This window comes from Melanostigma gelatinosum, assembly GCF_949748355.1.
Source record: "Melanostigma gelatinosum genome assembly, chromosome: 15".
In the NCBI taxonomy this organism is placed as follows: Eukaryota; Metazoa; Chordata; class Actinopteri; order Perciformes; family Zoarcidae; genus Melanostigma; species Melanostigma gelatinosum.
In genome coordinates this window covers 17,790,846-17,934,192 of record NC_136648.1, presented here as the reverse complement: position 1 = coordinate 17,934,192, position 143,347 = coordinate 17,790,846, and the positions used below count along the sequence as shown (strand labels likewise).

Here is a 143,347-nt window from a genome sequence, read left to right as displayed (position 1 = left end):
AAAAGATACGGTTTCATAACGTTCCCCCTTTAATAGCTTGCTGGTGCGCAAATTCATCCCCTGAGCCGCTTCCTGTCACTTGAATATGAATGTTGCAGCGGCTCGCTGTGCAGGCTGCATTCCTCTCGTTTGGGGCTTTAAGCGGTCGGGTTCACACTTGTTGAAATTGACGCGACGGTGTGAGAGCGTGGCGGTACTGGCGTCACTTTGGTTAAAGAACCTGCCTGAGCATTGGGGCTACTTGCAGGACTGCACACGGCCTGCAGCTGGAAAACGACACACAGATTCCACTTTACAGGCCGTTCCGGTGGCTCATAATCCAGCATCACGCCGCTGTCAAAAAGGATTGAATGGAACAATGGCAGCAAAAGAATCATTTGGAGACAGCAGCATTATGCACACAAAACAAGTGGATAACAAAAGCGATGAGCGCGCTCCCCCCCCCCCCCCCCACTCAACTCCACTGTGCATTAACATTATTGTAACGGGAGGAAAATAAAGCCCTTTTGTCGCTCAGCTCTTCATTGTTGTCCTTCACCGCAGCAGGGGAGATTCATGATTGTTTCCAGTGCTGGCTAGCTTTGAAAATACAGTAAAATTGTCAAGAGAGTCAAGCATCGAAAGCTAACAAATAGAATTAGTCAGCACTTGTGTGTCTCACTGAAAATACCACATCGGCCAGAGAGACTGCAGAGGAGCCGGGGGGGGGGGGGGGGGCAAACACAAACTGCAGCAGAACAGCACTCTAGGAACATGTGTTGTACTAACATGCTGGAGAATTAAGAATAAAATGTACCAGCTGATGTCTGCTTGAACTTCTCACTCTTCTTCTTCCTCCATTTCCAGGGCTTGAGGAGGCGTCCCAGAGTGGCGAACTTGCTCCGGCGACGGATGGGCGGAGTGTGGGTGCCGGAGAGCAAGGACTCGGAACGCATGGCGGCCAGCCTCTCTACTTCCTCAGCTGTACGGGAATACAAAAAACAGGACAAACAGGGTCTATGTTAGGTGAGGATGCAGAGGAGGTGATATTCTGGTACTCATGCGGGAGAGATAGCAGTAAACGCAGCAGACACTTTTGCTCACAGAGATCCAAGCAGTTAGGAGCCCGTGCCAAGTGGCCCCCTGATTCCCCTCGTGACTGGGCGAGGTTTGGAGAGGATAAACAAACCTGCGGCTCACATAGCATTAGCTCCGAGCCTAAACAGTTTGAGGCTGCATCGCACCGAGCGGCTGGCAGAACACAACCCCCCCCCCCCCAAAAAAAACAGACTAATAAGCAGCACCTCAAAGGCAAATCTTTCTGCTCCTCATTAAATATTCACAAGGCCCCAGCTCGTTAAGACTTTTACGTACCGTTGGGTATCAAAAGAGTTTCATTCTAACACGAGTTATTAAATGAAAACGTGAAAAAGGCGTGTCGTGTTTGGAGAGATGCTGCGATCCAGGAGTACAAAAAAAATAAATTAATTAAAAAGATAAAAAAATAAAAATAAAAAGAAAGTGGCAAAAGTTGCTCTTACAAAAAAAAAACCAAAGCTAATGTATTAGCTGCAGAGGTACGATCACAACTCTGACTCAAAACAGACTCACTGGGAACGGATCTAAAAATAGCAAACAAACCACGGTGGGCCTTTAGAAATGGACGCGTCGCAGACAGTTAAGGTGTATAAAAGGAAGTAGCATGCCCCGACAGTCAAACAGCTTTATGAGACCATCTTGCAGGAACAGAAGACCAGCAAAGCAGTCACTAAAACTTCATCATAATAAACGGCACTCACAAGATCATAGAAAAGGCTTCGGTCTTAATAATTGCTGCTTTTTGGAGTTTGCCTCACTTGCATCATCTTTTTGCAACCTTAGCACAGTGTTGCACTGCCAGGCGCCAAGATTTCCCGCCTTGTGGGAGCAACGATTACCCAACTTGAATAGCGATGAAAGCAGACACTGAGTCAAGACAGGTTTGAGTCTGTGCAGAATGCGCCGACACAACTGCGTGACCATAACGGAAAAGAAGTATTCCAAAAAGGGCCACGTTCTCATGCCTGGGTCTGGAGTCCGGATTGTGTCAGATCATCAGCCATGACATGCTGTCAGGGAACTCGTTTTTTTTGGTCAATCATTACGTCACATTCGTGTCACTTTTGCGGGTCGATGACAGCAGCAGGGTAAACAATGCGACAGTAACGCAGCGGGAATCAGTCCCGCGGACCTTTCGAAGTGGACGCTCTGGTGCCTCGGAGCCAACGCGTCTCGGCACCACGCCGCTCCATAAACAGCTCTATGCAGACAGTGCTGATTAAATCCAGCGGAGAGTCAAATTACTAGGTCCAAAGGCTCGAGGAAGACAAAAGAGGCAAATCAAAGCCGAGTGACATCCAACAAAGCGAGCAGCAACCAGCTCTGTGATAATGACACACTTATGAACCGCAATGAAATAAATTACAGCAAACACTTCTTTGTGGGCCTCCACGCGTTAACGCAATGCACATCATATTTGGTGCATCTGTGTATTCTCTATAGTCTGTGCCGTGTGTTTACTTCCCCCCCCATCTTTCTTTTACTGGACCATTTCCAGGCACAGAAACACACCCACACACCCAAGAATGTCTACAACTCAAGTGCAAGGTGATGTAATCAATCACAGTCTTGACAAAATCCTGACAGAGGGGAGAGCAGCTCAATCTGCAAAGCAAAAAAAAAAGGGGGGGGTGGGGGAAGAGGAGAGAAAGTGCTTCCAAGTATCCATGGTGATTAAAAAAAATGTTTTCATGACATCCGGCCCAGTTGCATACAACCTGCATTCTCCACCACTGGAACACATCGGTGTGGCTGCTTGTAATTTGTAAAAAAAATAAAATAAAAAACACTTGTTTGCATACCAAGATGGCTGAGTGATGATGTAATGACACTGACCTGGAAATGGCTTTGTGCACACAGCCTGCACAGCGTCATGCCATTTTAATCACAAATAAATACATTAAAGTAAATATTTTAGCTTCCATAATAAGCTACATAATAAAGAGATGTTTGTGTGTGATGCAAACCAACGAGTAGCAATTCAATCAGAGCCCAACCCCTGCAAGAAGTTCTGATCCAGTCAGAAGCAGTTCCCACAAACGGCAACAATGAATCAGTCGCGTTGCGTCTAAAAGGCACATGAGTCACTTGAAACCGCAACTAGCAGACACATCATGCAGACGCAAAGCACTGAGCGGTATGGAGCCCGGTGGGGCCCATCGGCAAGTCATGAGCACAGAGCACGGCTGCACCGCGGGATGACGCCACGGCCCCGGTGCTCGAGCCTCTTTACTCACCGTCCTGCGTGTCGTTCCCGCGACTGCAATTGCTGCAAATGTGCTTGATCTCCTTCCCGATGTGGCAGTGGATGGCGAAGGGCATGTTGTTGTTGTGGTGCTGGTGGTGGTGCTGGTAGGTGTTGTGGTAGTTGTGGCTTTGCGGATGCTGGCCGTGTCCTTTCTTGTTGCCGAGGGACATGATTTTGACCAGGCTGAACGCCGCCTTCTTCTTCTTCGGCTTCTCCACCGCCACGGGCGTTGCTCGGCACCCCGTGGCAAACCAAGTGCCGTGCATGATGGTGGGCGCGGGGTCCACCGTCGGGTAATTGGCCGTCTTGAACATCGGGGTGGTGGGGAAGGGGGCGCGAGAGCAGAGCAGTGCTTCTGTGTGAACGACGGCGTGGCTTCAATTTAAATAAAAAAATGAAAAAGGCCCATCAATTGAGTCGTACCTGACCTACAGTAGCGGCTTCCATCGAGCCGAAAAAAAGCCAACAGCCGCTCGTCTCTGCCGTGTCGCCCCCACACACCTTTACCTGAGATCCCGGTAACGTGCAGCTGCTCGGCGGCGCAATGCTAAAGTCGCTGCTGCTGCTGCTGCTGCTGCTGCTGAGAAAGACAAAAAACAAGAAGAAAGAAGCTCTGCTGCCGGATCCAAGCGAGCTAATAATCAACCGGAGAGTGAGTAGTGAGAGGCAGCGACGACCTCTCCCTCCCTGAGCTGCAGACTGCAGTCGGTTGTGTAGCTAATCTGCGATTAGTGGAGCCGAGCAGGGAGGGCTGTGATTGGCTGCCCGGTGCGCTCCTCAAATAGGCCGCGCTGACGGAGGAAAAGTTGCCCGTCTGATAATAGGATCCCAGTCTCTGTTCTTTTAACAAGTTACATTACATGACAAACCATTTTCTGTATTTCTTTTTCAAACAATAATAACCACTACGTAATACATTTCATGAGCATGCTATTTGCACAAAAACAGTGAGTTAGGATGTGCTTTTTATCTCACCAACATATTATTATTTAGTCAGAGGAGTTAATTAATCTGAGAGACAGAGTCAAGTTAATCATGTATTTTAAAAGGGAATATAGACATCACAAATTCCAAACAGCATCCAAACAGTCCCAAACACGAGTCGATCCCCGGAGATATACTGAGCACATTTTTGTCGGTAGCTGATAACATGAACAGACAGTTATCGAGCAGTGAACGGTGGCGGGCTGCAGCTCACTTCAGTGACATCAAAGCCGTCTCTGAAATGATGGACGGAGGCCCTTGTTCGCACTCCCACCACGGTGCAACGCAGCAGCTGCTTCTCCTCGCTGCAAAGTTGACCTCTCTAATTTCCAAAGTTTAGGAAACTGGCAAGAATGGGGATTTTTCTTTTTTTGGGTCGTGTCTGAAACATGATATTTTGCAGCAAAGAGTCAGAGGTCAATGTACTTAGGACTGTGTTTGTGAGTGAGAGGGAAGAAGAGGCTTTAAACACTCAAGAAACACATGTTGCTGTCTCACTGCACGGCTAGTTTCATAAACAAGGACAGCGTTACTCTGCCTCTCCCTGTTTACTCCCCTCGGTGAACGTTATCCTGCCGATAGACCTTGGATTATCTTAAAATGCAGGCATCGGTCTCAACAGTACGTTGCCTTGCACGGGTCTACATCCTGTTAAGTTTGGGGCCCACTTTGGCCTCAATTTCCTGTTAGATCATTCTTACAAGAATCAGATAATTGAAGCCATGAGACAGGTCATTCAGCAATGTGGCTCTGAAACTTGTGCGTCACGCAGCACTAATCAGTGCTACAGCATATCACTTGGCTTAATTCATGAGAGAAGAAGGACAGAACATGACCTAAAAATCAAACTTTATCTTCTACTTTGGACCGATTGTTTTTCTTTTATTTTGAAATCTTTCTATTCCTTGTATCTGCTCTCTCACTGTCATTGTCTGTCTCACTGTGCCGGTCGTGCTTCTATTTGAATGGTGAGATCTGATTCTAGACATATGATGTTAGGCTTATTGTATCTACATAATTAGTACTATCCCATTGTGTATCAAATCAACCTCTGCTTTTATTTTACTATTTCCTTTGGGTTCTTGTGACCCCTGCTGTCCATGGAGGGAGGGTCTCTTTTTCCTTTTCTCTTGTTTTTGTTTTGTTTTTTAGGTGTAAATGGGCTGGCTCAGGAACTGTAACTGATGTAGGCCAATTCAGTACATTATGTGACATTGTTCAGTGTTAAAAAAAGAAAAACTACTTTCAGAAATATTATCCTGAAATTGGTGCCGTTGACCTATTTGGATATCCAATAGAATCTAAGCTTTCTTTATCTGAAACAGTGCAAACAAACAGTTAACGTAAGGTCAGACCTGGTCAGATACAATTTGCAAATAGCTTCCACTTCTGTCCTGATCGCAGTAATCACAACTGATCTAATCAAAGAAATCATTTGATTGGGATCTCTGGAGCGTTTCTGTGTTGTGTGGTGGTTTGAAGTTCATTTTCAGAGGCGCTTCCATTGATTTTATGTTTGTGTGTGTGTGAAACTATAATTCAGTATTAGAACTCTGGGATCTTCAGTGCCGGCCTTCACAAACGAAGTATACTTTTTCGTGCGGTTGAAAACATACCTGACACGTGTCCCAAACCGTCACAGTAAACTTAATCTGACTTAATCAGACTCACATCTGATGGACATGTTGTCTTCTCACGGTGTTGTTGCCATGAAGCCTCAGTGAATGGTAGTTCTTACGCACCACTGAAAGAAAAAATCAAGGAAAAAAGGCTTCCACTACACTTAACAGTAAAATAAGCTCTAAAAATGGGTGACATTTGACTTGAAAGAGACTTCTTTCATACTTCTGATTCCGGTTGGAGCTGGTTTCCATGGATGGTGTGCAGGTTTTAGGCAAAACTTCCGACCGAGCAGCCTGTCACTATCTGCTGTTCCTGTTCTCCCTGCATCTATCTTCCCATCTGTCATTCTCTCTCTGCATTATGATCTGTCCTAGTCCCTCAGACTTACACACACACACACACACACACACACACACACACACACACACACACACACACACACACACACACACACACACACACACACACACACACACACACACACACACACACACACAGTAGCACATTTCCTTGACACAATCTCAAAGAGAATTAAGGAGATGGTGTGTTGCCTTTTTTCCACTTTTCTGTATAGGGGAAGGTGAATGATGACTTCGGCAATTATAATCTGCATAATATCTCCAGCATTAAGCTCCCCCTCCCCGACAGGCAGCAGAGTAATAACGCGACACGATTATGTAAAGTCAACAGACTGCAACACTTCAGGAGAGAAACAGTGATGTATTAGTTTTTAGTGAAAAAAACAAACAAACACGGACACAGAGCAGGAGACAGGCAAAAGGCAAACAGAGACGACTTTCCCTCTTGACATTAACAATCACTGTGGATATAATTGTGCTCAGCCGCTGAAGCCAACAGAAAACATTGGCGGTGCTGTCACAGGCCGTGATGTGTACTTTTGATCTCTGTTGTAATTCAGTCTCGCCTGTCTGTTCCTCCCCTCCTCCTTCATGCCTGGCCCTGTCTCAATATGTTTGACACGTTTTGAACGCCAAGGTGATAACACGACATATCAAGTGCTTTTGATATTTCACGTGACAAGTATATCTACCTTATAGGGAATTGTGACCGAAGAAATGACACAAAGAAACTTCAGGAGCTGTTGGAAGTCTTTTGATCATTTCCAATGTGGTTTCCAACAACCAGTACCAAACATTTGTGTGTGTGTGTGTGTGTGTGTGTGTGTGTGTGTGTGTGTGTGTGTGTGTGTGTGTGTGTGTGTGTGTGTGTGTGGTATTTTTTGTTCATATATAGAGGATCTCTTATATTATTAAAAAAAAAAAATCTTGAAATAAATAAAAATGCAAAGGCACATTCCTACTATTTTTGCAATTATTTGTTTTAAGATGGTAAGTTAAGACAATTGACTGAGGTAAATTGGATAAAAGTTTTCATGTAATTCATAAAAAAGGATATTTTACAAAAACTACAAAGGTCCATAAAAACCATAATGTAATCGCCAGCATGACAGTATAGGCTAAGCATAAACCGTTGTTACATTATATGCAGCGACCATTTATCCGGTCCTCGTGTAATAAATTGCTCCAAAAAAATCCCTAAAGCCCCAAAAGAAAAACACAGTAGTGATTGTTGTTGCTCTGCAAATTGACAGTGCTTGTTACAATGTCGCCATCTAGTGGGGAAATCTGGTAGCAAACTATTTCACATCACGTTTGTACGTAACGACGTAATGCGTGCACTTCCCAAAGCCGACTTCCGGTCAGATGGCTATGTTAGCAAACAACCATCTTCATGGCCACAATGAGCAAGATGTTAACGAACCATGGTGAGTGTTCGACACTCGACTAAACCTATCATCAATACAGTTCCCCACGTCAACGTTAGATGGAAACAATATGTTAGAAAGTGACGTCACAAGGCGCATGTTAACGGGAAACAGTGCGGCGTTTTAGTACCTCACTAAAAGTGTGTAACGCGTGCGGTTTATTTTTTCTCCGCCTCTTCACTGTCCCCTCACGGTTTTAACCTTTGTTCCCGCAGCCTTCCTCCCCCTTTCCTCCCTCCGTCTGCTCGTCCCCCCTCTGCAGCTCGTGTCGGCAGCTCTGCTGGAGGTCGTGCAGCAGGGAGCTGTGATGTACTACGGTCTGCTGGAGGAGTTCGTTACCACGATGTCGGAAACGGTCCCTGAACTGCTCACGGACACAGAGAGAGTCCAACTCGCTATGGGCCTGCGTGCAAAGGTGAGAATAAACAGTGTATGAAAGTAGCAAGATGCATTTACTCAAGGGCTGTACTTAAGTTACATTTAGTATTTAGTATTTCCATTTCATGCTACTTTATACTTCACTACATTTCAGAGGGAAATATTGTACTTTTTACATCTCATCCACGGTTACTTTGCATATGATTGTCAATAAATAATATAAATCCACTAATTAAATAAATGATGATATATTATTATATTACTGTGAGGAATTTAAGTTTTAAAGCTCCTAATTATGGATATAATGTGATACAGTATATTTACTTGTAGGAGTCTGGTCATTCATGCATTAAGTGTCTGTGAGAGGGGGTTTGAGGAATGTGCTGGAGCGGGGGTTGTGTGAAAGTGGCTGCTTGAGGTGTTAAGAGTAACAATGGGGCATCGGCCGAGGAGGCGATTGAGAGCACATGGATGCAAAAGTTATGGCCATAACATTACCCAGCAGTATATACAGTAATCCAAATCAGCTCCACAGCTGAATACTCCAACTTGAATATGATTTGGACACTGTGGTATTGCTATTTTAATTAAAATTAAAATATCTGATTAATTCCTCCACCACCGCTGAGAATAACATCCTAGTTGTCTTGTTAATTGTGTAGTTTTGCTATTAACTTGTCATCTACTGTCTATAAATATGCTTTAGAGATGAAGTACTTGTCTGTTGTGGAACGTCATTTAGTGAAGTTACACCTACAGTTTTGAGATTCTACACTTGAGTTGTTTTTGTTTGTTCTGCAACTCTACACTTCTGCACCACTACGTTGTACTTTTATACTTCACTGATATATCAACAACAACAATAAACTTAAACACGAAACCTGTCATGATTTTAAAAGATATGGTGAATTGTTCTTGATTAAACTGCCCTCCACCTCCACCGGTTATGATAAATGAAGTACTATATTTCATACTATAACACAGACAAAGCTCATTCTGCCCAATAGTTGCTTTTACTTCTTACATTTAGCTGACAATACGTTTGTATGTTTTTTTGTAATGCAGATCATTGCTACTTTTTTAGAATTAATAGCAAATTAAACTGCATCCTGAAGGACCATAAACACTCAACGTCACCGTGCACAGACCCGTACTCTGCTCACACAGCCAATCCTTACACACTGTATGGTACTACTGGGGTCTTGCCGCTCAGGGCCACACCTCCACATGTGAAGGAATTGTTTTTGTCTCGTGATGTGCGAACAGGTGGTGCTGGAGTTGTGCCGCAACGATAATTTTGCCGGCCCGCAGGCCATCCAGCCTCATCTGAGCAGAATAAACACCCACATTACGAACCGGGATGAAGAGGTGGGGGCTCGTGTTAAACCTCCATCACTCATTGGCTGCGTTCCAAATCACATACATTCTCTTTTTACTTTTAGTACATACTGCAGCTGCCCTTAAGAAGTACGTGCTGTTGCATGCAGTATGCATATAATTAGGACATACTACTTTGTCACAACATTGCACCTTGAACTTTGACCCTCTTGATCATATATCCGCTGCACAGAGAGAATTGTGGGTAAAATGCAACCGGATGCATTAAACTTAAAGGACATCCTGGTATTTTGGCACAATGAATTTGACATACTGTAGTAGTTATTGGGACACACTAGCTCTTTTTTGAGCATACTGAATTGTATGCTGTTATGGGTATTGGAACGCACCCCATCTGTTATTTGCATTTACTTATGTGTGTGTGTGTGTGTGTGTGTGTGTGTGTGTGTGTGTGTGTGTGTGTGTGTGTGTGTGTGTGTGTGTGTTTGTTTTTTTTAGACCACCAGCTCTGAGGTAAAAGATTCAGTTACAAACTTCCTGAACCTTGTTCACACTCTGGTGGAAGATCGATGCCAGAGGGATATCTTTTATCAGGTGAGTTGGTTTGTACTTTATCTTTTAATTATCACGATTATCTGTGTGTCCCGTGAGAAAAATGCTAAAAAACTAATTTAATAAAAGTCGTTTTCTCAGTTCCTGTCATTGTATGCTGTTTGATTTTATTCAGGTTGGTTAACTGTCTTGATGATCTTGATCTCTTGCGGTATCCAGTATTTTGTGAAATGCAACAAAGACTTTTCTCTTCATTCTTTAGAAAGTCTTTCCGACAGTGTTCGGCCCTCAATATGACGCAGCCCTACAGGCCCTGATGAGAAAGTTCCTCTTCAATCTGCAGCAGCTGCTCCCTGTTCCAGACCTTGAACAGGTAGGTACCTGACACACGGCAACGCTGGGACAAGTCAAGCAAAAACAACTGACATTTATAACAGTGTCAGGTATGCAAATAGATATTGCTTTAATGTTTGTTCGAACCAATTAAATGTTAATATCGTTGTTCCTTCCTACTCGTTCTCTACAGAAGATTAGAGGCAATTTGAGGGACGTTGTTACAATAACAAGGAAATTAACAAAATATATTAACTAAAATGCAAAGGATGGAGAATGAGAATAAAATAGAAATTGATTTGAGCTTTTCTGCTGCATGTCAAGACTTCGCTTTGGCTCAGTCTCTCCCCTTCCATCTTGAAAGAGTGCGCAGACTTCATGACTCAACCTGAGCCCCTGAATACACTTATTCAGCATCACAAACATCACGGCCACCAAGTCCCACAAGGTAATATTATCGCACAATTCCCAAGTGTCTTCCGTGTTGTTAATGTTTCTTCTTTTAGTTCCTGACAATAATTAGTCTTGTGTTTTGTCTTTCCTTTTCCCAGCCTTGTCCTCCTGCGGTGATGAACGCATCCTCTCCAGCCTGTCCTATCACCTACCAAACAGGGAGGAGGCGGACGCACCCGGCGGGGAGTCAAACAGGGAGAAAGAAGAAAACTCTGAGGAGGTCAATTGTGAACCGATGAGGATTGTGGAAAGAAATGGGGGGCAGCATGTTGACGATCTGCCTGAAGACCGAGGCGCCTCTGTTGAAGTAATACTCCCACCTTTTGACGACATGGAGTCTGACGACGAAGACGACAAAAAGAAGTCCCGACGTTTGAAAACCGGCGGTAGGACGTCCTCGAAAGCCTCCGAGCGTCTTGTTTGTGACCAGGGTTTTGGTTCCCAGAGCAGACTAAAGAAGCACAGGATTACCCGGAGCGGTTGCTCTGCAAATACGACGAGTCAGCCAGATCCTGCGAGCCAAAGTAGCTTTTTTGAGAACATCAATTTGCCGGCTTGCGTCGAGAATAACGCTTCTAGAAGTGAGAATGAGCTTTCGTCGCGGCCAAGCGCCACAACTCATGAGAATAGTCTCCCAAACGACGAGCAGCCTCTCGGTGACTCGAGTCTCGTTTGTCATGTTTGCGGCAAGGTTTTCACTTACCCAAAGAATTTAGACAAACACCAGAGGACCTGTGTGGTCAGTAGTAGAAGACGAGCAGTTAAGACCGAAGAGTCTTTCTTTATTGAGGCTGAAAACGTTGCTCCTCAGGAATCAATAGCTTCTGACTCGCCACAAGAGCAAAGGTGTAAAAGAAGCAGTCGTGTCAAACAGTGCTCCACGTGCGGGGAAGTATTCACTTCTTGTGCCGACTTGACGAGGCACATGAGATGCCACACCGAACAGAGTGCTTCCCTCTGTTCTCACTGTGGGAGAGACTGTGACGGCTACGAGGACTGCCAGAAGCGCCAGGAAGGAACAAACCAGCGTTCTCGGGACAGTTCGTCGAGCAACGCGGGGAAAAGTAATCAGGAGGACATCCCAACAGTCCCGGACGCATCTACCAACTCGCAGGCTAACTTCCCCATGACATGTCGGGAGTGTGGCCAGAGGTTTACATACTGCAAGAACCTTGAGAAGCACCAGAGCAGATGTTCCAAAAGGGCTCCTCGGAGGAAAATGCAGACAATCGCCGCTTGCAGTTTCCGACCAGACGCTGAGGCGAGTTCTGAAACGCAGGAAAGCGACACGGCAGAAGCTCCCACCTCTCCGGACGGCTCCCAAAGGTCCAAACCTCGCGGCATGAAGTGCACCCTGTGCGAGAAGAACTTTTCAGATCTCTCCCTCATGAAACAACATTATTCCAAGGCACATAAAGTCGAAGGCTCGTACCCGTGTCCTGTGTGTAAGAGGACTTTTGTGAGGCTGTTCGAACTGATTCGACACCAGCAAAACAGAAAGCTGTACCAGTGCGCCACCTGCAAGAAGTGCTACGCCAATCCAGTTGTGCTGAACAATCACGAAACAATACACGCCACGAGTGTGACGCCGCGCGTCTGCGAGACGTGCGGGAAGAGCTTCAAAACTCTGGCCTGTCTGACCCTGCACCGGCGCGAGCACAGAGAGCGGCAGCCCAACGTGTGCTCTCACTGCGGGAAACAGTTCAGCACCAAAGCCTGCCTGAGAGCGCACGCGGTGAGGCACACGGGCGGCTACCTGTGCCCCGTCTGCGGGAAGAAGTTCTACCAAAAGACGCTCCTCAAGTGGCATATGTACAAACACACGGGGCGGGAGCCGTACCTCTGCGACACGTGCGGGAAGGGCTGGCCGACCGCGGCCCAGCTCGCCGCCCACATGGTCCAGCACACGGAGGAGAGGCCGTACGAGTGCGAGGACTGCGGCGTGCGCTGCAAGAGGAGGTCCAACCTGATGGCCCACCGCAGGGCCAAGCACATCGGGCTGCGGCCGTTCACGTGCGAGGTGTGCGGCAAAGCGTTCAGGTTGAACTGCATGCTGAGAACACACGCGATGGTTCACGCGGGGGAGCGGCCGTTCCCGTGTACGCGGTGCGGCAAAGCGTTCACGAAGAAGTCCGGCCTGAGAGGGCACAGAGAAAAGGCGTGTGTGTGACGACATGCTGTTTCGTGGACAAGCGCTGCACTAAAAAAAACGGATTCATACGCCACAAAACACTCTACCAGTGCATACATCACACACATGTACAACTTCTGTCATCTGCTGTGTCTCAATGCTGTATATGTATGATATGTATATGTATGAGCTGACACGATTTGTCAACAGAAAATGACGAGCAACTGTTTTGGAAATTGATCTGTTACTGATCTACTTTCACACTAGTGGACAGAAAACATCCAGAATACACATACATACTACTGTTGTCTCTTTGCGTCTGCAGTTTTCTCCTAATTTCATCAGTTGGCATCAGATGATGCCTCAATCATTTTGCAGATTTCAACATAAAATCTTAGAAAACTTGTTCTACAGAAAACAATTTAAGGAATCAACTGGGGGAGTTTCATGGTGTTATTATTTTTCTTACCCTATTTACTTGTAGTGTCTTCAAAATGTAAAGGTTTACAATCCATATCTTTAAAGGCCGTTTTCTTAAAATGTGTTTTTTTTCTCATACTCTGAGCCAGAAATCTCCACTTCAGCAGCAGCACCACGTTACATTCCTGTCTATATTCTGAAGGTTTTTACTTCATATCGCATTCACAGCCTGATTTATACATTTTACCCTCAAACAAACATGGCAAAAATGGATGTTTTTATGGCTATTGTTAACATATATTTTCAGAAGACTTGTAATACATCTACAATTTATTGTCTCAATGTAAGTAATCAACTTTGGGGGAGTTTCATTGCATTTTTTTATATATTCTCCTGTGGTGACTCCCCTTAAAGGGTTTTACATGAACTGCTCTTCCATTGGAATTTCAGGCTGCACAGAAAACTTTATGCTGAGATAAATCGAACAAACAGACCCTTTACTTAAGTAAACCACAATGTAAAAATGTCCCGCTACAAGTAAAACATACACTTGTGCAGAAGTAATGTCGTCAAACTGCACTGAGCTAAAGTTTGCACAATGGGCCCCATTAAGAGTTTTACTATATTTTCATTTTCGCACCTTTTATTGCATAGTAGTGGTGCATTCACATGTAATCAGCTGTAATCTACCGGTAGATCTGTTACCGGTAGATTACAGATACATTTTTGGTTTTTGGTGTTGGTTGGGGTGGAGAAGTGAATGGGGCCACATTGGGAGCTCTACTGCTGCATCCGTACCAGCAGATTTCAAATGACTCATACACTGTGTGGATCATTATCCAACAGTAATCTGTTGGATGATGTCATCAACCCATGGACGACGAATGTATTACCCGATGAATGGTTTCAGCACTAACGTGTGCACGCGGATCACCCTGTGCAGTAGAAAAGGCTCCACCAGAGAGCAGTGGTGCTCCAGGGACCGGCCTGTAGTTTATGTGCAGTATCTGTAAATGAATCCGTTCTTAAACATGCTCTTTTCACAGGCCACATGACGTACAACACATTTTCTATGTCCAGCTGACAAACGGACTTTTGGACTACGGAACATTTTTGGGGTTTTGGAAGTTGTTACGTATGACCGATGCAACTAATGCTCCGTCTTTCATTAGGTCTGTTGTCTCAAAACGTCAGACCTTTCAGAGCCCTCTGTTTAGGATTTACCCCGCTGCCTGCTAATTAAGAAACAGTGTCACAGGCGAGGTGACAGACGGCAGCTTTATTTGGAGGGAGGGGGGGGGGGTCGCAGTAGGGATGCAATGACATTTGTGTTAGTCATGTTTAATGAAAAAACGCGATAAGAGAGCAGGGAACGCTGTATGCTTTTCTATTTCGAGTCTGTTGAGAGGGACAGGATGTGCTTCACTAAAGCACGTGAGTAATGCGGTTTGCTTGCGTGCTCACAAAAGTCACGCTACTGGAACGCAAGCGAGTGGAAATCGGGAAAAAAACCCATAAGAAATCCCACAACATGAGAGCGATCTTCAGTGGGCTCCGCATCGCTCTGTGGTAGGCAGACCGTGCCGCTCCTCTGGGACATTCTGTCTCATGTCTGCAGAGAGGTTTTTCTCTTTGACTGGAACCTCCATCTGTCCCGCTCGCTCTGGATGAACACCACAGTGTGATGACGTGGACGAGTCAACTACAGAGATTCATGCCCCTCTCTTGCTTCTGAAGTTCAGACGAATACCTCGTGGTCGCTCCACATTATAGAGCATCCCTGATGAGCCATGACTGCTTGTCATAAATACAGAAACAATTCTCAGCAGACCATTTTACAATGATCCACACCGTGTATGAGTCATTTTAAATCTTCTGGTATGGATGCAGCAGTGGCTCCTGATGTGGCCTCAATTACCTCTTGACCGCAACCAAGCGGAATCCAGACCAACAACATTCTCTTAGAATAACCTTCATGAGAAGAAAAGCTAGCTGTCAGGTTAGTAGAACTCTTTTGCTCCTAATTGTATCCCCATCTCTCTCTACACTCATTTATATGATTCATTATTTCTTTAAATATGAAAACTAAGCATTGTGTGCTTTTTACTACCTGCCAGAAATATAAACTCCGACACATTCAGCCTTTAAGTTTTATGTCGTCTATTAGCAATGTGTGTCTGTAGAAGATCAATTCTACATTCTGTACGATTCACTGGAGAGAGGAGCTAATTGTCCTCTTGGTTCGATGTCTTATAGCTTAATTATTCTGCCTCTTTAGATCCTATACATTGACACATACATCGTCTATTTGTCTGTTTTTAAGATTGCAGGCATAATTTACCACAGTGTTCTGTGTAGAGCACCCACTCTACATCTCTGTTTCATACGAAGAGGTTCATACCAAAATAAGGTTTATACAAAAATGAATATTCACTCTTTATAGAATGTTGGCAAAATTGAACCGTACAGTTGGTATGACAACATGGTAACTCATACAGAAATCTTAAGTCAGTTCTAACAAGACCAAATGATAAATGTTTTTCCAAAATGGAAAGTAGCATTTGGATTATCATTTTATTTTTGGAAATGACAGAAATATTGACGAGGGTTTTCAAGTGCGAGAGCCAAAATGTATCCTGACAATCTTTGAAGGACTGCTGAGTGGTGCAATGCAGCTTTGATTGACTCGAGTCCCAGCTTTGCAGCAGCGTTGAAGGGATTCTGACTCTGTAAAGTCTCACACTCAGCACAAATGTCCCCAAGAGCCGCTGCACTGTGGGTGGGAGCTTGCTATTTGCGACGCCAGCAACAAATGCCATTCTAGACATTCATCATATCCACATAATGGATGCCCCCAGTTTGTCCCCCAACCTGCCTGACATTATCTTGCTGAGAATATACATTTTGTTGTCATTGTTTAATATTAGAGATGAGGCCCCACCCATCATTTTGTTCTGTCCCCTTGTACCCAACAGAATCCACTGCAATGCTTTCGAGTCAGTCGAACCAGCACGAGGGAGGAGCAGTGATTCAGGCCGAGCGTAATTGATCCTCTCAGATTGCAGTGGTATCTTTACCCCTCTCACTATCAATACGACCCATGAGCAACGTCGTCATGCCACTTGCTTCAGGCTTTTGAAGAAAAGGCGTTATTTCTCAGCTGCACATCCCAGCCAGGAGCCTTTCCCACATGTCTATGTGAGAGCGAGAGAGAGAGAGAGAGAGAGAGAGAGAGTGTCCAGTCGTTTTTTATTCAAACCATCTCGCTACAAGCTTGGCAAGGTCTTCCGGCAACTTTTATGTTGCAGGAGCATCCAGTATGGGCCCTGGATATAGCGCTGCTATTTCTGCTCTGATTTTCCGATACTCATGTTTTATTCAGACCTGGGACGCTTCACAAGAAGGCCTATGTGCAACCAAGGAGGGAGGATGGATGCTCGGTTGTTGCTGTTTTTTTTTTTTTAAGATGCAGGGCCGTTAGTCTATCATATATGATGGAGTGGCCCCCACACAAGGTATAAGAAAGAGATTGGAAGCGACAGAAACAGAAAACTGATATAAACCTCTTGCCACTAATTATCACCACTTTGTGTGCTAATAGCCTAAAGTGCTGAAAAACATGAGACATTTAGCAGCTCCAGCCCAGCTAGTTCATCGCTGGACTGACAGCTCGAATCGGTGATGGCAAATTCAGCTTGTTCTTGACCTTGCAGTCACATTTAGCTGCATTTAAAACGCCCAACACACAGCGGATCATTGGACGAGACCTTTCCTCCGTGAGAGTGTATATATATGCGGATACTTGCAGACTGGTTAACAGACTTGTGATAGAAAACACCAAATATCACGTCCTGTCCTGGCTGTCCTGGCTGCGGTTAAATCGCTCCCCGTGTGAAGTGTGTCTCTGACATACTGTAGATCCTCTGGTAAAACCCTGCAGGTGCACAGAGCTCTGCAGCAGAAATGTGTCCCGTCCCACCATGCATCTGGTATGTATTGATTGTACCGTTGTGGACGGTGGGGACTGCAACACGGAGCAGCAGAGCGAGAGAGAGAGAGAGAGAGAGAAGCAGGGAGTGGTGGGTGGTGAATGAGTTCAGCTTCTTTTTTTTACCTTAATGTGGCTGCAACACAGAGCCAGGTTTGAGCATTGACTTATGAGAGAAAGAGAGAGAGAGAGCGATAATACTTGTGCATATCCAAATACTGTGTGTTCAAGCATGCATCCCTGTGCATATTTACATGTGTACTTGCATCTAAATTTGCAGCCATGTTTACATTTGAACACAGCATGCATGTCGTATACATGTAGGGATAAGGACTGCACATCATCTATCCTGCAACAACTGCAATGCAGCCAGGTCGGGGCTTCAGCTTTGTCTATTTGCATTCAGGCCAGGTACAATGGTGGGAGCTCCAGCCATCGGTGTCTCCACACCTCTATACACTTGACACAGCATCCAGCTGTTCAGCGCAATTAACATCTGTACAGGAGGTGTGCTGGGATTAAAGTTCCATATGCCAGACCAGACCTGAGAAGAGCCTCAGCATGTAAGGGCAAGCTGACCCGTGTGTCGACGCTGCAGGAAAAAAACAACTGAATGAATATCAAAAGGTATCATATGCAACATATTTCTAAAAAAAACAATGTTTACACGCCGCTTTGTCAAACTTTAACCTTCCGATTCATGGCTTGGTTCTCACTAACCTCAGACCCCTCTCTTCTTTCACTCTTGAGGGGCAAATTTCGAATGTGTTTGCAAACAGCAAACAACAAAGCGACCACATATTATACCTTTAAACTAGTACTGGGCAAGTTAACGCGTTAATTTCGCGTTTACGCGTTCATTAATTAACGCCGACAATTATTTTATCGCGCGTTAAACATTTATTATAATTATAATTTTTTTTCTTTTTTTTAATTGAAAGACAAGAGACAATACATATACATAACAACAAGAGGATGACAAGAACAGTGGGATAAAAGCCAGCAAACATCCTATAGTCAGACTGTCTCATGTTTATCGTTTTGTATTGGAGATATGATGTCCCTTCAGGGTTGCCGTAGAGAAAAGGCGACTTCCGCTGCTCTCCCTGGAGACTACTGGACATCGCTGCGGTAAAGTCAGCAGACACTCAGATCTCCGTGGTCAACTCAGCAGACACTCACATGTTAGTGCACCTATCTGCTGAAATTCACGGTGAACACATTTAAACGGCACAGATGGGGAGCGAGCGAAGGACTTTGAAAGTTAGCGGAAACATTAACGTGAGACAACATCCGATTTCTTCAAACGAACATCCGGTTGTCAGAATAACATGCCAACAAAGTATGAATTATATTCACATTAAGTATGAAACATGCTACCTGCATCTCGTGAACCAAATGTTATTGCCCTTTTGTTCATATAGCAGTACTTTTAAAATAAAAGTGCGCAATACACTACTTTTTAATTAATTTTGAACTTTGCCATAACAACGCGATTAATTGCAATTAATCGCAAAAAATCCATGCGATTAATCGCGATTAAATATTTAAATCGTTGCCCAGCACTACTTTAAACATACGGTTGTGCCCCTTCATTTACTGATTTTAGCACAATTAAAAAAATATATCACAACATAAAAAGCATGAATGAGCACACACCTGCACTGTAAAACACAAATGTAACAGACAGTCAGTCTGTTACATTCTTATAATAAACACTGAACGTATCTGACAGAATGGACATTCAGGACCAAAAGGAGTAAGATACAGAGACTGAAGGGATGGAGAATTTAGGGTTGATTGTGTGAGCAAACCCAAAGAAAGAAGATGCTAGTGGCAAATCAAACGCTTCTGTAATTGGGAGAGTGTTGTTGTGTGTGTGTGAGTGTGCAGACAGAAAGCAGACGGGGCGGTAGTTAAGCTGCTGAACGATGGGCAAATAAAAACAAGCAGACAACCCTATTCCAGTGAGACGGATGCTGTGTCAGCAAGCAACACATGCACATCACACCAACAAGGGGCCCTTGTGAGGGCACGCTCGGTGCTCACAACCATGCATGTTGACACACAAATACACATGTTCTTCCTTTTGGTTCAAAATAATATATCCATAGACAAGATCCTTGGGTATAACAACAACGATTGCAGTTATGATCGCTCAGCTGTTAGAAGACAGTGTGTGCGCGCTTCACAACAGGCAGCAATGATTGAAATCAACCCTGTGAAAGTAGGTCACCCATCCATCTGCACCTGCACCCTATAATGTTTTATGACAGGTGACACGATCGCTGATAGCCACGCAGTAACCGATGCCATATTATTGTTACGTCTTTGTGACAGCATGCGGGGCCATTTAACTGTGGGGGCAAATTAGATTAGTGCAGGCGCTAAACGGGTCAGCGCCATAAAGCAATGTTTCATAGTTGGCTGTGAAGCTTCCACACATCAGAAAAAAAAACAATCACACAACTCCGTCTCATTGAAGCTGAAACTGTGTTAAAGCTCTGTGAAGTAGAGGTTCATTGATGAAAACATGGATGCATAGAAAATCACAATGACCCCTGAGGAAAAAAAGCATATAGAGAAACCAAAGTCGCCGCCTTGTCCAGAACTACAAAGAGATAATTGCCTTGGTTCTTGTTTCACATCCTTGGCAGGCCGCGGCCATTTATCACTATTAAGCACCTGGTACCCAACCACAAGGCTTTTGGTTTCCTTGGCAATGAGCGAGCTAAATCCTGCAACGCTTCTTCAGGTGGAAGTGAGTCAAGAGTGCTGTTGAAGAAATCGCCCCCGTGGCGTGCTCATGCTTTGTGTGAGCTCGGCGTAGAGTAGGGAAATAACGGAAAACAGATCACGAATAACGAGCACAGAGACGGACGACAGTGTCCTGCCATTGACAACAGACTTCTCCACAGGACAAACACGCATTGGCAAATGAGCAGCCAAGACCTACAGAGGCTTATCTGAGATGAACAGGCTGTGTTTGTTTTTTTTGTTGGTGTGCTTTTCATTCATCCATCTAGGACAATACATCTGAGCACCATTGCTTCATTGCTCTTTTTTTTCCCAGCAGCGCCTTGGCACACCTGGGAGCTGTCAATAATACAGCAGCTATTTGGTGGCCACTGAGCAGCTGCTCTGGGGGAAGGTGCAGCCACGTTATGACTGAAGTGATGAGCCCGAAATCACAATCGCCTCAACCTCCAGAGACCGCTACTGCCCTCACTTCAAATAACACAAATTGTCTTCAATGACCCTTAACAGTATCACACATTAGTGTTGAAATAGTTGATTAACTGATTTGTATTTTGGGGGATTTGCTACATTTGTTTCCGTTTATATCTTTGTAAATTGAATATCTTTGAGATTTGGGATGGTCTGTCGTACAAAACAAGCAATTTAAAGATGTTGCTTTGGTGTCTGGTGACTTGTGATGGATGGGACTAAAGCATGTTTTTTTTAATTGTGACAGCTGCATCACATATCCTATAGAGATTATTAAATGACGAGCATGAGATCTGTAAAGGACACAGCTGGATGCAGCGTGGATCTCAATAACATGGTGGTGCAAAAGATCTGAATCCAAAAAAAATGCCAAGTCACCATGGTAACAAGGGATGCAACAAGCTTTGTACAACGGGCGATGGAAGGCTGTTCGCCACGAGCATCATCGCGTGATCTATTTCAGTTTAGGATGCGGTGATTAAAATGTATATGTACACACACACACACACACAAACGTTGAACAAACCGGATATCCCATCAGATTTGTGTGCACCACTACCACAGCCAGAGCTTTTGGCCACTACAGGTGACGTTGAAGCTCCTTCATATTACATAACTGCGTTGAGTTACAGCGGTAGAACCAGGCGCTGACGAAATCAAAATTCACACACGAGCGGTATTTAAAGCTGTGAAAAAAATTGCTGCTTAATATCTGGACCCCCTCGATGTTTTTCTTCTTCTTTTTTTGCGCCAACACGTCAGTAACCACCGGCGATAGTCTACAAAGTTGCATAACATTTCAGTCACATTCCCCCCCGTGCCGAACGAGAATATTTAAAACTACCCATTAAATAATCATGGAGGGATGCATCTCACGGTAAACCATAACACCAGTCCACAATAACAGCATGTATGGACATTGTTGTCATTTTTAATTCGCGTTAACAGGAATAAGGCGATAATCCCCCCAATCTCAGTCCACCCACATAAAGACATCTGGGAAAACATCGAACATGGATGGATGTGCGCCTACCTGTCCGCAGGTTGTAGGAGAGCCGTGCTTCAACCAGATATGGGGTTTCGCTCTTGGAGCGGAGTCTCCTTCTCGGTCTGCGGTCTGTGCTGCTGTCTGGAGTGGTCGCCATCAATTTTGGACTCGTGTCCGGGGGATGACTGACGGCCGACTTGGGCAGACGCAGAACCTCGGCCACTCACACTGAGAGGTGGCTATCGATGGGGAGGAGGGAGTTCACAGAGGGAGGGAGAGAGAGAGGGAGAGGGAGAGAGGGAGAGGGAGAGAGGGAGAGGGAGAGAGAGAGGGAGAGGGAGAGAGAGCGTTGGTGGCGGTGGAAAAATATATATATAATGATGGCAATTTATGGGGGAAAAAGGCAAAATCGAGCTTAGTTTTTCCAGTTAAAAATTGTCTTGACCATAATTAAGTAGGCTACAGTAATAAAACAATAAAAGTAAATAAAAAACAACAACGAATGACATTCATGCGTCTACATGTACATGCAAACATATATAGCATACAAATGGTGAGAACCACAGAAGGAGATATTTAAAAGGGCATATTTTAAGAGGGACCAGTGCAGTTTCATGTGATGTGTGATTAGTTCAGTCATCAGATCTGTATTGTCCCGCAAATGAAACACTTGTTTTGCAGCAAGGCAACATGAAAACACGGAAAGAAACACTGATGGTGGAGCATGAAGTGCTGCTCTGACCATAATCAGGGGAATGAATGAATCATCCTGAATGAATCACACTTCCGGCAGTCTACCACTAGATGGCGCTCCTAGACTACACTTTTTTTTAAACTGCAGTTCATGAGCATTTGTCACAGCGCGGTTTACGGCCTCTCGTGGTACATTGCAGTGACAGAGGTAAACCTAAACAAGCAAACTCGACGTGACTTTCTGCTCCGTAAAGCGTGGATATCTGCACGCGAGGTGAGTACGATACAGGGACTAAGGAAAGGGCATTCACATGTCATTCACCGGTCCTGTTTTCCAGCCGACATTATCCGTAAACACAACTGTTTGCATGTGCAACTTAGTTCCTGTTTATGTGACAGAGAGCGCAACGAGATTTGATGACCAGCTAACGTCGGTTCACGACGCTTACAAGCGACGTTATGTTGACGTAACGTGAGTTTATTTAAAGGACTACATGTAAGCTAAATTTAACTTCATGCTACATGTAAGTCTGTTTAAAGATGGTCAACAAACCGCCATAACAATGAGTGCAACTGTAAGTGAAGGACGTGTGCAGAAAGTCTGTAGGTCTTTGTAGTCTTTTATCCACGAGCCTGTGCAGCCCGTTAAACCTGTTGGGACACGTTTAGCTTCGGCCTCCAGCTTGTTGAGGGCGCGCCCAATTGTCTGTTATTATTGGTAGTTTGTACAAGTATTAGGCCGTTTAAAACCAAACTTACCTCTTACTTAGCGCCAGTATACTCGTTTTCAGATGTTGTGTTACTACAAGTACAGCATGTTAGCGTGTTAAGGCTTTTTTTTTTTTTTATATCAAGAGTGGAAAAGTATTGTGCTTGCATTCTGTCCAACATTTAGAGGGAGACGGGAGTCATTCGGCGACATTTTTAATTTCCTCGGTTAATATCATGGCGGCGACTCGTGCGTTTTGTTTTTTTTAAAAGGTGCATACACATTCCTGGTCTTATCAGTGTCAAATGGTCTGGCCTCCTCTGGTTGTTGCAATTGCAGGTTACAAGACGAGAGTGTCGCTTCTGTGATTGCACAGCCACATGACATGCATTCCTGCAGCCATGTCTGCTATTTATTTTTCATATATTCAGTGTTACTCAAAGTGGAACAGTTTGCACATGCTCAGGCTCACTTCTATTGAATACCCTGCGAGAAATAAGCTAAACAAGACCACGTGTTCTTTATGGCTGCAGTATTACACCAACTGCAGACGTTCCAGAATGCTTTTGCATCATTTTGTATACATGCGTCCTAAATGTAGCGTGACATATCTTTGGTGTCTTCGGGGTTCCCTGTTAGGATTTAAGGTTCTGCAGGTCTGAGCAATGCTTTGCTGCACAACGTGAGTTTGTAAATCATCTTCATATTCAGTGCAGAAAAGTCCCGATTGCATGTTATATAAATAGAGAAAATCGTCACCACGCACTGTGAACCAACACTAGTCGGTGAGAACAATATAATAATTTGTTTGCGTTGTTGTGTTCTCTTTTCATGTCTTTCATGTGTTCCTCTGGTCGTCCGTACGGATAGCGACAATGCTTCTCCAAAGTCGAGCTGCCTTTGCTCTGGGCCTTCGCATGTGCTCCACTCATGTGATGAAAGGCCCTTTGATGGACACAGCGAGACTCAACTCAGGTAACAGGAACGCTGTGTGTATGATGCTGGCCTGCTGCTGTGGCAGGTCAATATCAGTCCTTCATCAAACAATAGATATCAGCCAGTCGGGTCGTCCCTCCTGACTGGCCCTGTGCTGAAGAAAATCATCCAGTGAAATCTTGAATGAATAGATAGATAGATAGATAGATAGATACTTTATTGATCCCGCAAAGGGATTTTTTTTACGCTGTACATTTGCAACAAGGTACAGAAACAATCGTAGCAAATGAGTGAAAAATCAATCAAGTAGTAACTGCAAATGAATGACAAACAAGCCTAATTCAATCAAGCACTATTTAGATGATAAGTTACTATTAAACTCACTCAATGTTAGTGAACCAGTGTTTAATGATTACATCTGTATATTTGCATAATTGATCAGTTGTTCCTAAATCCATGAATGCAAAGTTTGTGGCGGGGAACACCAAAAACACTATAATATATGACTTAAACATTATAATACTTACTGATATATTGCCCCTTGGCATTAGTGGACATATTGTTTGGACTGTTAAAATTGCTGCTGCATATCAGGACAAGCTCAAATGGCTGGATTGATCTGGTATCGGATACCATTATTTCATTAAATAACAATTCATTACTTTATACACACACACACACATACACAGAATCATTCTCCGTATCGGCCGATACCCAAAACCCAGGTATCAGTACCAGGACTGAAAAAGCCTGATCGGTGCATCCCGGGTTGAAAACGATCAGTTTAACCAACGTCTTGATCACTGCTTTCTTCGTGACTTGTCTTCCATAGTTTGGTTGGTACGGTTTAGAAAATGTTCATCACATGTTGCCCTTCTTTGTAATTTCCCAGACATGTCTGAATTCCGCGAGGTCTTTTCCAAAGCCAAGCACATCGCAATCATCACAGGGGCTGGCGTGAGTGCAGAGAGCGGCGTGCCAACCTTCAGGGGAGAAAACGAGAAGTGGAGAAAGTGGCCATCTCAGGTAATTTCTTAAAAAGCAAATCACGCACACAGTTGTGCGTGGCCGTATGTTTTGTCTTTTTATTTCGGTCAAAGTTTTGTTTGGTCTAACATCCAGCTGTGGTTCATAGTTGCTGAGGAGTGGGTGTATTTAATGTTTACATAATACATCTTCACAGCTCAGTGGATTTATCTCGGCAGCAACAGCCAGCAAAGAGAGAAGCGGCGTTTGTTGCATAATCTGGTTTCTTGTCGTGGGCTGCAGCAAGATTTACCTCTAGGAGAGAATCCAAAATAGTCTTTCATACAAAAAACAAAATGCTAATCTCCCTCCCTAATTGAGGTGTTTAAGCTTAATCTGTGCTGCCTTTCACTATCAGTCCAATTCTTGCCTCTGAATATTTTTGTGTTCTTGAGTTCTGACCTAAAAACACACGCCTGTGCTGATGCATCCTCAGGACCTGGCCACCCCAGAGGCCTTCTCTCGAACCCCGTCTCGGGTCTGGGAGTTCTACCACTACAGACGGGAGCTGGCTTTGAACAAGAAGCCCAGTGCCGCCCATCTGGCCATAGCAGAGTGCGAGGCCCGGCTGAGGAAGCAGGGGCGCTCCGTGGTCGTCATCACCCAGTGCACGGACGACCTCCACCGGCAGGCCGGGTCCAAACACGTGCTCAAGATTCACGGTGCGGGGCGGAGGTGTCATGCACTCACACACTGACATTTCACAGGACCGAACAGACACGATCGTAGTCATTTTGGAATCATTTCATTGGGAACGGTTTTATTACCCAGAATGCTCATTTTATAGGAAAGAAATCTAGACTAAAACAGAACTGACGTGTTTCAATGTTTTCAATCTAGAGACATCAATGCTCATGGAGGGTGAAGTGAAGAGGATTCATTGCTCTCTGGGGATTAGTAAAGTAAATCATTACTGAAATCCTGAAGCTGCTGCTGAGTCACATGAGACATTTCCCATGGTTCTACTGGGTTATAGAAACATTTAGTGATCATAGTCGTTGGTCTTTCATGCAAACAACCCATGAGCCCGCAGAGTTCGCCTCCAATTCAATGTCGGTACACCGACCCTGAAAAGTCATTTCAAGAGTTGATTCTCTTTATCCCGCTCTGAAGAAGACAGTTTTGTCTGGATTTTCTGTTTTCCCTCCGGTTTTAAGGATGGATTCCGGTAAAACCGACACCAAAGCAGTTTTCTTTGCTGAAATCTGGCTTCAATCGAGTTGTGTGAGAGTGAGGAAAACAAACCCATCATTGTCAATACATGGTGTGGAGGGGGAGATGTTTTGTGTGACTCCGGCGGGCCTCGATGAAAAACAGCTGTGTGTGTTTTGTTTTTTTCCGCGTGTAACTAACTGCAGGCAGTCTGCTGGAGACGCGCTGCGTGAGCTGTGGACATGTGACCGTGAACAGGCGGAGCCCCATATGTGCCGCCCTGAAGGACAAAGGGTAAAAGGCAGCGCCTCTGGAGTACACGCACACACACACACGCACACACACACACACACTCTCACACACACACACACACGCACGCTGATCAACATGCAGGATGCATAGCCTGATCTCTTCAGTTAGACCCCCAAAGTGTCTGGTAAAAAGCAATTTAACCCACTGTGTCTGTTCTCCTAATGTGCAGTGCACCTGACCCAGATGTTGCTGATGCCCAGATTCCTGTGGATAAACTGCCCAGGTAGGATTACTGTCACCTCATATTAATACCGCTGAGGTCAGATTCACTAAGCCTTTTAGTGAATTATGTTTACTTGCTTTTCTGATGCAGAGTACGCATGGAGGTTTACTCTTTACTCAACGGGGGCACCAGCCTGAAAACGCAGTCGTCTTTGCATTCTGCATGGCTGCAGTGAAGTGTCGCTCTCTCGCTCTCTCGCTCTCTCGCTCTCGCTCTCTCTAGTTCAGTGGTTCTTAACTGGCCTGGCTGCGGGACCCACCATCACCCCTTAATGACAAGACGGGACCCACTACCCAAATTCTATATATTTATATGGACACATGAAGTACACATCAATTATATTTTAATAAATATTAATCTCATTTTTCAAATTTAACTGGATGGATTATAAATAATACATAGAAATACATAAATAAATGTTCTTCTCATTTCAAGTAAAATAACGGCTGGATTAAAAAATAAAGTACGTAACGAAATTCAATTTAGAAAACGTATTTTCACTGAATTGTCCTGCAGCTTTAAACTCAGTCCATTCAGGGTGAAGTGAAAAAGCCACAATATTATATTTTTCTCATCTTCTAAAAAGAGAAATTAGTGTTTGAAGAATTCACCTCCATGAGTCTGTCCAGTCAGAGTCTAATGTCTCTGGTCTCTCTGGATATTTCTCTCTTTTGGAAATCATCCTGTGATTTGACTTTCACATCTCACACCTCAACAGTCCTGCTCTGCTCTCTGTATCCTCGTCTCTCCCCGTGTGTCACGGTGTGTGTACATCTCACTCAAGTCAGGAAACTTGTCAGAACAAGTCCCGTAAATGCTGGAATAATTCCGCTGCAAAAAAAAAAATGCCCTCCAAAAATAAAATCACAACTTTTTTTTTTTCTTTTCTTTTTTTTTGTCAGGCAAAGTCAGCCACTGAAAACGGGTCCGTGACCCACTTTTGGGTCGCGACCCACCAGTTGAGAATCACTGCTCTAGTTCTACATGCATTTGAAGGAGGGTTGCGCAAATACCAGGAGATTTGGATTGGCTTAGTTTTGTGTGTGCCAGTTTTATGTGGAAAACATTCTCTCCCTGTAAAGAGCAGTGTAAAGAGCAGGTGCAATATTTACGTAAAAAGCCCCACAAATTTGCAATATTTCAGTCATACATTTATGAGAAAACGTTCCTCCGAACACTCTGCGTTACTATGGTTACACACTGACGCTTTTATTAAGGGGCCGTGCCCGACTGTCGGCGTGAAGAGGAAAACAACACAGAAGAGGCACATGACATGAACCACAGATGATGGTGAATTATGTCCTGAGAGCTTAGCCTGCTGCTCTTGTGACCCGGCCCTGGATAAGTGGATCAGAATGGACGGATGGTGGGTCCGCTTCAACATACATTAGTTTTGCACTCGGCCGGCTCACGTTCCTGCTGTGTTTACCGGTGGTACTATGGTGTGATGAGGTTGATCCCACTGTTTTATTTACCACTTTAATTTTGGAAATTCTGAATTCCCTTAATTCTCATTATTGTAATTTTTCTTTTTACCTACAATTACCCGAATACATACAATCAGTATTCTACCAATTGCACTCTTTAGATGAGAGGGATTAGGTGCCATTCCTTCTCTGTGCTCGTGAGATACTTGTGGTATTAACCACCATCTCCACCTGCTCCGCTCTGAGCTTCTGCTGGACCTGCTGCTCCCTCCTGCTCTAAGCCGCCCCCCCCCCCCCTCACCACCTGCTGCAGTGGCCACACGAGCAGCGTCTATCTTTGGATTCACGCTTCTGTGTTTGCGGCCTATTGTTCTGTGATGAATGCGGAATGACACGATGAATTGTCTGAGGACCTGTTTGGTTCCGCTGTGTCAAGGTGCGGCGAAAGCGACTGCCGCGGTCTGCTGAGGCCCAACGTGGTGTTTTTTGGAGAAACTCTGGACTCTCATATCCTGACCAAGGTGGAAAAAGAGATGGAGACCTGCGACCTCTGTCTGGTGGTGAGACTTCCTCAGTTTCACGTCCTACTCTTTTCTTGTGCAACCAATAAAACCATATTTGCTCAGAATCTCTCCAGGACTAGACCTGAAAGGAAACGCTGTACATGAACGCATTGCTCCCTGTCGTGAACCTATAGGTGGGCACGTCTTCAATCGTGTACCCAGCAGCCATGTTTGGCCCTCAGATTGCATCCAGGGGCATCCCAGTGGCGGAATTCAACACCAAAGCAACACCAAAAACTGAGTACTTCATGTAAGTGTAAACAACACCGTATCTAGCTTCTAATGAAGGAAGTCAGCATGAAGATATCTGAGTTACAAATGAAACCAGACCAGCGAGTTATGAAGCATATATTGATATTTACTGCCATCCACTGGCAGCGTAAGCATCATCCAGCTGTTCTGACTTCTGTGTGTGTGTGTGTGTGTGTGTGTGTCAGGTACCATTTCCAGGGTCCGTGTGGAACCACGCTGCCTCCAGCTTTGGTGCGACATGAGTCCGAGGTTGTTTAAGAAGCCTGTTTTTAAAGAGAGTGACTTGACAAACAGCAACCAGTGACTTCTTCTACAGACCAATGTAATCCAGATGTTTGCCTTAAAATCCGTTCAGCTGTTCATGCTTGATGGAGTTAAACGTAGAGCTTCTTTTAGACTTCGATATGGATCTCTTTATATACTTGAATATACTGTGTAGCTCAATAAACTGGAAATGGGATATTGTAGGTTTTACATGTTGGCTGCTTTGAGTCTGATGCAGTAGCGATGCAGCTTTAATACAGAAAGGAATTCACTATGTATGTAGTTATTGGCATAGGATGCTCTTGTTAGTCCACACACATCTGGTGTGTTCGATGCTGGTGAGGGAGCGTACTGCTTTGCGGTAGATCAGAACCTATTACTCCTGGTGTCCACGGGGAATCTTTCTCTCGCCACCAAATCAACAGATGTACGTAACATAATCTTATGCCTTTCAAAACTGTTTCCACAACCTTGACCAAATGCTCGCTTTACACCTCAGGTGCAAATCAACCAATGTTACAGAGATTTAGTTGAGTGTACGGGGGGGATACTGTCCCTTCAGTCCTAGCCTGATTCAGCAATATTTCCATATCTCATGCTGTCTGAATGTGTTTATTGTGCCATAAATATCATGAGTTATTCATCATACATTTTTAGTGTCTGTTTTCAAAAAATGTGTGTCAATCAACTGTAAATTGTCTGAAAGTGAATGCAATCATATATTTGAGAAGATGATTGTCTGTTTGTTTTTTTAACAACTTTTTTTGCCCATCAACATCACGCACAATTTATTATGATGAATACTGCCATTGCAATTCTGCATAATGTAATTATTAAAACACTAATTGTGTGTGTGTGTGTGTGTGTGTGTGTGTGTGTGTGTGTGTGTGTGTGTGTGTGTGTGTGTGTGTGTGTGTGTGTGTGTGTGTGTGTGTGTGTGTGTGTGTGTGTGTGTGTGTGTGTGTGTGTGTGTGTGTGTGTGTGTGTGTGTGTGTGTGTGTGTGTGTGTGTGTGCGCCAAATGGACAGCAGATGCCACCATGTAGCCTTCTATCCCAACTGCAGATTTCACAGCAACGCGTAACTGCTCTGAAAGGGGCACTTGAAAAAACAATATTGTATCCACACGGGTTCTTCTCTTGGTATGCACGAGCGAGAGCAAACGCAGACTTAAGTGCCCCGAGGCCATCGGTGAACTCAGATTTGTAACGGCTGAGCCGAGCCGGGGAAACGGTATCGACTTCAATCACAATGCTGCTGAGAATGGAAACGGTTTGAAGAGAGGAGCAGAGTGTGACATCTGTTATCCCGGCCCATCGCTGAACATGGACCTACATACATTTTATCAGTTCAGTCAGTATTAATTGAGGGTTTTTTTTGGCTTAAATGTTGTTTTAATTGATTGGCTGAATGAAAAAAACACAGTTCGTGGGTGTGTTGCCGGCTGTGGTTTAACTTTCATCCTTTGATTTATTCTAATGTAGTAAGAAACTACACTGATTCACGAGGAAACAAGGAAAAGATGACATGCTTTGCAGAAAGGAAACCCCTCGCCTTCATGGTGCTGGAACATTGTGGCCTAGTGCATCGTAGAAGAAAAACATCCAACTCCTAAAGGTGTTCATCTTCATTGACTGACTGGACTAACGTGGTTAAGTCGCCCAGTGGAAATGAGAGAGACGAAGGGGCTAAGAGTCATTTAAATTAGCTGTGGAAGGCTGTGTTCATTAGACAGTGCCATGATAATGTACTGATACTGATGTACTCGTAAAGGAATTATCTCCAGAGAGCATGGGAGTGTAACACACACACTCCATCTTTAGAAGCTAAGGCGAGTCACTCAGGGTTGGCTCACTTCATGCCCGCTGTAGTTTCAGCACTTATAAAGTGTTTAGTCCACACAGCATTGCAGCGCCTCAAAACACCATGTGCATCCGCACTATGAAACGGCCCCATCACCTCTCAAGTTTTATTCCGTCTCCACTGTGGCCGCCTCACAATTTGTCGCCTTTGCTCAACAATTAGCATCCAAATCAAATCCGTCCTGCATCTGTCAACAAAGCATGTCCATCTGTTAATGTATACCATCATCATCATCATTGCCATGATTCGATTTCCTCATTTCCTCTTCTATTACCGCTGCCTCCCCTTTCAAGGAGAGGTAAGGCCAAGTCCCATTTGTCATCAGGAGAAAAAGTACATGGAGAGGCACTTAAGAGAAATCTCAGCCGTCTGATACAGTCATTTCTGGAGCTGGTGTGAACACGGCTGCTGCCAGAGAGCTGACAACTCCTCTCCCAAGTCCTGCAGCTCATTCATGAATGCAGCGGGGGTGAAATAGTAGAAGTGGAGAGGTTTCTTCTCTGACCCAGAAGCCGTCGGGTTAATAGACTCATCATCATTGTTGGCAGCTCTACAAATATCCCTCTGTCTCTTTGAATGACGAGGTAGATTGACCTGGAGATGGCATCTCACTGTGTGTCGGCATATATTTGGTTTTAATATGAGTGTGTGTGTGTGTGTGATTGACTCTGTGGCTTATTTAGTTTGAGTCTCTGTGTTTCTAAAAAGCTGAGAGTGTTGATGTGTTGCAGGGTGTGTGTGTGTGTGTGTGTGTGTGTGTGTGTGTGTGTGTGTGTGTGTGTGTGTGTGTGTGTGTGTGTGTGTGTGTGTGTGTGTGTGTGTGTGTGTGTGTGTGTGTGTGTGTGTGTGTGTGTGTGTGTGTGTGTGTGTGAGAACCGCTGTGATTTTTCTGTCTGTATGCAGACCGGCAGAAGTGTCAGGCCAAACCGGGTCAGGCTCGGTGAGAAGCCGCGGACATTACACAGACACACGTAGTACACAGGGCTTGTCACTGTCCATTAAGGCCAATTAGCCATGACATGGCTCATTCTGCTATTTCAGGACTACAGTATCAAACCGAGGAGGTTTTGCTCGAATCCTATGTATCAACTACTAGAAAATGTGTGAATCTAACGCCTGGAGAGAGACTCAAAGACATGGCCACATTTAAAAGGATAGATAACACAAGCTGCAGGCATCAGTAGCAGGTTTAAATCATATTCAGTATGTAGCTACAGTATTAATGGTACATGTGGCGGTCCACAGGTATCAATCTTAGGACCCCTATTCTTCTGTTTTGTTAGCGAGATCAAAATGCGTCTTCGGCATGGAAAACACACTTCAAAATGTCATGGCGTCATGGAGTGCCTGGCGAGAGGACAAAAGGCTTACTCTACACTGGGGTAAGACTTAATTACCGCGCACCACCTATGTAAGACGACGCAGCGAGGCGACTGTTCAAAACAACACCGGTGGCTCCTGAAGAAGTAGCGTAGATGCTGCATCGGTTCTATCAGAACTGGAGAGTACACCATATTGAGTATCTCTTTCATTTGGTCTTTTTTTTTGTCTTTTCGCGTCCAGATTGGATTGAATCTGTGTCGTTCGCTTTAGTTTTCTTTTTTCGTTTTGTGACTATTTTTGACAAGCTGTATTCAACAGAATACATCCGAACCACAAATGTGATGCGCTTGAATCAATTGATGAGCTTCCAAAATCAATTGCTTGTTTGAAATAAGCTCATGATATTTGAATTTGGCTGAATGGTTTAGAGGAAAACAGAAGTACAGAGGCTTAGGTATCTTCTATTTATAGCAACTGTCAATTCACAACACTGGAGATGAGCCAGGGGCTTGCCTCGCGTGCATGCACACACACACACACGCACACACACGAACACACGCACACACACACAAGGCTAGCACCACATACTAATCTTCTCATGGTCTCCTCTTCCTAACCTTTCCTTGAACCTCTTTGTGTTTAGCAGACTTGGCTTCGACACCAAAGATTTGCAGCTAGTCGCTCCGTTGCCATGGGAACCACCGTAGCGATGGCACTTGTCACCCTGTCTTGTCGATGCCCTGACTTAGTTTGTGGGGAGCTTGATGTTCTCCACAATGAGATGAACAACAAACAAGATGTGACAAAAAAAGGTTTCATATATCAAACCCCCCACACACACCCAACCTGAATTATGCTGATGCTGGTGCTTCCAGGTAGCCTGATTGGGAGGGAGCTGTTGTTTGGGAAAGGCTCAGGTGCGAGCTAATCTGCTCTAACTCTGCACTAATTAGGATCAAGGCCAGCGGCCACTTTCTTCGGGTTATTGATCAGCGGAGAAGTATTTGGCTCCTATGAGAACAGCAGCGCACATAAGGGGAAGCTCTCCCCTCCCTGCCTGCTGCATCTTGTTTGTGTCTTTGAAATTCGATATCCAGTTCCTATTCAACAAGTGTTGATGAGCCTCATCCTTTTACATCTCCAATCAGCCGTGCTCTGTTTTTGCTTGATTGTTGTTTCCCTTGATCAGTACTCTTTAGCTGACCTCATCTGACCCCCTCACGAGTCATTGTGTAGGTGTCCGTTAGCCAGCAGGATGGGCATCTCGAGCCGTGACAGTTTTTCTATCTCTCGTTACTGCCACCATCTCATTTCACTTCACTTGAGAGAGGCTTTGCTACGCCATACGCCATTCCCAAAGCTATTTCCACTCACAAAGTAAATAGCTGAGGTCTGGGCTATAAAGTCTGGAAGGCAAGCAATCAGATAGATAGAGGTTTTAAACAGTCCCCCCCCCCCCCCCCCCCCCCGCCCCCAAGTTAGCCAGACTTATTTGAAAGACAAAACAAAGATGGATGTTTAAAAAGACGATTACGCTCCGTATTTGTGCACGTACGCAGTTTTCCATTTCAGGGAGGGATGATTACCAACAATTAGGGAGTTCTCACTTCTGGCTTAAGTGTTGGCTGTGTGATCCTCTGACTGCTCGCTTTCTTTCCCCATTGGACTTTAGTAGCGATGTCGCCATGTTTCCAGACCTCAGCAATTACTTTGGTGGGTACAATGCTATCAGAAAGATATAGGCATGGAGCTGGGCGATGTAGCCAAAATCTCCATTCATGCTATAGGTCATTTCATTTCATGCAAACGACAAATACCACGGTATAGCTTGTTTTCTGCTGATTTGATGAATAAATAACCTTTTTTAATTGTCTTTGCTCCCGTGTGAATTAAATACTTGACAAGTGAAAAGTGTTTCCTCGTTTTATTAAGAACTTTAGTGCAAACATTACAGTTTCAAGGGAAAATATAATCTGTTTACACAAACACAGAGTAATCAGATTAAGAAAACAGTTTATTTTACCTCCACTTTGGTACTCCCATGAGCAGACTTCTTGTCAATCTCATCAAGATGTTTTAGTCACTATGTGCTAGCTATTATCAATGTCGACGACGTCATTTTAAATGACGATATCTCAACGTACGATTTCATCAGTAGTTGTAAATAGTGCAGTGTTTTTGCATTGTCAAGTCTGTAGAAGCGAACAGGTTTATTTTATCGGAGACGTGTCTCTTTGTCCGTCTGTTTGTCTCTCTCTCTGTCTGTGTCTGTCTCCCTGCACACTGAACACTTCAGTGGGGCACGTGACACTTTGGAGGAAGGAGGGGACCGGGCACATGGACTGGACGCAGACGAACAAACACACTCACACAGCGCCTCTCCCAGATTACCTGAACCATCAGAAGCTTTAAGAGGATTTCACAATAGGGAGGGTGTTGCACTTGTATCCCATGCACCTGATGGCTATTGACCCACCCTAAGCTTGCACACAGACACATGCCAAACAGCCACGGTTGTTACTTCTTGTTTTTGTAAACAAGCCTCTGACCTTGCTTCTCCATTTTACAGTGTTTAGAGGTGCAGGAGCCTTCTCCTTTGAATTCAAATCTACGGTTCAATACTTTGAAACACAGCCCGATGGGTCTGGATCACAAGGATTGAACTGTTGGACAGAAAGCATTTAAACAGTAATCCACACTGTATAAAAGAGGAGTAAATAGAGTAAGAAAAAGAAACTCCTGAGTCACTTTCTTTACACAATCCTATTTCCATCAGAGCGTGCAGTTCAAATAAATGGGTCCAGAAACAGTATACTCCAGCTGTTGGGCTTATTAGCATTGCTGATGTGAGTGGAAGATTAGAGGGGTGGTGTTGTCTGTAAAGGAGGAGACGCTGATCGAGTCCCTCAGATGTGTAGGTTGATAAGTGAAAGGTTGCAATCAGCAAGCTGCCATGTGAGAAAATGGGATATCATGTTTACTGTTCAGGGAAAGGAAGGTGCTGCATCAGGATTACATTCGATGGAAATACTTTGTTATTTCTAACAATCCTTACCAAGCAAACCCTGTTTGATTTATATTTACATTTTGCATATAGCCCCCCCCCCCCTCAAAAGGAAGGAGGTGTTGATTAAAGATGGTGAAGCGAATATTGTTTTTTGACTGAGGCTACTTCAAACATTGTGTTGTATTTCACACATAATTTGCCTCCAGATCTCTTTCGTTTAACCTCTCACATATAATATTAGAAGGCAACATTGCTAAATATTTAGGAGGGAAAAGACATCCGAGATAAACCATATCTTTGCACATTCCATAAATCATCCCTTGACCTCGAAAATAATGTCTCAGTCCATGTGGGGACGAGTGCATTGATACCAAAACCGAGATTAGTTTAGGAAACAATGTCGACCAAAAAAAGAAAGAAAAAAAGACACACGCTGCATATATCGTTGTGATGGATGCCGTTGTTTATTTCTATACACAAAGCAAACTAGCTAACCAGTGGGGCACGCTCACATGCACTAGCATATGCTAAAAGGCACGCAAGGCCTTATAAACAAATCAAGGAGAAGGTCGGATAACAACACACACCGACTTCATTCTCTGCTCATTACTCCACTATATCTTTACGTAGCAATTCGCTTTTTGCTGCTATATTTAGAACCTTTAGTGTCATAAACAACTTTTAAGCAATAAACAGCGGAACGCCGTGAGATCAGGCTTTTCATGTGTGACGTTTTTAGAATATACGGTCCAAACCTGTCCAATGACCCTGTTGACACAGACACATTATGTTTGAATCATGGATTCTGGTGTTACACAGCTTTTGCATTTATCTGCTGGAACTGTAGACTGGTTTTATAGAAGGGGACAAATCATTATTGTGCTGAATGAAGTATAAGCTCGTGGATTTCTTTCCCCCGAGTCCAGTTGTGATTTGGTTATTATGTGTGCATTATGTTTTCAGCCCGGACAAATGGAGTTCTGCAGGCCCTCGCTCAAGGCTGGAATGCTGGAATAAATAAAGCTCTCATTCCATATAGAGTTCTCCATCTTTTCTCATCCTTCCAACATAGAGCCGTTTCTCTGAGGAAACGAGGAGCAGCACACCTGACTGACAATGGTGAAAGGGAAAAAAAAAAAAAAAGGTGTTCTGTTTCTTAGCACGTTTTAATTCAGGCTGACATTAGCTAATTCACAGCATGCATTGCCCGTCCCTCTTGGGTCTGGCTTGGCTGTTTCATTTGCTGGTGTTGAGCCAATGTGTCTGTGATTATAAGACCAGCAATGCCTCAACCGCATCTGGACACTGGTGGGACTTGCCTTCTGCTGGGCTGTCATTACAGATGATCGCTTGATGACAGCGAGTGTAAAGCAGTATTTAGACGGAGGCAGCAGCTCTGAAGAATATTTTTGAGACGCTCTGCTTTTTGTCCCATTGTCCCATTGTTTTTTTTTGTGTAATGAAAGAGCAAGAGACAGAACTAGAAAGTCAGACGCAGAGGCGGTAGGAGACGTTGTTTTTAGCAGAGAGGTGGAGCAGGGGAGGCGGGCCGCCGTCTCCTTGTCCGGCGCCCTTGGAGTGCAGCGCTGTGGTGCGAAACTCCCACAAGACCTCTCTTTGTTCTCAAGATGAGGGCTGGCAGTGTGACCGCGCGCTTACACCTGAAGCCATCACCTGCCCATACACACTCCCCCTCCACAAATCATTTTCATTGCAGATTAACAGATGCTATTTGAGTCGTTGTTAGTCCCAAATTACATTTTAAATAGAACAATAATTCATTTTCTGTTGCGTAACGGGCTCATCGATTAATCGAATCGTTTCAGGTCTCGACTCGGTTGAGCTTTTTTTGTACTCAGATGTGTTCAAATGTCTTAATTTTCTCATAAAGAATGGTCTTTTGTAGAGCACTGTCGTCACTAAATTTGGTTGCCAAATACTTTACTTCTGTTAGTCAGATCAGTGGAAGTGAGGGTACTAACAGTTGAGAGAGAGAGCGAGAGAGAGAGAGAGAGAGCGAGAGAGAGAGAGAGCGAGAGAGAGAGAGAGAGAGAGAGAGAGAGAGAGAGAGAGAGAGAGAGAGAGAGAGAGAGAGAGAGAGAGAGAGAGAGAGAGAGAGAGCGAGAGAGAGAGAGAGAGGGAGAGAGAGAGAGAGGGAGGGAGCTAAGGAGGGGAGCAGAAGGCATGCGAGCGTCCTGCCTGCACGGTGGAGTGCTGGACTTTGGCATGGGCCATCCTTCTGTCACTTTCTCACACCCTGCCTGGCACCGACGGGTCATGGCGACGGCAGCAGCCTGTGACGGGTAATCTTCCCCTGTAATGAAGGAGACGCCACCCCCTGAATGCCAAGAGGGTGCTGATGGTGAGGGTGGCTTCCTATGATGAATGTCATGCAAGCATGTCATCCCCCATGCATGTGCCAACCAAACAGTGGCTGCCAGCCCATAGTGAGCGCGGAGAATTTTCATGAATCACGGTTGGAAAGCATTGGCTACTACAGTATTTATTCTGCATCTTTCTCTCCTCTTTGTGTGTTTGTGTGTGTGTGTGTGTGTGTGTGTGTGTGTGTGTGTGTATGTGCATGTGTGTGTGTGTGGAGGAGACAGGAAAAGGAAGAGCATAAATGGATCAATATATGCAAAAAAAAATTGCGCATGCTTTAATGATGGAAACATGTCATCATGTGTAGGTGGAATAGAAAAGGAGAGGATGATGTGTGCACTGCTCTGTCACATTAGTGCGCTCTGCAGCCGCAGCAGTCACATCGTCTTGACTGTGTGTTGAGTAGCTGAGACCTGTCTTATCTTCACCTCATAATGCGCAGGCGTGATCCTATCTGAGCCTTGCAAAAAAAAAGAAAGAAGCTTTAACCATCTGAACTAGACGTCGTGTGCGCTGCTCTTCATGTGGCGCTCAAACGACTGCTAAACAACATATACATATATTTAATTTTTTTTGCAGATCGCGTGGAAAATACAGCCGGCACATGAAGGTTTCACTGGTAGCTGATCTGTCCTCCGAACAACACTATTCAACCTGTGGATAGCGTGGAGCGCGTCTGCGGACACCGGCCAGTTCTCCGGCTCTATCTGGGACGCTCTGCCTCCAGCCGGCTGTCCTGTGCGCGTCTTTCTCTCCCCCTCCCCCGGTCTGCGTCGGCGTGGGATCCGCTCTTCCGTTCGACCCGAGCCGTGAGCAGGTATTCAGTTTATGAATGGCACTGACATGGAGGAAATACCGTTTCAGAAAGTCAAAACCAGGCGGAAGAGAAGTCACTGTCCGAGGGGCGTCCCCTTGACCACCATCGCGTGCGAGGACGAGTTCGACTGCAAGGAGCTCGAGTCCCTCTTCCAGAACTACAACCTGAAGCTGGAGCAGACGTCCACCCTCAAAGCCCTGGCCGTGCTCATCTTCCTGTCCTCGACGCTGGCTGTGGTGGAGTTGCTGTCCGGCCCCAGCCTCACCATCTCCAAGGGGTCCCATCCGGTCCACTGCGTCGTCTTCGTCTCCCTGTTCATCGTGACGAACGTCAAGTACCTGCAGGTGACTCAGCTCCAGCAGATCGTCAACCTGGCGCTGCTCTTTGGCTTCACTTTCTCCTTCCTCTGCTGCCCCTTCTCGCTGGGCGCGATGGGCATGGAGCCCCCGACGTCCCCGGAGCAGGGCGTGTGGCAGCTCATCCTGGTCACCTTCGTCGCCTACGTGCTCCTACCTGTGCGGACGCTCTTGGCGGTCGTGTTTGGAATAATGGTCTCCGTCTCGCATTTGATTGTGACCGCAACTTCTGTAACGGCGAAAACGCAGAAGATGTGGAGAACGGTGCGTATATGTGTGCGCTATACACGCTGTGCTTTAGGCGCCTGTGGGTTGTGCAGTGGTGTATAAAGTACTCAAAAGCCATACTTGAGTAAAAGTAAAGATGCCTCACTGGAAAACTACGCCAGTAAAAGTAAAAAGTCACCTATTAGAATACTTGAGTAAAAGTCTTAAAGTATCTGATATTTATTGTGCGTACTTATCAAAAGTAATTTTCTGATATTAAATGTACATCATAACCTGAACATTAAATGAACATCATAACCTGTTCATTGAAAGTAAAAGTACAAGAAAATGCTGTTACTAAAAAAGCAAAGGGTCAGAATGTTGAGAATTATGAAGTTTATTCTTTTAAGTGTTGTGGCACCATGACCAAGGACATGAGCTGTGTTGAACATAATTGGGTTGGCTGTGATCCATCCAGGAACAACAATGTTCAACATAATATATTGTACATAAGTATACTTTTGCATCTACTATGAACTTATCATCATAATTCTCCGAAAAGCAATATGACACTATGAAGGAGTTGTAACAGTGCGTTTATAAGTATGCTCATTCCGACTAGAGGATGTAGAGGACCAATGCATAATATTATGTTCAGCAACAAATATCCACTTGATGCATCAGGTCAGTGTTTAGAGAAAGGACACCTGCCTTGTAAACTCCTGTGGGCCTGATTTGAACACAATAGGCAAAGGTGTTGCTCAAGCTGAATCTGCAATTGGGCGACTGCTACCATCATCACTCCATCTGATCATCCACAATTCAATTCAATTCAATTTATTTTTGTATCGCCCAAAATCACAAATTACAAATTTGCCTCAGAGGGCTTTACAATATGTGCACATGTGACATCCTCTTGTCCCAGAACCCTCACATCAGAACATGACTCAAATATCAAAACATGATCAATACTAAAGCAGCACCGAAAGTAACAACCCAGTCATAACTTGAAACTGAAACATGTCCTGTTCATCTTCAAAAGAAGTTGGTTTTCAAAATTGCGAGAATTCAGTCTCGCTCTTCTTGGGCTGAAGACGAGTCCTGCGATGCTAAATAGCCTTTCACAGGCCGCTGAGGCAGGTAGAGGTGTGTTCAGCGTCACAGACAGCTCGCGCACTGCTGCGAAGGATTTCCCTAATGCTAACGCTAACGCTAATGCTAATGCTGCGCTCTCTCGGCTCCCGTCAATCCTATGGTGTGGTGGCTAGCTATAGCTAACGTTAGCCAACTAGTGCAGCACAACTGTCAACACTTCCTCAGCTCACTAACTCGCTAGCGATCCACTGGTGTTGGTCTTCGTCACCACCGTCGTTTGTTTCGGGAGTAGCAGGTGCTTCCATTTCTGCTTCCATCATGAAATCAGTCATCGTAAAGTGGAATTCTACTCATGTAGTCGCCCGCTAGCTTATAGCATGTAGCATCCTGGGCATCACTGGGAATCAAAACACCGCGGCTTTGAGAGCACTTGTTTGCAATTGCGCATTAACGTGATTAACCAATGATTTAACTTGCTGCTAGGACCACTGATTCACCAAACCTGCTTGCTTGCAGTCTGTGTTCCACCACAGTCCCCGACGCTGCTCTCATGATTTAATTTTTTCTGAAGATAGATTTGATTTTGTAGCGAGTAACGAAGGTTTCAGGGGAAATGTATCGGAGTAAAAGTATCAGTTTTCTTTGCAAAATGTAGTGAAGTAAAAGTAAAAGTCAACAGAAATATAAGTAGTAAAGTACAGATACCCAAAAAAACTACTTAAGTACAGTAACGAAGTATTTCTACTTCGTTACCATACACCACTGGGGTTGTGTTGTTGCGTGTGTGTTGTAGACTCATGCGGTGACAGCAAACCAAGTTCAGCACCGAGGACAGCTCCCTGTGGCTGCACTTGATGGGGTTTGCTCAGGCTTTTGATTGCATTTGACAAAAGTGTAGTTCTGAAACGTTAAGAACAGCAAAAAAAGAAAAAAAACATAAATAAGTGTAGTTTCTGGATAAAAACAAAACTAGCTCGTGTCAACTCAGCCTCTGAGCCACGAAGAAGACTTGATCGAGTGGACAAACACAAAATGAGACTGTGAATGTCTGCTTGCTCACTTTTCCCCACTATCATAACTGTAAGTAAGTCTTCATATCATTTACAGAGGTTGAGAAATAGTGATGTACTGTGGGGGCCGTGGCTGTGGTGATGGTGATGCAGATGTATACCTGCAGGCCCCCGAAAAAGAAAAACAAATAGAGAGGGTGGAGGAGAAAAATAAATGAGCCAAGCAGTCTGCTTGTCCATGACCCTGGGGATGTGATTCAGGCCCCAAAGGAGCCGGCCGGGAATCAGAGTGACATCCTGCTAGCACCAGAAGTAGGGCAAAAGCGGGGCACACACACACATACACACCACTATATACTTCAGTTACGGAAAAAGAGGGCACAGTCATTCATGTCATCTCCGAGCTGAGATAGAAACCGGTGCGCCGCTCTCTGTGCATTTATATCCTCGTAGATTTTTCTTTCCCCCCCCCCCCCTATCACAATACTCACACTTCTGACTGCCTGTCAGGTGTGAGGAGAGAAGATATGTAACATCAGTCAAACCCCTCCGGGGGTGGTGGTGGTGGTGGTGGTGGCGGTGGCTATGGAACACGCCTGCCTCCTCCGCGTAGCATACGGCGCGAAGATTGTGCATTTTGGTGGGAAGTGAAATTGAGATGCGATCGGTTCATCACGCCCTCGCACGATGACAGCGTGTTTGCGGAGGAGCTTGTTTTTCGGCCTGTGAGTAGGCTATGTGAGATACTTGCATTGCCATGTGAAGGACGGTGCTATCGCTTTACTACCAGAGACGGCTAATCCATTAAGCTTAAAGATGAGCCGTGCGGCATGACCTCGCGTGGCCCTGGGCTCGCACCGGCCACCCAACTGGGTCCCAGGCACTCAGCCTGTGGCTCGGTCTACCTGAAATATCTTATTACTGGAGCAAGCGGGGATATGAGTTTGATAAAGAGGATATTACTAGTCCCCTATACTCTTCCGCTGTCACTCTTATTCTTTTTCAGCACCACATTGTATTGGTGCAACAAAGAGTTGGGAGTATAAAAATGTCACATGGCGTTATAGTTTACAACCTTCCATGTCTAAGATAAAGCTGAACAACCGTTATATTAATTAAATCCACAGCACATATAACTATAGTGTCTGCTATAAACAATGTCACCAGTCCCAGAGAGTTTGTTTTCTATTCCGCCACCATTAACATGAAGCACAGCAGTGATAGCCTGCTAATGAAATGAAAGCCCTATTGCACAATAGAATACAGATCATTGTTTGACATCATCAACGGCAATGCAGATGTTTCCTCACCGTGTAAAACCGTGAACGGGTGAAACAGATGTAAGAGCGAGTCCAGCACATTGTGGCGGGTTATTGGGGTTTACCACCGCAGATAGGCAGAGGAGTGTTCGACACCACTCACATCAGACGTCCACATTTACTTACTGGAGGGCTGTGAAGTAACTTGAGCCTCGTTTGAACAAGTTGATGTTCGCTGGCGCTGCTGCCAAGCACAAAGACAGACTGCTGCTGCCAAGAAATGGATCCATTATTCATTGGACTGGGAAACAAGCCTGTCTGTGGCAATGGAAGTTTGTTAAATTTGAGGATATATCATGTGAAGCTTTAAGATGTTTTTTTTTTTTTTTAAATAAGTGAAGTGTAAAGTCATTTGTAATTTTTTTTTTTTGAGGTAAAACTATGCAGTGGAAAACACTCATGATGAATGGCCTAAGATATGAAGAGTTTGAGTTCCTTTAATCGTATAATACACAACCATTGCCCGGGGTAACAGCTCGCTGGTGCACACTGGAGGTAGATCTCCTTCGGTTTGTATACAAAGTCGAAAGCCAGCTGAACCCAGTCAAGAAAAAAACAAAACAACAACTCTCTTTTCTTCGTGTCCTGGACAAGGTTGAAGCAGTCATGCTGCTGTGCATCTGCTGTGATGGATGGACCAGAGCGCCGGCTCTCAGACGCTTTAATGTTGCTGACTCCAAAATAGAGATATTTACGGCCCCACCACCATAGCAGGATGCCACACAGTGTGTGTGTGTGCGTGTGTGTGTGTGTGTGTGTGTGTGTGTGTGTGTGTTTTAAATGCAACAGTTACTAATGGGATGGATCATAGTGATGTTATTTCAACATAACTTTATTTATCCTTTATCCTTTATTTGTCCTTTGTTTATACGTGTAAAAGCTACACACACCTTAAATAAGAAAAGAAAGACGTAATTAATCACAAAAAACTATATGTGGAATTATTAATAATAACAATAATATTAACAAATAACAATAAATATTGAGATAAAAACGATCTGAAAAGATACACAAGGTAACGAAGCCCCAGAAAAGCATGAAAATATCTATGAGGAATTGAGAAGCTCCTCAAAGGCCCATTTGAGGTACCTAATCCTCAGTTATAGGACCTCAAAATTAGGGACACACTTCCACATATGCAAGTGTACATGCGTATGTGCAGTTATTTCACGAAATGCATTCATGAAAGAATGTACTGCGTGGCAAAAACACACTCACACAAACAGAATACCAATCAGATCATTCTGATATAAAGCGACACACATCTCTTGATGATTTCCCGTGTCTTTAACAACTGCACTAAAGAATTATGAACAGCCTGTTTCATGTTCCTAATTGTGTCTTCTTCCGTTTGCAGTTGGTTGCCAACACGTTGCTGTTCACCAGTGTCAACCTGTCAGGGCTGTTTGTGCGCATCCTGACGGAACGAGCCCAGAGGAAGGCCTTCCTGCAGGCTCGCAACAGCATTGAAGAGAGACTCCGCATGGAGGACGAGAACGAGAAACAGGTACATGCACCTGTGCGTTGCTGAGACTGTGGGTAAAATTAGATGTGCATCTGTTTTTTTCTTCTCCCCTCCCCACCCCCTCCTTGTGCCGCGAGTCATTTCAACACATTATTCATTCCGGCTAGATTTCATACCTGTTTGTCTGGCACATTTCTTATCGCTGCTAACACGTTGTCCTATGATAACTTTGCTGTGTTTGACTGTATAAATGTATATTTGAACTTACTTTATCTGCTCTCTCCCTCCCTTTCTGTTCACACACACACACACTCACACACACTCACATGCAGGAGCGCCTGCTAATGAGTCTGTTGCCCAGGAACGTAGCTATGGAGATGAAAGAGGATTTCCTGAAGCCCCCAGAAAGGATCTTTCACAAAATCTACATCCAGCGCCACGACAATGTCAGGTAGGATCCTCACATCGACAAAACACGGCCGCAGAACAATCCCGGTTGGTAATTAAATCCCTCTTGGATTCACTTAACCAACAGCCCTTTTAACTGCGGTATTTGGGGATACTATCTTCTCCTCATGGGAGAATTTCCAGCAGAAACAGTGAAATAAACGCTGTCCCAATGCATTATGGGTGCATGCTTTAAAAAAAAAGAAAAAAGGAACTGAATAAATTGTCCTTTGGAAAGAACACTGAGGGCTACGCGTTGTAGTGTGATCCGATCCAACAGTGTCCTGAAGCATTAACACCGCCTCAGGCTGCAAAACTGAAATATTTAATTCTTCACAGTGAATATGAAGGGTGAGCCCCCGACTCACTCGTTTGGTATCAGCCCTGATAACACGGAATCCAAACACGCTTTCCATTTGTTTAATATCGGTCGGCAATTTTGGTAGAGACATAATTCATGGGCAACAAGGAACTAACCCCAAATACGGTCATATTGTTTGCTGCACTACGGCTAATATATGCCAGTGGTGCATATGCCAACTTCTGGGCCATCATATCTTGGCAGCCCCCAGGGGAAACAAAGCTCTCGGAGTTCGGGTGCCTACTGGGGAATATAGAGAAAGACAGTTTGGGCAATGCTGAGTGAGGAGGACATTCCTCCTCCTTATCCAGGGTCTCTCTTTGAGAAGTTACAGAAACTCTTTTTTTCAGAAGACATCGTCTTTCCTCCCTCCCAGACATTTTTACCCCGTCCACCAAACGTAACACCTGAGAGTGGACCTGCATGTCCTTCAGCGTTTGAGCACATTTCATGTCTTCGTGTCGTTTGTTGCCATCTAATATACAACCTGCAGGCAGGGGCATCGTTAGGCCGATTTGTTCTTCAGCCCCCCCCCCCCAAATAATTTGGCATTATTGGCTTTAAAAAAAGAAGAAAAAGAAAAAAAAACATTTTTATTTTGGTGATGTCATTAAATGAAACTATTGTTTCTCACATGGACAAGTTATTAATAACTCTAACATGCTACATGTATGCGTGCGTTCTGGTTTGTATGTTTTCCCCCCCTTCAAATTACAATCCAATAGCATATCATCATCATACTTAACGATATAAAGTTGACACTGTCAGGTCCATTCTCTGTCCATTGTGTGCGGCCCCTGTAAGAATTAGGATTTGGGAGTGACGCGGATATTCTTTATTTGAGAAAAGTTCATATTTGTGTTGTCAAATTTCACTATGACCCTGAAATTCTGTCTCTTGTGTCATCATATACTGAATGCAAGCAAAACTACAGAGCAAAATCACACTCTTTCTGATTGAACCAATCTATGAACTGTCTGAAACAATGGATATCTGCGGCCACAAATGGGCCCCAAAACAAATTGCCGCGAGCTAACATGCCACTCCCCTTGGGGCTAAGCCCCCCCCCCCTTTCATTGAATCCTAGAAACGGCCCTGGGTGGCAGTATTCAGATCCTTTACATAGAGCCAGGCGATATGGCCAAAATCCAGTAACATCTGTATCTGCAGTACACCTTCGAGCCACACGAGGGAACCTGAATGATCGGACTGTTGTGATGAATGTAGCTAATAACATTGAATCTAATATGAAAGGCACGCTACATTCTGATTGTTTTGCTGTTGACAGGATGACCTGTGTATGTTTTCAACAACATATGCATAAAACGAAGTTGACATTTGTCAAACACATATCTCTTGGAAGTGGCTGTTTTTACCGATCCATGATGATATACAGTGACGTGGCAATGGCAGTAAAAATGGTCAGGAACGTTGATTTATGGACAGATTCGCTCTTAGGCCTATTGTGAGCTGGCTATCGATAGTTTGTCAACAACCAAAACTTTTTATTTTGTCATTTGGGAAACACTGTATATATATACTATCATAACCTCCTGGTAAATACGATTACTCTTTACTCTTGTTTGAAATAAATACCTGCCAAATAAAAAAAGGATTTTCTCACTTTATTATTGAAATTATAAAGAAAGAATATTTCCAGACACCGACTTATGTTTACAAGCATGCCAACAAACACAGAGTAATCAGATAAAGACGAGAGTTTGTCTTAACTTCACTGGGGTATCAATATTCTTCTTATTTGTATTGTTACTAGATATACTATTGTGCAAATCTGCAGTCTACAGTAAAGACTTGCATTTACCTCCCGACTCCTGCAGCTGCAGCTGGCTGTGGTTGACCTTTCAACCCGTGTGTCGGCAACATGTTTGAAACCATGACGTTCTCCTTTTCCATCACCTCTCCGAAATCTCCTTCATGCCGCTCCAACATCCCCTTGTTTCCTTTTGTCGTCTCCTCTTCCTCCTGTCCTCTGTGTTCTGAGAGCAGCAGGGAGGCTTGAGGAGAAGAGTTTGCTTAGCCCCAGGATTACGTTGCTACAGGGGATTAAATGCAATGGAGACTAAATTTGTGTTGCATAACGGGCGTGTGTGCGCGCGGTGGTTAAATATGGACACATCTCGGTGGAGCTCTGCTGATTGCTTCTGTGCCCTGAACTCCTTCAGATAGTGCCACCCCTGTGAGAGCGATCTAGACTGGATGCGGACATGATTTATGTGATTTGGGCGGACTGCAATTAGAAAGTAAACAGTGTGGCGCACAATGTACTGTTGGTTTTCTTCATTATGCTATGAGACTGCAGTATTTGATCTGATTAAAATCTAGCCATGGGGATATTGCAGTAATCACTCACGAAAAAAAAAGGAAGAAAAGAATACGACTCCAAAGTAACAAACCTGAAGTTTATTTAACACGATGTGTGGGATATTATAGCTCCATGTTGACACACAGTTTCATTATTTTGACGGTTGTAGTATAGTAGCTGATGTGATAAAGTGATCCTGAGCTGAGAACAACAGGGATTACCGCACGGGAAGACATTTATTGACAGTATTTCATTCTGAATTGTTTCCTAGTTTATCACGTTTTATAAATTGCTTATTTATATTATTAATAATGTGAAAATGGAGATGAATGATGAGCATGCAGCTTTTAATATCACATGTCTCTTTTAATCAAAGACCTTTCAGTCTTCACTTCTATAATTGAATACGACAGGCATCTTCACCACTCTTCCTTTTGTAATTTACAAGCATTTCCACCGTGTCTATTTGTAATATTTCATTCCACTACCACACATATATAGCAAATACGCACAGCTCAAGACATTCCCACCAATGAAGGCATTCCCATTACAAAATAGATGTATTGTTTGCAAAGAAGTTTCACTTCATCCTTCTAAATTTAGTTGTAAGCATCCTGCACACCCGTCTGCGTCGGCCCCTTTATTGGCCCGACGTCAGCACATACACAGCCCACACACTGCAGCTCCAGAGGGGCCCATCCACGGTTAACCCATGAGTTGGCTCGTGTCTTCCGCTACGTGATTAAATTGAAACCGCGTCTGCCAAAATAGCAACAGTAATGCCTCCCACCGGGAGAAACAGGAGATGATTGAGGGAATAACTTTGAGCGAATATGTGCCATTGGAGAGGAAACAATGGATGAGGGTGTGATGGAGGTCGAATTAGACAATATTATCAGACAAGCTGTAGTTACCACAGGAAAAAAAATCACGTTTGTATTACGCCGCTTAATCATTTCAATTGTTGTGCTTTGGCTGCTGTGGATGGTGGAGCTGATGGAGTCAGAAACTTGAGTTGGGGATGAGGTTTTGACTTTGACCGGTGAATACGGTACACTTACAGTAGAGTACCGTAGGTTTGGACGAACTCTATAGCTGTTGCCAAGAGTGCTGCAGCGGTTTTTTTTGAAGGTTTTGCCAGAGGACATTCAAAATCAGATACGGGAGCTTCCAGTCTGCGATCCCTCTCTCAGTGGTCCAACTCACAACACCGAGAGTGCCTTCGAGGTGTGGGATTACTCACCGGAATCTATTCTTAATGCATCTGCAAAATTCTGTGTCAAAAATCTCTGGAAACACAAATTTGCACGTGTATATTTTGCACGTGGTTGTTTACAGTTTAAATGATGCTATGCAGATATATATCACAACTAATGCAGTGGAGTTGGAATAATAAGCCCCAGATGTTTGTCTTGTTTTAACTGAATGCTCGGCACACTTCCCACATTCATATTATCTTTATGATTAAGTCCGCCTGTCCTTGCACACGTGGACACGGTTCCTTATGAACTAATCTTTTGTGTATTCCTGGATTTATGTACCTGCATGATGTGCTGAGTGGGACAAGTTCCTCATGTTGGTAAGGTATTTCATCATACACATTTGAGCATGAAGTTACTAACACAATATTCGTGGCTTCCTTTCAACCATGTTAAATATTATTTCTATATATAACTTTTGTGGGCTTATTTGCCTTTATCACAGCCACAGACAGACAGGAAAGGGAGCGAGAGACAGCGGGTCGAATTGGAAGCCCCCCTGACCTTAACTTTGTACTTTGGAACTCAGGCCCCATGTGCCGTGCTGGCGTCACATAAAAGTGGACACAACAAGTATGCGTGTGGTTTAGATGAGGTAAGCGTGGCCAAAAATAACTGAGTGCAGCAAAGTTCACATTGGGGTCACTCGATGGGATTCTCCCTGCAGCACGTTAGTGCGGTTTACACGTGCTGCTGTGAAAGCTGTCCATCGATGCCTGGTGAGGACCAAAGAACCAAAGCCAGACCTCTTGAAAAGGTGGGTCTCACTTTGAGGTTTGAAAGCTAACATACCAACCACACCATATTATCTTTACAACAATCAAAGCTAAACTACAAATAAATCCATCTGGTCGTGAAATCTGTTCAGTAATCAATCGCATTGATCTGTATTTAAGGCAATAAGCCCGTCGGCTCGGGTATTTTCCCTGATTCACAGTTCAAACGCTGTTCTCTGTTAAAAACTGTGTGACAGTGATAACGCGCCTCATGCACGTGTCATGTACCCCCCCGACATTCGCACGTGTGTTTTCATCAAGTCGTCTGGGAGCAAAGGGACTGTCTCTACCGTTATTCATCATAACATGCGGTCGAATTGAAGTCGATGCTTCTAATCAGTTATTAATCAAAGAACATAAATACACAGAAGCACATCAGAAGCATTAACATGCTGCATAAACTTCTGCCAGTCACCAGGATTTGATTTCCCCACGTGGGTCCCGATGATGCACGAATGATAATCAAAATAATAACTTTATTTATATTGCACCTTTAAAAACAGAGTTTTAAAAAGTGCTTTGTTTGATGCAGGATGACAATCGCCCCAAACCGTCCAATCAACGAGGTGCCTGTCGGGCTGTGTGACGTCATGTTTACTCTTCTGGTGTGTTTGTGTGAACAGGAACAGCACCAGAACTAATCTTTTTTTTTTTTTTTACCCTTGGTAACCCTTGGTTTTCTTTTTACCCAAATGAACGAAACTGCAGGTGTTTGCCTGTATGAAAATGTCGAACTAAATCCTCCTCCACGAACATAACAACACGACTTACTGAAGGACAGCCGTTGTAGCCTGTGGCTGAGCTGCAATTATGTATGTTATCACAGCTCATTCCTCAGCTTCCAGTCCAGTGTCAGTGTCCGTTATTCTTGTGTTTCTTTTTGCCTTTTTGAGGGACGTGGACTTGAAAGCAATGACGCAAGTGGAGAGCCGATTTACACAATACGGTCTTGCAAAAGAGCACTTGAATTTAAAGCTTGCAGTCATCATGAGAATTGCTGAAACGGCACAGTCTGCTGCCTCTAGCCACGCAGATATCATGAACCAGACATCAGCACACTAGGGATCATCCTAAACTGTGTGTGCACGGCTTCTGTCTTATTTGATCAGATGAGTGAGAGAGAGAGAGAGAGAGAGAGAGAGAGAGAGAGAGAGAGAGAGAGAGAGATGCAGTGCTATTTTTAAAAGCAGAGCCCTGAAATGATTAGCACAGTTCAGTCTATGTAAAGACACACAGAAATGACTGATGATCGGCTCTCAATATAACAACAAGATTTCACAGTGTAGTTTCAAACCTTCCTCTCTTCACGCAACTCCCTAAATATAGAGTTTCCTTTTTGAGAAGCCGGCTGGATTTCCATCATGTGCTTTTGAACGGTGACTGAAGGTGGGACTGTGAAACGATGATTCATTTTACAATCAGCTTGTCTTGAGTTTACATTTTTCCGGTCTTTGAAGAGAATGACAGAAGGCTGGAGACATTCGGGTGCAAATTATAATCAGCAGTTCAACTTTTAAGATGGCTCGTTCAAGGCAGTGCACAAGAAATAGAAGTAGCAGGCATGAAACAGATATTGTTGTGGTAGTTTGAGGGATTACATAACTGGGCATCAAAATCAATTTGGTGTTTATCGAGCTCTTTGCTTTATTTTTGGATAATTCACAGCACACATTGAAGCTTTGATTCGTGCACTATTTTTTCCCACGGATGTGAAATACGCTATAGTATCGGTTCAGTTCTTTTCAGAGTTTCAGTGAAGTGAAGTGTTTACACTGGCACAGTGTTTACCGGTTCAAATATTTGTCAGCCACAGATGGGTTGCCGATTAAAACGTTGACAAAAATGTAATCTATTTCCGCTCGTTACAGTGGCATCTGCGAGGCGACAAAAATGACATTTAGCAGCTCCCCGTTAGAGATCCAGCACTCTGTCACATTGTGAACACACCAGCCCACAAGCAGGAGCCGCAAGACATGCACGTTGGACAGGACAGTCAGAGTTCGATGACTAATCCCCTTAAGAAAGTGAGCTTTCCTCCACGGCCCTATTGTCACGTTACAATGAAATATGATGAACGAGATAATCAGCACAGATCAATAACGGCACAGAAACACACGTAGTAAAAAAAAAAAAACAGTGAAAATGCAATAACCTGATGTTTAAATTCTCCACACTTTTTGTGCAAGGTAGTATAATCTAAAATGCAACTATGATGCCTAATTTTCTGTCTTTTGAAAAAAGGATGAAACTGTTTTTGGACACATTTGCAGAAACACTGAATGCAATGGAGCCTCACTTGCTGACGGTAGCCAGGCAGCAACCTTCAGGTCTGAGAAGCGAAACCAATTCTGAAGTGCCTTAAACCTGTATTCTTTCTAATGGCCAGCAGGGGGCGACTCCTCTGGTTGCAAAAAGAAGTCTGATTGTATAGAAGTCTATAAGAAAATTACTCAACTTCTCACTTGATTTAATAAGTCAGTGAATATTGATGTTCATTTAGTTTAGTTTAGTCCCATTTAGAGTCAAATAGACCATAAAGCAGAGTGTGCTTTAGGACGTGGCTACCTTGTGATTGACAGGCTGCTAACATTGCATTGTCCGGTCTGGGAGTCGTCCATGTCTTCAGGTTACAACTTTAACCTTTTTAGAGTGTGTTTTCAAACTGTAAAAAATAATTGTGACATTTTTGGTGGCCTAAAAATGTCGCTTGGTTGTGCTGAGCTCCACCCTCTCCTGTCACTTCTGATCGCAAAAAGCCAAGATGGCGACGTCCAAAAATGTCAAACTCGATGCCTCGAAACGGCAGTCCACAGGTCCACAGTCCACTGGTGACTACGTCGACTTCTTATACACAGCCTGTCGCATAAGCACTGATTCCCAGCAGACGTTAGTTTTGGTTAATGTTCCTCTCACACACTCTAGCTATAGCGTTAGCTGTCAGTGCTCTTTCATTGTTTCTTTCATCGTCCAGTTGTGGCGACGGCAAATAATCAGACTGTGAAAACTCAGAGCAACAGATAACCTCAGCGCTCAGTAAGCTACACTGTGATCCCAATTAGGATGCTGAGTAACTAACATGTAGAGTCACTGAGCAACATACAAGTCACAGATGGGACGAACAGGTAAAAGAGGCGGCGAACAACATTAGCCCCCCAGCCGCTTGTGTGGCTGTTGGAACTGCAGTGATATCGATGACTATTTTAGTGCCCACCCACACAGATACTGGACCAATTGCATTACAGCACCGACAGTCGCAACCAAAGATTCATGCCAGCATTAATGTAGGAGGTGCTATCACAGCAGAGATGGATATGAATCGCAGCGTTTCTTCTTTTTGGTAATTGCGATCCTGACCAAATCAAACAAACGTGCTGATTTCACATACTTTTCAATTTTTGTTTTTTTAATTTCAGTTCAATTTTAACCCTCAAGCACTCTCAGTTCAATGTAGCAACTGTGGAAAGGGAATACAAGTTCACCTGCTGAGGTGACAGCGCCTTGATGGTTGCAATATATCCCAGAATGGCTGTTCACCAGCTCCTAACAGGACATGTCTCCACCTTGATCCCCATGAGAATGCTCTTGCTTCTATTCTGAGTCGCTCTGCTCGCCTGCGCTGCCAGTTAGAGAACGGAGCATGCTCCCTCTTGCTCGCTCTTTTTTTCCTTCTTTTTGCTGCCGCAGGTCATTAATTTGAATGTTTGGTTAGCTTCCTGTAAAAACATTGTCAAAAGGGAATGTTCAAATTGACTTGAAGCTCAGGCTTCCTAGATGTCGTTTGCAAACAAAAACCTGAGAGCTAATCTGATCAGGCACCCAATAATCTTTTCTCTTTCTCTCTCCTTCACACATGCGGCTATAAATAACCTGCTGTGACTGAAAAGCTTCTCTTTCTCTCTCCGTCACAGCATCCTGTTTGCAGATATAGTCGGCTTCACCAGCCTGGCCTCCCAGTGCACAGCCCAGGAACTGGTTAAGCTGCTAAATGAGCTGTTTGGAAAGTTTGATGAGCTTGCAACGGTGAGTTTGTTCCCCTTCCTTGAACACACATCCCTCAATTACAGCCACAGTTGGCATGGGAAGCTGCTCTTTTGCTGGTGCTCTGTCCAAACTTTGACAAGGGAAGGAAGTACGTGTGTGTGTGTGTGTGTGTGTACTGCCACTATTGTACCAGCTTAGCATGATGTCACTGTGAATACTGGAAGCCCATATGATGCTTAATATGATTACCCGGTGCTTCATTTGAGGAAGAGTTGACAGACATCTCTAATCTAGGCCAGATTTACCCGGGGCTCAACCTCGCCTCCGCTCATCACTCGCTGTGTGAACGAACTGAATGATGGGACCACTGAGTTGTCCTTGTCGCAATCTCTCTTGGGTTTGCATGTAGGAAAAAAAAGATTTCAGCTCTGTCAATATGTCGCTCTTTGTGATTTCCGTGCTGAAAATCCGCTGAACTTTTTGCTGTGAGAGTTTGACCGCTGTGGTTAATTCCAATGTGATGCCATCAGTGCTGGCGTTACAAAAAAAAACAACTTTCGGGCAAAATACCACAGGTACCTCGATGTGCTTTTCCTTTAAATTGTGGCCGATCAGAATCAAAGCACATTACCAGGACGGGTAGGATATCGCTCCTTCTTCGACACTGTGAATTAGTTTGACACATATATTTAGTTTGGTGAGAAGGTTGAGCCCCTGAGCCCCTGCAGATCACCCTTCCACAGCCTTATCTACATGTAATCTGGCCTCTATTACTTACACTAGGCACATGCCCTTGTCAAATCCATTAATCCACAGGATTACAACTAACCCTTTTTTTTGCTTTCATAGAAGGTTTTGCTTGGCCTGTTGTTGGGAGCTTCTATTTTTAACTTGTTTGTTTACGCGCACAGAATTAGAACCGGCTAAAAAAAGAGTGTGTCTCTCAATTTGACTCGTTATTGTCAAGTGATTGTCATTGCCTTTGCATTTAGTCTTGGATCGGTTGCTTTACCCGGCTCTTGTTACTTTGCATGACAGCTGCAGTCTGTCTTTATCCTGCGGGAAAGTTGCGTTCTGGGATTCCGTGCATGCAATAAACACACACACACACAGCCAGAGACGCTCTCATTTGTAAGTCAAGTGATGTCAACAAGTCGATGCACTTTCATTTTCCAAGATGCTGCAATTCATTTGGCCTCAAATGATACAGTTTCACTTCCATCTCCCGAACTAGTTTGGCTCGAAGGAGTGCAATCTTGAGCTACGTATGTTTCCTTGCTGTTGTGATTGGATCCGTCTCATTGTTTGGGTTACGACAGAATAGATCGGTCTGATCTCAGCTCGGCTGCTCGCTGGGAGCCTTGTGTTGCACTGAAAACGCTGTCCCCAGCCATGAAACATGTCATCAAATGTTCTAGCCTTGCCCTGACCCAAAGCCCCACTCATTCTGATCCACCTTGGCAGGAAGTGGCACCGCCGGTGACTCATGGCTGTGGTCACTGTGGCCACGCAGACTTTCTTTCGTTCCATACTCAGAGCGGGCGGTGCCACGTGGCCACCGGGCATCATCTCATAATACCATTCCAGCACCATCCCCACACCACCTGTCCACTATTTGGACTTGTCAAGCTGCATGGGAAGTGAGCCAGGAACGCAGTGTACTCCTAGAGTGTTGTTGTAGTAGAGCGAGTCTCTTCTCCTCTCCTCATCCAGCCAACGTCATATGAACACAAATGAAGACAAGCCTTTTTACCTCAGGTAGCAGCTTCTGAACTTGACACATTATCACTCTTACACTGAATCTTAGACATTAGATCAAATTAGACTTTTTGGCAATTAGCAACAGTTCGCCAGTTTTCAACCTTATCTCCATGTCAATCATTGCTAATGCGCACAAAAGGAACTGATTCTTACCGTTTACCCATCCTGTGTCAAAGACACAGGCGATCATTTCGTCGATTCAAACTCAAGTAAACCATTACAGTATTTCTCCTTCCCTTATATTCTTAGCTGTATGCAGCTTAAAAAAGGTGTTACAACTTTAAGCCTTTTAGAGTTTGTTTTCAGTTCATGAAAGTTAACTGTAATCTTTTTGGTCACCTAAAAATGCATTTTTCAGCATTCGGTTGTACTTAGCTCCACCCTCTCGCTTCAAAACAGCAGTCCACAAACCAATGGGAGATGTCCTGGTGACTACGTCCATTTCTTAAAAACAGTCTATGGTTCGGAGGCATAGCAAACAAACCCTCTTGGACTGTGACATATGAAGTAGAGGGTAGCTTGAAGATTGAAATTTACCGGAAAGCCACTCACACTGATCAGTATTTGCGGTTTGATTCCCACCACCCACGAGAACGCAAGCTGGGAGTAATTATAACTCCTCACCACCACCGGGCTGAGAATCAGCCGGCTATACCGCTGAGAACGAAGACGAGGGGCGCCGACATTGCAGGAAAGCTTTGAAACCGTATCTCTACTCAAACTTGGCCTTTGGTGAATTCGAGAAAATACAACACCCAGAGCAGACACCAATCAGACAGGGTTGAATAGGCAGGAGTTTACCATGGAAGTGGTCTGAAATTGATTACAAGGAGTTGGTATTTTCTAAATACAGGTAACACAATTTAGATAGCATTCATAATTGCGATGTCAATGTTTGTTTTGTAAGGAAAGTAATAGAAGAAGGAGATTTATTTCGAAGAGGGACAACAAGAATATAAATTAGCTCAAGCGGTCACTCTATAAACACTTCCTCTCCCTGGCTGAGTTCACAACCGTCTGTCCGGCACTCGAAACAACAGCTTCTGTTGTGAGAGGGACTCTGTGATTCATTTATTGTTGTTGTGATGCTATAGAACATTAATAGCTCTGTACTGGTTCTGCTTTTGTGTCTGTATGCATGTGTGTGTATGTCTGTGTGTGTGCGTGCGTGTCGTCGCCGTTTCCATGGCAGACTTTCACAACGCTTTTCATTCTTGTGTCTCTTTTCTCTCCTCTCCCAACACCTCCCTGCATCACAGCTTTAAGACTCCTCCGCTCCTTGTTTCTCAGCTTTTTGATTGATACGCAGCAGCCTACTTCCCTCAACTGTGTCTTTTGTGCCCCGTGGTTCTCTGCACTCTCTTCCACTCTTGTGTTTCCATTTTTAGGATGGCTCAATGATGCATCTATCTGCTGCCTCTTGCTTCCCTCGACAAGTCAGAGTTCCCTTTCCATTCACACACACACACGTATGACTGTGAAGGAAATGTAATTCCCTGTTTATACATTATACTATACCATATAACAACAAATACTCGAGTCTAAATAGTCGTAAGTAACCTGAGAGATGGTGCAATTTTAACTGTAATCCTTTTGTGAGACACTAAAGATTCCCAATGCAGCGGAAGAAAGTGAACAAAAAACAATTATATTCCCAAGGAAAGCGCAATTCTGCAAAAAGTTAACTTCAAAACACGGTTCCAACTGCTTTGTAGATGTGATCATTTGTACATCTGCAGGTTTATATAACACAAAGTCCTACGCCAAGAAAAATTTAACAAAATACAACTGCTCAGGATGCTAATAAAAAAAAAATGTATTCTTAAATTAGGCACAAGGACTGTTCAGTGCCCACACTGTGACAGCTGCCTGCCAGAAACTAAAGTGCGGCTGTAAACACAGCTCCAATAACCCTGTTTGGGTTTGTCTCTCACGAGCAGGTGCAAGGATCACTCTCAGTCCTACAGTTACCCTTCAGACGCCTGTGTCCTAACAACTGTGGACTGAAGCAAAACCCCAAGCCAAACAAGCCAGTTTGAGATCTTGACTGAGGAGTACGGGTGAAAAAATGCTTCAACATGATCGGCTGGCACCATTGAAGCAGCAGAGGCCAAGACATCCGGACTTTCAGTCACTAATACGGGTCAAGCTCCAAAAGCACTGGATCCTACATTTCCCAGAATCCATCTCCAGCATTTTTTTTGTTCGCTCTCTAACTAGTACCATACCCAGTATTTTAAACAAAACAATCACAGTTTTAAAATGTGTATTTTCACACATCACTACGTCATCAGGGTTATTTTTTAGACTTGACATCGCATGTATTGTACAACTGTTACAGCCTGTATGTGTAAAATCAGTCAAGTAGCCTTTGGAATTTATATTTACAAACTAGTAATAAGATGCATATTTTCAATTTAGGCGAAAAACATTATTTCAATCATCAACAGCTTGTTATTTTTATTACAGTTCCTATGCACAGCTCAGCTAAATGCTGATTTCCTGGAAAGGCAGTCCAGAGCAATACTATAATTACAGTACTCAGTGTTCTTGAGGTGTTTTTAACCTCAAGTTTTTAATATTGTGACAGAGAAAAAGCTGACAGATTCAAATCACAGTTTGCTCATCTCAAACTGAAACGACTGACAGAAACCACAAAACCTGCAGAGACATTAGAATTAGATTCAGCTTCACAAATTCCTTTTACCGTTTACTTTGACATAGGCTTAATAATCTCACAATGCATGTTAAAACCCAAATATATATGTTGAATCTTTCATCATCCAAGAAAACAGTGCTCCTCGTTTCCATTTCCAATCAAACATTCAGAAACGGCGCCAAACATTTGTTGTTTGTTGTATCCGTCATATCTGTGAAGTAAATCTATATTAATATGTTTGCTTAACGGATCTCCGGCATCCGCTCGTTCCAACCCACCAGTTTGTGGTGGGTGGAAGAAGTGTTGATATATTATTAATTTGTTGTTGCACATAAATTATTGCTTATCAATTCAAATCAATAAAAAAGGGAGCTGGGTGAGAAATATGCAGTCAGTGCTGGCGTGCAGGCAGAGATGGAAAGAAGTCAGCGGAGGCGAGGAACTGTTGAGAGCACGTCTGTATGCAACCTAAAGATCTTGCAATGGATCACTGTCTGCCTTTATTGATGACATTACATGAAATAATTCAAGCCAAGGTAGATTGGAAAATGTGTGTTGACTATGTCTTGGCCTCGTATAGAACAAATAAAATAGTGTGATTGCTTGTAGTAATTAAGAAAATTATTTCAACCGTGTGCCAGCAACTATTGGCGCAGGGCAGATTCAGTCAGCTGCAGACACACCTTCCGTTTCCCTGTCCCCGCGTCCATTTTTGTCTCCCTCTTTTTGTCCCCGCGTCCCTTTTTGTCTCCCTCTTTTTGTCCCCGCGTCCCTTTTTGTCTCCCTCTTTTTGTGCCCGCGTCCCTTTTTGTCTCCCTCTTTTTGTCTCCCTCTCTTTTTTCCGTGTGCACTGAAGTGCTTTCTAATTTCCATCTCTGAAAGCATATGCGTGCGCTGTATATAAGGTGCCTGGTAAAAAACAACAACACTGCACTTTTGTTGCTGCTGCTGCTGCTCGTGCTCGCAATATATTCCGACCTCAGTGAAAACATAAATGATCCAAAGCGGTCATCTTAAAAATGTATTTTGGCTTCCCTTTCTAATGGAAAATATGAGTAGGTGTCTAAGTCTACCTGTCCCTAATACACACAGTGGCCGTCTTGACCGTCTGGATTGCCCACAATGCCTCAGTCACATGACGGTGGTAATCCTTCTTGGGACTGAATCAGCCCCTAAGACCTCGCAGTGCAGATTAGCACAGGAAAAGTACAGAGTAGGAGCCTCAGTAAGCACCAGGGCTTTCCCCTGCTTCCTGTAGCTTCAACTATGCCTCACTATCTACCATCTGTTACTGTTACTGCTCCACCGTGGCCTGAGTCACCCCGAAGAGACCTCATTGGCGCCGTTACAGTTAAAAAAGGTTTTATTGTCAAAAGGAAATGAGAAAGCACCAGATTCAGATTTAGCTGTCCGTTTTTAGCACTGAGCACATTCCTGTTACCAAAGGTTTGAAACGTTTGCATTTTACGAAATGATAAAATAAGATAACACTTTGTTGCTCCACAGGAAACAGCCGTGGCAAATGTGTTTTTGGGTGGTCGGTCTGCCTCTCGATTCCATCTCTTGCAATGCAAATCCTCAGTAACGCCTGGAGGCCTTTCTGAGGATTTGGCACAAATGTCAAGCTGACCTGTAGAATGTGGCGGTCAAAGGTCAAAAGCGGAGGTCACTGTGATAGGCGGACCTTGGGACAGACACCTGCAACGGGACTGATTGGCGGAGGCATACGACTGAGCTTTGAATCCTCATTTGAGATCAATAATTACTTCAATTTGCGATTCAATATTCGGGACAATATTTCAACCGAAATGGTTTTTCACAGCTGCTCAACAAGTCAACGCGCTTCTCTCTGTGTTGCCTCATTTCACTGCTACTGAGGGTTTTGAACACCAACAGCACATGTGCCTCGCCTGCCACTGAGCACTCAGACAGGCATGACCACAGCATGTAGAGCTGCACGAGGCAACTAGTTGCCTCGAACAAGCCCTCGCTGTCGCTCTGTTCTGAAAACTCACATGGCTCGCATGTTAAAAATAGAGCATCCGTCTTGTCTTGTGCCCACCGATGTGCATAATTATGAGGCTTTGTGCTCTTCACATGCATGGCCAGTGATCCCATTACCTCCATGGAAACAATAAAGGGTTATGAGAAGGCGTCCTCTGTAACCTCCCTGGTTAAAATCTCTGTCTGTTGCTCATATATCCTCTAATAATGGGTTGTGTTGGTAAGCCGCCTTTTCATGCCACTGCTTATTGTCCCTAAAGAGTGAGAGAGTGACTCACCGTATTCCCTAAAGCGAGACCGATCCTTTGATTGAGCGCTGCATTGTGGGAACCACTTCCGTGTTGGTGGGCCTTCGAGGTCTCGAGAGTTTGCATGCTGTACAAATATCAGTCCACGTTCTGTATGCTGTCTAACTGTTATTGAATAACTGTCTCATCTGGCTTTTTCTTTTCTTTTGTCGACTGCCTCTGTCTTTCTGATTGCGTGCCTGTATTTATTCATTTCTCCCTCACGTGACGTCTTTGGGTTGGGTACTGTATCTCTGTTGCCTTCAACGGTCTCTGTGATTGGTCGTTATTGCCAGTGGCATAAAGTTTATGCTGTCAAACATCATTTGGTGGCATAAAACACAATCAATCCAAGAGTGTCAGGCTGCCAACAGTTCATCCATTCAGCCCCACTTCCTAGCCAGACTGATTTGCTGACTTTCTCATGTTTTTTAAGCTATAAACTAAATGGTACCGACGTGCTGTGATGAAACACAGTGCTGGTGTTAATACTGACATTTCTTACCAAACTGTTTCAAATCAGTCCGAATCTCGCAAGGCCAATACTGAGATGGAGTCGACCGTTTGGGACTAATCTACGTCATGAAACAAAACACCCTCGATGACGCGTTAAGTTGTTTTCTGCTCACGTTACACTGGTTCGAGAAAGGGAGTGGAACAGCGAGACTAGAGAGCCGGGGAGAGAGCAGACGGCCGCATGGGGTCCGTCTCCGAAACTGCCACCTGAGCTCCTCCCGGCGTAGTATAGTCTCCCAGACGTGAGTAGTGAGGCGGGTGACTGTGGAGTGTAATTAGAAATTGACTAATTTGTGGTCTGATCCCGGCCAAGAAGTAGTACAACACATAACCCCCCAGTGTGTGATGAGGTAATGAATAACACTGTGAATTCAATCAACCTTGGAACTCGCAGCAATGGATAGCTTGAAGCTGAATGGATCAGTGAAATGGATAAACTATAATTAAATGTCAGAATATTTAAACTGAAACAGCGCTGCTCTCGGACACCAATGTTGCGACTTTGATTAAAGTGAAAGCGCGATGCCCTTTGGTACTTTGAATGTTTTTAACCTCTTACTGAGCCGACCACGAGGAGGCTTGTTGAGGATGAAATGTAAAGGTAACGATGATGTTGTTACTGATTGGCCAATCCTTATTTGGGCGGAGGACATGGAATCACAATGTCTTTTTGTCATCGTCAGGAGAACCACTGTCGGAGGATTAAGATCCTGGGGGATTGTTACTACTGTGTGTCCGGACTGACCCAACCCAAGGCCGACCACGCCCACTGCTGTGTAGAGATGGGTCTGGACATGATTGACACCATAACGTGAGTGTTCACATTTTTTGTCTTTTATCTAGCAGTGAAATTTAAAGTATCATTCCACTTCGTGTCCGGGAATGAAATCATTATCTGTCCTTTCGCTTTCTAAACAGGCGCGGCTGAAGGCAAAGAAATCTTCCCTTTAATCGATATTCTCTTCTAAACACACTGTTTGACTGAGTCCATGTCGAGAGATTTCCTTCGAGTAGAGTAAACGGCAGCCTGATTGGCCATGTGTGCTGTGAGGGAATTCTAACACTGAACATCTGAGTGAGCACAGCTACAGTTGGCTGAGAGAGAGGCAGAAAATCAGCTCTTGTATTGAGCTTGTTGTCCTCGCATACCCTGCGTAGGGCCAAAGGAAAGTGAGAGATTGAGATGCAGCAGAAGATTAAATCAGAAACTGTCATGACTTGACTGGAAGCCTGTTAATTAAGATTTTTTCCTCAACACTGATTAAACAGAAATGCTCGACCTAGCAGCCTTTTTTGTCCTTTGGTCTATTTCTGCATGTTAGAGCAAAGTAGAGCATTTTGAGCAGTGTTTGTTCCCTGTCTGCTTCCTGACAGATTGCCACATCTATTTATAAAGACTTTTGTATTCTTCGCCTGTGTCTGACCTCGATCATCATACATAATGTTTGATTGAATAGCGAAAATGTAATCGACAATGATGTTTAAATTAACACTGCTGATTGATTTCCTTTAAGGTTTGTGCATAAACAAACACGCTATGACGCCAGTAGCGGTCGTACCCACGACGGATCACCTGTAAGACATATCGATCAACGACTGCTCGAGGACCGTTCAATATTATGTCTCAATGTTTCAGCATGTCAAAGACATTATTTGTCGAGTTTGTGTCGATAAAGTTTAGTTTGACGGACATGTGTTATTAGTATATAAGTCGTATTCAATAACTGTGCAGTGCTTGTGTCCAATCATATGTTGTTCAAAGGTGGAAAGAGTACGAGAGTATTGTACTCAAGAAACATTACTCTTACTTTAAGGAAATGTATCCAAGTAAAAGTACTTCAAAATGTACTTTTGTAAAAAGTAGGTAAGTTAATGTTATTGTGTTACGTTTTAAAAGGGGGAGGGGTCTTAGATACGAATGTTAAATCAAAGAGTAGACTACAAAACAGACTGCAATAAGTGTCAATTCATTGCCTACACAAGTGGAAGAACATCAGCTAAGACCTTAATGTGTCACTCGCATAGACTCTAATAACTCGGCACAACTTTTTTTTACGTAAAAGAAAATGCACAATCTGACACACACGTTAGTGCGCTCATAGGCAGCGTTGTTGCAGCCAGGGTGTGGTTGTTGACATTTTAATCTAAAATTGAGTTTGTGTTACAATGTTCATCAGTGTGTTGTTGTACTCACCTGTCTGAACAGCACAGTGAAGTCCAACATGCCAACTATATCCACAACCTGAAGTGGCCACGGCGGCCCGTAAACTGATTATAACGTATCATTACCGGGGTGTCACCTCTGCGGCCACAGGCACACCTGCAGCTTCTTCTCTCATACAGCTGCTGATTCATCTCCTTTAATTCTGTTTCGTTTTCACGCACAACTTTTGATTTTGGTTTCTACATTGTAACGAATGCAACTTCTTAACAGAAATGACTTTGTTACAGTCACAATAGTAAAGGTAATTCGTTACTTCCACCGCTGGAATTCTTATTGTCACTTTGTGTTATGTTTGTAAATCTTCTGCACTGCCCTTTTAATGCTCTGCCTATTTATAGCTGTATAGATATAAATGCAAACACAACCTCACCCCAACACTGCATGTGATCTGTCCCCGCAGGTCAGTGGCAGAGGCCACAGAGGTCAACCTAAACATGCGTGTGGGCTTGCACACGGGTCGGGTGCTGTGTGGAGTGCTGGGCCTCAGGAAATGGCAATATGATGTGTGGTCCAATGATGTGACCCTAGCCAATGTAATGGAGGCTGGAGGACTACCTGGGTCAGTACTGGACATTTAGCATGAAGACCAGCCTCAACAGCAATGGACACCGCACATGCACACTAATCATGTCATCTAGAACTGACACATGAAATCGTATTGTAAAGCGAGGTGTGAATATTTCCATTATTGTCCTATAAATATATATATTTCTTTTTTAACCAAAAGTCTTAATGCTAGTGTTTTTAAAATGCTGATAATTATTTTAAGATCTAGCAATAAAAAAAACAACCTTTTTGCAGCATTTTCAAAAGACTCAAAAGCTGTCAGTCCTCGTTTTGACAGTCTCTTGTAACACTCTTCTGCAGATGACCTGCTTGGGAACTGTTGGTGCCTATGAGGCTGCTTGTGTATTACCCTGTCCCGTCTCCGCATGTGTTCCACAGGAAAGTCCACATCACCAAATCTACGCTGGAGTGCCTAAACGGAGATTATGAGGTGGAGCCTGGAAACGGTCACGAAAGGAATGCCTTCCTCCAAAAACATGAAATTGAAACCTTCTTTATAGTGCCATCTCACCGACGGAAGGTATCGCACTGTAATTCTGTGCTGCTGAATGTGTATTTAGCTTCTTTTTAGCAGAGTAAAATGATCAAGATGAAAGCATCAGTCGTTTCTTGAGATGACACTTCCTATAAGACGTCGGCCTTGGTTGAACCTTTTATTACCCAGACAGCGTGGGCACACGTACGCTAATCACGTTTAACAGACTTATGTGGTAAGTCCGAGTAGGCTAGGTCAAAAAAGCAGACTTACCCTGACCTGTCTTCCCTATGCCAATATGTACAATCAAACCTTCAAATGGGATGGAGCTCTCGCACACTTGTTGTTGAGCTGATCTCACGTCCAGCCTGTACTGGATTGGACTGGGGCCATATAGCCCGTGGCGTCCATCATCTCGAGTCTGCACAGTCTTGCAAACTTACAGTTATACATATTAGTGTGTGTGTGTGTGTGTGTGTCAGTGCTGACACATAAACATGCACATCTCCCAACAGATGTGCCAGAAGCAGCTGGAGAGGGAATTTCAGTCTTGGTTTCATATTACTCTTTTCTCCTTCTCCTCTCCTCTCTTGCAGCAGGTTCTTAATCTTACGCGATGTACCGCTTTGTACGCAGGTTACATGGGGCCTCGTATATCAACCCGTAACACCTCAGTCGCGTGCTATTTTTCTTCGATATGCGGGAGACTTCGCTAATCCTCTTAATAGAGCTGATGGTTCGACTTCATCAAAGGCATGGCTCAGAGAACGACGGGCCCCTGACTAAGCTGTGTTGGATCGGCTGCTACTCTCTCTCTGCTATTGTGCCCTTTATTTGCTCCTGCTCAGGGAAAACGCCTTGGACGTTGTGTATCGAGCCAAACAAATATGTCTTACTGCAAATAACATCTCCTCAAACGCTTTTACTTGTGCTTCATTTTGATCAATCTTTCTAAAAATAGTTTTAGGAAAGAGAAATGAGGGCAGCAAAGTCCTAAAACTGTTAAAAGCACCTTTGGGATTGACCTTATCTGAACCACTTTCGAGTGAAGTTCCTGAGCCTGATAATAATGATTGCGTGTGTGTGCATGAACATGTGTGCACGTGCATGCTGTCCAATGCCTTGTGCATGATTCATAGACCCTTACATATAACTGTTTGGGGTATCATGACTAAATCCTTGTTCCCCGTTTCTTATCTGGTGACAGATATTCCCAGGATTGATTCTTTCGGATATAAAGCCCGCCAAAAAGATGAAGTTCAAAACTGTGTGCTACTTGCTAGTGCAGCTTATGCACTGCAGGAAGATGTTCAAGGCTGAGATTCCCTTCTCCAATGTCATGAACTGCGAGGACGGTGATAAGGTATAAACTCTCAGTGTCTGTGTTGACGTTTCTGTGTTTGTTCGTGCTGTGACTTACGTAAATGCAGACAAAGAGATGTGCAAGTCTGAATGTCTAGAGTTTTCTGCAATAGTTCAAAAACATATTTGGTAAACGCTTGTTTGACTTACCTGGATTTTCTAAACGCTCTTAAATGTGGGCCTGATCTCTTTATTTAAAGCACAACCTGACTCTTTGTTGTCTTTTTCCTGGTGTTGTTTGTTAAGCATTGGTGATGAAAACTACTTTAGCAACAACATCTGTCAGGCAAATGCTTTCTGTAGAACCGCACATCAATTAAGAGGACACCAGGAGATGGCTGTTCCACACTGTACATTTGTCTGGGCTTAAAACACGAGTTCAGCTCCACAGGACATTATTTCAACAGAGCAGAGCTGTGGATCATCCAAGGAGCGAACATTAGAGGAGCTACAGCGCGTGTTCGTGGATTCCTTTACAATGTCCTGGCTTTCTTAATATGAACTCTCGGACATAGATATTATTAGCATGTGCAAGAGACGCACACCTCCGCAACGCTGTCGCACAAATGTTCTTTGTCACCTCATTGAACATTGTACAGTGCAGTCTTGCAGTGATGTTCGTCGCACAGCCAGTTCCTTCTGTCCATCGTCTACGGATCTTTGCTGCAGACTTTAGACTCAAAAGTGAATCGTTGACCATTTTGAGTTACCTGCCTATTTTGGGGGTTTCGGGCCGGTTGGACAGAAAGCCAGCGGTTCGACGGTGGTCACCGCTTTCTGACATTTTACAGATAAAGTGATTGAACAAGAAAAAACAAATGTCAGATTAATTGATTATTAGAATAATTGGCAGCTATAGCCCTTCTCTGAATGGTCTCTCTTAGATGTGACATGGAAATCATGACACCCAACATGTCACTGGATCGATGATGAATGAGCACGTTAAGGAGAAAATAATCAAATGTTCCTGGGAATTAAAAAAGGCTTCACGAACTCACTCCAGCAGCTGTACATCTTAGTTAGTCGATAAACATGTGGCAGTCACAGGATGTACGCCGTATCGTAAGAAGCTAGGGAATGATGGTAAGTGATGCTCCGATCAAGACCTTAGCATGTCGCTCCTGCCATAGTTCAACATACTATGACTCCCCCGCCCACACACACACACACACACACACACACACAAACTGTCATACTGGCAATCTGGCCAAATGTCAAAGAGCTTACTTGACCTTTTGTGCCTTAACAGAAATCCAGTGGCCTGGCAGCTGTGTAATTCTTGCGCCAGCTGTTATAATCCAGATTTTCAGGTGTGTGTGTGTGTGTGTGTGTGTTGGGTAGATATTTTTTCACATTTTTGGGACTAACCACAGGTCACACCATCATTAATGAGGACTCGCCTCTCCAAAACAATAGTTTCCATGAGTGTAATCGTTTGTTTTGGGGTTAAGACTAAGACAAGGGTCAGTGAGGTATGTTACAGTCAGGACAAACATCCAGGGAAGTCATTTATACAAGTACAGCAGCGCAGATTTGTGTTTGAATCATTTTCTATGAAAGTTTGACGAAGCATCACCTTCCTGCTCTTCTAATGTTGCCCTCAGTGTCTGAATGCGGTAAACCTTAACCTCAAACGTCTCCTCTTAGATCGGCATTACCGATAACGACAACACTGCTGCGCCGTAGACAGAAGGCATATTAGTGTAACATGAAAGACAAGCAGAAAAGTGGTGACAGGTTAAGTCATACATGCACCCACTACTGAAAGCTAATTTCGCATTCCGACCACAGACACTTGAATTGGGAGAAAATATATATGCATTCAAGGCACGGAGGGGAGCAATACGGATGAATGGGATTTTTGGTGCAGCAGACATGGCTGCATGATGTGTCCTGTGCTACATTGAGTGCAATATGGAATATAAGGAGAAGTCGGCATCTATGCTGCTGCCTTGTGAATAACAAAACGAGGGCATGAGGGAAGCACAGAGAACTAAGTGATGGAAACAGGGAGATAAAGGAAGAAAAAAGACTAGATGGGGGGGGGAAGAATGAATAGAGACAGGGAATGATGCAAGCAAGGAAAGGATGAAGCAGGGATGTGAAGAAGGAAGTAAGCATGAATAGACAAAGCCATGGATGAAAAGCAGGAAGAAAGGTAGAATAGATCAAAGCAGAGAAGGGAAGAAGAGTGAGAGGATATGTACACAGAAGCAGGCAAGGAAAGAGGGAGTAAGGAAGGATTTACAGAGCCAGGGAAGGAAGGAAAGAAGGAAAAATAGCTGTAATCAAAGAAGCGGGAAAGGAGAGACGGACATAGGTGTAGAATATATGGAATTGGGCTTGTTAAGGAGGAAGTAAGGAAGAACATACGCAAGTGAGAAAGGAAAGAAGGAAGTAAGGAGGAATATATAGAGCAGGGGAGGAAGGATGAACATACAGAAGTGCGGGGAAAAGGACAGAAAGAAAAGGAGGAAAACAAGGAAGTGCCAGCTCGTGAACTCATGAACACTCTGGTGATCCTCGCTCACCCTTTGCTCCCCTACTGTTCCACCGAGCCACACAATTCATTCACCATGCTCACTGACATGTACACACACACACACACACACACACACACACACACACACACACACACACACACACACACACACACACACACTCACACACACTCCCAAACATCCACTCTGCCATGTTAACTCTCTGGCTCTGCTCCAACGCCCAATGTTTTGCAAAGCAGCTCCCTTTGGCTGCCGAAGACACTCAGCCACAGCGGGGTGCATTCAGTAATGAAGTTAAGTGTGAAGGCAATGTCCTAATTTGAAAGTATAATCAGCTGCCGGTGTTTATTGTTGACTCCTTCTTTCACCCTTGTTCCTTATATGATAATGCTCCAGTAGTGTGGAGAACACAGGGCGCTATTTATCACACTGTTGTTTTTCAAGTTCTACATTGTCAGTGAAGACTTCTTCTTTTTTTTTTTATCATCTCCGCCAGCGGAGGGCCATGCGGACGGCTCCACAGAAGCTGAGGAACCGTCCCAACGCAAACCAGGCCAATGTGATCCAGAGCAGCCCCAGGACCCGAGTCAACCGCTACATCGGCCGCCTGATCGAGGCCCGCCAGACCGAGTCGGACACGGCGGACCTCAACTTCCTCACGCTCATGTACAAGTCCTCGGAGCGCGAGCAGAGGGTAAGGGGCACTTCAGACACTGCAGACGCACACAAACGCACCTATGCTGGTTGTGCATTCAAACCTCCCAATTATATTTTGTCACCCACTCTCCATCTGGTCTCTGGCATCGCGTAGTACCACCAGGTTCCCGATGAGCACTTCATCAGCGCAGTGGTCCTCTCTCTGGTCCTAGCTGCCTTGTTTGGCCTCGTCTATCTTCTCATCATACCACAGTACGTACAGCAGAACCTGTCGCCGTCCCTTCTTCTCTCTACTGCTTTCCCTCTCTCCATTTACTCAGGTCTGTGTCTTTTTAACTAACCCCCCGCCATCTTCTTCTCTCCTTTTTTTTCTTCTTTTTTTTGTATCAGGGGCACATTGGTACTTGTCCTTCTCGTCTTCTGCATCTGTTTCCTAGTCGCTTGTATCATGTACCTGCATATCACTAGAGTACAGGTAAACGCGTCCTTCTCGCCTTCCTTTCCTCAGTCACCTTTTACTCACACCCAACGAACAGAGCTGTCAGGTTTCCTCCTTTCAATTTTTCTCTGCTGTACCTCTTCTTTTTTCGCTGACTAAAGAGAAACATGTCAATGTGTTTCACAAAGGCCCGTAATGACGATTCAGTATTCATTGGCTTCCAGATTACTTTCTAAGCCCCTGTACTGTGCTTAAACTAGTCTGTTCATTTCAGCTTTTGTTGAGGTTGATGGGCGTCCTCACAGCTCCTGACCGCGTCAGTTTGAAAGTTGTCCTTATTTATTTGTTTTACACTTTCATGTTCTCCCTCTCTTTGATTGCAAGCCTTTCTTTCGATACTATTTTCACATCTGCTAACGCACTTCGTCCCATCGTAGTCTTGCCGTATATTAACATATATAGTGTCACATATGTAGGCCCCGCAATATAAATATAAAAGATGTGTCATAGCATTCACAATTCCTCATGGTGTCCGTCGCCTTCACCTAACTTGTCTTTGTTGTTGTCTCGCAGTGTTTCCCAGGGTGCCTGACCATTCAGATTCGCACTGCTCTCTGTATTCTCATAGTGCTCTTAATCTACGCTGTGGCCCAGGCCTGTGTGGTAAGTGGGAAAGGCAAACGATAAATCCACCAAAAATCACCCACCATACTGGGCAACCAGTAACAAAACATGTTGCCAAGCCTTGCACTGTAATTGTAGTTCCTCTTTGGTTTAAAAAAAAGGAGTGCTTACATGCAAGACTGCACCAATGATTTATTGTAACAGATTTTATAAATATTCTAACAATTGTGCTTTACATGATGGTAAAGTAAATTAGGAAACCAAAAAAGCTATCACGATAACTATTTAAGTAGACTACCATATGTATCTGTCTCGGTCAGGTGGGCTGCATGCCCTGGTTGTGGGGTAGTGCCAACGCCAACAGCTCCATCGTCATCATCGATGTGGACAGCGGCACCAACCACACCATGGCGGAGCTGCCTTGTGACGGCGCCCGCTACGCCTTCCTGTCCTGTGTGGTGGGCACGCTCACCTTAGCACTTTTCCTGCGGGTCTCCTGGCTGCCAAAGATGGTGCTGATGCTCCTTCTGGGGGTGCTGTATATCACCGTGTTGGAGCTCAGCGGCTTTCGCAAGACTGCAGGGTGAGGGGTTCACGGCACGACATGACATGGCACGCACAATCACGCACAACACCCCTCGTTTGCACTTCTTTTTATGTCGGTCGATTCCCGGAGTCACACGAGGCAACGATTGGCCGTGAACATCAAGCAACGCTTTTTCTGTGTTTGATCCGCAGAAGGGACGGTTCACCATGAATTTGGAGGAACATTTACAGTATATGTTCTGAGATGTATGTGCGTGGAGGAGTCTTTTGCTTGCTCGTCTGTAGCCCACACACTCTTTCATTTTCCACCCTGTGAAGCAGCACATCTGCTCATTAGTTCCAAATCAGAAGCCTGAAAGCACAATGTGGGCTGGATGATGGGAGCGCGTTAGCTGTTTCCCATCATCCCCCCCCCCGAAAGGGGATCGGCCAATTCTATTGGAGCACAAATCATAACTGTGTCCCTGAAAAGTGATCATGTAGAATTTGATAAGGCTATTGTGATAAAGATCTCTTTTGAAAAAAGCAAATTTTATACATATAATATAATTTCTTTGTATGGTTCAAAGTTTCAAGCACATTTAATCGCTTTCATTTATACTTTTTCATTCATTTAAGATTTTGTTTTGAAGTAAAAAAACAAAAAACAAAAGAAATTTAAAAAAATAACTTTTTGTTCCCGACGCTGTGGGGGGTCCATTTAACCCTCATGTGCAGTTTTCTGTGTGGTCCGGTCCGGTGCTGACTTGTGCGTTGGTCTCTCTTCCACAGTGGGGGGTCCTTCCACATCCGGGGCTATGAGCCCATCCTGTCTCTGTTGCTCTTTGTCGGCGCCCTGGCCCTCCACTCCAGGCAACTTGACCTCAAACTACGCTTGGACTTCCTTTGGGCTGTGCAGGTCAGGAAGTGTGTGCATCAGTGTGGATGTCATAATATATATACGTTGTGTGCCATAGAAATGCTGCCATTTCAACCTTGATACATGTAAACTATCGGGGTATGGAGGTATGGAGGGATTTGTATTTATAGGCCGCCAGCTGGCTGTTCTTTGGCAAACACGAGGGTAAGACGCTTGTTTTCGTTTGGCGCCAGGAGGTTGTTTTGCAAAGTGGGACTGCAAGAGCTGAATTTGAAGCTATCTAATCATTTAACTAGCAGCATTAGTCATGTAATGTACCCAAGTCCGTCCAACTATGAGCCACACAGTCCATGTTGTAAGGTTTGTTACTGACCCCATGTGGTGAAAATGTGGGACAAGCTACAATCCTCACGGCTGTATCTGTGTGTGTGTGTGTGTGTGTTACGTTTTGCTGTCAGGCGGAGGAGGATAGAGATGGCATGGAGAAAGTCAAGCTGGACAACAGGAGGATTCTCTTCAATCTTCTGCCCGCTCACGTGGCTCAGCACTTCCTGTTGTCGAACCCCAGGAACATGGTGAGCCTCGCTAATAGACAGGCAGACAGACAAACAGACCAACAGGTAGATGAACAGACAGAAAATACCAATCAGAAGACACCAACGGCTGCGCTTGACACAGTTACACTGTATTCTTTCGTTCTGCATTAGGATCTCTACTATCAGTCCTACGCACAAGTCGGTGTCCTGTTCGCCTCCATCCCGAACTTCAACGATTTCTACATCGAGCTGGATGGCAACAACATGGGAGTGGAGTGCCTGAGACTACTGAACGAGATCATCGCGGACTTTGACGAGGTGGGGCGCCGATTTTCTGTTTGTTTTTTTTAACACAGACCTGCGGGTGATTTGAACAGTGTCTGTATTTTGTGCTTATTTGAATTGCAGCTCATGGATAAAGAGTGCTACAAAGACATAGAGAAAATCAAAACCATTGGCAGTACATACATGGCAGCCGTGGGCCTTGTCCCCACCATTGGTACTAAGGTGATGTGTCGTTTTGTGTGTAAATGGACGTATAGTGCACCATAACGAAGACAATAGGTGGGATCATTTCCTGCATACACGCTAACCGCTCCGTGTGCTTCTCCTCTTCAGGCCAAGAAGTCTGTCTACGACCATCTGAGCACGATAGCAGACTACGCCATAGAGATGTTTGACGTTTTGGATGAAATCAACTACCAGTCGTACAACGAGTTTGTGTTGAGAGTGGGTATGTCTACCCTTGTATGAAGCCGTCGGCACGATCACAAAGTAAATCACAATCAGAAATCTCAGGCAATATATTGTTTACCGCGTTCTTATGTGTCGTGCAGGTATCAATGTGGGTCCGGTGGTTGCGGGGGTGATCGGGGCGCGGCGACCTCAGTATGACATCTGGGGGAACACGGTCAATGTGGCCAGCAGGATGGACAGCACCGGAGTACCGGGAAAGATACAGGTATCCAACGCACCGTAGATCACAATATTGATCTAAAAGTAGTCAAATTATAAGGGTTTGCTTTCCACGCAATGCTAATAGAGAAACCTGGACAACAAACATCAAAACTACAGGAATGAATCCATCATAAAAACACAAAACTAACAAAAAACAATGCATGCTATATGTCTAAGTAGACCATCATGAACCAGGACTTTAAAGACAAGTAGATAACAATACGTAAACATCCCGTTTTATCCTGTTTCATTTGATTGAGCTTGGCTGAAACACCAACAGTGTTTTCCTACAGTGGTTTCCGTATGTTCCCAGGTGACCGAAGATGTCTACCGCCTGCTGAACACCAACTACGACCTGGTGTGCCGTGGCAAAGTCAGTGTCAAGGGTAAAGGCGAGATGCTGACCTACTTCCTGGAGGGCAAGGTTCAGTGCGTGGGCACCGTGACCACCTCTTCGGTCATGCGCTCCGCCAGCCTGGCGCGCCGGATCCACTCCTGCGGCAAGACCAGCGTCCCGACTAACCTGGCCGGCGGCTCCTCCGCCGCCAGCCTGAACGCCCACGCGAGCATGGGCAGCAACATTCAGGTGAACGCCGGCAACAGCCAAGCGACGTGCCTGCCCTCCACCTGCGAGGAGGACATCGAGCTGACGGAGATCCAGATTGAGGCCGCCGCAGCTGCTGCAGATGTTGCGGTTTAGGAAGAAAGACAAACTTCCCTGCGGAGAAGGAAAGGAAAAAGCCTGGTAGGAGGCCTCGAGAAGACAGGGCTGTCCAGGTGTTTCCTATAAATCCTGAGCTTCTGGCACAGCCCAGAATATGCTCATTCAGGGTGTGAACTTCCGGGGAGAAATGACACGGTGATACGGGACAATCATACTCACTCGGAGGGATTTTTATTGAAACTTCTTGCCACTCTTGGGAGGCAAGAATGCCCAGAATCTCAAATCCTCTGTTTAACATCTCTAATACCAGATGATTCGATTCGTGGCGCTCCCGGGTTCCCCTTCAGGTCCAGGTCTTTGTTTTCTATCTCGTGCATAATCCGTGTACAGGGGATACGTGCGTTGATATCCGGACAAAGACTGATCACGCTATTGCTTTTGCACTGTCTCTCCGAGTATGCCAAGGATACATTGCATTATTTACCACGTAAAACGGTGTTGTTTCTTTTTTTGGTGTGCGTAAGCATGCACGTGCGCGTGTACTTATGTGAGCGTGTGTATGCATGCGGTGGTTAACTCTGAATTGTAAAGGAAACAGCACAAAATACTTCTTTCTTTTCTACTCAGAGCTCACTGGATGAAATAGGCTTTTTCGAGTCATATTTACAGTTGATAGCGCATGACTTTTTTTAAAGAGTTGACACAGCCATAGCACTCCTGTTGAAAGAAAACCAAAGTATTGAGCTTTCCATAGAACTCTAGTTTCGCTGCTCATATCGCCTCAACATATATGTAACAACACACAAGAGAGACGGTTGAAAAATATTTGGCATTCGGGGCTCTTTCAGATGTCATGGGAGGACTTTAACTGGGAGTTTGTGGGGCGCAGACATATATGTCGATATCCAGGAAGCAATTCATACACAACGAGAGAGCACATACAATAAGCACACGACTTCTGCAAATGCACGACCTCGTCCTTCAGCCGAAACCTTTCAAATGCTCCGTGCACACGGACAAACTTTTGGTGCAGTGTCTGGCTGCTGTTCTCTCCGAGGCATGCGTCGCCCTATGCTCCAGCTTTTTTTTTTTCTCTCGCTATATTAAAGCCACATTTTGAGTTTTCCTCAAAAGAAATATATAAATATAAGCTTTAGCACGTCTCCCAGATACAGTCTCAGAAAAGTGAGGCCCTTTTGAATATCTTTGTAGCCTCTTTATCAGCGTTGGACTTTCACTCGATCCGCAAAACGTGTAAATACGTGATGTTTCAAGTTTTTTGCCTTACTCAATAAAGCTTACAGTGATTACAACCTGCCTTTTTAGATATGTTCACTTTGATATGCAGATCATACTTTTTGTAAATAGCCAAAAGCTGTAAACTATGTTGTATCTTGTACAGTGTAAAGTTGGGTTATTGAATATTTTGTAATAAAGACAATATTGGTGTATAAAATAATCAAACGAGTACGGCTGTGAACGTCAATGAAAGTCGGGCCGCCAAAGATATGAAACGAGTATGTGTGTGTGGGATTGTGGTTGAGGGAGGAAATGAAGGTCTTTCAGTTGATTTCTAGGATGAGCCATATGCGGATTCAATCTATTTACATTTTGTCCCCCCCCCCCCCCCAAACCTCAAACACTCATCGGGCAACAAATATAACTTATTCCAGGCAGTCTTCGTTAGTTGCACTCTATAAAACTTAATTTCACACAACTTATGGCTCTAAGAATGTGGCACACAATGGTTTATTATGCCAAACGGTGGACTCCCACAACCCCACAGCCCGGTGAGTGTCACCATGTCACAAACACTGAGCGGGGGTGTATGTGGGGGCGGTGGGGGAGGGGGGGGGGGGGGTTGAAAACTGTTTTCAACTGTTTCCAGAAAACTGTTTTCCCAGCGTTGACGTAGAATTTGTCTTGGGTTCACACAGTGTAACTGTTAAGTCAACACACGCCTGGCTTGCTCAAACAATTCCAGTACAGTAGATGTTGGAATTATTTTTTGCTTTGGAATGAAATACTAAAAACAATCTGATCAGTTGTTGAATATTTGAGAAAAATTGTCACGGCGATGTATTCTGAAGGAGTTCATGCTTTTGCTTTCAAGATCCCGTCACCGTCGTGGTTCCCTGACTCCAAGCTGAAGTTGACATTAAGCAATGAAGGGAATCTGGTGACTGATGGTTCACAAATAACACTCCCCCTTGTGTCATCAGGGCTAAAAGGGGTCAATATGAGTAAATGAGGTTGAGATATTCATCAATAACAAAATTTCAACAAGCATGAAAGCAGTAGACATTTTCTGACACTGCTTCATTTTATAAATATGCAATTTTATAGTAATTTCAAAGGAAGTCTCCTTGAAGGAACTCTGTATTTTGGAACTCATTTTAGGGGAAATAGAGATGATGTTCTGCGTTTAGTTAGTTCGGAGCCGTTATTTACTCCAGAGGAATTTTCTTGCAAAAACTGCTGAGTTTTAACCCAAGTAATTTATTTTTAAAGATCATGTTTTTTGCCTTGATTAGAGCAGCTGAAGGATGACAGAGAAGGAGAGAGAAAGAGAGGGGACGACACACAGGAAAATAGGCCGCAGGCTGGAAACGAAACCCCTGGCAGCTGTGGAGGACTCAGCGTACATGGGGAACACCATGTACCAGGTGAGCCAGAGGTCGCCCCCCAAGTTAATATTAACTCATGAATCACTGATTGGCGAAGACTTGAAAGATGTTTCTCGTAAACACACAAATGTTGTGCTCATATTCACCTTCAGTTTGCCAAAACACATCATGTTTACCTACTTTATTGCAATGTTTCTTTCGTCATCATCAAGACAATTATTTACGTGAGAGGCCAATGCACTTTGTTACACTTTTTCTGGTGTATAGTTCAATTAATAAATAACAGGAAACAACTAAGACACCCAGAACTCAACCAAAACAAAAAGAAAACACACACAAAAAAATCCCGTTTGTCCTTGAGGTCTTACAACCGTGTTGACTACATTTATTATGGGATAGTGTGTAAAGGTCAGTCGTAATGTCAATGGCTGCGTCCAAACTTCCATGCTAACACGCTGTTTAGCATGCTAAAACAGAATGTGAGGTTATTTAGTATGTCCTTAGTGTGAAACCAATAGTACGAGAATTGCATCTGTGAAATATTACAGTATGCAGTATATATGTATATATATATATATATATGTATATATATATATATGTATATATATATATATATATATATATTTACGTATATATATATATACGTATATATATATATATATGTATATATATAAATATGTATATATATACACAGTATGGTATATATGGTTTCAAATAGATATGTATTGCAACGCACATATTTGATTTTATACAACCTTTGGTTCCTGTGTCTAAAAGGACATCCACGCCCACCTGCCTGTAATCAAGCTTCCACACCTGATTTCAATAATCAACTAACGACAGCCTGAAACTGCAGGTTTCAGAAGAGCCCAGTCATCCAGCTACATAGACATTCAGCAGCAACATGTAAGTTGCAAGCCCCTGTATCTACTCTTAACATGTGAAATGATTTATTTTTTTTATCTGAAAATTCATCACGAAATGGACCTTTTATATTAATTCTTCCCTGTACTTTAAGAATAACAAAAAAAGTAAATGGGGGAACAGAGGCCATGTCTGGAGCCCATAAAGGAAGAGTCAGACGAAGATGAAATAAAAGGAAGCGAAACTGGAGAAGGAGAGGAGGAGGAGGAGACAATGGAGGTGAAGGCAGAAGATGAGAGCGAGGATGATGAAGATGCTCTGCTGAGGGTTCTGAGACCTCGACGACTGTCTCGTTCCCTCAGCCAAGAGAGTTTTGGAGAGTTTTCCCAACCTTGTCAGCAGACAAGGTTGGGAAATGAGAAGAGGTCCATTAGTGGTAAGCTGAAAATAAAGGTGAGTTTGTTTTTCTAGGGGCTCGATTCAAATGTATTATCAGGAAACTCAAATGGGACAACGGATATTTTTTTGTTCTTTTTTTAAGGTCTCCAAATGGAAAAAAAATACAACAGCTGAACCGCCAGTGCAGAAGAAGAGAAACAGTAAAGTGAAGAAGGAGTCTCTGACTGTGAGTGCTCACTTCAAGCAAAGATGCTTTAACTTTAAAAATACAAATTACCACGTGAGTTTTTTGGTTCACCAATGTCCTCAAACATATTTCCAAGGAGGAGCCGTTCCCTCAGTGGCTGGTGAACCTGATGGTCAACATTGAAGAGGCAACAACTCACCAACTGGTGGTGGAGTAGCCTTTGCAGGCGTGCACGAGGTGAACCATGTGGGGGGGCCCGTCCAACGTGGCCTCTGCAACGTAGAACAAACTCGTTGCGCCTATAACGTCATTTTGCAAGCAACAGTTTCTTTGTCGTCATCAGTGAACAAAGAAAAAACAGCTAAGCTAGAATAATGAGGCAAACAGGAAGTGTTGAGTCCCTGTCGGTGTCAAAATAATATTGTTTATACTCTTCAACACTGTTTTTCTCTCAAAACTGTTTTTCTAATGTCTTTTTTTTCATGTCAATTTCTGACATGTGTGCCTCCCTTGTATTCAGATACCAAAACAAATTTAAATCCTGCATTCAAATGTTTACCGTACCTTAGTGAAAGTATCAAAGGTGTTCTGCAGACAAATGGCCCTTGTGAGTAGGCTTATGTTATATTACAGGATTATTGTTGCATATGAATTTACATTAAGCAGTACTTTAATGTATAAGTTGGTCAAAGGAGGGTAATTCTCTCTATTCGCTGTTGAGGTTTTTGACCGATACATTTTTATTTTTTTAATGAGCTCATTATCATTCTTCTAATAACTTTAACACTCAAATAAATGCAGTGTAGCAAAAAGTGCAGTATTTGTGTCTCGCATGTGGTGAAGTAAAAGCACAATAAAACAAAAGTTTGACACTTATTACAAAATGGGTGCGTTTCTATAATCATTGTTACGTAAATGGTCACTGCTGGGAGAAGCACAACAGTTCATGAATCTTAGTGCAGCACATTTTTGGGTGAGTAGCGTTTCGGGGTCACGTGGAGTACGTCAGAGTAAGTCCAGCTATCGGGCACACAGCTATGACAAATACTACACCAACAGTGTAAGAGCCATGCTACAGTGTTTACAGTTAGTTTAAATGTGTTCCGTTTTTAGAATGTTGAACATACAATATAATTAAGGTCCTGCTCATGGATCACTTTGGGTTGACTCCTTTAAGTGGGTTTTGTGCAAGTTAAGCTTTGATGGAGCAGGATGTGGAGCAACATTGTTTTTCTGACCGCTTATTGTACACCGTATTTTAGTTATTGCCGGCAGAAGATCAGTTCTTGATAGCCCATTATGTGGTATGGATACATTTTAGTTTTCACGGAATAAACTGCTTTTCACGCATTCCGATCCTCATCATTTGGATAACTGACCATGGAAAACACAGCCTGCAGAGGAGCATGTCAGAACATTTTACATACTGCAGGAAGTGAAAGGGGTTTTTAACAAGCTGCCACCAGTTACAACCATCTTTGTTCAGACAAACATGTTGTGATTCCAAAGCAGAGCAATCCATAACGTTGGGGTGATGCAATGCTGAAAGTGGAGTGGTCTTGTTTATCTGCCTGATAACGGGAACCTTCACCAAAAGAGATTAAAAGGGACAAATAGGATTTCAGTGTGAAAACAGTGTCGAAGCACAAATCGGTCAGCATTACTTCACGAAATAAGAGTCAGTCAGCAACAGTTTTCATAAGCACCAGTCATTATCTCGTGGCCTATAAGCTAGTTATCCAGTATTCCTTATTGTGGATGCCATCCATTACGACTTTGTTGCATTTCTTTAAACGGCAGTATCCATATGGTTGTTTTCATGACCTCAAAAGGAAAAACACAAAGATCTGTAATTTTGTCGTATACGAAAACAGGGTTGTTTTCACTTTGTGTTCCAAAGTCAATATTGACTGCAGACCTGATGAACCTGGAATCTACGCATGTGACGCAGGGTCATCGCCGTTTAAAGCTGCTTTGTCAAAAATATTTTACATCTGCAGCGAGCGTGTCAATCATTAACTCCTCTGGAGGCCAGACGTCCGTATAAATACTGCTGGTTCGGAGAAATCAGTTTAGAAGGAAAAGTAACCAGGCAGATTGCAGAGGCTACATCTAAGAAGAAGAGCGCATTTATCTGAAGATGCCCAGATTATATGAGAAGCTGACTCTCGTCGCAGCGGTGGCAGCTCTGGCCGTCTTGGTGAGGTCGTCCCCGGTGGTGGGGCCGGAGCCCATCCGCTGCGCCGCCTGTACGCAAGAGACGCTCAACGCCTGTCCCGCCGTGCCGGCGGACTGCGCGCAGGTGCTGCGGGAGCCCGGATGCGGCTGCTGCATGGCCTGCGCTCTGGAGAGAGGCGCGTCCTGTGGGGTTCACACGGCCCACTGCGGAGAGGGCCTCCGCTGCACTCCCAGGCCCGGCGAGGCCAGGCCGCTCCACGCCCTGACCAGAGGACAGGGGGTCTGCACCGAACACCTGGGCCAAGGTAGTCTCAAGAGTTGCATGTGTTTGTTTTTTTAGATCTGGAAATTCCACAAAGTGTCCTCAAACCAACACAAAAAATAAAAAAAGAATTAAAATCATTTTGATATATTTTGAAAAAATACACAAAACAGAAATATATTCAACATTAAAGTCAAAGTTATTTCCTAAAACAGAGGATGCTGTCCCTGACCACGGATCTCTGCACTACCTGTTGGGCCTCAACCTTCCTTTGGACCCCCAAGACGAGGGCCAAGAGAGTATCAGGACCAAGGTCAACGCCATCGCCAACACGCTGTCACACGAGGTGAGCAAAAGAAAAGAAACATCAACCAGACTCAAGAGGCTGAGAATGTTGCCTTCATTCCACTAGAGGGAGCTCTCGAGGAGCTGTGGGATTATTGGGATTCATTTATTTATTCATTTTTTGCAAAGTAGCTACATGGTGTATTTGTTCACATGTGGCCGTAGTTCTCACATTGTCTGTCTTTCTTTCTCGGTAGCCGCAGGGCCCCTGTCACATTGAGCTGCACGCAGCAGTGGGCACGATATCCAGCTCGCAGCAGAAACTTGGAGTGAAGTTCACAACGTTCTACCTCCCCAACTGCGATAAACGCGGCTACTACCAGGCCAAGCAGGTGAGGGGTTCAGGATGAAAAACAAAAAAAAACTTGCTCGACCTGTTTCAGGGAAAAAAGAGAGATTCATCCTAAAGCTAACCGGGGTGATTTTTCATGTGTTTTGTTCCCCCCCCCCCCCCCCCCATCAGTGTGAGTCATCTCTGGTCGGACCGCCCGCTCGCTGCTGGTGTGTCTCTCCCTGGAACGGGAAGAAGCTCCCGGGCTCGAACGACCTGCTGGGTGACTCAGAGTGTCATCAAGAAGTCACGCGCTAGAGGATGGACACACTTACTAAACACACTTACGGGCACAGTCACAATCAGACATGTTTCACAAAGGGAAAGTGTAAATCTACCTTTATGATGAACTGACTTCTCTTCAAAAAACGCACAAAATATAAATTCCTACTTCGGAAGAGGGAAATTTCCTCTCATATTATTTACATGATGTATGTATCAAGTCTTATTTATTCTCACTAGCATTAACCATTTGTCATTTTTAGATTTTTTTATATGTTTGCCCGTTTTCGCCTCTCTCTCTCTCTCTTCCCGATTGTAAATAGGGCAACACTGTATACATTTGTGTTTCTCACTAAATAACTCCATTTCTCAAAACCACAAGTCCGCAGCTCTGCCAAGCCCATTTCAGAGGCTTCAGGATCTTTTTTTTTTTTTTCTTTTTTTTTTTTTGATTCATTCAAAACTGGAGCTGTGCACGGCACGAAACGACACAGCGCTCATTCATCCGACGTGTTGACATTGTCTGAATGTATCTCCATTGGCGTTTCCTCAATGGGTATTGGGGGAAATACTTAAAGTGCCGCAAGTATGTGCACGGTGGCCAAGCACAAACATATCAGGGCTCATCCCGGCCAGCGTGAGGTTTGGGATGGGCTGGTCTGCATTTGTCTACCTCTACCAGTGTCTGCAGGTCCTCAGGTTTAGCCAAGGATTTCTGAGGGCTCTTCTCAGCTAAGCCTTTTTATTTTTTCGGCCTATTCTTGCATCTATTCTAAGTATTTATTGTGATCCACATGTGTGAATTCTGTTTGTTTTTTGTGTCTGTTGTTGAGAGCACATGTGTGGTGGACCAAAATTGTTTGTAAATGCTGCTATGCAATTCTTGGTTTTGTTGTGACAATGTCTTCTTCTAATTCTGTAGCCGTGCGTCCCATTAAAATGTTATTTAATCACGATGGGGTGGTGCTTGAATGTGTTCTTTCAACAACAACAAAAAGTCCTGTTTCATGCACAAAGCGAGAGCGGGCAAGATGAGGACACAAAGAAAAATGAAAATGCAAAAGCGGGATCTTTTTATACGGCCTTTATTAAGTAAAAAATAGACGTCTGAGGGTTGCATTTCACATGCAAACAGCTTATTCACTTAAACCAAGCCAGGTGATGGAGATGATCACCGGCTGCACAGAGATCAGAGACAACGGTTTGTGGCCTTTATCCCCAAAAATTCAGCTTATGCAAACTGACAACAAAACATCAACAACCACAGTACAGACTGGAGGAAATGTCCCTCTTCTTGTGGCTTCAGATCCAGCATCAATCATTTAAATTTGAATAAAGTATACGCACTGTAGTATTTGAGCTGCACAGTCCAGTCCAACTTCCTGAGGGGCAGGAAGCCACCGGAAAAAAAAAAGAAGAAATTCATAGAAAAGTAAGGCACTGCATGCTTACTCCGAAAGACTTATTCATACACACATACACAACGTCTCTACAACAAACCACGAGCATACAAATTATGACAAGCATGTACACATGTGCAATGCCACTCAATTGTGCGTAAATGAAGAGCACTCTCATCAATGTTGGGTGACAAACGTCTCTGTTTTGTTTTTTGAATAATCGGCCTCTGAGATGAATCGCATCCTCTTCTCAGAAGTTGTCCCGGCTGAGTCAGAGACAAAAAAAAGCTTATGAAGAGTCCACCCATCGCAGAAAAGTACAGTATCTGTGAAACAGAGGCCCTTTTTCTTCTTCTGCCTCTGTTCCCCTTGCAAAAAAGGTCCCAGATGGAAACAGCAAACATCCAATGTATCGGCTGAGCCATCTCTTGACCTCTCTCCCAATATCCTCAGTGTCTCCATTTGTTTACAATTCTTCTTGCTCTCACAAACCCTCCCTCCCTCCCTCCCCCCGTCCGGCCCCGCTGCTATTGGCTCTCGGAGTTGTAGTGCTGGGCGTCTCCTCGCTCCTTCCCATCGAAACCTGGCAAGGGCTGCCCGTATTTGTCCACGCACCAACAGAAGCCTCGCTTTCTGCCTTTGGACGGCCGGCACTGAAAGTGAAAGAAAGGGACAGGGTGAAGGGAGGGGGGGAGAAATAAGGAGAGGAGGGGTGGAGGTGGAGGTGAGGGGCAGCGAAATGTGTAAATCCAGTTGAATATGCAGCATTATGAGAAGCCACTTTACTCGATGAAGTAGAACAGCCATAGTTAAGAGGCATTAATGGTCAGATTGTGCTGAGTCGACGCAGCCTTGTGGTATTTTGAGCTGCTTTTTATGGTCTACCTCCTGTTACACACACATATAGAGAGACCTTTAAGGTAAACAGAAACCTGGTAAAATATTTGCTTAGTCCCGTTTGTGAACAACTGGGAACCAAGATCTATTTTCAGAAGCTGCAGTGGCCAGTGCGAATCATCTGTTGCTGATTATAGCCCACAGCTCCAAATTATGGGTACTACAAATGACTTACAGAGTCTGTGGAGCTACCCAAGGGCTGTTATTTTGCTGCCAATTTTACTAAAGGTCAACCTCCACTCTAGTAAAACATGCAGCCATTCTTTTCGAGGGCTCAAGCAACGGCGTTGCGGCTCCACTGAGGAGTCGTAGCCGATCGGGAGGGAAGGGGTCCGCATGTAGTTCAATATGAGAGGACTCAGATCACTGTTGCATAGGAAGCACGGGGGGGGGGGAGGTAAAACTGTAGTTTCGAGATGAACGCATCACAAATTGCATGGTAACAATACCACAGAAATCTGAATTTTAATTAGCAGATTACTGGGGGGAAAACGTGCATCTGCTTCCCGCATAACATCTGTCCCGGCATTTACTGTTATTAAGAGCTGTAATAAGGGACGTTCTTGCTTCAAATCATGCAAACGTCCAAATTAAACTGACCAACGTGAAATGTCTGCCACGCCCTTCGGCCCCTCGGGGGCTCAGCGGCGGTGCGCTGAGTTCCGTTCTACATAAACAAAGACAATGAGCCCGGCGTTGTGAGGCTGATGAGATGATTGCAGGCCGAGGCGAACACTTCCATTAATAAGCAGGAGGGACTGCTATGTCATAAGAAGGGCTGCCTCGGCGGCGATGCAGGGGCGCCGGGAGCCCTAAGTGGCTCCATATGAATGCGTCAGAACCACTCATTTATTACAAGCCGATCGTGGGTTGGACCACGTGAGCGCGGGGATGGCTGCGGCTCTATTTCTGTGCACGCTTCTCAAAAGTCCAGCAATTATGGGGGGAGCGCGTCGGGTGCCGGCGGCCACCTTGACGTCTGTCTCCCTGGGAGGGTTCCCGTTAAACGGCCATCGTCCCAGCCGTCAACCCTGCTGGGGTTTGGCCCCTGTGGCTCCTGTCTCCAGAGCCAGTGGCTCGGGTCTACCTCACTGGTGTGGTGGTGCAATGATGAGGCTCTAATGACTACCAATGAATGCAGGAAGACAGCTATACGCATCTGTAATTGGGCTGCAGGAGCCCAAAGGTTTGAGTCACTCGCCTACAGCATTGGATCTTTATTAATGCAGCATGTAAAAAAAGGAACTGTGGGTTTCCTTCTCACGGCCTCTCACAGTTGTAAACAGTGTTTACCAGGTAGACGTTCAAAAGATGTGTAGCCTCTCGGGAAAACAATGCACGAGCCTGTATTTCAGCGTGTACAGTCACTGTCAAACGATGGTCCTGTGAATGTGCTTTCGTACCTGTTTTTTCTTATAGAAGCCCTTCTTGTCACAGTTTGGTATGCGGAAACCTCTGGGGTTGAGAATGTCTGTAATCTTGAGGCTGCTGAGAATGCTCTGGATCTCTCTCCGACAGGGACCCTGCAGATGAGGGAACACATAAGCAGTGACACTTCAACATCTCCAGCTCCGAACTTGTGCGGCTGATGCCATTAGCACGAGCTAACATTTCATTTTGCAGTGTGGTTTTGGACATGCATTCTTTGTTTTTGTAATGGGTGGGGGTGGGGGGGGGGGGATAAGGATGTCAACAAATCTGACTCAGGCTGTATCACACTGCTCCGGCGTAATACCTAAACAATGGCTGCTGCGATATGAAAGAGGTGACGCACGAGAAATCAATTCATCCGACCGAACTGCGGCGGCTTAGCAGTTTGCCAAAGCTGCTTAACACGTCACACAAGGATGGGGGACGAAAGTGAAATTTGGAGGAGCTGAAAGAGGGAGCCAAAAGGCTTGTCCTCGAGTCCAAGTACTCCAGTCACTAATCAAAGCAGCCAGTCAAAGCCCATTACTGGTGTGTGTGTGTGTGTGTGTGTGTGCTCACTTCTCTGGCCAGAGAGAAGATCAAAATAGCAGCAGGGCTTCCCAACAGGCACTCACACAGGCCAATCCATCATCCGCTGGCTCCCAGTACACCCGGCACGCGGACGCCTTGTGGCCAAACAACCGCCTGACCCAGGTCAGCCGCAGGGCCGTCGTACCCGCTCGCTGCCACGCCGTTCTGCTGCCAACCACGGGCACCGCGACCCAAAAACATTTCATCACCCGCAATGGGAGAAAAACACCAAAACACAGAGGAAGAGGAGAAAAACATTCCTCCAGTGTGCTCTGAAGAGAGAGGGGGAAAAAAAGAGGAGAAAAAAAAGCTGGTTGTGTTACTTACATACTCTGGCTCCTGTTTGGTCTCTAGAGAGAAGTTTTGCTGGTCCGTGATGAGGGGTCCCGGGAGCTCGTCCATTTTAAAGCTCTGGGTTCTCTTCTGCTGCTCCCGTCGGAGGACCTCTGACTTGGCAGAGGGGAAAATAGGGTGAAGCGGAGGTCTCGGGGGTCCCGTGGGCCTGTGGGTGCTGTACGAGGTCTGGAGGCCCGACCCGGTGGAGTTTCGCTCCTCGTAGGAAGTCTCAATATTCTCTGCTGAAGTTGGAGAACATGTGTCACAAAAAGCGGTACACAATCTTCCATTTGAGGGAGGGATTTTATATGGTGATCGAGACATGTGTCACTGCGAGGGTCACAAGGAATCTATTACATCGTTCCATCGGTTGGAAAAAACGAAGACAAATATGCAAAACGACCACCACTTGATTCCAAAAGTGTTAAACCTCGACTAGCTGTAGTCCCAGTCCCTCTCCTTTAAGAACCCGAGATAAACAGTGACATTATCACCTTTCAAAGCAACATTTAATCTGATTCAGGGAGGCTCAGGTCTTCACACTGACTTTAAACTAAAAAGGAAACAACTTCCTGCTATTGAGTTGCACCTCTCCTCTCTTGCACCATGAAATTCCTACTAAGGCTCAACAAATCTTTCCTCCTAATGCTTCGACCCGACTCATCCTCCAGCTTCTCTTTGCATGAATGAAGAGAACTCACTGAGTGAACTTTGAGCTGGATGTCTGCTCTCATTGTATGCGATGGAACTGAGAGTTGATTAACACTTGTAAAATCGGCCAACCATATACTCTCTTCTCATCACATCTTCCTTTGGCATTTAGAAGCTCGCAGATTCAACGAGGGAAACAAATAAAACAAAGTCTGCACAGCGATTTCACGTTGCATGCAACTCATTTTTAAAACCGTTCTTGGAGGTGAATAAAAACATATTGGAAAAAGGTGCACGCGCAACAGTTACCTGGCAGCTCGTTGACCGGAGGAGTCGGTCTGACGGAGAGGCGTTTGTTCGAGGCGTTTGCGCAGATCCCGCGTCCCTCCAGCAGCGCCTGCAGAGGTCTCGTCTCACCGGGCTGATGCTGACACGTGAGCCCGGAGCCGCATCTCCCGGAGTACACGCCGCACGGCTGGCCGAAGCTGAGCGCGCAAGTCATGCAGCAGCCGCAGCCCGGCTCGCGGACCCTCTCGGCGCAGTCCCGGGGCAGAGGCTTGCACAGAAGCCGCGCGCCCACGTCGCACGGCTCGCATCTGATGACCGGGCCGAGCGCACCTGACCTCCGTGTGAACGACGCCAGGAGAAAAGTCATGCAAAGTGCGCGAAAACGGGAGTCCATTGCGGCGTCTGGGGAGCGTGTACGGAGGTGGTGTCAAAGTGAGGAAGCGGAGCTGTCCCGCTGCGGTGCTCTCTAATTCACATAACGCCACCGGAGAAAACATCTCAATATATAGAGCCCGGGGACTGTAGGCACACCCCCGAGGAGCTCGCGGTCTGCCGATGAATTGCCTCGACTCCGTTATTCCTGTAAAACCATCCGAGCAAGTGCAGAGCAGTAGAACGCATTTTGAAGATTGATTTTGAATAAAATAAGAAAAAGAACAATAAAAAAAACTACAACCCTTCGCTTTAGCTGATGGATTTTGTATTTAATAGCCTGCATATATTTCAAAATATGATGCATTTGACAGGTGATTAAACACGCTGTCAAGGAAGTAATCATGTCAATACACAGCAATGTTTTAATGTGCATCAACTCTCAGTTTGAAGGGCGCACGAGTCCAGGCATCTGCTATGCACAGAGTCCTTCATAGGGGGCGCCAATAGTGTGTGTGTGTGTGTGTGTGTGTGTGTGTGTGTGTGTGTGTGTGTGTGTGTGTGTGTGTGTGTGTGTGTCAAGCATTTACAGCTTCCTCAACTGTGATGCAGCTCTAATTTGTCAATGATTCAGTGACACTTGCAGTGAACTTAAGAGGCCAAAGTGACTTCATCTGCACAATGAGTATATGAGTGTGTGATGGCATTTGTGTGTGTGTGTGAGAAGCTACCGCACGTGACCCTGCATGACCTGTATACTGTAAACAGTCATAAACTGTGACCGTTCCACTCATTAGATGATGACTTCAAGCTTCGGTACAGTATATAAACTACAACAGATGACATGTTGAAGAATCGATACAAAACCAGCGGAGGAATGTTACTAAGTAGCTATATTTACTGAAGCACTTATGAGAACACATTTGTGGTACTTGAATGCCTTCTTTACCTTTTATTCTATTCTTTTGCTCACTACATTTATTTGAGAACTACTAGTTATCCTGCAGCATAATACTTTAAATACAAAACAAATGGTTGTTGATTATGCATTTTTATTGATGAAACAATCCAACAGTATGTGAAATTCTCACACTTGTCCATTTTGAATATTAAGAGGAGACACTACAGGTGAGTATATTAACAAAGATGAACCCATATCGGCAAGTAATTAATCAAGTTGATTACTTACATTGAGACAATTCGTTTTTATGAATATGTTTGAGGAGACAGCATCTTGTGAAATGTGTGCTGATTTTAACATCCATTTCCAGACCAGAAATCTGAACATTGGATAAAGCCAGGTTCAAAATTTTTTGAAAATTATTTTGTTGACATATTAGAGTCAAAGGTCAAAAAACTATTTTTTGAAATGGGACGAAGACGATCCAAGAGATGAGGTTTTACGGTAAACAGGTTCCATGTACGCCAGAGGAAAGTCACAATACAATTCAGACATAAGTCAAGGTGACCTGCCCCCCCCCCCCCCCCCCCCCCCAACTAGTTGTTAGGACATGTGACATAGCTGGGGCTGCTCTGGCTGCTCGTCAGTGCCACAAAGCAGATATCTTAAAATAAGGACGCATACCACACATGTGAGTGAGAAGAAATTCCTGAGTAATTACATCTAAGGCGTTTTTAAAAGGTCCACTGTAAATGGGTTACAGATGAGAGAGGCAATACACCGACACGAAATTTCCAGAATGCCTCCAAAGAATAACGAGGCGAGGTGTACACGGTTCCTCTTGGCTTGGAAGCCGATGTCAAATCAGTTGCCAACAACAAGCCCTGGCGTAGTGCCGCCTGTTAACAGACAGGTCTACAGCAGAGCAGTGCTCAGTGGAATGCCAAACATTTGTTTCATAAGCTGAAACAAAAAGCTTGCTGATTTCCCTTCCTCTCGTCCGCTCAGAGCTCTTCGGATGGGGGGGGGGGGGGGGGGGGTCTCTCTCAGCCACCTGCGCATGTTCAGCATAGCAGAGCAGAGCGCCGGGCACGAGGAGCAATGTACCGGAGGAATGTCGTCCCGCGGAGCAGCCCGCTCAAGAAAGAGCCGAGGGACTGTGAAGAATTAGCTTTTGCACACACACACACACACACACACACACACACACACACACACACACACACACACACACACACACACACACACACACACACACACACACACACACACACACACACACACACACACACACACACACACACACACACACAGGCTATTGCTGCACGTGTGTTTAACGTGACCCGCTGTCCCAAAAAAAAGAAAGAGGCTACGCCGGGCCAACCGCAGCTGCTTGTCAAATCCTAATCCGGAGCAATTTTCCACTGTTTTAAGGTGATTTGGGACGAATCAGATCCGCTGGCTCGAAGCTCCGCGAATGGTCTCGCAATGGCTTTTATTCGGCCAGTAGTGCGCTGTGGCTCATTGGCGACGGTGTTAAGAGTCTGCAGCGAGGGGCCAAAGCTCACTGATTGAAAAGCGTGTGTGTGTGTGTGTGTGTGTGTGTGTGTGTGTGTGTGTGTGTGTGTGTGTGTGTGTGTGTGTGTGTGTGTGTGTGTGTGTGTGTGTGTGAATGTGTGTGTGTGTGTGTGTGTGTGTGTGTGTGTGTGTGTGTGTGTGTGTGTGTGTGTGTGTGTGTGTGCCCCTCATTCTCAAGCACCAACCAACTCTTTCCCCATTTTTACATGGAATTTGGGTTGGCAGTGGTGGGGAGGGTCAGTGTGTGTGTGTGTGTGTCTGTGTGTGTGTGTGGATACATATCGTACGTGAGTGTGTTGGAATATGTAGGGAATGTTCGGGAGTGCTGCTGCTGTAGATCACATGATGAGTCTGGTCCGGTCACTGTTATTCTTTTTTCTTTGTCCCCCCCCCCCCCCCCATAGTCTCACCACCGTCTCTCACATAATTGCCCCTGTCTGAGAGCTTTCTGGAGCAGACTCTCATCACAGCTGAGTTGGACGCAGCGGCTCCTCTGTTATGATTAATGTGATCATCTTTTCCCTTTGATTCCGCTCCGACTGGCACCCACGACAAACAATAAACCTCCCACACCTCTCACCCACCAGGTGTGCCAGTACCATGGGATGTGATTGACACCCACGACCCACAAGTGGTTGACAAAAGCCTACCGTAAAGCTTGTCTTGAATCAAAGCAAATACCATATCGATATCCACTTTTATGTTGCTAACTGTCAAATAACTTCCACTTTAAAGTCTATAGCATGATCAATGGTGGTATCGATGAAGGTGCACTTGATATGCACATCATGCAGGCAGCACTTGACCTCACTGCTTGTTCTTTCCACTTCAGTGACCACGACTATGGCCAATTGAGAACCGTCCCTAGCCACAGTCAGTGACGTGTACATGCATACATAGGAGTACACTGGGAGTCACAGAGCACCCGTTAGTGTAGCTTACAACCCTCCAGTTCATGGGTCACCTTTCAGTGCGTGGTTTTGGTTTCTCTCCACGTATGGCACAGAAATGTGCAGCTTTGACACTTAACATACATTTCGAAATGATTCCGAAACAACAACAAAAAAATACTCAACACAGCATTACTCAAAAACAACTAATGATGCGGGACTACTCCATTACACCTCTTTCCTCCCTCCTTGGCTAGGCAATGCAATCTTATTCCCCCTGAGCGCCATTAGAGCAACCTGTCCAGGCTTGTGTGGAGGTAAAATCCTCCTTTTTACGGCGCTTCGTAAAAGAGACAGTGGACATGTGTGTGCATATGTACCGGGAGAGAAAGACACTGATGGACAACCTTGTTAAAGATATCATGGTGATCCACTTAGGTCCGTCACCATTACTGTGTTTCACCTTTAAGTTACACTTCAGACTGGGGAAATAAGCCACGTCTCAATAACCACTGGACTTGACTCTACATGCTCAGGTTCAAAAGTGTTGTGTCGTTAGCGCCCTCTGCTGGCTACAAGTTGAACTGAATATATATATGTGTCCTTATATATATATATATATATATATATATATATGTGTCCTTATATATATATATATATATATATATATGTGTCCTTATATATATATATATATATATATATACGCAAACAAAACAAAAAGGTTTTAAGAGCAAATATATAAACTGAGAATAATGTATTTATTAGTTTTGCTTGGTTAAAAAAATAAAAGCTTTGGTTTTGAATCCAAAAGCTTTGAAGCCAAAAGTTTTGAAACCAAAGTTTTGAAGCCAAAAGTTTTGAAGCCAAAGTTTTGAAGCCAAAAGCTGAGTTGGGTGTAGTGGGCGGGGCATACGCTGCTGAATGTATCAGGAGTTTCTATTGGTCGGTTTGACTTGTCTCTCGGTATCTGCTTCATCTAAACACAGACGGGAGGTTACGGTACCATGGAGGTAAGTTGACGTTATACTGCTCTGTTTTGTCAAAATTATTTTAAATGTAGCAGCACTTCACTTTGTTTTCATGTTGTTAGTGTCTCTTTTTTTAAGGAACGACATGGAGGGCTGCTGTGTTGACATGAAGCTCCGCTTTCTCAGTCAGCTAGCATTAGCTGACAAGCTAGCCAACGTTATCTGACAAGCTAACATAGCCATGTCTCAGGCAAAGCAGAAGCTGGTGATATTCCAGGTTCACAACCTGAGCTCATGTTGGTCCGTTTAAGGACATAATATGAAGTATAAATTATCTGTAAAATCGTCACAATCGCAGTAAGATATGATTCAAAGCGAAGGCAAAACAAGTTACTTTACAAGGCTTAACTATGGTCGGATACAGGCAGACGAGCCACCGCTAACGTTAGTTAGCTTGCCAGCTAACGTTAGCTAGCTTGTCAGCTACAAATGTCATATCATTTATACTTCATATTATGTCCTTAAACGGACCAACATGAGCTCAGGTTGTGAACCTGGAATATCACTTTAAGTCCGGTAACGTTATAAACGAGATTAATTACAAGGATAAACTGAATTTGCACCCTTTGTTTTGTGGTGTGAAATAAAACTAACTCTACATTTTTTGTTTTTTGTTTTAGGGAGCCAGGAGCAAACGGCTCAGTTCATCAAGCTGAGGGGGAAGAATGACGGCCTCTTCACCAGGGACAAACATTCAGCAACCGTAGCTTTGAATTAAGACATTAGTCCATTTGTAATATCGCCATTTCACCATCCTATACTTAAGGTTACAGTTACATTAGCTCTACTCCTATATAAAGCCTTTACTAATAGAACAACCAGTAGAGAGGACAATACACTTCTGATGTGTTGCTGTCACACATATGACAGTTGTGACTGTCACCTTTTTTTTCTCTTTTATTTAAATTGAAATAAGACATCCATGTAAAGAATTTCTATATGAATGTGTATATTCTGCTGTGTAAAATGTGTCAATCATTTTCTCAATGTGATTTGGACAATTTTGGCAGTCACCCTCCCCTGGGTGATTGCCTTGCAAGCAAAAAAAACTTATAGAAAAAATATGAAATAAGTGTTACTGCAAGTTAATAAACATGTTTGCTGGTATTTGTTTTGCTGCTGTTGTTGACTGTCCTGTCTTAGTAGCAAGTATCCAGGCTCTTTTCTCTACTAGAAAGATTGAGAGAGAAATAAATATATATGTATATATATACATGTATATATGTGTGAATGAAATAAAACAGTTATTGACAAATACATTTTATTCATAAGAACTATAAATAATTGGAAATGAGTTATTAACATATCAACTGATTGAATAATTAACTGATTATTAATTTAGAAAAACTACATTAAGAAAAATATTGAATATATGATTGAAAAACAGATTAAAACTAAAACCTTTACAGTTTATTTGTATATACACAGTACAATCCTGAGCAGGCATGCTAGGCACGGGAGCAGCAAGGGGATTGGGGGGGGGGGGGCTGCTGACGCAAACAGGAAGTCCTCTGTAGCATAGGCCGTCTCATTTCGGAGACCGCTCGGTCCAGCCTTCGTGGTCCTCAAAGGACACGGCCGACATGGACCGCGAAGGCTGGGTCCCCCGAAGGATGCAGTTGCTGGATTGGGACACAGGCAGTGTTTACAGTGGAAGCAGATTCAGAGAGCCAAGTCAAACCGACCAATAGAAACTCCTGATACATTCAGCAGCGTATGCCCCGCCCACTACACCCAACTCAGCTTTTGGCTTCAAAACTTTGGTTTCAAAACTTTTGGCTTCAAAGCTTTGGTTTCAAAACTTTTGGTTTCAAAGCTTTTGGATTCAAAACCAAAGCTTTTATTTTTTTTAACCAAGCAAAACTAACAAATACATTATTCTCAGTTTATATATTTGCTTTTAAAACTTTTGTTTTTGCTTTTGAAACTTTTTTTTGCTGTTGAAACTTTTTTGCTTTGTTTGCGTAATAAAGACACAAATCTACCTTCATACCTTCAGGAGAGATGGCGCTCAGAGTCTCGTAGTTTTTTTCCACTGCATTCACGTGAATATGGTGTATCGAAAGCATTGAGTCATAATTCTCGCGGTGCCTACGTTTCCTGAGGGCAGGTTGAGGACGGTCGTCAGCCTTCTTTGTTATGCTGTCACTCATGATTACACGCCCCTCTCAGGTGATGCCACGCGCCCCCAAGCCAGATCAAGGCCATAAATCTGGAACTGAAAAAAAGATCTGAAAATGAAATACTATTAAACGATGATCTGAATCTGAAAATCTGCAACTGACCTCAAGGAGCAATATATATGTGTATATATATATATAAATATATATATGAAAGTGAAAAAAAATGAAATCAAATATATTCAAAACGATTCCAGAACTGAATCAAAGTTATGTTTAACCCCCAAAAACTTTTCCTTCACTTATTTTTTTTGTCTGAATATTGTTGTATTTTTCAAAGTTCAAGACCGAAATTTGAACTTTCAGTTTCAATTCTTTTTTCAAACAATCAAAACTATTGACCTGGATTTGGCTCCATACATCTCGTTTGGTAAACCAAAGTCTAAATCACCAACAGATGTCTGTCTGTCTGTACCATTGCAGTCTAAGCCTGCCGCCTGGCCACTGGTCCCAGCTATGTCGATGCCTTATAGCTTCCTTTTAGGGGTTAACTGATCACAGAGATCAAGTACAGGTTTCATTTTGTTTATTTACACAACACATCAAACAATCCATTGTCAATATACAAATAAACTGTTCACATGTAGCATGTTATACACAGAGGCAGAGTATTGTATGAGATAAGTATGAGGTACAGATAATAGATAACAAGATAACAAATGTGTACATAATCAATGTAAGAATACCAACAGAGAGCTGTATCGTGGCCGTAGAAGTTGAAGGAATACACTATCGTGGTCACCATCGCATATACAATGTCAACGAGCCGTCAGCTGGGGTAATGAACAGCTTTAGCAGTTTCATCTTGGTCCCAGGGGAAGGTATACTGTAAATGTCACAGATGACTAACGAGGTGCATGTCAAATCCTAAATGTATTTGTGCAATTCAAACACGGAGCGCTTTTCTTTCTTCAAAGAACTTTAAAAACACGAACACAACTGCAGCAGTTCTTCTCTCCATATAGCAGCCTATGGCCTTTTTTTAAATGAAACTTAAATGTACAAAATCAACGATACCGATATATTTTTGATGCGGAAGTACTGCGGGGCTGTTAATGCTCATGAGCCCCCCCCCCCCCCCCCCAACGAGGGCAAAATAAAGTTTGGCATCTTTGAGTGGAATGCCACTTGTACGATCTCCTACACAAAGTACTGATGCGTTTTTAACCAACTCATGTCAAATCAATATATTATTAGAGTTTCATTAAAATAATTTTCTATGGTTTCTCTCATTGCAACACACACGCACACATACACACACAGTGGTCATATTCACATACATCTTAAGAAAAAAAATGATTTAACCGATTCAGAGAAGCCACATACATGCCGTGCATGTACAAATGTCCGTGGTTTAAAAAAAGAAACATTTACATTGCATAGATAAAACAGGATAATCCTGTACGAGATGTAGCCTGTCCTTGATCCAAATTATACGTGTCGGCTGCGCTGCTTTTCTGCATTTTAAAACTCCACAACAAATACCTCACGGTGGACAGATGCAGCACAGAGGCGTGTCTACATCGGCTACAACCTTACAGAATGTTAATAGTTTGTTTTGGTTAAATATTAGAAAAAGGTAACATGCAACAAGGTACGGTTTTCTTGATTTGTCCATAAAAATGCAGCCTGTGTGTTATGTGTCATAAAATACCTTAAAAGAATATATCTAACGGTATAAGACATTACATTTGTATTGGTTTTATTATGTTTTGTTGTTTTCTTACTTTACAGTTCATTTTACAGGAACGAAAAACAACAACAGAGAAGTTTATTTACATCTTTCTACTGAAAGATGTAATTAAATGTCCTGGTAAGTGATCATTATGTACGTAATATCCAGTTAATCTCCAGGGACAACGTCACCATCTTCAGTCTTCACGTTGTGGTCTTTATTTCTTGTTTCTACTAGTAAAAGTCGACCTACTTCCTCTTCTGCGAGCCAATCATCACCTTGGAAACAAAGTTGACGATGGCACTGGCTGGCTGCTCAGGGTCATGCTCTGCAAACAGGTGACACACATTGTCCATGGAAGTGCCAGTTTTCCTCGCCACAAAGCCAAAGATCCTGCAGAGGTGGAGAAAAACACTGTCATCTGCCTCAAAGTGACCAAGTTCCCTTTAAAAATAACTGCTTTAATGCTGCCCTGGTTGCACAAATGTCAAAAATAATCATCATCTACTTACTTTGCTGAATGGCAGCCATCGTTTTTCCACCTGTGAGCAGTGAAGGGAGGATGGTTAGTGGCTTTGCAGAACCTTCCAACTGCACGTTCAAAAGTAGCAGTGACAATATATCAAAAAAACAAAAACAGGATACATTTTGACATCCGACATAATAACTGATTTGCCTAACTTTAAATCAGCGATACTCACTTTCTTTCTTGAGGGTCCAATGCACAAAATATGACGGTATTGACATTGTAATGCCTCCTGAAGAACAGCCTAAGAAAAAGACAGGGGGAGTGATTATTGTGAGGAAAAAAAACCCACCTCCACATGTGTTTATGGTGTGAATATGCCTTGCGTGGCACTCACTTCCTCTGGTTGTCAGTGAGGGTGATCCCCTGGGAGGACACCTTGAAGTGAACTACGGTGGAGGTCGGTGGAGGGCTGGAGCTCAGAGACATACTGGCGGCTTTCTGCACCGCCTGGACGCCCGTTAGCGACTCCATCTCCACGGAGCCCAGGTACCACACATTACAGGCTGCGGGAACAAATCAGCAGATTCAAAATACACTCGGATCACGACTGCAAATAACGGTCGAGCAAGTGCATTCAGTGGCAAGGGCCGTAATAACAGGGCTCCGCGCCACAGAACACTGTTTTTGTGTCATTGCGCTGTCGTGATGTCTATTCAGAGCGAGTGATCTTAGACGCCTGATTACCTGCACCCTGTTTTAGCAACTCGGCCGCGGAGTTGGTGACCGACTGTGAGGTCGTCTCCACAACATCTTCAAGAGGATCTATGAACACAGAAAAGCAAAAAACGTCTCCGTGACTAAACAGGCCAGACAAGCTAAACAGACATATGGGAGGCCACAGAACCTAAATAATGTTTATCTTTTAAAATCAGGTCTGTGACCGCGCGTGGAGCACTGACCTCTGTCAGGTATGATGAGTTGGCAGGGCAGGGCCAAGGGGGTGATTGAATGTTGGCAGACCAGCGCGGTTAAGCTTCCTGCAAAACAACAAGATATCAAATCAAGATCACAGTGAGATCTCCTGAGGCTTTATTGACAACATTTCTGATTGTCTGATTGCATCGTCACTGACATATAAATGTGTGCTTTTAGGTTGTAAGAAGTCCACTTTACGATTTTGTAAGATGGGTTTAGCATTAAAATGTCTGTAGATTTAAAGAGGAACAGCTTCCTGTTTCAGTGTCAAGTGCACACTGAATTGTTTAAAACAGTATTCTCCACTGGGCATGTAACACTGTGGAGAAATCGACTAAATGTAGGTTTTAATAATTGAATTCTTCATCATTTGGGGACAAAACTATTTCAAATGTAAATAACATATTTGGTGTCTGAATAATACTTTTTTTTGTCTCTGTTAATAACAGTCACTATTAAGGGAAAGGAGAAGATCATCAATATGGCAGGTGACTCCAAAACTTTGAACGGTAGTGTTTATATACTGGATAGCTAAAAAAACAAAAAATGCAACTACAGGTCAGGGGAGGAAGAAAATACCATTAATCTGGTTAAGAAGGACAGATGAAAGCATGTAACAGCAGGCCGTGGGTCGAGTGCTAGGTGCATTCCTGTGTCACGTTAAGATGCAGACAACCAGCAGACAGTGGTACAACGCACCGCACACCAGCAGAGGGCAGTGTGGTGCGTGAAGTCCTGCACTTCGTGTGGTGCAGCCAAACAGCCAGGAGGTGTCCCCGTTGTTCACCAGCTGTGAAGGGAGAAGTCTTAACCGAGTAGGTACTCACCAAAATAGGGCTCATTGGGGCAACCCTTCAACCGCACTCCTTTCTGTGTGCACTCAATCAGGAAGTGGCGCACCAATTCATTGGCTAGATCGCCCACTGCTTGCCAAAAAGCACAGAGAGAAGAGACAGAAAGAGAGAACAACAGATGATCAATTCCTCTGTTTGAGCAAAACTGTCCTCCGTCGTACACCCTAGATTTACTCTGACCTAAATAACGGCCCCGGGCATTTATCTCAGTGCAGCATGTAATTTCCCCCGCGCCGAAGAGTAACCCAAAACATGTTAAATCGCTACATTCAGCCTCCCCGGAGATTAATGGGATTAGGATTCAACAGAAGCGCCTGCGAGGGGGCAGGAGGAGTGTGAGGAATGTCTCGGCACAAAGGCTCGGAGAAAGGCCCCGCTCCTTAAGGTGGGTTGAGTTTCACACTTCTGAGGAGCCACAATGCTCGAAGCAGAAAGTGTGGAGAAGGGGCCGCGTCGCGACGTCTCCGCACAGGTGGACTGCGTAGGGGTGAAGGCAAACAAAAGGACAGGTGTGAGTGGGCGGTGAAATTAAAGGGTAGGGCGCCGGGGTGGGCCGGTCCAGGAAGAGCATCCTCGATGGAATATAGTAAAAAATTTCCAACTCGTTTCTGACACACACACACAGTGTGTGATTTAACGTCCTCTGGCCCCTTCTCTGAATAACAACACATGATGTGTGAATCATCACTCAGCCAGCCTTTGTTTTCGTGTTGAAACATGGACAGAATGTTTGGCCAGATTCTGAGAGAGACGTTGTTTTATTTCTGAAAAAATAAAAAAATCCTTCCCCTGTATTTCCTGAATATGCTAAACATACACACTACCCTTTTGACCCCAGTCCCTGGATGTGTTACGTCCATATCAGACAGAGTTATGTGGGGCAGACCGCTTCCCAGGAGAAGGCCCTGGGATCAGAGCTGGCTTATGGACCAGGCACATCTTTTGTTAGGGGCTGAACAACAGGCTATCAGGGCAAAATGGGGTCTGTTCGGCTTGGATGATGCCCGGGAGAGAAACGCGGCGACGAGCTCTCTCTCTCTCTCTCTCTCACACTCACTCACACACACACACACACAGTGGGGCTGTAACTGTAGACGGCTTTGTGTGCGATGGCTGATTCCCAGGGAATCTGTCCTGCCGGACCAATCTGTGACGGGATATCTTCTTCATGATAACAGAAAGAGTCATGAACTTTATCTTTCTGCAGACTCTGTAGGCATGCGGATATTTTTGAATTTTGTCAGAGAAAGGTTAGCCGCCTCCCCCTAGCTTCCAGTCTTTATGCTAAGATAGGCTAACCGCATCCTGCCTTCAGCTCTATACTTAACACACGCTGGTTTCTATCTTCTCATTGGAAGCCAGCAAATACGTGTATTTTTCCAAAACATTATTTCAAAAGAGAAAAAAAAAATTCATTAAAGATGCACAAACAATGAACCTGGGTCTTATTTTCAAACCAAATTTGTATAAACCAACCATTCCCATCAAAAGTTACCGTACCTTTCTTGGTTTGTTGGAGGACTGAGGGCGGGGGAGTAGCCACCTTCATCGCCAGCCCATAAGCCCCCCTGAAGGAATGGCTGTCCCGCACGATGAAGCAACCCGGCTCCTTGTCCTTCAGGACCAAAATGGCTGAGTGAAGAGAAACATCATTGTGAGTCGGCTCTGTAGCTCTGTGAAAAGTTTCCTTTCTTTTATTACTTTGGCACAAAAGTGGACACTGGAAGCGTACCTTGATCCCTTGAGATATCTGGCTTGTACCAGAATTTTGATGTGTCCTGCACAAATTTTACAGTAACCTGCTTGCCAGCCAGCACATCTGGAAACCAGAATTATTACGCAAAATAATCAGTACATGCTTCATTTGTGTGGGGGTTATCAAGCCATGTGACAGCGGTGATGGTGTTAGCTTCGTAAGGGGGGGGGGGCGGGGGGGTTCCGCGGCTCACCTGGCAGAGGTGAAGCTGTGCACAGCGTCTGGGCTGAGAGGTCTGGCAAAACGTTGGGGAAGGGAATACTCAGGGAGCTCCCACTGTGGGGACTCGAGAGCCCGCTGAGGGCCGGAGACGCCGTTCCCAGCGAATGCTCCCCATCGGACGCCCTCTTCTTCTCAGGCAGAAGCGGGGGCTGCATCTGGAGCAGCGGTGACTGGCTCTGCCCGTTTACGGAGGTCAAAAGTTCCCTGTCCGTGCCTCCGTTTCCCAGCAGATTGGAGGCGGCGTTGGGACAGTCCGCGCCGTACCCGACACCCGGGTGGTCCTGCTCGTCGAAGCTTTGGGCTGGACTGCGGCTGAGAGCGTAGCGGGCCGTGCAGTTCCGCTGGCTGCTTCGAGGAGAGCTGTGGGCGTTGGGGGCCGGGTGGATGTGGGGGTGGTGCAAGGGAGGAGAGTGGTGGCCATAGTCCAGTGGCATGGAGTGCGGCGGCGGTTGTCTGGTCGAGGGATAGCTGCTCAGAGACGAGTGGCGGGTCAGGACGGGATGCTCTGGCCAGGACTGGCTCGTGGAGGAACTTTGAATAACAGAAAAAAATAAAAAGGTAATAAACATATAATATATTAACATAAGTCAAGTTTACATTCTAATGTGGAACAAAGTTCAACTAAATATTCCAGGAAAATCTGCAAAAGAAAACGCTAATTAATGAGCGTTTCCATCCACTATTGTTTTTGAGAATATTAAGAGCTGGGCGATAAAGTTGGTGGCACTTTCATCAGGTGCCATCAACACTATTGAAGAAGAAGCTAACTCAGAGAAAGAGCGCCAGTCAAATCTCAAATTAAAACCTGGAAAATGTGAAAGAAATATTGCATTTATGTTTATTTCATGTATTCCTTTGAGGAACAGTACAGTCTCCTCTCCACACAGATCGGACGTCCCAATCGGCCGTCTCTTTACTGTCGGGTGACCCTTTAAGTCACATGCTTCATTATTCATTCGCTAGGTCTGCTTCCACTGCACTGTCTCACATTTTGTTTTTATTAATACACCAAACCGTTCCACCTGAGCCACGAGTAAAAAGGTGCAATATGTCCCCCAAATTTCTCGCGTTTCCAGTAGTCTTAAAAGCGTGAAAAATGTTGGCTTGGGCCTCATTGTTTACATCACGGGGGTTAGCTCTGAAGCAGATGATCCAGTAGATTGTACAGTAATTCATGTAAAAGTGCTGCAAATACTCTCGATCCCACTGGAAATCAACACCAGTCTGAAGTTTCTTTGGGAAATTCTATCCTCTGGCACTAAAAACAATGTTGGGTGAAGCTTAAAGGTTCTGCGTAGGGCAGATCTGTACCTGTCTGTCCACTGACGGGTCCCGGCAATAGAGGCAGAGTGTGTAGCACTTAGCGTCCTGTGGCAGTTGATGGAGGAGTCTGGTAAACCGTCGCCTCCGACATGACTGATCATCTCTGAATATCCTCGGGGTTCTGTGTACGAGAAAACAAATCAGAAATACAAATTCAAGCACATTTACAGATCACATTCACGGCGTCAAGCGCTGCTTTTGTTTTCATAATGCTGAATTCAATGAAAAGGAACACGAATACATTGAATCTAAAACAAAAATCAACCCAAAACAAACTGAAAAAGTGAAAATAAGGTGGCTGTAACGAGAACAACTGTGCGATATGGCAACCAGTCCCTCGGGGAGAGCTCGGGGTTCTTTCCAGTGAGAAACAATCAATATTAGAGTTGAAATGAAATAAAAACTGTCCGCATGGCCATCAATCCACATAAAACCACTCACCAAATACCCTCTGCCACAACCCACCGGGTCAACAAATCAGACTCCGTTGCAGCTAGAAATGAAAAGCCCTCCGACATAATTATCTAGAAGCTTTTATTTCAATCAGCCAAAGCCTGGAGCCACCGACGGCTCCGGATCTCTCTGGGTCACTCTCACAGGAATGAGAGGCGCAACGCGAAAAGAGTTGCTTTTTTTCTTCTTGTCCCCATTTCCCTTCTGTGTGCACGGAGACACTTTCATGCGGGGGGGAAGAAAAGTGTTGTTGCTTTTTGTGCCGTTCCTCCTGACCCACAGTAACCATGGAGATGTGGCGAGACTGAATGTGGCGATTCTTTCCCGGGTGTCTGAGGGAGCGAGAGGCACAGCAGGGGCGCCAGTCTGCTGCCAGGCCCTCCGGCCTTTAGACTAACTCTAGATCCATGGAAACAAGTCCACAGCAGGTCAAAGTAGAGTGGAAATTAAGTATGTGGGGTTGCTCCTGAACATGTGCAATCTTGCGCATCTGTGACAACACTGATCCCAAAACATGCAAAATAAAACGCAGCTAACTTTAAAAGTGCTTAATACGAGATTGGAAGCATTTCTATTTCCTCTCAAAGGCTCTCAACATGGCGACGGCTGAGCCGGCGGCTTGCAGCTAACAGCGCTAACAGCATTAACGGTGCAAACTACGGCTAAAGTGCCGACAGACCTAGCAGTGTTCTCGGTCGGTCGGGACGGTGCCATCAGCTGTATTTGATTTAAATTACTTTTGATTTAATTTGAATTATTTAAACGGCTTGGGGCGCAACATACACTTCAGTTTTCTCCGCTACTTCTATGATCAAAAAATTCCTAAAAAATAAAAAAAAAGCATGAAAGGATTTTGGGGAGTCCAAAGATGCTACAAAGTGCTATGAATGCACAACTCTTCCCACTTCTGACAATCTCATAGCCAGGGTGTGTTCGACCTCATACAAAAAAAAAGGCTCAGTTTTAATCTTTACATCAACACTGTTGTCTAAAAAAATGTTTAAAAAAAAATCTCTCCAGACCGTGACCACACAGACATTCTCCAAAAAAGCAAACATGCAGTGCACAGACTGGTTAGGAATCTCTCTCCTTTCACATCTCTGAGACGTCTTTGTTTTTGGGCCTCAAGTCTCAAAACCTCTCAAAATTCCACAAACAGCAATGTCATTATTGTTAGGTAAAGCCAGAGGGACCTGAAATAGCCCCGCTCTAATGAGATAGTGGATCCACACACATGCAGTCGCAGGGCAGACATGAAAGACTCTTGCAATTAGCTCCTACTCACTGCCTGCGTTTTTGTCACTCACTGTCTTTAATTGGTTGAATGGAAAAACACAAGCTGACGTTAAGAGAAAAACAGTCTTAACGGGTTGTGTTTAGTTCTTTGCAGCAACTTGGTGAACTGTTTATCTTCCTATGATAAAGTGCCTCAAATCCGTAGGCTTAGAAAAAGGTCAAAAGATCCATATTTTTAGTTGACAATGGACTGACATTTCTGCATTTTATATATATATATACACACCGTGAAATTATACGGGGAATTGTTTTCTATACCACGGTTCCGTTTTCCAGCGTCTATTCTTGAACACTGACCACTTTTTCTTCCCTCGGCTTGAAGAATCTCCACAATAGATTCATACGTTTGCGCTCAGTCGGCGTTTAGTAGAGATTTGCACCCACCGTGGTCCGTTCTGTAGCCTCCATAAGACTGCATGCTGGGAGATGGCGTTTGCATGAGGTGAGTCAATTCCGACATATTTTTCACTGTAAAAAAAAAAGAGGACGGGAACATTTAATTAAACGGAACAAAGAAAGCTGGTCGCAAAGCACCTGCAAACTCCATCACTTACCATAAGGTGTTGGCGGAGAGATGGGGAAGGCGGGAGTGGGCGGAGCCATGTCACTCCCAGCCTCGACCCCGCTGTCCATCTCCGGGCCCTGGGCCCTGTAGTCCGCACTGTCCGTCCTGTACAACATGGGGTGCTGCAGGCAAACGACACACACTTACAAACACGGAACCAACCAGAACAGAACAGAACGATCCATGAGGTGGGAAGGGGGCTCGTTGCACACTGTGCTCACGTGCTGCACTTACCTGGGACTGTGGCACGCAGGGGGAGTACTTCCGCTGGCCCCTGTACTCCTCCGTCACACCCCACCCTGAGGAACAGAAGCCCGGTTGATCCGTGACATCACTTCCTTGGCGACTCAGGAACCGCGTGACGCCCGCCCGTCCGTCACTGGACTGGACAGCTGGATACACACAAGTAGACAGCAGCAACCAGATCATTAATATGAGCAGATAAACAAGCATCGCTGACTTCAGGGAAGCAAAGTACATTTAAACAAAATAATACTGACATAAAAAATACCAGCGCTGCAACCGTTGGTACCTTTTAGGGAAGTATTACATGTTTTTTTCCAAAACTGCATCTTCCTCTAGTCGGTACTATTGAATACCGACTTTGACAGCAACTCTCTGTAAAAGGTTTGGGAATGATGACATTTGAATTAAGCCCATAAAGTCCATAAAGGGACCATGGGGCTACTGCCTACAAGCATGTTTTGAGAGGACAGCTGAGGAATGCCAGGAGGTCTGGCTGGTGGGAGTGTGTGTGTGTGTGTGTGTGGTGGCGGGGGTCAATGTTGTGACAACTCTGAAGAGTGTTGCCACTCAGCACCAGGGTGTTAATTTGAGCCCTCCCAGCGAGCTCCGAGCTCTCAGCCCTAAAGAATGCTAATGGTGCAGAGGGGCTAGTGCCGGGGATCATTACTCACTGAGTCTACTGACATACATACTTGTCCCTGTTCTTTCTTTCTCTTTCATTAAATCATCAGCGTACTAGAGGCACGAGAAACATTCGAGCAATGGGTCTGAATGTTGGGAGACCTTTCTCTCCAATGACACACATTCACCTAATATACCCTGAAGAGTAGAGTCGGGCAACATGAGGATGAGCACAGTAATGTGAGGCAACATAGATTTGGCTATTTCCCCTGAGGGGGCTCTCTCCTTTGAGGTTCCTAGTTGTGTCGGGTTGTTGCAAATCAATGAGCAGGATGACTTTAAAGCTATATTGCCAAAAAAAAACATTCCCATATAGATACCTTATCTAGACATTATTTCTCACTTGAATTTTCTATAAATGTACTTCATTATAATATGGTGTTATAAAAGTACATACACTAACAGACGAATCGATCCACACCGCTCAGCCACACTAAAGAGGACTCGTACACTGGGACATTCAAGTGCAGCAGGAACGAGTCCTAAAGCCTGGTTTCGGTTCCCTCGTCTCAAAGTCAAAGTGTTTTTGGTTTGATGCCTAAAACATGGTCTGTGTTTAGCACAAGCCAAAGAGATTTTTTCCATTTTGTTCCACAAATTAAAATAAGTCAATAAATACTCCTCGTGTGAATTTTGAAGCTTTTATATGTCCTAAAAAAAAAGCTAGCTGTGGCTAAATGCGACCGCGGTGTAGTTTGTTTATAGCCTAGCGTTAGTTTATTACTTGCTGCACGAAAAGTGTAAGTATCAAAAACTTGTGTTTGCCACAGAGTTTATATTCTGCAATAATCCAAAAATCCAATGGAAAAATCCCATTGGCTCTTTAGAGAGGAAACCAAGGCTCTGGGGTTGACCTGCAGCACTCTATTTGATCCAACATCATAAAAAAAGCACAATAATTCATCAAGTGACGACTGACATTAACATATAAGATAGAGAAGATGAAGAACTTTGCGATGCATCAAATTCTCCTGCAAGCGTTACATTTAGAGCATCCCGACCTTCCTGAATATGTCCCCTCTCATCAGTCGCTCGATGTCAGTCCCAGCCCCCCTGACACATCATCAATACTGTAGCCTTCCTCCTCCATCTCCATCTTTCCTTCTTTACAGTAAAAACAATAACAAGATGGAGGCATGGTGCAATGACGAGACGGGCAGGAAAAGCGCGACTGGTCTCGTTACACGGATACTGTAATTTGCGCCACTCAATATAATCCAAGCAGCCTTCCCTCGCGATACATAACTTCATGCTGCAACACAGCCAGGCCCGACTCTGGGCGAACGGATAAAAGCCGACATCAACAACAATCCCGTACTTCCTGCCGGTTATCTGCCAATGAGCAAAACAAGTTATTGCCTTTGGCGTTTTGTTTCTTGGAATGCCGCTTCTCTGTGCTTGATATGCACAGACAGGTATGCCTTTGGATGCGAATGGAAAAAACATTGCCTCCAGCCTCACTTGTTCCTCTCTTGGAAATTCCTCAGGCCTCCCCATCTTGTGCCCCCCTGCAACCACATGCACGGTGTGATTCAAACACTGCTACAGCATCCACGCAGCTTTGTGCATTTTCTCTGCTTCGCTGGTTCCCGGCCAAATAAAGAAAAAGACTGTTTCATTGCATCGAGTGCGAATGTTCAAGCCAATAGCGCCAAACCTGATAACCTGTAGGAGTGAGCCAAATCTCAAAAGGGTCTATTCTCTGTAGCATCGGCGAGAGAGGCATTTCTACTAAATTGTACAGCTTGTATTATTTACTGTGGCGTCACTACGTTGCATAACCTCCGTCTGCGCGACAGACACAACAGTCAAATGAGAAAACGTATATAAGAACGCATCGCCGCTAAGAGCTGGACAGACGGAAGTGTGAGGAACGCGGGACGACGAAACGGAGAGCATCTATTAGAGATGACTGACGTCTAATGAAAGAGCGCAGCAGTGGGACGGTCTGAGGGAAACACTGATTTAGTAAATATCCGTGCGCCTCAGAATGCAATCATCTACTCATCAAACACAGAGCGACGGAGATGTTCAGGGAGGTCGGTGACAGCTGCTCTCCCTCTCCCCGTGCACCGTACTGATCCTCCACTCGGATAGCTGCACAGACAAGTCTGGACGGCGCTCTTCCCCCCCCCCCCCAAGATTCACACTGAAAACATCTGAAAAGCTGGCAACAGCCCTGCTATTTCTGCCACTAAAACACGTGAGGTGGGAGAGGGAGAGGAGGAGTGCTTTTGTGAAGTTAACTCTGTCGTGAAGGGAGGAGAAAGGCAGATGCTGGTGGAGAGATGCGCCGAGCACGTGAATTAAAGCTGTTGATTAGGTTTATTAGATGGTTCTAGCAAAAACAGCTCCTCTGGTTTCACACATTTCTGTTTCACGACCGCGCTTCCACACCACATCACCACCACCACCACCACCACCACCACCACCACACCCAGACTGTCTGACTGTCTTACCTGTCTGCTGTGTGTTTTTCAGGGCTGTTGCGGCGTCATTATCGCCGAATCTGAGATCGATGGCGTTCGGGCACTTGGAAACCGAGCCGTTCGCGCGCGTCCCGCCGTTCCTCTTGAGGGAGCCGCTGTGGCTGGGAACCGGCACAAATGTGGGATCCAGGTCCATGATCAGCTGATTGAGCTGGTCGATGGAGTTATCGATGTCCATCGTCAGGGACTTGAACTCCTCGTCACGCTGGTGGTGGTTGTTGTTGTTGTTGTTGACCGTTGCCTGCTCCTTGTGCGGCGGTGCGCTCCTCAGAGCGTCCGTCGTCATGTCCCTTGCGGGGCCCTGGGGCTCAGTGGGCAGGCCGGCCTTGGGTGAACTGCTCCTTTGCTTGTTCCCTGGGTACCTCTCCGCGTCGTTCCCGTCCTCGGGCATGTAGATAAACTGCTGCGCGGCGACCAACTGTTGCTGGCGGACCCAGGACTGCGTGGAATAGCTGCCCTGCCTGTAGACGTGCTGCTTGGCCGTGGGAGCACTGCTGGGATTAGCGGAGGCCACGGAGTTGCTCCTGGAGCTCAGGCAGCCCCTTCCGGCCTCAGCGTAGGCCCTCTCGTACTCCTCTGTGGGATGGGGTGCCGGGTGGTGGAGGTGGTGCTGGTTTTGGCTCTGCTGCTGCTGCTGCTGCTGCTCCTCTCCTCCGGGACTCCCGAAGCCGTCCGACAGCAGGGAGTTCTGGCTGCTCTTGTGGCAGGAGGACGACAAGGTCCCTAAGCTGTCCACGCTGTGCAGATCGTGACCCGCGATGACCTCATCGTCCAGGATGTCCGTTTCCCTCTCTCGGGGTCTGGGGTCTCCGTTGGTGTGCACTTGCGCCGGGACTATCTGCTGGATGACCACTCTGGGCCCTTGATCACCCATCTCCCCCAGTAAGGGGTCCTCAAGACCAAAGCCACTCAAAAGGCGCTTCAGCTGGACCTTTTCCTGCTGGCTGGGGCCCTGGTTAGGCCGGATGGTGGTGGAGTTGGTGGTGGTGGTAGCGGTGGTGATGTTGGTGGCAGGGGCAGGTGCGGGTCTGTCTGCCCACAGAGAAGTGCTGGACAGGCCCGAGTCACTGCTGACGGAGAGGGCGTGGTCGCTGTGGTCGGGGCTGGAGGTGGCGGAGGTGGTGCGGGCCCCTCTGCCCAGCGTCGCCTCTCCTCCGCCGGGGCTTCTCTTGTTCGCCGCTTTGTCCCGGGTTAGGCCTTGAGAGCGGGGCGCTGCAAAAATAGAAGAGACGCAAGCGCTTCATACGGTCAGCTGGCATGGGCACACGAACACAGAAGAGACACACACAGACAGCGGCGGGGGGGGGGGGGGGGAGGACTCACGCAGAACACAAGCGGCACAAAAACCACACGCCGTCAGCATGCACGGTCCTGTCAGCCCACAAAAACTCCCGTCATTCAGAATCTGTTCAAAGCTCAATCACACCTCACCCGACGAAGACAACATTCCAGACAATACAGAGCAAACATCAAGACTGCAAATAACGAGGATAGCAATACCACCTTGACAGAGAAGACAAAAACGTGTGAATCAACATGTGGAGCAGATCACCTCATTAGCATGTGTCAGAACAAAAACCACCCAAAATGTTTATGGCCCTCTTTTTGAGATTCTAATCAGAGTTTATTCCAAAGACATTCCACTCATTCTGCCCTGACAACTCCCACCAGTGTTGGAGGTGAACTGCCACGGTGCTATAGTGTATGCAGCGTGCGCCGCAGACAAAAGGGGTTTTTCTCATGCCCGGGTTATATAATAGATGTTAAGTTCTTCAGGCGGCTGTGGATCCTCAGCGTCTGACCCCTTGCATTCCTCACCCCGCCTTGATTGAGCCACCCTACTCCCTCTCACCTGCCCCTTGACCCCCCCCCCCTCAGTCTAAAACAACACCCGTAATCACTTTTGCAAGTCAGAGTCGAATCCATCGCAGGATTAAAAAAAACAACAAGAAAAATCAAGTCGAGCCTTTTACTTACGCAAAACGAGGGCCGGAGGGGAAGTGTGCCTCGCTGTCACTCTCTCCTCAACATGACTCCTGCGATTCTCCCTCAATGTGCCGCCTTAAGTACTTGCCTTTCAGTCAAACCATGACTGGAGGATCAGAATACCAGACACGCATGATAAAAGCTCCCTCCTCCTCTCCAAAAGCTGCTGTATGGCTTGCCCCCCCTTCCATTGCTCACATGCTAGTTGAACCTGCATCCGGCCTTGAGCAGCCTCGGCTCAGGCCTCCATGCGGGTCAGTTCCGCCTGGCAGTTTTCCCCAACAAATCCCTCTCGTAACATTCCTACTGCCAAGGTGCAAGCAGCTTTCGAGACAGATGTTTCCCCCTCCCCCCCTCTTCATCTCACTCTGTCATCGTGCTGCCTCCCTTTTTCCTTTCCCTCCCCCTCGCGGCCACCCATCTGTCTCAAGAAGCAGAAACAAATAAGAATAAAAATCTCTCACCTCCGCTTCCACTGCCAGGTAAACACACAAGACAATCCCAGTCTCGGGGAAAACAAAACTCCCAGGGGAGAAGAGGCAACGCAGGCACACGAGAGCGGGCATGGCTGTTAACCAGCAGATAATGGTAGGAGGTCAAATCAAGACAGCACCAAGAAGTTGGCCCCTTGCTTTCTTCCTCTGCTGAGAAGGTGAGAGTGCTTGCACTCCACGCAATGGGGGGGGGGGCGCCTTGAGATCTCCAAATAAGGGCAGAGGAATGTAAACAAGTGAGGCGGGACTTAGGTGTGGAGGCGGGCTGGAGGAGAGCCGTAACCCGATCTCTTGTCCTGCATTAGGGGACTACCCCAGTGGGGAGAGAGGGGAGGAGAGAGGAAAGGAAAGAAAGAAAGAAAGAAAGAAAGAAAGGGCGGCCTGGAGAGGATCAGAGAGAGAAAACCACATTCCTGCAGCTTCAGACTTTTCTTTACTCTGTAAAAAGACACTTTTTAATTAAAGCAATCCTTGCCTTCTACTTGGAGCTCGGAGAAGCAGAAGCCGAGTTGTTTTTCCTCTCCCTCTTTGTGTGTCATGAAATTGCACGCCTGCCGTTCTCATGAACAATATCGGCGAGAAACAGATGTGCCCGAAACTCAATTGTGGGGTTGGGCGATTGTTAAAAAGAAAAAAGAAAAAAAAGAAGCAGAAGCTGTTTCACCTATCGGGACTACACTCCCGTTGAATGGTTAACAGAGTGTGTTCCCGACTTAAGGAAATCATTCAAACCCTTTATATCTAGCATTCATCATGTTGGCTGTTGTGGTGTGGCCAGTCCCTGAATAATCCACCAATTACAGTGCAGAGAGCGGTGAAACCAGAACCGTTCCTCAAGCCGCTCTCGCAGGAGGAGGTCTGGTTGTGTATGGATATGCAATTACCCAACCCAGTCCCATTCCTTCTCAGTTACTACCTACTATCCCGCGCCTCCTGAATGCCACAACCGTGAGTCGAAAAGCAATAATGATGATCATCCGCCCAGAGCTTCTACATGTGCCTCTTGTGCGTAGACTGCAGAATAAACACTCACATGGAGGGTAAGCTCCACTGTGGCGGAGTTAAACTGCGTTAAACGTTTTCTCACATACCCCTGGCGGTGTCTTGCCATGCAGACATTTTGAGATACATCAATAGCACGAAGGTAAATAAACATTAGAAAACCACAAAGCATTTCCTTGCAGAACCAACATCTCAGTTAATCTGGGTAATCCAAAGACTTCGGTTGTTTTCTCAATTATCTTTTTGCAACTTTTCTTACATTTCAAGTAAAGTGTGTGGTAGCAGCACACTACTTGCACGGGAGCAGGGTTGCAGCTAATCAGTTGCTCGGTATGGTCTTCTTCATGAACAGCAGCAGTACAGTTGTCCTCGGTTGGAGGCTTTTCTTTAATGACCTCTTGAAACAGGAAATGGCCATTTTTATGACTGTAACAGTCTTTGTGGTCCCAAAATATTAGATTACCGGTATGTTGGACCGTGAATTGGTGGTCTTAGTCTGGTCTGATTAAGTCCCCCATTTCTTTTTTGCATTTGCTATTCTATTGTGTGATTGAGATGTTAGATTAGTTTGTGGCTGTGAACAGTCTTCATTGGAGTTACATTCTACCCTATGGAAACCGATGAGAGCACGGTCCGAGAACGATCCAGACCTGGTTCTGGAGAGACTATCTGCATGGCTACACACTTCCAGAGGTAGGGAGAAAACAAAAAATCCAAGCGAGCAATTACCATTCAGCACTTCTCGGTTTTAATATTCACTATCGGATATTCATTTCCGCAGCTGGTGTGGCCGAGCTTACACAAAGACGGCAAGCTACAGTAAACTTAAGTAAACAAGCTTTCTGGAAAAAGCAATCGTTTAAAACTCAACGCTTCATTCACACGTGGGGATGAGCACACACTCTCAGCGGTGGTTGGAGGGAAGCCATTGAAGTAAATGAGGTTTGTCTTTTCACAACCGTAGCACTGCAGTGGCAAGCGGCCTTCAGACTTCCTCCTCCCGACCGGCCTCTGAGTGACAGCCTGTCGGAGTCAAACTGGGCCTGCCGGAGGACTGCTGGTAAGTAGATGCAGAATTCCAACAAAGCTCCCAGTCTCCCGTCTCAGATGTAGTGTTTACATGACAAAGCAAGACTGTAAATATCCCACATGAATGCTTTGGAATTAAGAGAAGAGGGGGAAAAATAAATTGTTTCTTTGTTAATATCTGTGCTCGGCTTTGATGATTTCTTAAATGCGAGTGTTTAGCGCTTTCATTGCATTGCCAGAGGTGTGCATAAAGTTATATATGGACGTGTTGGGGTATTTTAAATGAAAAATAAAAAATAAAAATAAAAACAAGCCAGCTCATTTCATCAAGCTGAAAGTCGCTTATAAAAACACTCAATGAATCCTGGGAAAGGGTGGATCTGTGTTATAAAGCTACCACCACGTCGCTCTATTCTGGGAGGTTGTTGTGAATTCTGAGGTTGAGTGGAGAGCAGCAACCGCAGCCGGGACGGGACGTCCCAACAGGGTGGCTCAGAGTGTGAGTCTATGTGTGTGTCTGTGCAGGCGTTACTAAGAGTGTGTGTATGTGTGTATGTGTGTGTGTGGGATGGTTAAAGCCTGCCTATTCATTTGATGAAACAACAAAAAAGAACCTGAGAACCAATTGCTCTTCCTCCGAACCCAGCATACATACAACAACACTCCTCCCTAGCCCTCACGCAGAAACAACACTGCCCATTGCACAGCAACCTGAAGGTAAAGTTCAGCTTCCTGTCCTTCCCTCGCTACAATAAAAGCCTCGTCTCCACAGGGCCCGCCCGCCTGGGTTGCAATTCCCGCTCGTGAGCAATAACTCCCGCTAGCGACACTTGCAACGCAAACTAAGTTAGTGGTGACTGTGCGCGCATGTTAATGCGATCACACTGCAGCACAGGACCCGTCACGCTGACTGTTAATTCCCTGAGGAAAAGAGAGCTTGTGTGTGTGTGTGTGTGTGTGTACAGTGGAAAAGTAATATTTAATGTCTAAATAACTCCCTTTGCATACTTCTTCCCTTCATAAAACAGCCATTGATATTTTGATTCATTAGACCATAGCTTTGTCAGAAAGTCTTGTGAGTCACGTGGTGACTGGTGCAGCGTTATAACTGTACCTTCACCGTCACAGATGTTCTGGTAGGAGTCCCAGCGGATAAGAGGATCTGCTGTGTTGTAGTCCACGATAACATCTGCCCCGTTTTGCCACCTGTCGGCACCTGGACCCGAAAATAACACATTTATTTATACTGCATCTAGATGTTGAAAGGAGAGTAGCATTTATAAAACGATAGTTAAACACATATGTATGGATCAAACTAACCATACAGATTGTGTTCATTTGTGAGCTGTGTTTTTATGCTAAGCTAAGCTAGCGCTTGCCTGTAGCTTCATATTTACAGGACAGACATGTGATATTTTCATCACACTCTCGGCAAGAAAGCTAACAAGCGAAACGATTCCTTTAAAAATTGCCTGAGCACATCATGGAACAATGGGGTTATTCTTCCACCCCTGATGCTGTAGATCGAAATCATATCTACATCCATGTTGGGGTGGGCAAAAATATCACACTTTTGATCAAATGACCATCACATGTGCCCCCCCCCCCCCCCCCCCCCCCCCCAGAAAATAGCAAAGATTTTTTGTATCACGCTATATAAAGTATACAGGAACTATTTGATAAACACTCAAGCAGATGTATACAACACATGCTGCACATACACAGACCCGCACCACATAGTTTCCCTCCTGTGGGGCTCTGGGGCAGCACATGCTGTGCTTCTGCACCTCTCTGTCAGCACACACTTCACACTACATTTCCCCTCTGCAGCATTCCACGTCCCTTCTCACCAGAGGGCAGAGGGGGAGGCCCGGAGCACAGGACAACGGGAGAGGGGAACACGGAGAAAAGCTCTGTGTCTGCTTTTCCAACTACCTCTCCCTGTCGCAACTTCTGAGAATAAAACCCACAGAGATCTGGGAACCTACCTGGGATCGTCTCCGGTCCCTCGGAGAACACCAGCTCCACTTTACCATAATCTGCAAATCTGGGATCTGGAACGTAAGCACACAGGAATGCCGTTAGTGTGGCCATTCATTCAGAAGCGGGAGGATGAATGGTGTTGTCTGCCAATAGGATTCTCTCACGCAACATGTTTGGGAAAACAAGATTATTGGTCTCAAAGAACAAAGTCAAAATTAAGTCCAGACAGAGCCCTGCAGATGCTGCGTGGAGCAGAGCGGTCGCCGTAAACTAGCGGCGGCACGTTGAGACCTGCTCTGTTTTTGCTTTTTTCTACCTTTGTTGGCAGTCTCCATGTCCTCTTTTTCAAACATCAGGTTGTAGCCCTGCACTGCTCCCGTGTGGAACTGCAGCCGGAAAACAACTTCCCGCTCTGAAGCTACGTCACTCTTGTGATAGCATTTAACCTGCAAAAGAAAATACTAAATGAACATTTTGATCGCTGCAATAAATACCGATCGCAGAAACTCTGAGAGTTATGTTTTCCCCACTACCATGATGTCTCCTTTCAGAAGCTGGGCAGGCTCCAGGGTGATACACACACGGCCTCTGTGGCCTGGACCAATGTGACTGGAACAAAAACAACAGCGAGTCAAGTGAGCCAGAGTCGGGAAGCGATCACAGATATTGACAGAAAGCAGTCGCTCTGAATGAAAATCAAGCATTAAAGTGAGTTAAACAGAAGGTTGCTTTGATGTGCTCCAATATTCTCTGAAGTAAACAAATTACCGTACTACATGTGTAAAATACTTACTAGATCCCAGATGAATACACGGTTTGCATTCCCTGGTAAACCCTGATGTACGGGCGACATACTGAAACGAAACAAAAATAAAACGTAAAGTTCACTGATAGCATGAGCTTAAGTAGCATGTTAGACAAGATACTCATGAGTACCTTCTCAGATTGTTTTGCTCACAGAAAGTGTGATAAGCTGCTGTTGTGAGAAAAGGCTTTCAGCTACATGACGTAAAAAACACCTCTGTTGTTTTCGGGTGAAATTAGTAAAAACAGCAATTTACATGCATACACGGCTGTGAGTTCCCATGGGTTTACTGGGAACCCATAAAGAAGTTCTTCTCCTCAGCTCTGTTTATGCAAAGTGCCTCTTCCTGTCTGAGCGTGTTGGAAAAAGAGAAGGATATAAAGAAGAGATAAGTCTGCGTCTTGTTTACTGCTCCAGCTCTGATGTGGTCGTGTCTGGGTTCTTTTTACGCCGCCATGGTGGCAGCGACTGCACATTTTCATTGGGAGTCGCAGCTGCGTGCAGTGGTAAACAATGAGAGTTTAACCTCCGGTGGCGTCGAAGTTTGGGATCCCGTGAAGGATGACGCAGTGCAGGAACAGGGGCGAGGCGTTGATCTTCATGGATCCACTCAGAAGGCTGTTGAGGATCCAAACATACCTGACACACGAAAGGACAAAAGGTGGACGTAAATAATACACAGGACTATTGTAGCTATTCCAACAACGAAATACTAAACATTCAAGGGGATCAAATGTGCTGTTATATGGACAGTCCAAAATGTGTCAAATAGTCTTGCTCACTTTTTTAAAATCACATATTTACTCATGTTTTTTGGTACAGAAATCAACTCTGAACCGGTAACAAAAAGGATATCCAGCCAAAATAATATGGGCTCATCTGGCCGTGTTGAGCCATTCCGTGTGAGCGTTGATGACTCACAGTGGTACACGGGGTTAGGATTACACCAAGTCCCCATGGGGTCCCATTCTTATTACAATGATCCACAACGACTGGCTTTTCAGTGAAAAGATATAGACCAAACAGCACCGGGACATGCAAAGTTCCGTGGTGAATCAGGTGGGTCTGGGGGCATGAATGTGTTTGGATGTGGGTCAACAAAGCACCAACTCAAACAACACGCGGAAAGACGCATGCTGCTTATGTAGAAAGGGCGTGTTCGGGGTTTTTTTGTTTTTGGATCTTACCGTTTCTGCGAAGGCGTCATCAGAGCGGAGACCTTATCATCGTAGTACTTCCTCATGGCGAAGCGGTCCAACGCCTGATCAGCACTTTGAGGGAGACAGTGAGGCGCATTAAACACTTTAGGTAATTATGACTCAGGAGAGAGATTACACTCTGCTGCTCTGTAATTGAACGGCGTTAACCCCGACTTAAATTGGGACACACACACACACACACACACATGCATAATGGACAACAGTGAAAGTAAGCGGAGAGACAGGGGATTCCAGCAGAGGAAGAGAATGCCAGCCTTAAGTAAACACAGAGGGGGAGAGGAGGACAGAGAGAGGCCAGAGTGTGTGCACAGCTCTGCTATTCAGACGGACCTAAAACCAACAAGCTCCGGAGCCTTTTCACCACAGCTCTGCCCCCCCCCCCCCATGAATCTATTCCATTGTAAATCTGACTCATTGTTTTCCGATCTCTTCCTCTACCTCTTTTTGCCCCCCGTCTTTCACATTCGCCCGACCGACCGGGTCTTCCCCAGCGGGACACAAACGCAGAGGCTAAATCGAAGGCCGATGTGTGCTCTTGCCACAATAACTGCTGTGTGCAGAGAGGATCTGCGTAGCGGCGTAACAGCAGGCCGCCTCTCCGAATGCTTGCTGCATTCTTTCACTTCAGGGCTTGGACAATAACAATGGCTTTAAAAAGAACATCGGAATCAGTTTTCTTCGTGATGAATAGAATTTCATGAAGCCGACACTGTGGCCAGAAGCTATTACAGTAACAAACATGTTTCCAAGTTGAATCATGGAATTCAACACGGGGGTGATTCATGGCTTAAATTGTGCGGTGTCCTTCTTTGAATTCGTGAGAGGTGACTTTTCTTTTGACTCACTCTCTGAATCACCGTGGGCCTAAAATCAAAGCAGGTAAATAAATCAGCCGCGGTCAGGTCATGACATTTGTTGTTGGTCTGCGGGAGCTGTTGTGGGTTGTTCGCTGCGACAGCGAGTGGGCGCAGTCATATTAGGATCAATCCTGACTCCCAAGGAAATTCATAGTAACCCAGTATGAACAATGTGACACACAGTGGTGGTTACCTGGCTGACACGTCGGTAAAATGCACAAAGGATGAAATGACGACGCCGATTCGACCCTTGCCGCCCTGAAGACACAAGAGAGGACGGGGAACAGATTCATTACACATGAGGCACTTTTCTCAGTCTCCATCCTATGTAAAACAAACCATTTTCTGTCAAATGTTTTGGTTATTTCACATCACACAAATACGTATCTCTGTACGTTCGAAGTGGGCGTGGCTAATTTAGAAAAAGGCAGTCACATATTTCCTTCCACCAATCAGGATTTAGCAATTCCTGAACGACGTGAAATACTATATACGTTTTCAAGGGTTTTAACACTTAAAAAAAAAGAAAGATTGGATGCTCACCCTGCAGTGTATAACCACCACGTGGAGAGGGTCGGCATTGAGCCAGCTCTCCATGGCCTTGCAGATGGTGCAGATCTTATCCAGAGGTGGAGCATGCATGTCCGGCCAGCCCGTATCTAGAGTCTGAAAACACATCCCTCACTGTAAACAGACACAGTAGCGCTCTGCTATGCATTACCAATCAATAGTATACCGTTTACTGTGGCTGGTTAACAGAGCCGATCAAAGAGGATGAACGGAGAGCTATTCTGCCATTGAAATGAATTGTACCGGTTCTTTTTCCAAGCTGATGGATTTTGACATACTCATCCTGCTATATATTCTAAACTGTATTTTACAGATGACACAGTAAATGTGAACTCACCTTCGGGTTCATTTTAGTGAGATCGTGTCTTTTCTCCGACAGGTTGATAATCTAAAGAGAACACACAACACAGCCAGTGACTTATCATGTTGTCTCTTAGATCACTGCACTCTGCCTACATAAGCATGAGTGAAAGATGCACTGTGTGCTCTGAGATCAATACGCTCGCATCAATATCCCATGAGAGCCCATCGGCCCCGACATCAATACTGTTTGCACTTTGACACCTGGGCTCACTTCAAGGTGAGGTGGCGAGCGGCACGCGGGTGAGCACTGACCAGGTAATTGTCTGCATGCTTGGACTTGAGCATTCGCGTGACATCCTTCAGGTTGTGGCAGTAGATCTCCTCCGTGCACCCCCGGGGGAAGGACACGGCGATGATGCGCTCCGTGATGTACGTCAGGTCGAGTTCGTATCCCTCCTCCATGCTGAATCTCGGGACTTCCTGTTGAAAATACCCAAGCAGAGACACGGGTGACTCAGGCCCTGCAATAACCTCACACCGTCCCCACTTAATACAGCAGCTGACTTTGCTCCAGTCAATATTTTGGCAGTCAAAGTCCTCCGCTTTAGTCATTGGGTCCGCAGAAATCTTTAGAGGTCGACCTCAATTCCAGATTGTATGACAGAGGGTGTCTTGTTTGCTCAGAAATGGTCAATAGTGTGAGTCACATGAAACAAAACAACATAAATCAAGAGCTTTTTTTGAACATGTGAGAGATTAGTGCCACTTATCTCCACTGCGAATAGATATACAGTGCAGTTTTTTCAGCGATCACTTTTATAATCCCTGATAAAACGCGATATAAAATGTATTATATATTATTAAGTATTATACTGTTTTTATTATTAATATATTATACTATATAATACTTTACATGCTATAGTACTGTGCTATAGTATATTGAATAGTCCCATCTTGTACTGTATTACTTTATGTACTGTATCACGGGTCTATATTCATAGACAAACATGATCAAGTATCTTACAAGTAATCGTACATAGTGGATGGTATAATATTACATATACTATACTTTGTAGCTACTAATCACACAACTATGTCACTTCATGTGCAGCAGTATTGCATTAGTGGAAGTACAACCCTGTGGGTACTGTGTTTGTACTTGCCTTGTTGTATTGAGTTTAATACTCTTGTATAGTTCCTATTTTTCTTTCCATTATTTTTGGTATTTTACATACTTATTTTTGACTCTTGACTTTTCTCTTTTTATCTGGACTTAATATTGTATTTTATAAATATAATAGATTATTGTCAATAAAACAAACCAAATCCTACCTTTTGAGAGAGCCATAATTAGAACAAATGTCGATGACTTGTAAAAACTACGAATCTATATTTGTGTGTAGCATTTGTACGAGATAACTGATCAAAAGAGCTTGATAAATGTTTCACATTTCACAGAAACAGAAACACTTTCCGCCAAAGCTGCCAAAGATGTCATCATCCTTCTTGAATAACTCCAATTGTTTGTTGTGATTGAACGAGCCACAGTCAAGAATGTGTCCGTCAATTAAGTCTGCAATGACTGCAGGCAACAGCCCAACACTTTGAAGGGGGCCAGAGCTGGAGCCATAAACCAGGGACAGTGCAGCCACGGCTTAAACCAACCCTCAGAGCGGAATGAAAGAGGCCATGTGTATGAAGAGGTCATCACTCGGGGAAACAGGGCTGGGTGTGTGTGTGGAGGTGGTGGGAGCGGTCCTCTGGGACTGTTGTAACTAATGGCGGGGTTAGTCTATTTCCCCTGAGACTAACAGGAAAACTGTTGACTAATGGGATATTAATGAACAGGCTGGCCAGTACTTCGGCTCTGTGCGTCTCTCCAGGGCACGGGCTTGGGAAGAAGGCTTTGTCATGGAGGTGTCAAAGTACTGCACCAAATAGAAATGGGGAAGGTACCCTATCTAACAAGCACTTGCTGACAAAAACTTTCCTTACTTACTCAATTTGGTGTTTTAAAGTATTTAAAGTTTGACATTATGGGAAAATATGCTTTCTTGCAGAGAGTTACGTGAAAAGATTGACACCACTCTCACGTCTCTATGGTAAAAATTAAGCTAACGTTACTGCTAGTAGCTGGTTAGCTTTGTTTAGCATAAAGACTGGAAGCAGGGACACAGCTAGCTTGGCTCTGTCCATACGAGGTAAAAAGAAATTGCCAAGAAACACACAGCATCATGTATCTCACAGGTTTATACAAAAAACAAAGTGTGAAAAATGACACAGGGTCACGTGCCGGGCTCCTAGCTTCCTACTTACGCTAAGAAATAGTAAGTCCCATAACCACCCCCTAAAACCACAACATGTTTTTTTTTTCCACACTTTTGTTTTTGGATGTGCTGTTGGCAAACTTTATGACCGAGTACGAACAGAGCCAGACTAGCTGTTCCCTGTTTCCAGTCGTCATGCTAAACCAAGCTAACCAGCGAGCAGTAAAGTTAGCTTAATTTTTACATGCTTAAAAACTATTAAATAACTGATTACATTACTAATTTCAGGGTAACTGAACTAAGAGAAATCAACGTTTCAACCAAATTAAATAAGACAAAAAGTAGCTAAAATCACATTATAAAATAATTCAAAATTTTCTAAATATCGACTTTGAATGATTCATTTCTCATGACACGTTCATGCGCAATGTTGCAGTAACCAACATCCTCCTCCTACTAGACCTCTCACTTCTCCCACTCATCATTCAAGCGAACATGAGCGACTTGCCCCAGCACGCACTAAAGATAATTGGTCTTTAATTTGCACCGACTGCTTTTGTTCCCGGTTTGAGGCAAAGCTCACAAAAGGCAGAATAAGCAGTGTCAAGGAACTCAAAACCCAGAGCCCACCCATGGCACTGGGAGAGCGAGGCTGGCAGAGGAGTCGGGTAGGCAGAGAGATTTGAGTAAATGGGTTGCCAGGTCTACCGTGAACAAGCAGCGACAGGTTTACCGAGGTCAGGATGTTGGGGGCTTAGGGTGTGTCTGGCACCCCCAGGTAAGAGCAGCAGGTAAGAGCTTGACTAGACTGCGTGGGTGCTGTCAGCCACATTCACACATGCATAACCATCACCTGGGACGGGTTCAAAAACGCTGAAAATAAATGAATCAAACATTCCATTTATGCGTGAAAGAAATGCAGGGAAGACGGAATGGGAAAGCATATCAAAGTGCTGGGACGAAGCCCGTTTCTATTTCAGGAGCCACACCCTTCACCTGGCCTGCACCGTATGGAATCCTCCATTTTGTGGGAGCAGGTGAACCACGGGATGAAAGAAGACAGCATCATGAACTGTCTCAAAATCATCCAGACATCACTGAGTCAGACCTTGTGGGTTAATTCACGGCCTCATCATGTGAACAGTGATCTCATAGTTGTTTTCATTTTTGAGTCCACTGTGGTGACAACAGTTGGCAAAAACGTTGCTCGTCTCAACACAACTAATAAAGACTCTCCCGAGCATGGGGTTCGAGCCACAGCAACCAAATCCATTTACTCAAAAGTATGTTTGTATGCGATTAGGCTGGTTGCTACATGTCTGCATGCTCCCCAACTGCATTTTCCATTAGCGATTTCAGTGCGGCCATCAGCGTGCAGATTGCTTTTACATATTTGTACAAACCAGAGATGCTGCCTCTTTTGCAGTGTTGTCTTGAAGGGTATACGCAGGTATACGAGGTGGACCCAACTATTTTTCAGGCGGTGTACATTATACCCACCTATCAGCCATAAAGCCACTGGAATATAAGAGAGTATACCCACTAGCTCATCTGTGACCCACCCATCTACCGAGTAGTACATACACCTCATCAGCGACCACTAGGAACTGCTCATTTGCATATTTAAACCAAAGATTTCAGAAAACTTGTGTTACAAAAAAGAATATTGTCTTAATTGTCTTTCATGGTGATATTTATTACTTGAACTTTTTTTCCCTATTCGCCTGAAGTTTCTTCAAAATGTATCTAATTTAACAATACGTATCTTTTAAGGTCGTTTTCTCAAATTCAGTTTTTTTCTCATACTCTGGGCCAAAAATGTCCACTTGAGAAGCACTTACACACACACTAAACTCTGAATATATCTGACTCATATGTCAACATTGGCTTTATCCAATTTATGCAAATTAGCACATATTGAAGATTAAGACATGATGTATCAATTGCATATCTAAACATAACACTTTCAGAAAACTTGTAATATAGAAAACAAATGTAAGCACTCAACTGGGGAAGTTTCATGCTGAGCAACTTTTATTTTTGCTATCAATCTATGTACTCACTCTTTTTTGATTCTATGTTAAATATAAAAATACAAATCCTCATCACAAGAAGCAGGAGTGCATTCAACCCCAATATTGTAGAAGCTGCAGAGGCCCAACTTTACTCTAGTTTTACCACACTTAAATCTACCTAATCGACGAATCCACATTTAAATGGATAGGTCGCAAATTGGAAACATATGCCAAGTGTTTTTTAGTCATTTAAATAAAACTAAAATTGTCCACAAACATTACGCCTGCGCACATATGAAAGCAATCATGGCCTCCCTTCCCCCATTCACACTCCAAAATCTGACTGAGTTGCTTCTGTCGGCTCCAGCTTCTAGTTTATGATTGACATGGTGTGGCAATGGCCTCCATTTTGTGTCAATTCAGTCCATTAAACTGAAATTATGCATCTGAGATCGAAACAAAAATAGGTGCACTGGTTTTCCTCAATAATAGGAGAATAAAAAGAACCAAAACCCAGACTCAACACAAACTTTCTCTGGTTCAGACTGCAGTGCTGCAGTCAAATCCAAGTCCCGGTAATAAAGCTCATCAAACCCAGCATGTAGGAGCTGGCTCCGTTGTGCACCAATCGTAAAAAAAACAGCTACACTTACAGTGCAACACGGACTCCTTGGGAGACTCTGGACAGATTAATGATCTCCAAAGCTATTTGCAAACCTGAGTAACACCTAAAGTGCAATAAATGCTTCAGGAAGTCTGGGGCCTTGCGTCGGGATTTCCTGATGGATTTCTTTTGTACATTTTTACGAAATTTACTCCATTAACTTTCTTTCTTTCTTTGATCGATTGCCCAGCACATGGAAAGAACTATTCACGCCTGTTTACCACTCCATCAGATGACAGGAGTTGTACCAATTAACCTCTGGCCATAACCCCCAGTTGGTATTTAGCATTCACATCTAATAGCCCCCTAACCTTGATACCATCAGCTGCACTGTTCCAAACCGCCTTGTATTACTTGGCACGAACGCGCGCCTCATACTGCGGGATAACATGTCCACAGTGACACTAGAGGCTGGTTGAAGGGCCCCCGGAGAGGGACAAGGCCACAGTCTGTTAGGGGCTCTAAATGTTCACGCTGTGGCTTTGACACTCATTCACTACTGAAGAACCGACATCAACAAAACCATGAGAACTGTTGAAAATGGGAGCTGGGTATTTTTGAATGTTTATTTAGCGACCCTGGAACTCTAATGTGTATTTGTCCCGCATTTTCATGAGATATTTTGTAGGGAATAAAAATGACAGCCCCGGGCATAAAGTGCGCACCCTTAAGGCTCCTAAAGTACTCCCCAATTACCGTTTTCTATCCCACGGTCATCGTGGAATGTGTTCCAAAATGGATTACGTTCCCACTCTCGCTCTCTCATTCCCCTCCATCTCTCTTTTCCTTTCCCCTTTATTGCTTCCATTCTCCTTCCTTCTCCAGGTCTCCTTCCCTCCGTTTAATGACTTACACATGTCAAGCCGAGTGGCCGAGTGGCCGAGTGGCCACGGCACCGCTGCGACACGGTGAAATGCCCCAGCGCTCCGTCCCCTGCGGTTCCTCCCAGGGTTAGATCACGGTGTTCTGCTTACAGTACACAACCCCAACCCTCACGCCAACCCCACCTGTCCAAACCACACCATCAGGATGCCCATTCATGTGTGGCCCGAACCCGGGACTTTGCGAGCACCACCTGACACTTTGGGTTTCTGTCACATTTCTTTCGCCTTGAGGGGCCAGATATTGTTCACATAGGAGCAACCTCAAAATAGAACCGCCAACAAAAGCTGTAATTACCGGTTGAAAAATGTTTCTCCTCTCTCGCCGGGCCTGTAATTAAAGCTGATCTTGAAAGAGTTTAGCCTGCAAAATGTTCAGAACAACCTGCATGGTTTATGTTGCGTGAAACAGAGGTGCGCAAGAGGGTGTAAATGCAGGAGTGTGTGTGTGTGTGTGTGTGTGTGTGTGTGTGTGTGTGTGTGTGTGTGTGTGTGTGTGTGTGTGTGATTTCCAAGCAAGGGAGGGCCGCAATATTCAGGTGAAGAGGGCTGTAGCTGTTGTGATGCAAGGACGCTTGTACATGTCATAAACAATGGCTGCCTGAGAAGCATTGCCCTAGGGCCGCAAATACCACGCAGCAGCTGTAGCTCAAAGGAAGAAAAAAACAAAGAAGCCATACTCTGACTGTCTCCATCATTTATCCACTGACTGAGGAGTCCAGACAGCCTCCAAAGGGCTTCTCGGTGGAGCTCTATTAGACTACTGGGAGCAAGTCTTCTACAAGAATGACCCCATGTGTTTCACATTATACAAAAGGTCTCCAGTGCACCCGAGCCCACAACAGCAAGGAACCCCAAATTATAGCCATTGCAAAACACAGTTCATTGAGGAAGACGGTTAAAAGCTAAGATTTCAAGCCAAGCTTTTTAATGAGTTTAATTCAAAGGCTCTAAATAATACTCATTGACATTGACCCCCCCCCCCCTCCAAAAAAATAAAAAAATCACAAGATCAGTGCTGGGTCAGTTTGAATGAGTGCCTTCTCTGTCTTCAGAGTGCTGGAGGAAGGAGCTGGGGCACCAACACACACCGCTGGTTTTAGTAGGAGCCAAAGTAAATACAGACAGCAGTGCCCTGTTTTGCACTTTAAATAACTGAGCCGACTCAATGAAATGGGACTGAGCAAAGGGCTGAAGAGAAGGGGGAGGAAAGACCACTACAGTGTGTGGGAGTCTAATCCTACTTTTTTTTTAAAGCACAGACCAGCCCGAGTTTAAGAAACCCTCCGTGCAAAACGATTGACGGTGGAAAAGTTCAGACACCGTGCCTTACCTTTTCAAACTGAAGGAGAGTACTTGGATTCTTCTTCTTTCTCTTCTTTTTGGGGGGGTTCTACTCTGTGTCCCCTTTGTTAGTCGGCGCTGCAGACAGAGGACGAGTCGGGTAAAGTCCTGCTCAAAGAGCCCTCAGCCTGTCATACAGGCGTAGTGCAGGCTGGGAGGCTCATTTTCCTCTGCTGGAATTTGCTCCTCGGCCTTCTGCTGTGGCTGCCGGGGATAAAGTTGAAGCCTTTGCTCGGTTCCTGAACTGCTTCTGCTCAGCGCCCCCCCCCCTCCCCGAGCACACTTCCTCCAGTCGGTGCTGCCGCTGCAGCCGCCACAAGTCCTGGCATGGGATAGTCCTCCTCCCACTGCGCCGCAAGGCCTGTCTCCCTTGTTCCCTCCCCCTTCCACCTCCCTCACCTCTCTAGGGCCTCCTCCTCCTCTGCCCGTCTCCATTTGTTCACACCCTCACTCCTCACACGCAGGCGGAGACTTCCTCCCTCGTCCTCCCACTGGACCCCCCAAAAACCCATCACATGTCAGGGGGGAGAGGGACGAGGACATAGGTAACGTTAGCAGGAGTGGTTATAATGAAGTGAGATTTTTTTTATATAAGATTATAGGACATTCAATCAGCTAGTGTAGCGGTAAGTATGATCTAGAAGTTGAACATACCGGTGGTAGCTCGGCGGTGGTAGATCGGCGCAGAAAGGTGCTGTGAATATGTCCAATTGTTTTATTCAGTGTGTTTCATTGGCACCGTGATCAATAGAAGTGGTACATTCCGTATTCATGTTAGAAATAAAGGATTTGGTTTGACCTGTTTGGGCTGAATGCACCATCCAAGGAATGACTTAGTAAATAAATAAATAATCGTTTGAATAATTATATTATATACGCAGTTTAATTACCATTAGGCCACAGGAGAAACTTGCTGGATCATTTATATTTAATGGCGAATTAATTGGTCATCAATACCAATTTGTGTTAATATATACAGGTGAGACCATGATTATTAAATTAAAAAATAACAGCATGCATTGCTGTTGAAATTACCTTTCACTCCATAAATATTTCCAACACTACAGTCCTGCTTGTATTCTACCATAAAATATACAATTTTGTTTCCCACCTCTCTGGTGTGCTTAGATGGCTACAGGCTTGCAATTGTAGTTTTATCATGACAATTGGCGCCATCCACAGGTAACAATAGATACTGCTCTCTCCTCATGCAGTGAACATTTTCAGCTTTTAATATGCACAGACATCCAGCTTGTAAATGAATGAATCAAAATTGTGGTGACAACTTTATTTTCAATCACGTGAGAATAACATTTTAGTGGCAAGGAATTTTCATTGTTGATCATTACATTGTCAAGTCAGCATTTTAAGCTAAACGTCAGCATTTGCAATTAACAAAACAACTTTTTTCAAAAACATGAATGAAAAACATAAATCAAGGAGCAAAAATTCTAATAACAAATTGTTAGATTCCCCCAAAAATCCCTTAATTAAAATGACCTATGACAAATATATTCACTCAGCATATATGCTTTAGAAGTATTAATCATACTCTGTGTTAAATTGAATATTTAAACACTAAAACACCAAAAACTGCACTCAAGCAAACATTTAGAAAAGCAAACAGAAAAGCAAAGAGTTTTTTTATTGAATAGAAACTGCTGGTTATTACCAAATTGACAAGTTATTACTTGTCTAATTTGTTTTTATGGTGTGTATTAAAAGTGATCGTTGGAGCTGTAGCTGGTAGTGTTGGAGGAGAAGTTATAGCTGACAGTTGAGGAATAATCCACACTGCCTCTAAGAGATCAACTCCTGGAGCCGGCTAGGGAACCGGCTCTGGAACCAGAGCGAGAACCCGGGTTAGAGACATTATAAGGGCTGCTGATTCCCTTGGAGGACATTGAAGAGGCCTGCATCATCTTCATACCATTGCTTTCTTCCACCATGCAGCTGTCCATGGCCTCCTTGTAGGAGATCTTCAGTTTGGTCTTGGGACAGGTCAAGTTCTTCTGGTGGGGCCGTGTATTCTGAAGCTTCTGGGCCCCTTGACCATCCAGCCAACCTCTGCGGATAGCTTCTTCGATAGTGACACGACGTCCAGTGCCAGGCTCTATCAGGCCTCCAGTCAGGTACTGAAACTCCAAAAATCTCTGGCCAGCTTCATAGGGCAACCATGTCTCCTTCACTGCCTCTGCTACGGACATCTTTCTCTTAGTCTTCACATCCTTAAAGCCAACAAAGGCTTTCTGGGCAGGTTTCAGCTTAGCGCCCATGCTGTCATCGATGATACTCTGATGGACAGCATCCTGCAGCGACAGTCTCTCACCGGTGGCAGGGTTGATGATACCACCTGTGCATGTCTGGGCCTCCAGTAGCCTCTGTGCTGTAATAGTGTCAACGATGCCTCTTCGGACCCCTTCAGAAAGAGTGATTTTCTCCAAGGTCTCTGTGTCAAATATAGCCGCCACAGGGCTGTGGTCATCGAACATCTCAGGGGGGGAAACAGTAATCGACATAATGTTGAAGCGTTTACAAACGGTAGGAGAAGAAGGCGCGAGCTGGGTGGGACTGCTGCAGGTGACCATGTCATCAACATGTCATCTCCGTGCTGCTGGTTCAGTTGGTAATTTTGTCAGCGAGCTGGGTGAATGTCAGTGTTCCGGCACGATACTGATCCAAAGCCTTGTCGTCAATGACACCGCGTTTAATGCAGTCCTGGATGTCATACTGGGTTCCTGTTTTCCTGTCCACTATCACCAAACGTGCAGAGCCATCAGACCCCGTGATAGTTATTTCCTCCCACTCGCCCTCCTGCTCCGATAACTCCAGGAAAGTGTTGTAGTCAATTAGCTCCTGGTTATCGGCCTCCTTAACTGACATCTCCAGCCCAGTGTCTGGGTCAATGATCACAACTCGCCTCTGTGACTCCTTGAGCTTCTTCTTGTCTTTTAGCGGGAGGAGTATTAGGTATGTCTTCGGATCTCTCATGCACCTGTTCTTAAGTTGAAGATATGTCAGGTTCTCTTTCGTATTAGGGTCAAAGAACCCTTTTGTGTCATCTCCTTCATAAGTTAGAATCTCATTCATCTCCTCATCAAAATATCCCCTTTTATAGGCAACAGCAACATCAATACGGTGGCTCTCGTTGGGGTCAATAATCCCACCACTGGCAAATTGGGCCTCCAGAAGACGGATTCCATGACCTTTCTCAATAAGATCTTTCTCAATAGCCTGGAAGAGGGAGATTGTCTTTCCTGTGGATGGATCTCTGTATCCAGTTACGGCCCTCTCTGCCGACAACAGCTTATTCTTAAACTCTTTTCCTATCAGGCCTCTCTTTGTGGCATCCTCTACTGTCAAGAACACATTGTTGACTGGATCAACAATGAAGCCAGAAGCAGCTTGGGCCTCAAGAAGTTCCAGGGTGGTTCCTCTCATGAGCAGGCCTTCCTTCATTGCCTGATAGAAGGGCATTATTCGGTCATTGGCTTCATCATAGATCCCCGCAATGCAGGTAGAGCCATAGAGATAGGACTTTAGCTTGTCTTCAATTTCTCTGATAGTGAGCTTTCCCTCGTTGAGCTTCGCCAAGTCAGTTTCATTCAGCAGTCCAGATTTGATGAGCTCTGCCACAGAGACGTAGCCACGTAGACCATTCACTGTCATGGGCTTTTCTGGATCACTTGGTGGGACCTTTTCATCCGTCTGGGTGTGCCGGGTCAGAGTGTTGGGTTTCTGCTGCAGCCTCTGTATCTCTCTCTGCAGGGCATCTCTCTTGAGAGCCAGGTCTGAAGCCTCCTTTTCAGAGATCGACAAACGACTCTTGTACCTCTCCTCAACACTCTTAAGCTCCCTCATGAGCCTCTCAATCTCGTTCTTCTGGAAGAGCCTGTCTCGATCAGCCTTGTCTCTTTCCGATTCAATCCTCTTGATGTCGCTGTCTCTCAGCTCATGCTGGCTCTTAAAATAGTTGAATTCCTTGAGGACGGCATTCTTTTCATCCTGCAGCCGCTGTTTGTTGCGGAGCTCGGTCTCTAGAGTGAGCTTGATGCGAGTGAGCTCCTCCTCTATGCGCAGCTGACGAGTCTTGTCCTGCTCCAGCAGTTTCATCTTGGACAGCAAACTGTCCCTCTCCAGCAGCACCTCGCTGTATTTCCTTTGGGAATCATGCATCCAAATGGATGTCTGGGGAGAGACAAGGAAACACATTATTATGCCTGCAAAGAAATGCCAATAAAACCAGATTTTGCCCACAAAGACCCACAATTCCAATGCATTAATTACATGTGGCATTGCTTTACAGCATGTTGTAAGGGCTTATCAACATTTAAATTGTGATGTCACCAATCACTAATTGAATGTTTAGAAATGCCAATCAGATGTACTGTCTGAACCAAGTATGCATTCATTTAATGATTGTTCAGTACCACAATGTGCAATGTTAAAGGTTAGAAAGATAAAGCATTTGTAAGTAAGTGCATTTCATGAAAAACACCTAAAATAAGCAACGTGCCACCAATGTAACTGGGCCACTTTGAAAACATGCTCAGTCTTAATGCATCTAAAGCTGTTGCATGCAAAAGCAGAACAAAATGGGTTGAATTATGTGGAGATGATCCTTCAGGGCAATTAAAAATACCTCAATTGATTGTTTTTGGAATTTGTCAATTTCCAGTTTGAGCTTTTCTCTCTCCCTGGTCAGGTCACTGAGGACAGTCTGGAGCTCCGTGGTCCTCTTGGAGCTACTCTGAAGTTGGACATGCAAGGCTGAGATCTGGATGGCACTCTCTCTGTCGATACGGTCTATGCTAAGCTTCAGCTCATCCCTCTCCTGTCTAACTGCCCTTAGCTCCTCCTCCAGCCTGAGTCTCTCCTTCGTCAGCGTCAGAGTCTTCAGCTTTTCGATCTCTGTAGTGAATTCGTTAAGCTGCCGGCTCTTCTCCTCAATGGTCTTATACAGGCTCTCATTGCGTTGGTTGAGCTCACGAATTCGAGCCTCTTCCTGCTGGAGCTTCTGTTTGAGTGTCTTCAGCTCGGCTGAGACAGCAACCAGCTCCTGCTTGGTGACTTTATGCTCCCTCAGATACTGGTCCAGAGCCTCCTGGAGGGCGCTGAGGTCCTGCTCATACTTCCTTCTATTGTTGGCCATCTCCAGCTGGACAGATTTCAGTGTGGTAATTGTGGTGGTGTGCTCTCTGCAGGTATGTGTCATCCTCTCTAACTCTGCCTCCATTCTCTTCCTACGCGTCAACTCATCCTGGGTTGCCTTCTTTTGCTTCTCCAACTCAGCTTCCGTTCCATCCAGAGAGCACTGAAGTATCTTCATCCTCTCCAGTTCACGTTCCTTGTCCTTCACTGACTTTTCCAGGTCAATCTTGATCCAGTTGAGTTCTTCCAGTTCTTTCTGTCTGCGGCGAACAGCCGCCTCATACTCTTCTTGCTGGTTGGTGTAGCGCTCCTCTGCCAACCTTCTTTTCCTCTTTTCTTCATCCAGCTGGAACTTAATTTGGGTCAGCTGGTCATTGAGCTCTTGAAGCTGGCTGTGTGTGCTAGCCAGGCTGTCCTTGGTAGCGTTAAGTTGTATTGCCGTGGTTCTCTTAACATCTTCAGCAGAAATAAGCTCGCTTTGTGATTGACTGAGCTCTAGCTTGTAGCGGGCCAAAGCATCCTCCAGAGACTTGTTTTTCTGGTTGCGATCCTGGACGTCGTCCTTCAGATGCCTCAGTTCCTCCTCCAACATCTCGATCTTGGTGTTTCTGATCTGAAGAGAGTATTGACAAAACCAGAAAGAGCCTCAGTCACCTACTTTCATGTTGTTGAACAAACCTATATGATATTTTTTATCATACTATTCATTTTACCAACACAATATCCTTGACAAATGTGATCCCTACCTTCAGCTCTTCCATGTTCTTCATCAGCTCCCCAAGGAACCTGTAGTAGTCACTAGAGCGGGTGAGTAGCTCTATGTACTGAGACTGGAGGTCAGCCGCCTGAAGGGAGTTAAAATGAGCGGATGAATACCGATGTCAAATATTCTCGTGTTAATTACATGCCAGTGAGAACGTGAACAGACAGATGCATTTAAGGGATTGACCGTTAAATTGGTTGTATCACATAGCTCATAATACAAAGGACGTAACCATTGTTTAAGATAATAATTCATTAGTCCCACAGCATGGATACATAAGTAGTAGTAATAACTAAGGTGTACCAATAATTAACAGCAAATTGGTTCAGTGTGACTTAATGGAGAGGCCCTCCTCATACCTCGTGTCTGACCGCAGAAGCGGGCGACTGCAGCATCGTTCTCTTGATAGGAATATTAAGCAGAGTTTCCAGGCCTGCACCGTAGGAAGCCAGCTGCAGCTCGTAGTCCTGAAAACCCACAATGGACTTCATTATTTTGCACCACACATGCTTGGGCTCATCTGCTTGTTGACACGTGTGAAATGGTTTTATGCACATGAATTGACGACCTACCTTAATGGAGACAGCGCAGGTGTCTGCGTTTTTCTGCACAACCTCTACTTTCTCCTGCTTTCTTTTAATTTCAGTGTGAAGCGCCTGTGCAGTCAGCAAAAAGGGGCATTAAATTCACCGATTAAATTCACATGACACTGTTCAGTCTTTGCCTCTTCTGAGACATCCATCATTTTGTGATGCAAGAATTGTAATGATAATATTATAAGCGATTACTCAACAAATGTATTTGCTTGGTCTTAAGGCCTGAGAAACAAAGGACATGTTTGCACACTTTTCACTTATGCTGCTGCATAATGTGTGAAATCCACACACCTACACCAAATGCTCAGTGTCTCAATTTGAGTGTAAATGGTGGATAATTCCAATTCAAAATCAAATCAAATCCGTCATTGACTACAATTTGTTGATGTAAACAAGGAGAGACGTGCCTTCTGCTGGTTGAGGTGGTCCATTAGAGTCTGAATGTCGCTGAGTTTAACGGTCTGGAGAGCGTCCTGGCGCTTCCTGGCATTGTCTATCCACTGTTGCAGGACAGTGCTGCTCTGCTGATAATGACTCAGCTGTTTCTCCTGCTTCTCCAGGTCCCACACTCTGTGGAGGAAAGAGTGGGAGGAAGAGGAAGGGATGAACGGATATTTTTAATGTCGTTACCGGCAATGTCGAACAGAGGATGTGGAGAACTATTCACGGGTATTGAAGGAATGTGTGCACATGAAGGGATGATCCCACCTGCTGTCAATCTGGGTTTGGATGCGGCGCCAGCGGTCAGACATCTGACCCACCAGGTCTGAGTACTTGGACAAGTCCCCATCACACTTGTGGAAGGACTCTGAGATGTGACCATTCCAGTGCAGCGCTTTAGCCAGGTCAGAATCCATAGCGGTCAGCAGGTCTCGTTTTTGGTCCAGATCACTCTTCATTTGCTTTAATAGACAATCACAAAATAGATTCAAATTCTTCATTTCAACTATAACCAGGCATCCTATTTAAGCCTCATTGCATCTAGAGGTGGGCGCTGTGAGGAGTCAATGTACTTTGTCACAGTCGCACCACTGGGTCTTGTCATGTGACCCAAGTGTGGAACCTAAGTTGTCACACATGTGGATTAGAACCCACACATACATACTCACACATACATAGTCCCCTGCTTTCCCTGTTCTGGTTGTCAGATCGTCCTTGTTCGTTCCCCTGTCTGTTCCAGCATTGTGTCTCCCTCGTGTCTGCTCCGTGCTCCAGCGTTGGGTCCTCGTGTTTGCTCCTGGTTTTTACCTTTGCCTTTTTTGTGACTTTGGATTTTTTGCCCACTCCCTGTTGGAGTCGCTTTAAGTTTTTGTTTATGACCTTTTTGATGATAAAGATTCCTACATTTCCAACTTCACCTCATCTCCAGTGTCTGTGTTTGCGCTTGAGTCTTAGCTAAACCTGAGAGAACGTGAAACTATTCTTTTTTTCACAAACACTGTTTCCAAGTGCAAGAATGAACTTCTGTGTGTTCTACTAATTAATGCCATTTGTCCTGAAGTCCTGAAACTGGAACGCAAGAGACTGCAGTTCAAACTAAATATAGAAAGTGTGTCAAACCTTCAGCGTGCTCCGATAGTTTTCCAGTTCCCGAAGGTCCAGAGAGGTGGTGTCCTTCTCTGTCAGCCGGGCTTCGTGGACTTTAATGATATCTTCAGCCTGGAGAAGGCTCTGGAGCAAGGCCTGAAGAGCTGACAGCCTGTTAACGACACAAAGCCGTCACATTAAATGCACTCCTTCTTGTCAATTGCTTTCATTTACATTTCATTTAGTTTGTGCAGTATTTTCTAAATAATTGTGGGATGGATAAAAAGGTGATGCGATGAGACTACAATAATGCACCTTTGATGGTAGGCCGGGTAGAGACCCTGCAGGCCTCCCAGTTTCTGGTTGATGATTTCCAGTTCAGAGCGGAGGAACCTGGCTTGCTCGGAGTCGGCAGGTATCCCGTCCAGCTGCTTTATAATCGTTTCTCTTAGTCGCAGGTACTCATCATGAATGGAGTCCAAGTCTTGGTGCACAGTCTGGATACCAATGTGTAAAAAACAAGTTAGAAACGAGCATCACTCGTTTCTTATCGATATTTTGCACATTTTGAAAGGTAGCCAAGAAGAACCTCACTTTTATTTGGATAGAACAATAAAAGAAAAGTTACACACCTGCAGATTCTGGATGTGCACTGAGCACTCGTGCACACTGTTGTCCCCCAGGGGAACGTGGAGATGACTGGTGAGGCCGGACTCCGCCAGCTCCAGCCTGCGTCGAAGTTCTTGCAGACTACTGAGCAGGGTACACTCACTGTCAGCAGGCAGCTGGATAATCAGGGTATCGTAGTGGTTCTGGGCTTTATCAAAGTTGCCCTGGATAGTTTTCTTCTCATCTTCCCCAAACATTTCAGAACCTTGGCTGGTACGCAGGAACTCTTGGTAGTGAGTCTCCAGTCTTTTGATGATACTGCGGTACTCATCGGGACGCATCTTAGACAGCTGAGAGACAATGGAGAGGAGTCGGGTTAAGCAAGAGTCACAGGAGGTAAGCAAATACAGAGTTTCGAGTTAAGCCGGAAATAAAATCCAATTCGACTTTGCTTGGTTTTGAAAACAGTGAGTTATTGTAACAGCAAAACTCAGAATTGGCTGCGTTTGTTGCAGTCTTTGCGATATCTTACCATGCTGACAGTGAGGGAGCTGATGTAATTCATGTCTTTGAGGCAGTATTGCCACGAGATGAGGCTCTTGATGTTGATGTAGAGCTGATTCCAGATGCTCATGATGTCTTCATAATACTGCTCTTTCCTAGGGGCATCACAAGTCATGAATATACAGCCACTACGTGATAAACATGATGTCATATTTATCAAAATGTTTCCCACGTTTTCATTTTAACGGAATAACTACTTGATCCTTTTTGGTATCAGCTCATTTTCTGACCGCTTAAAGCCTTTGAAACAGTTACGCAGTAAAGGACTTGAGGCTTGTAAAAACCTTTTAGAACCTATTGGACAATGTCAACAAAGTAAAAATGACTTTCCCAAAAGGAATGCTGTTTTTCTATCTAGCTCCTGGGGATGTGATGTATCCAATAGAGTCATTACATGATGAATCCCCTAGAGCTGAAACATTTTGAATCGCCCCAACTAAAAGGATTTGCACAAGACCTACACCGGTCTACATTGACTGAGCGGTTCTTACTTGTTGGCGAGGCCGATGCTGAGCGGGTTCGGTGGGGGGATCTTCAGACACACAGAGGGAATCAACATGTCCATGCCTCCGGGTCCCGTCACCAGCCACTTGCTGCGCTGCGAGTTATCCTTCAGGATGCCTTTATTCCCTTTTAGAATCCCTATCTGAAGCACAAAGCAGAAGTGACAGTGAGTTAGACTTGTAACATTCCACCTCATGCTCATGTGTGTGAGTGTGAGAGAGAGCATACACCCCACCTGGTCTTGTTTAAAGTCACATATGGCCTGGACCATGACGGGGCTGCTGCTCTTCTCCTCGGGGTTGCGAGGCTTCAGCCTGACAATGGTCTTAGACTTGTTGACCAGACTTTGGACCTGCCTCTTATTCTCCATCACATGCTCCTTCTCTCTCTGTGAACATGCAGATATCAGACCTGTGTTTTTAACTCAGCCACTATGCACTGCAACTATACAACACGAATGCAGACATTCAGAAGACTTCCACTTAGTGTCTTGAAAAGAAAAAACTGGCGGAACCAGTTCACCAGACTTTTAAATGATTTAAACCTGTGTCACTCGACAGAACAAATTGTTTGAGCATGAGCGTGATGATACCTCCAGGTTTCTCAGGAGTTCAGTGAGGTTATCCAGCGGGGTGTTCTTGTCACATGTGAACTTGTTTCGGATGGACTCGTGCTCTCTCTGCAGCTTCACGTAGGTCTCGTTGGCCTCCTTGAAAAACTGAAAGTGGCAGCAAAAGGCTTCGATCAGCGTTCACGTGACAAAACATACAGGGCATTACTTTCACCGCAGGGCCGAGCGCTCACTTGGCTGTAGGCCGCATTGTCCTTCAGGTGGATGTCGATACACTTGGTGATCTGGAGCAGCCAGCTCCACTGGGTCTGTAAGGTGTCCATGTAGGCCTGTGGGCGCACAGAGTGGTCAATGCAAAGCCAAATGAATAGCTGGCTGTTTAGGTTAGCAAGAACACCCAGAAACACCTTACGTCAATCTTATCAGAGGCGGGGTGGTTGTTGTTCAGGAGTCCATCTGCTTTCACCTTCAGCTTGTTTAGCTCCTTCTCTTTCTCCTCCAGGTCTCTCATCAGGCCCTGTCAGGAGAGCGGAACGTAAGGGAAGCTTTTGTCTCTTGAGCGCTAACATAATTAGGGCCCGAGCCAGCGAAGGCCCTATTGAAATTCTAGGTATTATTATTTGCAGGGTTTTCAACCTTTTTTGTCCTCAAAAACCGTCTCAACCGTCTGTTCTAAAATTCCAACATTTTCAGCATATGTGCACATCGCATCCTGTAACATACCCTGAGATTTGTTTTGCATTCAACCACTAGGGGCCGCTACAGTAAAACCGCAAAGTTGTGTTTTTTGTCACTTTTTGCATTTTTCAGCCTTCGTACTTTAACGAACTCCTCCTACAGATTTTATGGGATCAACTTCTACTTTGGTCAGGATGCTGTTACGACCTTTGTGATTAAAAGCAATCAAAATCGAGAGTTTTCATCGAAGAACCTTGACGTGGCGTGGCGGCCATTTTGCCTCATTGTTTATGAAAAAATACATTTTTATAACTCCAAGGTACATTATCCAATCCGCAAAAAACTTCTTATGCATGATGGTACTTCAAGCTTGAACATACTTCAATTGAAACAATTCAATAACTCATAGCGCCAGCTACTGGCTAAAGGAAATGTCAATTTCATACTTTTATTTATTCCTCCAAGCCAGGTGACCTGATTCCTCTCAAATTAGGTATGGATAGCCTTAATACATTGATGATGCATAATTATGAATATTGTGAGTTTTCGGTGAACGCTGTTGCCGTGGCGATGCATCACTCAACATCAAAAAGGAAGCTGATGGTTTAGTGACTTGGGATGCTCAAAAACTCATGGAACTTTGTACATGTGTCAAAGGTCATTGGAAGAAATATTATGTATGATTTTTTGACTTGGCCATTTTAATGTACCTCTATAGCGCCCCCTACAATATTTCTAAAGAGCTGCCCCAGCGCTACGTTTCAGCTACATGTATGAAACTTGGTCGGCACCTGTATCCTATGGAGACTTAAAAATAAGTCTCCTGGGACCATGCTCTAAACCCTACCGGAAGTCGGCTATTTTGATTTCTTTATATTTCTGTGTAATTTTTCGATAGATTTTGGCCTATTTCTAGTCACTATGCTTTAACGAACTCCTCCTAGGGACTTCATCAGATCCACTTTTAATTTCGTCAGTACAATGTCAAGAGCGTTGTGATTAAAAGTTATCAAAAGCTGTACGTTTTACGGAATGGCTTAGCAGTAGCGGGCGGCTACTTTAAGTGATTCACCATGAAAAAAGCTGATGTAACTCAGCTGCACTTGTTCCAAACAGTCCCAAACTTCACATGCTTGATAAAACTCATGGCCTGAGGATGTCTACAAGCTAATTTCTTCTAATACTCACAGCGCCACCTGCTGGCCAAATAAAATCTGCATTTTGTGACGAAGACAATCCGATTTACATTACTTTTACACAATGTGGTTTACATGTGACATTTGCATGCGTTCTGTAGCGCCAGGCAGCGGATACGGGAAGCATCGGACAATTTGCAAAGCATCATTTCCGGAATCAGGCGGTCCACGCGGGACTAAAAACATCTCACTCGCGGACGCGCTGTCCGATGGCAGCGGACGTTCTAGGACGCGCAGGCCGGAGTCCCGCCGGCACCTCCGACGCGCTGGAGGATGCGAGGGCCCGTTCATCGCTGCTCGCAGCTTTAATTCTAACTAAGATTTGATCGGTATAGGAAATAAAACACATCAGATATTGAAGGTATGATCACGCCCATAAACTAAGACAGAAAACATCCACCCAGCAGAAAAGAGGATGTCCTTACTGAGTATCTCTCCTGCTTCCTGGGGATGTACTGGTCGATGTTCTTGTCTCCCCAGTCGAACATGAGCTCTTCCTCCTCTTTCTCATTCACCCACACGATGGCTCGGGAGATCTCGTTGATGATGCCCTGGAGCGCACGCAGCTGGTGCACACGGCTGTCTGACATTGTCTGAGACAGACACAAGGTAATGTATAGTTATGATAGAAAGTAACAGTAGAGCAGCAGATATTAACAAAGTAAAACAAAACTAAACGTTTTTTTATAAAAGGGTTAGTTTCTACCTGCAGGCTTTCCCATTCTTGTTCCAGCATGAACAGGTTGTACTTGTCGCCCCTCATGGTCTGAAAAAAAGAACAGATTTTGTTTTTTTGCTTGTTTTTACATAAGATTACAACGCTTCTGTGCACATCATGCATAGATAACCTTTACAAACAAGACGTATGAAGAAAGCAGTCCAAAGTAAACAAAATAAAACAGGATGACCACTCACCAGTTCATATCTGGCACGGTCTACTTCCTGGCTCCTCTGGACCGAGCTGTGGTTTTTGTTGTGGCTTAGGATTTGCTTTTCGATAGCTTCAGAGTCATCTCCCCATGCAGCCGTCTCAATCATGCGCTACAAGATGCAAAATCGCAGTTTATTAACTTTTAAAATGCAATAAGCGAAAAACACAATTACAATGTCAAAATCCACCAGTTGAGGCAAAATAACATGCTTAGTGGAACATTATTGTACAGTGTTTCAAGAAATAACATACAATGTATGTATACAGATTTAAAATAATAAGGCTGGAACTTGTTTTATATTCAACAAACAATGCATAATCCGTCTCTCAATGGTCTCTCCCTCCCTAACGTGTCTGAGGCGGTGTAACTTATGCCTGTTCATTCCTCCTTTCAAAATCGGTCACAAATCCATTGTTTAATTTTTAAGCGCTCAGTCATTTCCTTAAGTACCTAAGCACTATTGTTTCAGCAAATGTAACTCAAACAGAAGTAAAGTATTTTGTTGTTGGGGATTATTTTCAGCTGTGAAATAACAGACATTTGGTGCCGTAGTGAATATTTCGACAGCAGGGAATGAGGAATTAACTCAAAATATACTATCCCACCACATCGATGTGGCTCATTGATGGGGTTTTAAGTGAAGCTGGGGGCACAGAGGACTAAGCTCGATTTAAAAGCAATAAAGAATACACAGAGAGCCCTCCTTGTTCTTTAAGGCAACATTATTTTAACTCTCAACAGAGACACTATCAATTCCCTCCTTTGTCCTCTAGGTGTCAGCATATAATCATTAAGTCTGTCGTTTAGCAGGAAACTATGTCAACTATTCCCCCCCTTGTTCGCAGCCCTGAGCTTTGATAAGTGCTCTGCCAGCAAACCGACCTCAGCCAATCATTGCTCTCTACTCACATTCTCTCTCTCTCAAGGCTTTTGTTCTCTCACCACTCCCTTTTCCTTCATGACAGACTTGGCCGAAGCTGTTTAGAGACTGTCTTTAGTAAATGTTTTATGTTGGACTGTCGGTACAATGGCTAAAAGCAACGTCCGGCAGTAAATAGAGCCGCTAGGTACAGATGGCAGCAGTATAGGTCATCCGTTTCCCTTATAAAAAAACAACTCAACACCGAAAGAACAAAGACTGAAACAGAAAATGTTTTTTTTTAAAAGCACACTAACCCAGCCAGGCATACATGCAAGCACGGATACGCAGGTGCAACTATTCATACTGCTTAAACAGGTTGGAAAACTATTGGGCACTGAGTTTTTCCAAGACGTTTTGTGGGCGATGCCGTCACAGAATGTGCCATCGTTTAATGACCGTCCAAAATAGTAATTACAGTTGAAATGTAAGTTCAAAAGATAACGCATGATCAAAGTTTTTCATTTCACGTGTGTGAAGTGTTTTGTCCATGAAAGTGAAGCAAATTACTCATACATTTCATGATTTCATATGTGATTCTACATGTATTTATTATATTGAGCTGATGTATTCAATTAAATTTAATATATTTCGTACAGCCTAAAATCACTTTATTGTGAAATCCAAATTATTATTATAATATTGATTTCAACCTCATGACCCATATTTATATATTTTCTTTTATCATGTTCTTAAATGTCTCGTATGAAGAGCTCACCTTCTGTTGAGCGATCCAGGCCATGGCGTCATTATAGATCCTCCCCCCCTTCAAGGTAACCTCTGTTCCGAATAGTTGCTGTAGGAGCGCAGCATGCATCTGCTGGAACTGGTCGACGCTGTAGAGTTGCAGAAAAGAGGGAAAACACTTTGTGAATCTTCCGAGGGCCCACTGACAGCACCACATCAAAGAGCACAGCTGGGCAAGTAGAGCTGAGAGGAATGTTCAGCGAGCATAAAACTCTTTACATGGTTTGATTCAACTACAAAAGGAAATTCAAACTTTAGCACGTTTGTGCAGTATACATATATGGTCATGAGTCGATACATCAAATGCAAACGCACAAACAAACAAACTCACGCTGCAATTTGCAACGGTAAACAAACAGTGCATCTCGCCTCACCTTCTGAAGATGTCATTGGGAATACGCATTTGCTGCAGCTCTGTGCGACAGACCATCATCTGCTCCATGCTTTCTGCAGACATGTTCAACAGTTTGTATGCCTCTCCAGCTGGACCCCCCTATAAAAATCACACAGTACAGACACCGGCCTTGAATCATATCTGATAATGGATGAGCGTAAAACAGAACAATAAAGTCAACATTACTGTCATCAGCACTAGCAGTGACGACAAACACTCGAGATGAATGATGTTCATTGTAACGTGTGTTACAATGAACTTACACTCTTACACAATGAACTGCACTTACACTCTGGAGAATCATCTTCGCTCTCTGCAGGTATTCCTGGCACTGGCCTGTCAGGAACAACCCGTTTTGATAGATTGCCTGTGGACTACACATGAGGAAAAAACAACAACACGTTTTCAGAGGTTGTAATGCAGCTTTAATTCATACCAATGTGCAAAGCGTTATCAAAGAATACGGTGTACTGTGTGTTTTACACACTCAATTCTACATACATGTGTGTATGTACAGCTCGCTTTGTTTTTAATAAGCATTGCTACAAAGACATATGCTGTTAATATAGTTAATATACAGTTGTTACTAGATTGGTATAAATGCTCATAAATGATCATTGAATTTCTTGGAAATTGAAAATAAAACATAAAATACCCTTTGCTGCACGTAAACAAATAACAAATAAAACCAGAGGCGCCACCACTAAGCAACCTACAGGACACAATTAACAAAATCTATGAAATGGAGGTCTCGTGCCATAAAACGAATTTCGAAGCAACAGGTAATTCCTTACCTCAATCCGCCACCTCCACCCGCGCCCCCCTTGCGCATGGCCACTTTCGTTGCGCCCCCTCCCTTCATGGAGGTCCTGGAGAAGGAGCTGTAGTGCACGGCGTCCCCTCCTTGGTGGTCTCCGTGGAAGCCGTTTCCACCGGCGAACACGTCGTTTCTAAAACTTGCACTCGCCAAATCCGGTGGCGAGTTGCTTCTCTGGCCCATGGTGGGCAGCCTCGAATTGGACTCGTACAAAGTCATGTCTGCCGAGTAGTTGTTGTTGTTGTTGTTTTTTAACGTTGTGCGAAAAAGTCTTAAATTCGTTCCGCTCCGTTGTCCAGACAGAGGACACAACGCGCACCTCTCCCCTCCCTGTCTCCTGACTGTTGCGCAGATAGTGCTCTGCTGTGAATATATGCAAGCTGGCCGCTTTTGGATAGAAACCACACCTTGCTGTGTTTACGAAACACTCCTCCAATGTCGACACATGCAGTTGACAGTAATTAAAGAACAGCCAACACATTTAATCTCCAGTGCAGGAGTAGAGACAGTTGTTGCGCAAAGAATTTACCATCACGGGTTCAACATTCTTGAGGTCAAAGGGAGTCAGTTTGAGAGTTCAGTGTTTTGCGTAGCTTGCTTGAAGCTGACAACCAAGTGACACCAAGTTCTCCAATATATTCTTCTTCATGTTGTCTCCATTTTAATACTGTCCCTTTGTCCTTACTTGTCTGTCTCTCCGTTCCTCTGCACAGACAGCACCCCACACGCAGGCGTGCAGGAGCTTTGAAAAGTGAAAGGCAGTGAGAAAAATGGAAAAGACAGAAAACATACAGACACACAACAATAACCATACAATGCACGAGGTGCCTTTAGGCCATAATAAAGTCTTACAGCCTTTATCTCCAATGGGGGAAACTATAGTCTACAGACACATTGTGTCTATTAAACTTCTGGTGTTTTAGCCCTTAGCTTTAGCCACTGTGCACAAACACACACTTTAAACAATTTCACCGTAAAATAACGGTAACTTACTGGCAGCAGGGACGGCAGTAATTTACTGTTTCTTTACGGTGAAGCTACCGTAATTTACTTTTACGGTATTTTACCTTATACTGGATTACGTTATGTAATCATAGGATAACTGGGTTTTACGGTGGTTTTTACGGTATAAGCCAGAATGTTACTGTTTATTTACAAAGGTTAATACAACCCAATACTTTTGCATTTCATTTCCAACAAATAAAAGAATAGCAATAGACATTCGATACATAATTGTTGCAGTTTAATACATGTTCTCGAGACAAATAATAAAGGGACATTTTTATTCCATCACAAAACTCACAATATACTGCATGTTTTGAAGAAAACAAATAAAATCCTCAACTCTTTAATGACCGGCTTAACTGAACTCAGCCGTAGGTACCTATCCCTAGTGTGGTGCTACTGTTGTTCAGCGGTACCTGGTATGCCAGTACTTTCCCAACGGCACACTTGCTGAAGTCAGGTCCCGCCTTAAAGTTGTAGTCCACTCCAATGGTTTAAGACGGCGTATGGCAGCCGTGGGTCAAACTATGTATCGCATATAGATGGGTACGACAAATGAAAGCCTTATCGAATATGTATCAGTGGCTTCTCAAGAAAAATGATATGGCTAGAAGCATAGAAAACCAACGATGACCCTCGTATGATCGCAGGTTACTTCATAAAGGTTTTCTTTTGGCCAATTTGTGTTTTAGGCGCTCAAAACGCTTTGATTTTCGAGTGTTGTGGCTGTTTTCCTTCCGCTTACAAACTCCTAACACTGCTAGACGATCATATGATGGCAAATAAGTCTTCAAGTCTTCATCTGTCATGGTGTTGGCATCAATCTAAACAAGGACAATGGAATTGTTCAAAAAACAGAAATCCTGATTCGATAACCTAATCATTTTTGATAATATTTAGTTATCTACAGTTTAATGAAACAGCAAAACAACAAAGCTCATGTTTTTTTTCAGAAACAATAATTTAGGAGCAATAACAAGTGTCGATGAAAAGTACAGTTGTTAGTTGATAGTTGCAGCTCAGTACCTTCTCATGCTCCAGGGTCTCTATTGTTTCCTCAGGAACAATTCTCTGTCTCAGGAAGACACTTAGAGCATCCATCCTGTGAGCATGCATTACAAGGAAAGATACGTATCTCGTTATTATGAGAGAGTAAGTCATAATTATGAGATGCTAAGTCATAATTATAAGATACTAAGTCATAATTCTGAGATGCTAAGTCATTATTTTTGAGATAGTATCTCATTATAATGACTTACAGGATCTTTATTTTTTTTCCTCACAGTGGTGGAAATTGGCTTCCACAGCTTCGCTGTACCTGCTTGCTTTTTAATTAATACACGTCCTCAAAAGACACCGCAAGAGACACAAAGAGACGAGTAGAGACACAAAGAACAAAGAAAAAGGGTTTGGCCCTATTAAACCAAAGATGCACAACTAACCTAGATTCATGATCTTGTTGTGCAGCATTTGCGTGTACATTTTTTGTCGTTAATGGGGTGTGAATATTTCTGGGAAATTTAAGAGTCACGACTGACATGGTGAGGTGTGCCAAACAGGGCAGGGATGGTTCATTTTGTCGGGTTAAGTCATACCTGTCTCTCATGCACCGCAAGACTGAACGTGAACAATTTTCCAGTGAACCTTGCCGTATAATGAGGAAGTAACTGGAAGCAAACCATTAATTATAAGTACACGTCCTCAAAAGACACGAAGGGAACAGACAAAGAACAAAGAATAAAAGGGTTTGGCCCTATTAAACCAAAGACGCACTACTGACCTAGATTTATGTCCTTGTGCAGCATTTGCATGCACATCTTTATTAATAAGGTGTGAAACTTCCTGGGAAATTTAAGAGTCACGACTGACAAAAATTTCGCGGACCCCCTGTTGAAGACCTCTGCACTAGAGCCACCCTCGGGATTATCCTCCTTTATCTTTACTGTATTTAAACTATACTTGCTGTCTGCATTGTCCATTCAGTCATGCACAGGGTCTATTGAGGAGAAAGTGAAATCTTTGCTGACTGTCTCTTCAGACTGGGAGTAAATCTTTAACTGAATGTTTGCTTTCTGCACAAAAAGAACAGTGTGGGTCACTGTTTCCTGGTTATGATGAGGAGATTTCTTGCAAATGGGAATTTGTCAATCACACATGTGTAACCCGTACCAAACTGCCATCTGGAATATGAAACCAAACAGACGCACACCAAAGTGTCTGACTTAAGGGAAGTGAAATGTGATTAATCAAAGATGACACCAGGTTAATTCCCAGACATGATGTCTCCTGATTCACAGTGAGAGTTTGAACATTTCCGTGTGTGACATGGAGACACACACGTGATGTCATTTCCAGACACTGGCTCTGCCATCATTCACTGAGTATAGAAGGACATTTAAAAAAACAACGCTGACAGATGGTTTATTAAATCACATCGACAATTGACATTGTCTCACTTCTTAACACTGCGATCTGAGTTTCCCCAGCAGCTTGTTAACACACTGATGGTTCCTCAGACATTCCACTGCTTCATAAACTCATGAAACAATACTGCAAAAGAGACATGTCTTCTGTGTTTCTTTACAGGACCACTGGTGGATAGAGCCATTCACTTTCACTCAACAAGGAATTTGACAAAAACCACAGTCTTTCAGAAATGTTTGACTTGACCAAAAATGTTTTTTATTTTCTGATCTCTTTTTCACATTTTATTTTCGGTGAATATGTAAAACAATTCAACAAAGAGATATCACCATGTTGACAACATACATTAAGACAGTTATGCTTTGTAATACAAGTTGCAAAATAGTCCAAAATCTTTGTTTCAAAGGTGTCTAATACTGGAAAAGAATATTTAATTTGAATATATATATATATATATATATATAAGCAACTCAATGTAAAAAGAATCTGCAGAATCAGCCTTAAAATGCATATTTTTGAAATTGTAGAATATAAACTCCTCGGTCATTAAACCATCCCAAATCATGCACAATACTGGCCTCAGTTATCAACTAGGACACAAATCAACAGCATTACAGGCCATTCCTCAGTCATTTAGAGCTGAAACAACAACCTTTGAGTTAACCGCCTTTTCTTTTACAATATTTGCTTATCAGCTGGAAGATTACCTGAAGGCTATGCAACAGTGTGTGTATCATACTATGCAACAGTGTGTGTATCATACTATGCAACAGTGTGTGTATCATACTATGCAACAGTGTGGGCCAACCTGTATTCACACTGCCCACGAGTTTATTGTTTTACTAAATTAATACGAATCCCAAAGTAATAAATCACT

At 44.5% G+C, this 143,347-nt stretch overlaps 7 protein-coding genes, 1 long non-coding RNA gene and 1 pseudogene across 11 annotated transcripts in view; 5 read left to right on the top strand and 4 right to left on the bottom strand.

Annotated features, from left to right (window-relative positions):
- The window catches only part of LOC306788842 (phosphatase and actin regulator 1-like), a gene marked incomplete at its 5' end in the record, with an annotated part of 19,499 nt that extends 15,860 nt beyond the window's left edge, over positions 1 to 3,639 (bottom strand). Inside the window, 2 exons of the mRNA XM_079284514.1 lie at positions 797 to 961; positions 3,315 to 3,639. Coding sequence (XP_079140640.1) covers positions 797 to 961; positions 3,315 to 3,639 — 490 coding nt within the window. The remainder of the gene's footprint in view (positions 1 to 796; positions 962 to 3,314) is intronic.
- Positions 3,640 to 10,690: 7,051 nt separating this feature from the next.
- LOC306788841 (uncharacterized protein) lies at positions 10,691 to 13,299 on the top strand. Its single transcript, XM_079284513.1, has 2 exons — positions 10,691 to 10,767; positions 10,871 to 13,299. The coding sequence occupies exons 1-2, from the start codon at positions 10,698 to 10,700 to the stop codon at positions 12,940 to 12,942; spliced, it is 2,142 nt and encodes a 713-aa protein (XP_079140639.1). The 5' UTR covers positions 10,691 to 10,697; the 3' UTR covers positions 12,943 to 13,299.
- A 9,092-nt stretch (positions 13,300 to 22,391) lies between these two features.
- Positions 22,392 to 29,831, top strand: LOC306788724 (NAD-dependent protein deacylase sirtuin-5, mitochondrial-like). 2 transcript variants are annotated; one of them, XM_079284331.1, is made up of 9 exons: positions 22,392 to 22,494; positions 23,800 to 23,904; positions 24,758 to 24,891; positions 25,328 to 25,553; positions 26,250 to 26,337; positions 26,525 to 26,578; positions 28,442 to 28,565; positions 28,703 to 28,818; positions 29,006 to 29,830. In XM_079284331.1, the coding sequence occupies exons 2-9, from the start codon at positions 23,805 to 23,807 to the stop codon at positions 29,076 to 29,078; spliced, it is 915 nt and encodes a 304-aa protein (XP_079140457.1). In that variant the 5' UTR covers positions 22,392 to 22,494; positions 23,800 to 23,804; the 3' UTR covers positions 29,079 to 29,830. The 2 variants fall into 2 exon arrangements, with proteins under 2 accessions (XP_079140457.1, XP_079140458.1); XM_079284332.1 differs by lacking the exon at positions 22,392 to 22,494 and adding an exon at positions 22,711 to 22,795 and having other exon boundaries at positions 29,006 to 29,831.
- An 8,655-nt stretch (positions 29,832 to 38,486) lies between these two features.
- Positions 38,487 to 72,748, top strand: LOC306789589 (adenylate cyclase type 1-like; the record flags this gene model as incomplete). Its single annotated transcript, XM_079285606.1, has 20 exons — positions 38,487 to 39,095; positions 43,820 to 43,969; positions 44,260 to 44,378; positions 53,002 to 53,113; positions 60,985 to 61,112; positions 62,926 to 63,084; positions 63,471 to 63,612; positions 64,775 to 64,930; positions 67,927 to 68,124; positions 68,242 to 68,339; positions 68,478 to 68,562; positions 69,100 to 69,189; positions 69,471 to 69,733; positions 70,468 to 70,594; positions 71,014 to 71,175; positions 71,263 to 71,409; positions 71,500 to 71,598; positions 71,710 to 71,824; positions 71,928 to 72,052; positions 72,362 to 72,748. 20 exons carry the CDS (start codon positions 38,487 to 38,489, stop codon positions 72,746 to 72,748), a joined length of 3,471 nt encoding a protein of 1,156 aa, XP_079141732.1.
- Positions 72,749 to 78,929: 6,181 nt separating this feature from the next.
- Positions 78,930 to 80,163, top strand: LOC306789853 (insulin-like growth factor-binding protein 1; the record flags this gene model as incomplete). The annotated part of the gene is made up of 4 exons (XM_079285920.1): positions 78,930 to 79,272; positions 79,445 to 79,575; positions 79,778 to 79,906; positions 80,038 to 80,163. 4 exons carry the CDS (start codon positions 78,930 to 78,932, stop codon positions 80,161 to 80,163), a joined length of 729 nt encoding a protein of 242 aa, XP_079142046.1.
- Positions 80,164 to 82,054: 1,891 nt separating this feature from the next.
- LOC306788687 (insulin-like growth factor-binding protein 3) lies at positions 82,055 to 86,094 on the bottom strand (the record flags this gene model as incomplete). The annotated part of the gene is made up of 4 exons (XM_079284291.1): positions 82,055 to 82,180; positions 83,828 to 83,947; positions 84,753 to 85,003; positions 85,722 to 86,094. The coding sequence occupies 4 exons, from the start codon at positions 86,092 to 86,094 to the stop codon at positions 82,055 to 82,057; spliced, it is 870 nt and encodes a 289-aa protein (XP_079140417.1).
- Positions 86,095 to 90,406: 4,312 nt separating this feature from the next.
- On the top strand, positions 90,407 to 91,576 carry LOC306788883. Its single transcript, XR_013772628.1, has 2 exons — positions 90,407 to 90,451; positions 91,090 to 91,576. It is a non-coding gene; the product is annotated as an uncharacterized lncRNA (long non-coding RNA).
- A 1,584-nt stretch (positions 91,577 to 93,160) lies between these two features.
- Positions 93,161 to 123,291, bottom strand: tns3 (tensin 3). 2 transcript variants are annotated; one of them, XM_079285255.1, is made up of 27 exons: positions 123,063 to 123,291; positions 116,215 to 116,382; positions 115,937 to 115,987; positions 115,573 to 115,695; positions 115,223 to 115,287; positions 114,140 to 114,223; positions 113,479 to 113,591; positions 112,941 to 113,001; positions 112,681 to 112,756; positions 112,464 to 112,593; positions 112,153 to 112,218; positions 111,279 to 111,380; positions 105,624 to 106,865; positions 102,472 to 102,629; positions 102,227 to 102,359; positions 102,057 to 102,140; positions 99,912 to 100,044; positions 98,572 to 99,131; positions 98,355 to 98,441; positions 98,123 to 98,254; positions 96,596 to 96,691; positions 95,753 to 95,830; positions 95,538 to 95,615; positions 95,188 to 95,356; positions 95,026 to 95,094; positions 94,837 to 94,866; positions 93,161 to 94,717 (listed from the first exon to the last, which is right to left on the bottom strand). In XM_079285255.1, exons 2-27 carry the CDS (start codon positions 116,362 to 116,364, stop codon positions 94,573 to 94,575), a joined length of 4,215 nt encoding a protein of 1,404 aa, XP_079141381.1. In that variant the 5' UTR covers positions 116,365 to 116,382; positions 123,063 to 123,291; the 3' UTR covers positions 93,161 to 94,572. The 2 variants fall into 2 exon arrangements, 1 of the variants encoding a protein (XP_079141381.1); XR_013772646.1 differs by lacking the exon at positions 95,026 to 95,094 and having other exon boundaries at positions 94,631 to 94,717; positions 95,143 to 95,356.
- Positions 123,292 to 124,429: 1,138 nt separating this feature from the next.
- Positions 124,430 to 138,529, bottom strand: LOC306788908 (desmoplakin-A-like; annotated as a pseudogene). The gene is made up of 22 exons (XR_013773195.1): positions 138,514 to 138,529; positions 138,205 to 138,323; positions 137,802 to 137,919; positions 136,148 to 136,273; positions 135,939 to 135,998; positions 135,658 to 135,825; positions 133,771 to 133,875; positions 133,592 to 133,687; positions 133,380 to 133,505; positions 133,023 to 133,175; positions 132,775 to 132,929; positions 132,252 to 132,378; positions 131,743 to 132,069; positions 131,426 to 131,607; positions 131,144 to 131,282; positions 130,292 to 130,485; positions 129,991 to 130,153; positions 129,560 to 129,643; positions 129,347 to 129,454; positions 128,971 to 129,069; positions 127,716 to 128,837; positions 124,430 to 127,261 (listed from the first exon to the last, which is right to left on the bottom strand). The product of XR_013773195.1 is annotated as a desmoplakin-A-like (transcript).
- Between the last annotated feature and the right edge of the window lie 4,818 nt (positions 138,530 to 143,347).

Coding starts and splice junctions, on each gene's coding strand:
- LOC306788724 (XM_079284332.1), top strand. CDS start 23,805: ATGCTTCTCCAAAGTCGAGCTGCCTTTGCTCTGGGCCTTCGCATGTGC. Junction 26,579..28,441: donor CCTGTGGATAAACTGCCCAG/GTAGGATTACTG, acceptor CGCTGTGTCAAG/GTGCGGCGAAAGCGACTGCC. Junction 28,566..28,702: donor CCTGCGACCTCTGTCTGGTG/GTGAGACTTCCT, acceptor GTGAACCTATAG/GTGGGCACGTCTTCAATCGT.
- LOC306788841 (XM_079284513.1), top strand. CDS start 10,698: ATGACTCAACCTGAGCCCCTGAATACACTTATTCAGCATCACAAACAT. Junction 10,768..10,870: donor CGGCCACCAAGTCCCACAAG/GTAATATTATCG, acceptor TCCTTTTCCCAG/CCTTGTCCTCCTGCGGTGAT.
- tns3 (XM_079285255.1), bottom strand. CDS start 116,364: ATGGAGGAGGGATACGAACTCGACCTGACGTACATCACGGAGCGCATC. Junction 115,696..115,936: donor TCACTAAAATGAACCCGAAG/GTGAGTTCACAT, acceptor ATGTGTTTTCAG/ACTCTAGATACGGGCTGGCC. Junction 98,442..98,571: donor CACAGCTTCACCTCTGCCAG/GTGAGCCGCGGA, acceptor TCTGGTTTCCAG/ATGTGCTGGCTGGCAAGCAG.